Source organism: Micromesistius poutassou, assembly GCF_964030765.1.
Source record: "Micromesistius poutassou genome assembly, chromosome: 15".
Taxonomy (NCBI): Eukaryota; Metazoa; Chordata; class Actinopteri; order Gadiformes; family Gadidae; genus Micromesistius; species Micromesistius poutassou.
The window spans coordinates 18,420,020-18,563,430 of NC_140285.1; the positions used below are offsets into that span (position 1 = coordinate 18,420,020).

A 143,411-nucleotide genomic window follows, 5' to 3' on the forward strand; every position below is an offset into this window, starting at 1 on the left:
GCCTGGACCTGGGACAGGACTCCCCCCAGCCCCACCTCCGAGGCGTCGGTGTGCACTATGAGGGGAGAAGTAAAGTCTGGGGTTATGAGCACCGGTTCGGAGCACAAGGCTCCCCGGAACGACTCGAAGGCCTTCTCGGCCGCCTCCGTCCACCGGATCCGGTCTGGCAATGTCTTTCGGGTCAGGTCATTCATAGGACTGGCCAGGGTGGCGAAACCGGGTATAAACCGCTGATAGTACCCGACCAGCCCTAAGAACGACTTTACCTGTTTTTTGGAGGTCGGTCGGGGCCAGTCCCTGATGGCAGCCACCTTGCTCTCCTGGGGCCTGACGTTTCCCCGACCCACCTGATAGCCCAGGTAGGCCGTCTCCTCCAACCCGAGGCGGCATTTGGCCGGATTGGCGGTGAGACCCGCCTTCCGTAGCTCGCCCAGTACGGCCCTCAGCTGTCGGATGTGGACATCCCAGCTGTCGCTGTGGATGATGATGTCATCTATGTAGGTGGCGGCGTAGGCCCGGTGCGGCCGCAGGATCTGGTCCATCATGCGTTGAAAGGTTGCTGGGGCTCCATGGACTCCGAAGGGGAGAACGGTGTACTGGTACAGGCCCCCCGGGGTCGCGAACACCGTCTTCTCCCTGGCGGACTTGGTCAAGGGTACCTGCCAATATCCCTTGGTCAAGTCCAGGGTGGTGAGATACCGGGCCGGTCCCAGTCGCTCGATCAGCTCGTCCACCCTTGGCATGGGATAGGCGTCGAAGTCGGACACCTCGTTCAGCCGTCGGAAGTCATTACAGAACCTGTAACTCCCGTCAGGTTTGGGCACGAGGACGACTGGACTGGACCAGGCGCTGCGGGACTCCTCAATGACGTGCAGCTGCAGCATCCGGGCCACCTCCTCCTGGATCGCCGCCCGTCTGGCCTCCGGGACTCTGTAGGGCGGAACTCTCACCTTTATTCCAGGTGCCGTCCGGATGTCATGCTGGATCACCGAGGTCCGACCCGGGAGCTCGGAGAAGACGTCCTGGTGTTGCAGGACCAGGTCGGCGAGGTCTTGCTTCTGAGCCGGGCTGAGGTCCTCTCCTACCGGGACCACCGGAACTCCTCGTCGGTCCACCAACCCCAGGGGTGCCGGATCGGGCGGATCCCCTCCCCCCTTCCACTGCTTCAAAATGTTCACATGGTACAGTTGGGTAGGCTTACGCCTCCCTGGTTGACGCACTCGGTAATTTACCTCTCCAACTCTCTCGACCACCTCGTATGGCCCCTGCCATTTGGCCAAGAACTTGCACTCCGCCGTCGGGACCAGGACCAGCACCAGATCTCCAGGCCGGAAGACGCGCAGCTGGGCTCCCCGATTTTAGACCCTCGCCTGGGCCTGCTGGGCACGCCCGAGATGTTCCCGGACGATGGGCCAGACCTGGGCCATACGGTCCCTCACCTGTTCTACGTGTTCCACCGCGGTGCGGTGGGGTGACGGTTGACTCTCCCAGGTCTCCTTGGCGAGATCCAGGATTCCCCGAGGCCTCCTCCCGTACAGGAGCTCGAACGGAGAGAAACCCGTAGAAGCCTGGGGCACCTCCCGCACCGCGAACAGTACATGGGGCAACAGCTGGTCCCAGTTCTTCCCATCTGTGTCCATGGCCTTTTTCAGCATCTGTTTTAAGGTTTTGTTAAACCGTTCCACCAGGCCGTCCGTCTGGGGGTGGTACACCGACGTCCGGAGCTGTTTGACCTGGAGAAGTCTGAGCAGTTCTTTTAGGACACGAGACATAAAACACGACCCCTGGTCCGTCAGTACTTCCCGTGCTATCCCCACCCGGCTAAACAGAAGCATGAGCTCCCTCACTACCGCCTTAGCGGTGGGGCTTCAGGGTACCGGGTTGCATAGTCTACCAGCACCAGGATGTACCGGTGTCCCCTGCTGGTCTTGGGGAGGGGCCCCACAATGTCCAGAGCTATCCTGTCGAACGGAGTCTCTATGATGGGCATGGGAATAAGTGGGTTCCTAGCCGAGGAGCGAGGAGCTACCCGCTGACACTCCGGGCACGTTTGGCAGTAACGTTCTACGTCCCTTTTCACCCCCGGCCAGTAAAACCTCGCCAAGACCCGATCCCGGGTTTTGTCCATGCCCAGGTGTGCTCCCAGGAGGTGCGTGTGGGCCATATACAGCACCTTGCTGACATACGTCCGAGGGACCACTAATTGTTCGGTCACCGCCCCGTCCTTTTCCACCACCCGGTATAGCAGGGCCCCCCTGGTGCTAAAGTGTGGGTGTGTCAGGCAACTCACCGAGTCCCGGGTCTGTCCGTCGTGTGCGAGGACATGGCTCCAGGCGTGTTTGAGGGCGTCGTCCTGCAGCTGGGCGCTAGCGAACTGGCCCGGCCGAGTGGTTCCTTCCCCCCCCTCCGGTAGGAAGTCCGAAAACTCGGTGAGAGGGGAACTCCGACGAGGGTCCGTCCCCTTCTGGCCCGGGGTCCTCTGCCGATGACTCTTCCTGGGTCGCCAGTACCCGGATGGCCCCATACGCCGGTCGCACCTTCCTCCCCGCTCGGCGAGCAGGCTCTCTCCTTACCCGATTTTCCCGCTCCGGATCCCAGAGTCTGTGGAAAATTGGGCAATCCCTCCCGATAAGAAGGGGTACCGGCAGGTGGGGTACGATCCCCGCCCGGGCTGTGAACACCCCGTAGGGGGTCCGGATGACCACATGGCAAGAGCCATAGGTCCGGGTATCCCCGTGTACACAGGCCACCTCCACCACTACCCGTGTCCAGGAGGGCCTGTGTGTCCTGGGTCATAACCCGTGCTGGGATAGTCGGGGACCCAGCTACCCCCTGTGCGCAACAGGTGGCCAACATACAGGGCCGGTACGTACCCTCGTCCGCATAGGCCGAGGGCATCGACACGTCTTTGTCCCCGGGACAGTCTCGTGCTAAATGCCCCGGCTGACCGCAGGCGTAGCACCGTCTCCCTTCTCGACCCTCCCGGGACACGATCGGCGGCTCCGGTGGTGGTGTCCGTGACGCCGTCAGGGGCCCCCTCTGGTCTCGTCGGTTCTCGGTCGGCCGCAGGCTGGTCCGGGGACTGGCGCTGAGATGCTGGGCTACCTGCCAGTTCTCCAATTGCCGGATCAGGTCGTCTACCGTCTCGGGATGGTGGTGGGCCAGGATCCTCCGGGCGTCGGCCGGCAGCTGGCGAACGGTGTTATCAATGAGTACCCGATCCACCGGGCTGGGTCCCTCACCCGTGGTCAGCCACCTCCTTACTAGCCGACCATGCTGGGCGATCTGGGTCCGCACCGCACCGTGGATGTCGAACCGCCAGTCGTGAAACCGTTGGGCGCGGGCCGCGAGGTTGTGTCCGTAGTAGGCCAGTATGGCCTGCTTGAGCGCTGGATACTGGTCGGCGTCCTCGGGTGGTAGATCCTGGCTCGCCTGTTGCGCGGGACCGGTGAGGAGGGGCGAGATGATGTGGGCCCACTGTTCCGACGGCCAGTTCTCCCTCCGGGCGGTCCTCTCAAAGACCTCCAGGTACGCCTCGACATCGTCGTCCGGACCGAGCTTGGTGAGCCGGCTGGTCGGAGCGGCTGTCGGCGCGTCGCGGACGGCATGCTGCATGAGCCGGATCACCGCTTCGCGGAGCAGAGCGAGACTTTCCGCCGTCTCCCGCTGTAACGCGGCAGCCTGTGCCTGGAGCTGTTGTTGTCTCTGAACAACAGAGGGAGCGGCGGTGCCGTCGGGGTTCTGCATGGTGGATCGAGTGGGTACGTTACCGTGTGATGTAGTGGCGTCGGGGTGCCCGCATTCTCCACCATATGTGGCAGCCCGGTTCACGAATATTACTCACACACACGGAATGCACCACACTCAGATTCCAGGGTGAGCCGAAGTCGGCGTTTATTCGGCGATATGGGTACAAGGCAATGCAAATACTATCTACTGTGGCCTCCGTGAGACTCTCAGTGTTCAACTGACTCTTTGCTGGTCCTTCTTGTTCCCCCCGGTGTGCGTCCATGATCGTCTTTTATGCCGACTCTCCCCCCCTCCGGCCAGGTGCGTTGCATCCCGGTGATTGTGCCGGGTGCCGACGCACGCTCTGCTGCCGACTGGTGGGTGAAGGCGGTATACCCCGTCGACCACTACCCCCCGGTTCCCCCGGGTGGGGAGCGGGTTGTCACAGTTGATACAACAAATCAAAGCAAAATCAAATCCTGGCTCGGCTGGTCGGCTCCGGGCGTCTCTGCATCTGGCTCCCCCTCACGCTCTGGAACTCGTGTTTCTATTGTTGGAATATAAACTCATGTACAGTAGTTAGTGGACAAACATATTTTCTTAATCCTATTACTTATTGCTCTAATGGAGGTCCCGTATGGGGCCTTGAATAATAGGTGAAGGCATGGGTCGACCCGTAAGCATTTCATGCGGGGTTAGATGCATCATTCTAGTAGCATGCGTGTGATAACTCATTAGTGGTAGTGCATCTACACAAGTCAAAAGTCAAAAGTTTGATTACAGCATCCACACTTTGCTCTAATTTCTCACTACTTCCCTCCTTGCTTATTAAATGATAAGCAAACCCAAAAACGTCATTAGTGCAACCAACCTTGAAGCCCCTAACCTTAACAACCTTTAAATAAAACCAATCTGGTGGGAAGGGAAATCAAAGCCAGTATATCCAAAACCAAAGGCAGATATTGGTGGGTTTACCATCAGCCGCCGTAAAACCACACTGTTCCCGAAATTAACAAAGTCATGCACTAAACCGAAAACGTAACTTGAGTCATATACCATTTTATAAACGAAAACGTGACATGTCCACCACTTCCGCTGCCTGAGCCAACATATCTGACTTCTGTTCCTCCTCCACCTTTCACCCCACCCGGCTCTTCCTATGATGGTTGCAGCTCGTCACTTCACGACCAAGTGAGTCAATGCTCACAGTGACTCTGCCAAGTAATCGTGACTGTGCCTGCCTTAGGTTGTCCCGGGGTTTCAAGGTGGGATCTTACCCGTCGTTGGCTAACCAGCCTTCCATACTGGCTTACTGCAGGATGCCGTGCCTGGGATACAATCAATTTCCACCCATCAGGTGGAATAGATCGCAAAGTGGAGGGATGGAGACAGAGTCCTCAGCCCCAGCTACTCATGCAGCCAAGTGTGTGTATAATGGAGACACATCAGGGCGGTTACCCAGCGTGTGTAAGTGGGCGGATGATGGGGTCAATCAGAAAGTAACTTTCTGTTGGAGTGAGGAGGAAAATACTATCGAATGTTAACATGTTATGAAAGCGTAACCGCAGTAGTAGTGGCATCTGAAAGGTAAACCCATTATTTCCGAATGTAAAGTGAGAACCTAGCTTGTACATTAGATCCCTTCCCAGCAAATGTAGTATTAACCCATCCAATCCATAATCCATCTAATTGTCCTACTTGTACATTATTATTTTGTATGACTGATATGTATTCCCCTTTAGCCATAATGTGAATATCAGAACATCTTTTACAATTTAGTTGACACAAATGTAATTGTGATTAGTTATAGTAAAGACCATTACCTTATTAACTCTATTGTTTCATCTGAAATATGCTTTCAGAACCACCTTGTGTGTTCCAACACTCTGCGCAGGGGAGTAACCTCCCTTATCTCAGTGGCCCTGATGAGGCCTACTACCCGGCCTGTCTAGATTATATGATCAATTTTAATATAATGTCTATTATTACCGTAATCCCTCAGGAATTTAAAATTAAAAAAAAATATATATATATTAATAATAATTATTTGTGCTGTCTTTTTGGTACTTAAACCTTGTCAGGTCTGTTGAACTGTGCATTAACCCCGCAGTCCCCGAGTCCTTTTAGGGCGGGTCCTTCTGCTCAGATTGGTGAGAGAGGATTTTCCCTGAACTCTTAAAAAGAGTCCCCAGCTCTGGTTGACCCCTGGACTTCTGTGGACGAGCGGTGTGCATGCATACAATAATAACCTCTAAATCTCTCTGCCTGTCTCCCTGTGACTCCCTCACAGGCTGCATTCCCCTCTTATCTCTACTGTCCTCGCTACTGACTACAAATTTGTCAAATGGGAAAACTTCAAATATGGCGGACAGGGACTACAACTCTATGAAATGAGAGAACTACAAATATGGCGGGCGGGGACTACCTTTTTTAGGCATAGGGTCAGTTCCCACACACACTCTCTGTCTCTCTCCTCAACGAACACACACACTCATTGACGCACACACAGCCTCTTTTTCTCCTTCTCGAGCTGTCTTTTGCACAAACGCACACTCAAACACCCGTTAACGCCTACATGCTGACACACGCGTACGCACTGGCGTCCACATTCACCCAAATGCACACTGTCGTCCCCTGTCATGCACGTACACAGCAAAAAGGGATGTGTCAAAAAACAACACACATGGTTGTGTTGATATCATTTTGACACATGTTGTGTAGATTTTAGCACATAATGTGTTATTTTTTATTTTATTATTGACACGATACATGTGTCATCTGATTGGGGGAAAATAATTTGTTTAATTTTTTTTTAAAACATGTTCTTTTGTTTTTTTACAGTAGTACATGAAATAGCCTTAAAACGAATAAAAATAAATAAAAGTAAATATTTTTGCATGTGAATAATCTAGTTAAAAAATTTAACGGTCCGATCACGTCATGCTCCTTTTGAATTTCTGCATTTGACCCATGATTTGACCGCTGTCACCGCGCTTTTCACTCTTGTTCGAGGGAGGAGAGGAGGATGGAGTCGGAGTCGCAGCCACCTGTAAGTTAAGTTTTTCATTTGGTGTTCATATTTATTAGCAAGATAACATGCAGAAAATAACCTTTAAAATATGTTAAGGAGCTAAATAACGTTTGTAATGACTATAACCTGCTCCTGGTTAGAGTTAGCACAATAGCTATCTGTTAGCTTCAATAAACTTGGTGACCTCCCATGCAGTAACTTAATGATAATACAATATACGGTACATTAACGGTCAGGCTATGCCGACTTTTGACGGGGAAAGGTTTACAGCATAAAGTATATCGCCAGGTCAGATGGCTACACATTTCCCGTTGCTAACGTTTTTCTTTTTTTTTTGCTGTAAATTGATATTAGCAGGCCAGCCAGAGGTAAGCTAAATTAGCAAAATTAACGTTAACCTCTGAACATGATGGGAAATAAGCCCGAAAACTGCGCCATTGCCAGTGTGCAAGTTACTTTCAAAATGTATTGGACAATATCCCCGTCGGTGTAGAGTAACGCTTCACTTTTTACATTACTTTTGCGTTACTTTACTGTTAAATAACCACAGAAGTAACGTCATGAATGATTCGGCAGAATCAAAGCGGAAATAGCGGTGCTTTTATTTTGAAGAACCAGGACAACTGGTTATGTTAATGTACGTTAAGTTAACTGCTGTGAACTCGAAGCTACCGGTCAACAGAAGTCGTTAACGTTAGCAGTTGGCGGAAAGTACCTACACCGAGAACGAGACGGTAATGTTACGGAGGAGTGGCGGGAAGGGGACGGGGGAGGGGAGACGTGACGTGACGTTGCTAGCCGCGCGGTGGCTGACCGCGAAAGTCGCCATATTGTGAGGCCACTTGTCGCTTGTTGTCAGTGTAGGTAACGTTAGCATCCGTGACAGCTAGCGAGGCTAACGTTACTAGCCTCCCGACTCGGTCCTCGTAGCTTCATCTGCTCTCAAGGAGTGAGTGAGTGAGTGTGCGTGTGCGTGCGTGTGGTGTGGTAGGGGGGGGGGGGGGGGGGGCTATGTTTGTCTGATATGTATGTGTATTAATGTTCTGTAATTAATTTATTTTGTTGACGTAATTAAAAAGAAAAGTAGTGGCGGTGGGGGGCGTAGACGTTTCTGAGCGGAGTTTTGAGGGAGATGAGATGAAGCTAACGTTAAGTGCAGCAGAGTTGGGGGTTGCTCGCCCCACTAGAAATAGATGTGTGTCACGGTAACAGTGCTTTGAGCTCGAAAGTCCCCGACTGCTAAACACGGACTCTAACCTGCTTCCTTAAGTGCATGTGACTCTGTGTGTGTGTGTGTGTGTGTGTGTGTGTGTGTGTGTGTGTGTGCGTGCGTGCGTGTGTCAGAGCAAGGGGTTAAAGGCTGTGTGGATTTTGTGGAGCTGGTTGATAAGAATGACATGTGTGCGCATGTGTAAGAGTGATGATTCTTATTGCTTTGGATCCTGTAGCTCTTTTTTTTTAATGAAAACTTTAGCTGTGCTAGCAATTTTTGTAAAGTCAAGGAGGGCTGCACAGTCCAAGTTCATGTAGTCAGATTAGTTTTGGGTTGAGATTTATTTATAAACTCATCATACTATACAATGAGTGTAAATAGCATTTCCCCCTCTTTTCTTCTTCCCCAGGAGGACCCAGACCATGAGCCTGGATCAGTCAGAGTTCTTGCTACTGTCTTTAAAAATGCAAAAGAGTGTTCAAGGAAGATTTATACTGTTCACACTCTTGAACAGCTTATAACTCAAACCACATCAGAGCAACTAGGTTTTGCATTTGACAGAGTTCTGAAATATCACACTGATTTCCAAGAATTTGTTGATGTTGACAGAAACACAGCAATCAAGAACTTTGATAGATTTCAGGTCTTCATGTCAAGCACAGAAGCACTATCCCAAACAAATGCTGGCGAGGCCCATCAGATTCAGGTATTTGTGTTCATTGTTCATGTGAATATATTCCAGGTCTCTTTTTAGGGGTGGGCAATATAACCTGAAATCTGAAATTTGCAGTCACATGTACACATCACTAGTACTGGAGGAATGCATTTATCTAACATCAGTATGGCAAAATCTGGGATGGTAAGAGAATCATAATGTCGGCAACAGGCAATCCTGGGCGTATCACCCACCCCATGGCTCTATACTATACGTAATAGTATTTTAAAGGTTAAATTCACCTCCATCATGTCTCTCCATTATTGTAGCATGTTCCAGTGCCAAGTGAACAGCGAGGCCTGCAGTCTCTACTTCAAAGCAAAGCACCAGAGATACTTGAAGAACACAAGATAAGAGGAACACTGAAAATTGAGTCAAGGAGGCTCCTTGTCAAAATATGCATCAGTCACTTGGTGGAGAAGCATGGATAGTAAGTATATAAGCTCAAAAAATATTGAACGACTTTGAATTGTACTTAATAGTCATTGCCCTGACAGATGGCAGTTTTGGATTTTGCTCTTCTCTGTCCCCCCAGTTACCCACCAAATGATGAAAAGCTTGCTCTCGCAAAGAGTATCGTCAACACTTTCCCATCCTTGAAGGTTCAGATTGATGGAAAAGGAGATGGATTTGTAAGTAACATGATCTAATGATTTATATGGCCTAAATAACAGTCAAGTTGTTGTTTTTTTATCTCATTGTGTATTTTCAACACTTACTGTACACTATTCAGTATTCTAAAAAAAAAAAAAATTTTGTTGTCATTTCAGGAGCATTTTTATGATCCATCATCCCATTCTGGATTCTTGGAAATGAGACTGCGTAACATCCGCCGAAAGCTGGAAGATGGTCAGCGCCGCTACACAAAGCGTAAGATAACCTGCGACAACAGACCAGGGTCAGAACAGGAACAGGGTGACAGCAGTGTGACCAGTGAGTGGATCACACTCATGAAACGGCTAAGGCCCTCTTCAGAGAACATTCCTTCAATCAAATCAGCAATGGAGAAGACGTACACCAGGCGTAGGTCATGGATATCAAAGGAGACTCCCACAATGGCTGAAATCTTCAGCGAATACCCACGCTTCTTGGATATGCCGAGTCTGGTAGGTGTCATATTGCAGCTCAGTCATTATTCATAATTTAATTTATATTTTACATATTTTATGTTTTAAATATTTAAATGTTATATTGTTAATAACATGGTTGATTTAGAATATATTCTGAAAATGTCTCTTTATGTAAGTTGGATATCGAGTTCGGCAAAATGACGGACGGAAAGACTGACCTGTTCATCAGACGATGGGAAGCCAGCATCATTCCAAAGCTAAAAGCTGTGGCTGCCATGGAAAGAGGTGATGTTGCATCTCTTACGAAGGGGATGGAAGACCAAACAGATGGTATGTGTGTGTGTGTGTGTGCATGCATTTATTTTCTTTATTTACATGATCAATTATGATGATGATAATAATATGGCATGTATGTGAATAGAATGTAGGAACCCTCGTCCTGTTTCCTATTTAGCAGTGATGTTTTTGATCAGTGTAGTACTTTCTCAGTAGCCCAATCCATGCTGTTTTACATATGAAATATCCACAGCTGTAGTAAGTCCTGAAATCAGTGCCAGAAACTATTTTGGGAACACGAGGAGTAATTTTCAGCATTTATGTCAGGGCTTGTAGATACTGAAATGTGGTCCATTGACTTTGCATTAGTTTGTGGCTAGCTAGACAAAGCGGTAGGTATCTAGTTCTGTGGATATCTAATTTTCTGTTTTCATTTCATTTTCAGATGAGAAGTGCTACACGATGCTGGTTGTCCTCACACATCTTCTGCCACCAATACCTGGGAGTCGCTGCAGTGTGAAATCTGCAATATCATTCCTACTGGATTTTGTACCGGTATGTTTTGTAAGACTGAGCACCTTTTAGGTTTTTAAAGATGGTTTATGAATTTCACAATACAAAATTACAAATACAGTATATCAAGCAAATAAAGTGCAACCAGTGCCTAAGTGCAAAGGATTCATAAAGTGCTATCACTTCATAAGGCCAGTATGTGTCAGGGAACACTTTGAAATTTGTCCACACTTCTTCTCCAGAGGTCAGCAATTATCGGTTTGATTACTGTGTTGTTGTCAATTACAGTCTGCTGTTTTACCATAGTACATCTTGTTTTGCATAATTTTATATCACACCACACCTATAATTATTTGTATCTCTTCTGTATGTTTAGCAATTTATCTTCCCTCTGTTATTTATAATGTCTTACACTTTTTACTTAATGCAGTATAGCATGCCAATTTAGACTTAAATTTATTTCTGATGGTGCTTTTTGAAATCGTTAAATGTATCTATTTTTTCCTCATCTCTTAAGCTTGGAACCAGCATTGCATCCCTCTCCAGCGACCCCAAGACAGCATCAAGGACCCAACCACAGCTGATCTGCATCGGCAATTTGAGGAGCACAGCACACCAGTACGTCATCATCGCGAGGAATGATGGAGTGACCATTCCTGTAGATGAAGGCCTGACATGTGCCGTAGACAAGCTATTTAAGCTGTACTGGGTCTGCAACTTGTCCTATCCACCACAACTCAGCTCTGTGTTCACCTTCTTTGAATACATCTATGACGTGACCATCTCAACCAAGAGGAGATCCAAGGTACTAGAGCTTATCTCTAAGCTTCAGGCTGCTGAGTAGCTCACGAGAGAATGTACATATGTCCAAGGTGTAGTCAGTCAATATCTACAGAAGTAAAGACACTAATTTGGCATTTACGTGAAATACATGCCTTATCAGATGGACAGGACTTGACTATCATCTGCAGCCAAGATGGTTGCCCAAGGATGTACCACAACTTCAATTCATTTTCCAAACATCTTCATAGAGACCACCAGTCCACACCAACATTCTTGGATAATGTGTCTTTCCAAGCTAATGACCAAAGTCCAGCAGATACATCTGAGGCAGGGCCATCTAATATTGAGGACTCACCAGACTTTATTCCATGTAAAACTGCCATTCCTAGTGACTGTGTTGCTTCTTTTCTGGCAAAAATGTATTCTTCATCAAATACGACTTTAATGGATGTAACAAAAAGTGTTAGTTGTACACAAGAGATGCTAGAAAGGACTGTAGAAAGTTTGCAACATTCAACAACTACATTGTTGAATAATCTGCAAGTACCACTTGACAGTGAGTCTGTCCAGTCATTAATGAGCAAATTTGAAAATGCTAAAACTGTGTTTAAAGATGTAGACACACCTTTCAAAATGAACAAATACTTTTCAGAGAAATTTGGTCTTGTGAAGCCAAAAGAAATATTTCTTGGTCATAGGGCAGACACTGGAAGAAAATGTGGACAAGTAAAACAAGTGTTGGCAGCAGACACATGCCAGTATGTGTCAGTAATTGAAACAGTTAAATTTTTATTCAGTAATGACCAGATGCAAAAGGTTTACCTACAGGGTAAGAAAGATACTGTAGGCAAAATGCACAACTACTGTGATGGCTCTCAGTTTTTATCTCATCCGCTGTTTAAAACATTTCCTCAAGCCCTCCAAATACAGTTGTATTTTGACGACTTAGAAACAACAAACCCTTTAGGCTCTAAAACAAAAATTCACAAAATGGGGGCCGTGTATTTTGCTTTGAAGAATCTGCCACCGCAGTATAATTCATCACTTTCAAATATTCACTTGTGTCTTCTTTTCAATTCCATGGGCCGAGAGGTATATGGGTTTGGTAAAATTTTGGAACCACTGCTAGAGGACATCGGACTCCTTGAAAGTTCTGGTATACAGGTGGAGATGCAAGGACAAAACCATCAACTGTATGGAACAATCTGTGTCTTGACTGCAGATAACTTAGCTATCCATTCCCTATGTGGATATCTAGAGAGCTTTTCAGCAAACAAGTATTGTCACTTTTGCATGGTTGACAAAACAGTTGCTCAGTCTGTTTTCGATGAAGATGATGTTGAGAGGCGCACAAAAGAAAATTATCAGCAGCATGTCAGATGTAATGATCCAAGCTCAACTGGAGTTAAAGAGGACTCTTGTTTAAATAAACTGCAGTATTTTCATGTTACTGAGAACACATGTGTTGACATAATGCATGATATACTTGAGGGTGTAGCCCCTTTGGAAGTGAGACTAATGTTACAACACTTCATTTATGAAGAAAAGCTTTTCACCCTAGAACTGTTGAATCAAAGAATTTCCAGTTTTGACTATGGGTATGGAAATGAGAAAAATAAACCAAGTGTTATTCTCAATCTGAGAACCTCTGACAATGCAGTAAAACAGACTGCATCACAAATGTGGTGCCTTTTGCAGGTGTTACCTTTTTTAGTTGGTGATCTCATTGACACAAGAAGTAAACATTGGCATTCATTCATTTTGCTGAGAGAAATATGCAGCATTGTCTTTGCACCCATTGTGACACATGGGCTTGCTGTATTCCTGAAACAACTCATTATAGACCACCACTCATTATTCAAGAAGCTCTATCTTCGAAATTTGATTCCGAAACACCACTTTATGGTGCATTATCCCAGGATGATGGTAACGTTTGGACCTCTTTCTCAGCTGTGGTGTATGAGATTCGAGGCCAAGCATAATCCATTAAAAAGACATGCCCATGTGGTTGGAAACTTCAAAAATATTTCTAAAACACTCAGTTATAAACACCAAGTTCAGCACATGTATAGCTTCAAGTTTGGTGATGCTCTTTCTGAGAAAATGAGTGTTACAAATGCATACCCTGTGTCCATCAGCTCATTGAAAAAAGCAGATGTTGTGCTGGACAAACTGAAATCCACCTATGATGATGATGACTTGACTTTGAACAGCTCTGTCTATGTTGCCCACACTGTTAGTGTGCTTGGCCAAGCTTACAGAACCGGCTGTGTATTGCCACTTAAAGTTGACAACAATGGAGAGCCTTCGTTTGGTGAAATAATTCATATTATACCACAGGCTGACAATGTATCCATTCTGATGTTTGTAAGAATTCTTACAGTGAAGTTCTTTGATGAGCATTTGTATGCTTATGCGGTACAAAAAACTAAAGAATATGAAATGATCAACCTGACTGATGCCACAGATGTCAGGCCTTTGGACATAATGTCAGGTTTCTCCACAGATAAACTATACTTAAACCCAAGGTATAAGATTGTCTAGCTTCTCAAGAATGCAATGATGAGTAATAGGATCCTGTTATGTTAGGGCTGCAACTAATGATAATTCTAGCAGGTCTATTAAAACTGTATGGTTGTTGTAGTTATTGTTAATGTTTTCTATGTCATGCCTGTTGCTTTTTACAAATACTTTATTTAGGTTTTACATGCATACATATGATATAACATGATAGAAAAATAAATAAAAAAGGAGCAAGTTGATACAATACATGGTTAATCAAACAAAAGGTTAATAATATTTTAAAGTTGCAAAATGTCCCAAGGGAGAGTATGTCCAGTGTTTTTGCCTGCTGAGTTGATGTAGGGCTGCAACTACATGTAATGATAATTCTAGCAGGTCTATTACAACTGTGTATGATTGTTGTAGTTATTGTTAATGTTTTCTATGTCATGCCTGTTGCCACTGATGAGTTGATGTAGGATTCTGTCAACCTTTGATTGATTAAATGTCTAACATTTTTATATGGTCTGTCCCTTTAATATTTAGAATTACAAATGCCTCATAGTTAACACATTAAATTGCAATATTAACACATTATGTAGTAGTTTCTGGACATTTTAATTTACACATAATCAACATTTTATGTGTTCAAATGACACATTTTGTGTGTTAAATTACCTGACACAGTTTGTGTGTTAAAATGGCTTACACATTTATTGTGTAAAACGTGTGTTGAAATCACACATTTTGTGTGTTAAATTACCTGACACAATTTGTGTGTTAAAATGGCTCACACATTTATTGTGTTAATTTTGACACAACATGTGTTGTCCCTGAGCACACTCACGACATGTGTTAAAATTCTGCACAACATGTGTCATTTTTAACACATCTCTTCTTGCAGTGTACACTCAGACGTGCGCTTTCTTGACACACGCACACACACACACCCACACACGCACTCGCTCTCAGTCTCTCCTATACACGCTCACACATTCTCACGTCTCTCGGCCTCTGGAGTGAGAGAACTCAAAAAACGGCGGCTGGGGAACAATGAGCTCTTTTGGGCTTGTCTTAACATACGAGGGCGGAGGAGAGGTGTAAGAGTCGCTTTTTTTTCTTTTTTTTTTAAGTCACTCTTGGGAGAGGTGAAAAAAGGGGGGGTAAAAAGGAAACAACACATCCAAGAGATGTTATTCAATATAGTCAGATCTTATATTATAATATGCATGCAACACAATCAAGGGACGTCATTCAACTTTATCGATTAACTCATAATAGGCATACAACACGGCCAAGGGACGTGATTCAACATTATTGATTAACTCGTAATATGTATACAACACAGCCAAGGGACGTCATTCAACATTATTAATTAACTCATAATATGTATACAACACAGCCAAGGGACGTCATTCAACATTATTAATTAACTCATAATATGTATACAACACAGCCAAGGGACGTCATTCAACATTATTAATTATCGATTTGCCCATTCCGACAGAACCTGCCGTGGGTCCGAGCAACACAGCAAAGAGGTGTCATTTATTATTATCAATTCATTTATCTCAACGGAACAAGCCGTAAGTCAAAGCAGCACAGCAAAGAGGTAGCATTTATTAATATCAATTCATTTATTTATATCTTTCATCCGTTTACTGGGTGAAGATAGTGCGCACCACACACACGCACCATTCTCACACACCCGCTCGCTCTCAGTTTCTCCCATGCACACTCACACACCGCCTCTCAGACTCTCTCTCTCTCTCTCTCATGCTCACTGTCTCTCAGTCCCGATCGCACACACGCACGCCGTCTGAGAGGTCTCTGCTATCCCTAGTCTGTCCTTAATCTATGTCAATCCATGGGTTTGTCCGTCCGTCCCCGCATATGCAATGAATATATGGCCAAACTAAAGATTATTTATCGTGCCTTTCCGGGCACCTCAAATCCACTCATCAAGGTTCTCGAGGGTATCATTTCCACCATGCAGCGAGCCCTATTCAACTTGGCCGTCGGTGGCATCGTATCATCCGGATCCGACTAGTTACAGGCCGTGATTCCTCTGGGTCTCTCTCATAGCCCAGTTTATTCCATTTCTCTTCATTACCTTGGCCGTCGGTGGCTTCGTATCACCTGGATCCGACTAGTTACAGGCCCTAATGGTCTCACCGTGCAGCGAGCCGATATTCAATAGGCCACGCGTTTAGGGTCAATCGGGTTTTTACGGGTTAACACTACGTTACAGTGGGATTCGTCCCCGCGGGATACCCCGTAGCAGACCGTTCTTACAGCCTCATCTCCTAATGTGGTTCCTATATAACTATGCAGAGTTCGTGTTTTATCAACAGGTTCTGCCTACCTTTTGTTTGGGCGCCCGAGATGAGACTGCAGGAATCGGTCTGGCGCTCCGGGGTCCCGGGGCGTGCCCCTCTCCGTCCTCTGTGGCGCAGCGCCACACATTGGCCTATGTGTGGAAAACACTGGGAGTGTTGTTATTTTATAGTGTTGTTGTTGTGGAGTGTTTGTGCGGAGTTATTTAATAAATGCGTTGTTATTAATTTAATATTTTGTTAATGTTGTTAATATTTAATAAATATTCAATTCAAAGTGATTTAATTCCTTTATTTCATTCACTCACGGTGCTTACTAAGTTGGCTATGGACAAGGAGCTCATGTGTGCTGCTCATTTATCTACTCCCGCGGCGCATAAGATTTACCAATGTCATATATCCTGGCTGTCCGTTTCATGCTGCTATTGCGACATCCCGTTATTTCGACACTGAGGTTTAATTAAATTCATGAACGCTTGTCTTTGCAAGGGTTAATCGTGTGTTAAAAGTATTATTTGTTTAATTGTTCAAGTCGGCTTTCTGAGAAACTATTACGCGACCGAAGTGTCGGGAAACCGGCATGTCTAAATAGCGGACCCTTTTAGTCGGGCTCGGGTTCGGGCTCGGGCTCAGTAATTGCTTCATTTGTCGGGTAGGGTCGGGTAAGGGCCTGATTGCCAGGGGTCCGGGCCGGGCCGGGCCTGAAATTTTAGGCCCGTGCAGGCCTCTACCGGAGACCACCACTAGCGCTAATACAATCACTGGGAGCAGCAGCAACAGTGTGCGGGTATACTTTTTCTTATTATCTGACAGACTCTTTACCCAGCACCTGTACAGAGTTGGATGTGCTCTCTACTACTATCAGCGAGTTATAGCCATCAGGGATTTTCTGCCCATACACGGTATCTAAATTTGTATGTATGTGTATAATTTCTGCATAGTTTTCTTCATGTCAGCACAACCGTCTAGTAGTTATGGTTACCAAACTAATCTGGCAGCTATCAGGATAATTTGCCTGTAGATGAGGATAACTTGTAGGCTAGTCTATTACTCAGATAAGTGAGTTATTTTATTATAATAAAATAACTCACTTATCTGAGTAGGTAGTGATTAATGTAATTAGTTTAGCTGGTGAGGTCTACGGTCTACTTGAGTTGACTATTTTATGTTTCTGAGCATTTCAGATATTTTTTCCATGTATGAAATAGGGCAAAATCAGAAAAATGTTCAATATCCCATCACACTAGCACTATTATTAATTGTAAGCATAGCTATCATTTATCTAACCTTTTGCAATCAGTTGATGAGAAACCCAACGCTGAACAAGCAGTGTCTGTTCCTGCACTCCGGAGGCGTCGCCCCAGAGAGAAGTCTGAGGAAAACGGCTTGGACTTTTGTCTGTGTATTTTTTAAATGTGGCCTGCTAGAACCGTTTTTCCCAGGATTTCCAACCCTACCTTTAATCCTTTTTTGTTTCCACTTTCACAGTGAATGGTGATAAAAGTGTTCCAGTGACAGAGTGAATGTGGAAATGCAAGACCTGCCCTTCAGTTTTTCCAAGTAGGTCCCATATTCTGAAACACTATCGAGTCAGACATAGACATTATATTGGGAATAACAATCGTATTCCATGTGTGCATGCAAGTTGCCCATGCACTTTTAGAACATGGAATGCACTGTTAATTCATTTGAATAGATGTCATGTTATTAAAACTAGTTGTCATCAGTCAGAGAAATGTACATTTAGTTGCCATTTGTGTCCTTGTAAGGATCTTGTGTCTGAGAGGGATTACTGGACTCACGTTAATGCACATTTGAAGAAAAATGAGGTTGTAACGTGTATGTTCTTGGATTGCAAATTTCAAACAAACATCTTAGGATCTTTTAAATCCCACAAGAGCAGAAGACACAGGTCTTTTTCACCAAAAGATTTTAAACCAGGAATTGTAGTATCAGCCACCCCTGCTTCCCCAGAATCTGCTTCAGATACGCCTGATGATGACATTAGTGAGGATGCTCAACCTGGTAGTAGTACTGGTGCTCTAAATGACCTCCCAGATGTAATCGAGCACAGTTTGGCAGCAGCTTTGTTAAAATTAGAGCATTTTTCCCATGTACCAAGCAGAGCAATCAATGACTTTTTGGTAGAACTTCACCACTTAACCGGCTGTCTCTCAAAATCTCATGCTGAAGGTGTTATAGTGGACATTTTTCAGAAGCACAAGCTTCAAGTTGACAGAGCTGTCATCGATGAGATAATCTCCTCTCTGTGCTCAGCAAATCCTCTAAATAAGGCCATAAAGAAGGATGGACCTTTGAGTTCCACATATAAACGTAAGCAATACTATAAGTCAAAATTTAATGTTGTTGAGCCGGTAGAATATATTTTGGATGCAAAAGAGAAAAAAACATTCCAGTACGTCCCCATCCTAGAATCCCTGCAAGTGCTGCTGAATAGGAAGGATGTTGTGGACAAGATAGTTAGCAATCACGAAACACAAAGGGAGACAGAGATTGGGAAAAAAATTGTGTACAGGTCTTATAAGGATGGTCTGCATTTTAAGGAAAATAGTTTGTTGTCAGGGGAAGACCTAAGTTTATCCATAACTTTGTATGCCGATGACTTTGAGGTCTGTAACCCTTTGGGCACCTCCCGCAAAACCCACAAACTTTGTGCTGTGTATTGGGTGCTGAGTAACCTTCCCCCAGGGTCTCATTCTAGTTTGTCCTCAATTTTCCTCGCCATTTTGTGTAAAACGGACAATGTAAAGTCATTTGGTTATGACAAGGTTTTAGAGCCCCTCATACGCGACCTGAGGTCTTTGGAAGTTGATGGTATTTTTGTCCCACAACTGAACAAATCACTGAGGGGTACAGTGCAGACTGTTGCTGCTGACAATTTAGGCGCACATGGAATAGCAGGTTTTGTGGAGAGTTTTTCAGGCACCTATTTTTGTCGTTTTTGTACAGCATCAGCTTCAGATGTTCAGTTGCATGAGGAAAGGTCAGGAACTTTCAGCCTCAGAACAAAGGAAACACATGAAACCCATGTCAGAGCAGCGCTAGATAGTGGCAGTAGCTTTTTTGGAGTTAAAAGAGCCTGTCCTTTTACTGGAGCACTGTCTCATTTTCATGTTGTCAGTGGCTACCCCCCTGACCTTGCTCATGATCTTCTTGAAGGCATTGTGCCTGTTGAAATAGCACATTGCCTCACATTACTGATATCAAAGAAGTATATCACCTTGGATGATATAAACATTTCCATTGTGCATTTCCCATACCAGTGGACAGACAAAACCAATAAGCCTCATACTTTGCCACAAAGTCTTTCAAGCAGGAAAACCATAGGGGGCAATGCCCATGAGAATTGGAGCTTGTTAAGATTGCTCCCATTTCTAATTGGCCCAAAGATTCCTGAACATGAGCCAGTATGGCAGGTCTTGTTGGATCTAAAACAGATTGTTGAGCTTGTGGTCGCCCCAGTTCACAGTGACGAGTCTATTGCTTACCTTGAGAGCAAAATCTCAGATCATCGACAAAGGTTTCAAGAGTGGTTTCCTAACAAAAAATTGCTGCCAAAACACCACTATTTAGAACATTATCCCCAGCTGATTCAGCTTTTGGGGCCTCTCGTGGGACTTTGGACCATCAGGTTTGAAGCAAAGCATAGCTTCTTCAAAAAAGTTATCAAACACACCAGTTGCTTTAAAAATGTGCCTCTGTCTCTGGCTGTGAAACATCAGATTATGATTGGTTATCACTTGTCATCTCCAAATATTGATAAACCAGAGCTGGATGTATCAGATGTATAGCCTGATGCATCAGCCGCTTACTTCATTACATTTCATATAGCGTCTGAACACGAGCCGTAGAGATTCGTTTGCTTCCGGGAGGCGGTTGCTTCCGTTTGCTTCGACTAATCGCTGCTGCTTGGCGGTGACGTATGCTATGCGTTTATTTCCGTTTATTATGTCCTGGTCATCACTAACGCCAAGCTGGCCTGCTGTTACACCCAGTATCCCTGCCTCCTTAATCTGGTCTTCTATCAGGGCAAGCAGGGGGGACACAACGATGACAATAGGGTTAGCATTAGCGTTTGGCTTGCATAATGTCTTCGCCACTAACGGGGCCAGCTGGTAAATTAAACTTTTCCCAAACCCGGTAGGAAGAAGTCCAAAAACGTCTTTGCCCTCCAAAAAATTCGTCAAACATGCTTCTTGTTCTGGCTTTAAGTCTTCAATATCCGGAATAGTTTCAAGCACAGAGCGTATAGCTTCGCCGACATCCATCTCGTCAACTGTTTACCGCAGCTTGGGAACTACACCGGTATTTCAGTTTGGGCGCTTCAGTTCGACGTCATCGCCCGTCATCGCCACATCTGCTCGCTGATTGGTCCGTCCGCTCTGGCGGACGGAGCAAACCGAAACGCATTGCTAGTTCCCTGACTATATGGTTGAGGCAAATTAAATTTGCCGGAACCAGTAGGCGGCGCTAGCCTGGCTATCAGATGTATCCACTGTCCCATTAGATGTTTTGAAGGAAGAGCTAGCTCACGCTTTTAAACAGAGATCCTGATGTATCTGAAATAAACCTGGCAAAAAATGTTTGGAGCAAGGGAATAAACTACAGACCAGGTATGATAGTGGCATATGGTTCTGAGGGTGGCTTGCCTGAATTTGGGGAAATTCATCAAGTGTGTATTTTGCAGCAGAGGCTATTTTTTGTGTTGAAACTATTGTGTGGATGGTATTGTGAGCATTATGGAGCCTTCCAGCTGACTCCATCTCCAGCACGAGAACTTGCTCTTGTGGAAATCTCTGAACTGGTTGATGAGTATCCTCTGGCTGCCTATGTTGTTGGGGGTGTGCGGATGGTGACCTTGAAGAGATCAATCTGTGTGTTCTGGTAAGATAATGTAAAATTATTGTGCCTACAGTCTTTAAAAGGAGGCCCAGGGTTCTCATGGACACACAATTCCAGCAAAAACTATTAATTAATTATAATTAATATATACATAAATAAATACACACATAAAGATTTCTAGATTTTGATTTGATTTGGAATTATTATTTTATATTTTAATATGCATGGGTGTGGGCTCTTTGTCCCCTCCTTTTGACACCTCTCTTTCAAAATCAATAAAGATTTCTTGAACTTGAAATCTTTCTCTCCTCCTGTTCTGCTCCTTCCTTCTCATCTCTTTCTTGTTATCTTTTCCCCCTTTCTTTCTCCTCATCCTATTTCTCCTTCCTCCATCTCTCTCCTCCTCAGCTTCCTGTTGTCTTATCTGTCTCAATTCCTTCAGCGTTTCTTTTTCCCTCCTCATTTCTTTAGACCTCATCCTTCTTTTATCTTCTCTCCTCTCATCTCTTTCCTCCTCTTCTCCTACTACTAAGAACCTCAGCTTTGTTCCCTATGATCACTAAAAAGATCTCTCCTTTTTTGTTTGATTTATTTCATTTTATTTGATCATATTTTTTTCCAATCAAAGTAAATCAAGGAAATTGAATAAATATTATGGGAATGTTATGGAAAATTTTGAAAAAATTAATGTATGGAAACCCTGGAGAGCACTCCTTTTCAATTCTGTTTTGAGCATGTTGCACACTTCATCACTCCTCTGGTGGTCCTGTGCTCTCCTCAGCTTCTCAATGTTATGTGTCACAGTAGGTGCGTTTCCATCAGCTGTTTAGATGCGCATCTAGATGTATCGCATCGGAAAATGATGATGGAAACGCCGTGATTCGCATTAAAATCCCCTGATTCGCACAAACTGAAATACGCTCGCTATGGCCGGGTTTTGGTTGATTCGAATGGGATGGAAACAGCTGTATACGAATCAAGTGTGACGTAGCGCACTTTCACCCCGACTGCTTCCGGTGTTTGCGGGTCACTCAGAAGACAACAACATGGCGGATAGCTCAAGATTTCTGTGGACGGAGGATGAGGTTATAAGTTTGTTAAGACTGGTAAAAGAAAAAAACATCATAGCGATCCTGGACAGCAAACACCAAAGAAACGCCACCATATATCAGGAACTGTGTGGGGAAATGCTTCAATTGGGGTTCGATAAACCATGGACGGCCTGCAGAAACAAGTGGAAAAGCCTCAAACAAAAGTACATGACTGAAAAACGGATGCTGAGCCGAAGTGGCTCGGGGTCGAAAACAAAATTTAAATATTTCAAAGAGATGGACGACATCCTTGGGCAGCCCCTCTAATGGCCAGGACCAACTGCGCCGTAAGATCGAGCACCACTTGAGCGAGTGTAATTAATGACTGAAGTCCTCTCTCCATTGTAAAACATCAAAACACCACATCAAAACACCGGCAGGAAGACGACGGAATGTTTACAGGCTGGTTGCCATGCCATGCATGAAAACTCGCGCGAATTTGTAGTTTTCACCAAAGTCCGTTCTTTTGATGGAAACACACATGATTCAAATTTCTTTTAATGCGCATTGCCCAGTAATGCGAATCACTTTGGATGGAAACATGGCTAGTGATATGTTTGTTGTACTCTGTGTTTTAACTTTGATGGTGGTGGGATTGGCAACATCATGCACTCATGGCTGTGATGAAAGGAATGGTAGGACTGTGTTGGGTAACACTAGAAGACAGTGTAACAAAAAAAATACTTTCTTCTCTGCTGTCATGTACTAATATGCATGGGGAATCTTGGACACACTAACTGGTGTTTTTTGTTGTTATTAACTCATTTTCTTGTATACTTTTGACAAGTTGATGTTGGCATGTCTGTTTTTTTGTTTTTTTTTCTTTCAAAGTTAAGTTGTCAGATTCTTAAAATTATTAGTGTTTTAAGAGTAAAAGATGAGATTTGGTGATTAACAATACTTCTTGTTATAAAACAGATTCTAATTACATTTTCTTATTCTTTCCTAACAGAAAGTGATGTGAGACCATGACAACTCAAGCTATTCTCAGAGTTATCCTTGGACCAGACAGCAGTCAGAGAGTCATGTTTTCTGCTGGTCTGCCTTCAACTGTGGCTGAACTAGAGAATAACATAAAGACTCAGTGTAAAATAATAGAACCCTTCCGACTGCAGTTCATGGACACGCGCTCTCACAGCTCCGCTTCACTTTCGAAGTGATTCAAAAGGTGATAATGGAGTTGAATGCGACTCAGCTTTCGAGGAAAGCCCAAAACTTAAAGACAAAACTGCTCCAGTAAGGAGAGCCCACTGTTGTTGTGCACGTGAGGCGGTTAGCTCCAGTTAGGAGGACATCAAAAGCTCACACTTGCTCTCCTGCATTTTGGAGGTTTTCCAGGTGAACTATCAGCAGCCCAAAACAAATCATGGCATCCATTGTTAAGTCCACCAACAAAAAAAAAAGTGTCAGTCAGTTGATACTGCTCCTTCACCAAGTGTTTATTCCTTAACTGCCACATGGATGGGGCCTGTTTTTCCCCTCTTCATCTCCTCAATAAGCTAATAATAATAATAATATAATAATAACTCTGGCAGCATTCTTCAGTTATGTTTGTATTTTTCTATACAGGTGAAGAGATCAGCGACATGTTTCATTTTCAATTCAGTTGGAAATTTTTTTTTTTTTTCTTTTTTCTTCGTGTACAGGCCCTACCTGTGAAACCAAAGATGTGTTTAGGTTAGATGGTTTTAGGCTAGTGTGTAATTTATGGAACTTTAACCTTGTGTAGATTATTTCAAGTTCAACTGCTGTTCTAATTCCTACAACAGTATTGCATTAGATATTGACACAGTTCCATAATCTTATGTGCAGGGTGAATTCATGGCCTGACTGAAGGCAGTGTAACAGTTTTGAAATATTTACCTTTTGCTTGTATAAGTGACACTTAAACTTAAACCTTGAATCTTAGTTGATGACCAGATTCTGTTTTTTTCCACATGGCATCTTTCAGATTATTGGAGACAAAACACGGGTATTTATGTTATTGCACTTTTTGTATTTGGAGGTCAGTGTTGGAATTTTTTTATACTCGCTGTATTGCTGTTTAGCTCTTGAATAAAGGTTTTGACAGGCAACTGTTCATTTTTATTTTCAATTGCGGTAAAAATTGGTAATGTTAATTTTTAGGAAAGTTAATAGAAAGGTATTAATTAGACATTAAAATAATTTATTGCTGGAATGGCAATGGTACACAGCAAATTCAAAAGTGTTAAATTTCCAGTGTTGGTGTTAAATGTTAAAAATACAGTGTTAATTCAACACTTGCTTAGTTGATTCAACTATGTGAGAGTTAATTCCTCAAAAGAGTTGGTGTTAATCCAGGGAGTTAAATCCAAACAACACTGTTAAGTGTTCATTTTAAAATCAACACTTAAACAGTGTTACTCCCAGAATTCCAACGGACCTGTGACGTGTTTGTCTAAAGAGCGGGACGACTCGGAGTCAGACTCGAGGCTCGAGCGGGGTCGGCAGAGGACGACTTTCTTTTCACCTCCAGACTCCACGGAGTATCTTTCTGTAAGTAAATGAAAGGCGTCATGCCCATTTAATAATACTTTTTTAAGCAGTAGTATTTTAATGTTATATGTGTCGAACGTCCTGTCTAACGTTATAGCTCTAACAAGGTAGGCTAAGTCCCATGTTAAGGTTAGCATGGCAGCTGTTTTATATTTTTTCAAAGGTGCATTAATGTTCCTTTTGCACATCAGTGTTGATGAATGTACACAATTTGCTTAGCGTAAGTATAGGCTACACGTTCGGATAACACGGTATATAACTACACATTTCTTGTGAGAGGAAAAAGCTAAGTTAGCTAAAATGACGTAGCATTAGCACGCGCACGAGGCTAACTGATTTCTGTCGGGAAAAATCTGTCGTTCCGTGCGCGTACGGTAATTAATTAGCTATGGTCTCGTCTCGATGAAAATGCCAGGCGATAGAGTAACTTAGAGAGCCGGGGCTGGGCCTGGGGGTTGAGCTCCTGCCTGCCCAAAGACTGCTGCTAATGCTAAAAGTCAGACTAGCTTTGTGAGTCGGGCAAGTTAAGTTCATCACAGCAGGCAGGCTGAGCTGCCCCTGTTGTCCAGGTGGAGACTAGTGGCATAACTCGTGAGTAATGCTTAAAAAAATCAAAACAGATACTCGGTCGAATTCAAGGCAAGGTAAAATCTTCATGTCTCTCCACATCCATGGTGAACATACTGAAAATGATGACGTAGTGCGTGTGTCTTTTCTTCTTTTTTCTGTAGTACATCATGTTGGTGAAGGTGAGATTTGGAGAAACGCAGAAGTATGTCAAAGTGGCTGAGACTGAAGATGGCCATGATGACTTCAACACATTTCTTCAGAAAGGTTGGCATCATTTTTAATAGAGCAGAGAAATTGACTAATTGTTATAATATCTACTGAAATGATGTGATGTGTAAATGTCTCATATTATGGAGTTGTGTTTATGATAGCTAATGGTAATGCCCTGTGTGCCCTTGACCTAAAATGTTAGGAAAAACAAGTATAGCAAATTTCTGTTTATTATAATTTTTCCTATCAGTCATTCAAAAGCTAGATCTTCCACTTGAGAGTGAGCTGCACTTGACAGATGAAACAGGGACAGAAATCGATGCAGATGTGTTTGAGGAGCTTTTGCAAGCAGGGAACCTTACTGTTAGGGTGGCAACTGACAAGTCAACAGGTGAGACTCAGACTTGTGAGGCCAGGAGTGGATCGTCAATATTAAAGAGTTTTGTGGAGAACTAATTATTTTTTCCTTTTGTGTTTACATTTTTAAAACTGTTTACAGTTGTGCTTCATGATGATCTTTCATACACTTCGTTGGAGTCACCGATATCAGACAACTCCTCTCTGTCAGTGTCAGAAGTCTTCCTGGCAGTATCCTCTGATTCATCAGATGCAACAGTGATTGTTCAGACAAATGGAGGGAAGAGAACCCATGCTGAACGGGAATCGGCAAAAGAGGTTTTAGTTATCAAATATCACACACAAATATATTGTGCAGTTGAACTGTGTTAAACTGTTTTGTTGTTGGATGTAATGATTATTAGAGCTGCAACTAACGATTATTTTCATCTTCGATTAATCTGTCCATATTTAAACAATTCATAGATTAGTGACATTTTTTTTCTTAAAACACTACTCAAACTGATTATTCGATTATCAAAATAGTTGATGATTAATTTAATAATTGATAATTGTTAGATTAATTGTTGCAGCTCTAATGATGGTGATTGCTAATTTGCTTTATCTTTTAGATGGTGAGAGATGCTCTAAAGGCTAAACCGGGTGGACAGATTATTTTGGATGAATATGATAAAATGAAGACATTGATGGATAGCACAAGGAGACAGTTGGTGAACCTTCTTGTGGCTGACATGGTTGAAATTCATGGGTAAGACTTCACTGTTCATTTTTATACTTCACTCAATGCAATTTTTTTTTAACAGAACACTTATTTTAGGACATTGCGTAATGCATATTAGTAAAGCAACTTATTATTTATTTTCTCCTATGAAAGAGATAAATACTAAATGGCTAAAACATGATACAAAAACTAAGTGTTTGAGAGAGACTAAAACTCAGTGAAGCTACAACAGTAAAACTTGTAAGCACTGAAGGAATTGTAGTAATGTCATGTTGATCTTTCAGGAGGAGCCCGCCTGTGTCTGTGCGAAGTAAATATGCTTTGGGCATCATCTCTCTATTTCCCAGCCTCAGAGATCCATACTCAGACAATGGATATGTAAGTTTATAAATTAATAGCTTGTATAGCAATTTATGGAGTAGTAATATGGTCTGAACTTACTCTACAATTTAATCTTTTTAATATTACAGGAACACTTCTATGACCCACAGAGTGGATCCGGGAACACTGCAGCTCAGTCCCGGAGATCTTCCACCTGCACACCCTACCAGGATAGTCCAAAGAGAAAGAGGGAGGTTCTCAGCACAGATAAGCAGCTGCTTGGTGAGCAGTGTCATGAAGCAATATCCTTTTTGAAACATTCAACTGATGAATCGGCAATCAAAGAGAAGATGAGGGCTACTTTTCAGTACCGCCAAACACTGGTTCAAGATCAGCAGTCTCTCTCTTCGACAGTTTTGGATGTCTTCCCACGATTCCTCGACATCACTGGCTTGGTAAGAAAGACAACTTCTTTATATTTAGTGAATTGTCACTCAATGTATAAACTTTTAAGTTGCATAAGTATAAAAATGTGTGTTCTTTTGTAGATTGACCAAGATTTCACCATGATGTTTGGAGAGGAAGTGTCGGGCAGATTTTTGGCAAAATGGCCTACTTTTTTCAAACCTAGGATCCTGACAGACTGCAAAAAACTGACTTCTAATGAACACATTGAAGACCTCTTGTCTGCGCAGCACGACTCAGGTGGGTCTGGTTAGTTTCTTCTCTTTAAAATTATATGATGTGAATGTGTCAGACATTTTCTCCTGTTTTTCCCCTAGGCTGGGACAGTGACTTATCAAGCATTCTACTGTTGGTTCACTTGCTGCCGCCCACGTCCAAAGGCCACAAAAAGAGTCCAAAAATCAGCGCATGTCAAGCTGAAGACCATGTTGTTCGATATTTGCAGGTATGCAAATAGTAATGTACTTATGTAGGGCTGTTCGACTAATCTTGTGATTGTTTTTAGGTTAACAATTATTAATTTACAAAAACACTGTGGTACGCCATCTCCATTTTGGAAAGGCTGCAGATAACACGATTAACGAATCAACCTTTCCTTTAACAGATAACAATAACTTTGACCAATTAATTAATAAAAAATAAAAAAACTCCTATTGTCATCAACTCGTGGAGACATGTGGACATAATTATGCAAACTTTCACTTGTGCCTTCAGTCATATTTCAGTTTATTTCATGATTTTCTCATAATTCTTGTTTACATTTTGTTAAAGAATGGAGCCAGTGTCCAAACCTTCCTTTCTGGTGTGGCCCCGGGTCAGCCCTTCCTCCTGTGTGTGGGTCAAAAGAAGAACAGCATCCAAAGATACTACATCATCATTGACCACAAGGCCATCCCTTGCAAGGCACAGACATCCTTGGCAGCTTTCGACAAGCTCTTCAAAGCACACTTCATCTTCAGTGTCAACTACCACGAATCCCTCTTCAACTTCTATACATTCATCCAAACCACAGTTTTTAACATTGATGTGGGAAGTGCCAAGGAAAGTCCCAGAGTCAAGAACTCAGAGCGAGATTTTTGCACAACGCTTGAGGTGATACATATCCCTGGATGCAAATATGTTTCTTTGTTATGTCTGTAAGGCACACCACAAAAGTTCTGCATTGCTTTGTCAGCATTTAAGACTCAAGCACGGTCTATATCCTGGAAAGACATTACGTTTAAAATGTGGACAGCCGGGATGTTGTTTATCGTTTTGCACCTATTCAGGTTTCAAGAAGCATCTTGTTCATTTACATAGAGATGTTGCTTTGACTAATACTGATGACAATGTTTTAAGTTCTGTATTTAATGTAAATGCATACTGTGAAGTGTCAACCACTAATTGGGTGAAGAACTATGGAACAGAATATCAGATTGGTATGTTTGTTTGCACTGGAACAAATATGGAAGATCCTGTTTTCAGAAAGATCACAAACATTCTTGTACATAATGAGCAAGCATTTATTTTGACATGCAGAGTGGACACTCTTTATTTTGATGATCATTTCAATGCATACTGTATCAGTGAGAGCGCAGATTCATTTTCTGTTTTTCCAGTTAAGGAGTTGATTTATTACAGACCCTATGACAAACAGTTTTCTAATGAGATGTGTGAAAAATATTATATTGTGCCACATTGTCATATCGTGTGACCTGTGTTGGTCATTGTTGGTTATTGCAAAGCCAGTGCTGTTTTTTTTGTGGTGAGCTTGTTTGAAATAAATACAGATTCAAACTGCAACTTGTGTGGTTTTCTTTGTAAATTATATTATTATTATGAGTAGTAGTAGTAGATGTAGATTTAACACTATCCATAGTGTTAATATAGATTTAACACTATCAATAGTGTTAATATAGATTTAACACTATCAATAGTGTTAATATAATCTGAATCTTATTCAGTGTTAAAACAACACAATGATAGTGTTAATTTTTGACACTACACACTAGTGTTAGGAAAATTCAACACTGGTGAGTGTTACATTTCAACTACTGAGAGTGTTGTTTCAACTCTGTCATGTTTAACACATCAAAAAGTGTTATTTTAACTCGATCTAGTGTGGACCAATATAGACACTTTTAAAGTGTTGAATTTAACTCCCTAGGAGTTGAATTAACACTTCTGAATTTGCTGTGTAACTAAAGATTTGCATTTCAAATCAGTTCTATAGTTACATCAAATAGTTTATAGTTAGAATTGTTATTTGAATTAATTTTGACAATAGAGACCTTGAACATAATGTTTGTATTTTCTTTGAAGATGGTTGCCTGTAAACTTTTTCAAAAGAAAAGGTCTAATTTTAATTCTAAGTCGATAAAAACACTGAAAAACTGACATTACTTGTTCACTGTTTTGTATTACTGTAGAACAGTAATGTCAGCTCAATTCTTTACCTACTGTCACTGCAGTTAAATTAGACATTTTATTTTGAAAGGTTACCAGTGGTTACAGGCAACCATCTTCAGAGAACAATACAAAAATGTGTAATAATATAATACTAACATGTAATATGAAAATAACGTGTAGTATTTAAGTGACCAAATAGTATTGGACTAAAAGTTATTGAATAGTGTTGAAATAAAATGCTAAAATTGCAAAGAATTAAAATGTTCAAATTACTTTACTATAACACATTTCAATCACATTGTATCAACACAAAATACACAGGTTTATTGAACATGAATAACTTGTGTTAATTGAACTCAATTGTTTAAATTGCTGCCAAAGTAAAACATCTGTGTGCAACCAATGTCCACTATTGAATTAAGTTAATCCAACATGTTCCTTTTTTCAGTGTACAGTGTAAGTTAACATCTACACAGTAAATTCCCTAGTGTTAAAAAGGCATTGTCAAAATATATGAACTCTTCCAGAGTTATTACAACAACATTGAGAGTAACGTCAACACACCTAGAGTAAGATATCACCCAGTGTTAGTGAAAAATGTCAGAGTTAAAATGTACAGTGTTACGGCACATGGACTCTTTCAGAGTTATTTCAACAACAGCAAGAGTAGTGACAGATAACTGGTTGAAGTCAGGTGTTCCTGACAATTAACTATGCAGCCTCCTCTGGAAAGCTCTGCCCCCATTGCGTTTTAACTCAGGAGAGGACCAGTTGCTCACATCTGCATTTTCCAATGGTCATCATCAATGATAAGTCTAGGTAAGTTACTCTTACTTTGTTATTCAACCAGTCGAAGCATAGGAACATTTTACAATAATGTGTTTATAGCTGTTTAACATAGACTTGAGCTGTTTGTATGTTCTTAAATTCTGAATTACAAAGGGGAAAGGCCAACGCCAGCTTGCCTCGTGGGGCTAATTGTCGTAAGGAGGCAGGCACGTTTAGTATTCAAAGATGATACTGTAGTATGAATGTTTTATATATAACATTTATCATATAATATCGCAACCAAAAGCTGTGTGCGCCTCCGGATGATACTATGAATCTTAAAGACTGCGTCGATTGAACTGCGACACGGAGTCCGGGAGCTCCGACGCAGGATCTCCCTCGGCGGCGGAGCAGGGGGCAGCTCCGAGTCCGCATACGGCAACAATAGGGTGACCAGACGTCCCCGGTTTCCGGGGACAGTCCCCGTTTTCAGTGACCTGTCCCCGGCTACTGCTGTCCCCGGAAATGTCCCCGGTTTTCACTGTGACTGAAAGATCCGAATTTGAATAAAGGAAAAAATGAAAAAACGAAAATGTTGACCAAAAGACATATAGTTGCGCACCGTAGCCTACTGCTCGCACAGCCACAGGCTAAAGCCAGCCAGAACAAGCCCCGATCAGAGTAGAATGCCCCTCTAGAATGCACATAGCTGCACGGTAGAACTATCATCTTCCCTTTGTGAGAGGCTACAGCCTACCTACGCGGTACTTGCATGGCATTCGTGCATCTATTCAGCCAGCTATGGTGTAAACACAGCAGGAATATCATATGTAGGCCTATGTTATGTTATTTAACGTTGAATTTATATGTGTATTATCTACGATGTGTGTGTATGATCACAGATATGTTTGTCTGACAGACACAGCTGTTTGATTCACTTGCATGTTGTGTCCCAACTGTAGCAACACACACACACACACACACACACACACACACACACACACACACACACACACACACAGAAGTGTGTGTGTGTGTGTGTGTGTGATTAAGTTGACCATTGTATTAAAACTTTGTTTCTGAATTGAGTGCAACCATTTGTTTTTCACTAAAAACTCTTTGCTGGGTCACTCCCACTTTTACATGGAATTAGTCTAAATATAAATCAGGCATGACACATGTCCCAACCTCATAACTGTGCTGCCCATGTATAATACATTGGGTTAGGTAAATAAGGTGTAAGGTATGTTGGCCTTCATTTGTAATGTATATATATTTTTAATAATTCACATATTTCAAGTTAGGGACCATTCACAATAACTAATATTAATATTGTACAACAATATATGGCAGGTTAGCTGCTTGCTACTTCCCACCCACATTTAGGGAAAACTGATTCAACCCCCTTAAAACCATATATTTTCTAAAACCATATAACCTGAAGTTGTCATTCAACTTGAAGTGTGGCATTTTCCATTTTAAAGTCTTCCCCAAATCTTATGAAAATCATATGGTGTAAGGAGGAGGCCTTAGTTTGGGTGAAGTGTTTTTTTACAGCTGATTTTAAGGATGTTCTTGATCTCAGAATTTACTACTTTAAAAAAACATAATTATTAATCAATTCCTTTGCCATTTTGGATAAATAGAGTGAGAGAAACTGCTTTGTGAATGGTAAGGCCAGTGTCCCCGTTTTAGTTTTTCTATGACAAAAACACTACATGTTGGAGGTTTTTACACCGCTGCACCCAAAATGTCCCCGGATTGTGTCTCAGAAATCTGGTCACCTTAGGCAACAAGCCCTTTCTCCTCTATGTCGCGGTCCATGTTCTTTAGGGAGTAAAACCCAAAGTTCCTTTCCCACAATTCCTTCTCACCCATGGGCGAGATAACCCAAACTACAAGTCTTGACTTGTTGTGGAAGTACCAGAGACGTCGGAGAACCCGACGCAGTCTTTAAGATTCATAATATCATCCGGTGGCGCACACAGCTTTTGGTCGCAATATTATATAGATATCTCCATATATATTATATTATTTAGATATAGAGCTCCGGGAGTCCGAAGACAACAATCGCTTTCTCCTCCATGCTGCAATTTACTCTTGACTGCAGGGAGTTGGTTAGTACAGCTGATTGGCTGTTCAAGTAAAACGAGAGCGTGTCATGTAGATGATTTCTTTCACGCATACGCTAGTCTACATACAGTCATTGTTTTAAATTAAAGATGATTGTTTATGGTTTCAGTAGAATTAAATATATGAAAATCACATTAACACAATTAAAAGTGTGCAGGGATATTTGTCCGGGGGAAAAAAGTATTTATATTTATATTTTTTAAGGGCTTTCAGCCGTTTCTGCTAATCTCAAATTGCATCCAGATATTTTTTCACCTCCATGGATGTTCCACAACGGTGTGCACATGTTAGAATCCATTTGATAAGTTTAAATGAATTTCTGTGCATTTATTGGGAGGAATATATCTGCTTGGTTGGAAGGGGCAACTTAAAAGTTGATCAATAACATATCCCCATCTTCTATATAGTACTTTCAAATTTCTGTTCTACTGCTGTAGATTAAATTGTTTCATCTTTTTTTACAGGTGCAATCATGTTGATAAAAACTAAAATAAATACAGAACAAAAATATGTCCGGATCACAGAGCCAAACTTCGCAGAATTCTTGAATGCTGGTAAGTATTACTCATACTAAATGGTAAAAACAAAAGGAAAGTGGACATTGTCGTTTCATGCTATCAATATTCTTATGGTTGAAAGTATTGGTATTGCTCTCTGGCAAGCTAGCTCTTGTGCATTTTCTAGGGTCACAGCAACCAAGGGTCAGCCCAGTTGAGTTTGTATTGAGTTTAAAATTGTATGTAAATAATGACATTAGGTGTCCTACACCGTGACCACTGAGGGGTTTTAGGGTTTAAAGCCTTTGTTTGTGTATTTTTCCCCAAGCTTTCATGAAATTCTCGATCCCACCACCCACTGAAGGCGTCAAAGTGTACGATGAGACGGGAACAGAGGTGGACGCAGATGTCTTTCAAGATGTTGCATAGCAGCCAAACACTGGTGTATTCACAATCAGATTTGGAAACGTTAAGTTTCTATCATAACTGTTTTCTTTCTGACTTCTTTGAGCTAGACTCGGTTAAAAATTGTAGGTTGTGGAAAACTGAGAAATGGGAGGTGTTTGTTTCTCTCTCACACCCTCTCCTATATGTGTAGCCTTCGAGGAAGCAACAGGAATTTCACTGCCTGATGCAGCACTGGAACTTTCCCACTACAACGCTGAAGATTCAGTCATCCTCGAACTTGTGTCTTGCAACTCTGATGACACAATCATCCTTGAGGAGGATTCAAGTCCATCTGCAAAACGGCAGAAACAAGACAGAGATGCCGAACGCGTATGTAGATGTGTAGAACGTTTGATGTGGCAGCTTCCTTTTTGGATTGCTCACTTTTCATTGTATTTCCTGTGTTGTTTCAGTTAGTTGAATCAGTCCTGGCTAAGAAACCAGGTGGAGACCGCATTGTGAAGGAATATAACCGGACAAAAGGTCTAACTGACTCATCAAGGCGACAGATGGTGAACATTCTTGCTGCTGACATGACTGAAACCCATGGGTAAGAAAAACTTTACTGGACTCTTGTCAGTAAAATCAGATTTTGCTGTTCAATCAAACTCTGCTTTCATCAGTTAGATTTACCTTTATTTAGAGACTTGGTTTGTTAACTTTACACCTTTGATGTTAGTAGACTAGTTTATTATTGTTATTGTACCCATGGCAGGATGGCACCGCCACGGCATGTCAGGGAGATGTATGCCAAAGGCATAGTTTCCATTTTCCCATACCTGAGGCATCCACATTCCAAGAATGGATATGTACGTTTTTTATGCATTCAAACAAATATACAGAAACTACCATACAATAGGTTATTCGATATTGTCTGTGGTGGGTGTACAAAAGTACAGTTTTCTACTTAGTAATTATTGTTTGTTTTAATTTTAAAGGAACATTTCTATGATGGTGAAAGTGGCACTGGTTACTTAGCATGGAGGCTCAAAACCATCCAGAGGAGCAACGCCACAGCAGGGACCAGTGCTTCTCCTCGTCCGACTGGTGGAGATAAGAGATACACCAATACACCACCAAAGTCCTGAGGTGACCATAACCGAAGAGCAATGCAAGGAGGCCATCTCATTCATGAAGTATTCGTCTGATGAGGCCACTATCAAACAGAAGATGAAGACCACATTTCATTATCGTCGTCGGATCCTCCTCGATGAAGAGAAATCATCAGACATCTTCACTGAATTTCCACGCTTCCGTGATGTCAAAGGCCTGGTAATTGAGTGTTTAAGCATACAACACTACACATAATCTACAAATCACTATGTTTCTTTAATCTTGCTATGTCATTTATCTATTGCAGGTTGAGCAAGACTTCATCTTGCAGTTTGGGGAAGATGTTTCTGCCAAGTTTTTGGAAAGGTTGGTTCGAACTCTATAGTATTATTATTATAAATAGATCATTATAGATCATTATATAGATGAAAGAAATCCAGTTTGTGGAATTTAACATTGGTTTAAATAAGTATTTGTCCATATAGGTGGCCTACTACTTTCAAACAAAAGATAATCCAGCAGAGCAAGGCTCTCCCTACAACGGGTGACCTTGAGGAACTTATTTATTGTGCAGAAGCTACAGCCAATGAAAGAGAAGTGGATGAGGCCTCTCTTGGCTCTGGTAGGTTGTTGTACTTCATCTAATGCTAGGACTTTTTCCTGTGGACTGTATGATTCCCCGGCTTATTCTTTGTTCAGCTGTAGCTTTAAAATGTTTTCTTTCTTTTGTATCTGTGTATAGGATGGGACAGTGATCTTTCCTCAATCATCCTCCTCCACCTGATTCCTCCTTCAGCCCAAGGCCGAAAAAGACCTGGCAAGGTGTCAGCAACCCAGGCTGAAAAGAATCTGGTTGTGTTCATGAAGGTTTGTGTTGTTGGTTAGAGGAATGTCAAGAGTTGTTTTTTATTCTTTTTTTTTAATTGTCATTTTTTAAGTAATGACAATTAATGACGATTTCAAGGCTTGGGAAAAGAGAAATATTGCACATCTGGTATAATTATACTTAAAATGTCTAATTTAAGAGCTTCTGTCGACTAGTCATCAGAGCTGTTCAGCACTTGTGTTTTTCCAACATCTGTTATGTTAAATTGATGGATTGATACACAACCTAGAAATCATCTCTTATGCCACTTTAACTTTCAAAATATGAGATATATTTAAATCTTATTTTTGTACCTGTATTAATAATTACCGTCTTGAACCAGATTAAAGCATTTTAATCTGTGATCTTCTATGTATCTTTTATCAGAGTGGAACGAGCGTCCAGGAACATGTTGATGCCATCACCAGCGCCACCCAGCCCTATCTCCTTGCCATCGGGATGAACAGGGCCACCATCCATGAGTTCTTCATCGTTATCGACAAGCAGGCCATACCATGCAGGTCAACCAGTTCTCTTGGCGCTTTCGACGAACTCTTTAAGGCACACTTTGTGTTTGGTATCATGTACAATAACATGCTTCAAAACATGTACACCTTTGTACAGACCACTGTGTACAACATAGACATTGGCAAAGTCCGGGAGAGCCCACGTGTTGCAGAGATTCGCGTGTGACTGCTACAGTAGAGAGAAGAAGAGAAAAATAATTAGAATGGGGATAATTAATAATTAATTAATAATTTGTTTTGTTTGCCGGACCCATTTTGTTAGTATCATCATGCTTATCAGGCATTTAAGATTGAGTCACGGTTTGTGTTCTGGAAAGTCACTTAGATTAAAATGTGCTCAAGTAAGCTGTTGTCATGTTTTTGGCACCTTTTCTGGTTTCAGAAAACACTTAACATCAAAACATGCAAAGGATATTGAGCATGAAGTTGAACCGGGTGTTATTGTTGAAAGTGATGTTGCAATTAATGCGTCGTCACAACATTTTGAAGTGGCAGCTAGTAGCTCTCAAGTTGTGGCAGCTAGTAGCTCTCAAGTTGTGCCAGTATCGAACGCCAGTATTCAGGATATGTGTGCATCTGCTATTGCACATCTTCAGGTTTGTGGTGTAGGCCAGTCTACGTTAAATACTTCAGTGTCGAATATGGAAGAGGTAGTACTCGAAGTGCAGCGTCAAGCCAAAGATGCAGCTTTGAAATGCTTAGCGTCTCAGGATGCTGCTTCTAAAGATAAAGTAGGAACTGTTTGAAAAACTTGAAAATCCTTTACCTCGCTGAATACAGAATCAAAACTAAACGTATTCTTTGAGAAGAAATGGAAAACTGTTCAACCTGTTGAAAAAGTACTTGGTGTCAGATTTGAAAATAGAAGAAACTCTACTGGATCTACTGGAACATATGATCAAGTCGTTGTAACAGACAAATTTGCCTATGTTCCAATTCTGCAAACATTACAGTCTATTCTGGAAAATCCAAACCTCAGGGATATGTTGACATCTAGCCCTACTCCCAAGGACAATGTATATTTTGATTTGAAAGATGGGTTGTATATGAAGAGACATCCTCTTTTTTCTACTGACAGTTGTGCATTGCAAATTCAATTATTTTATGATGACTTTGAGACCTCTAACCCATTGGGATCTAAAAAAGGTATACATAAATTGGGGGGTATATATTTTACACTGAGAAATTTTCCACCAAAGGTAAATTCAACTTTGGTAAATATACATTTGTGTGCAGTGTTTCATGCCCAGGACATTAAAACATATGGGTTTGACACCATACTTCAACCCATCGTCAGTGACCTAAAAATGCTTGAAACTGATGGGATCAAGGTTCCCGCATTAAAAAGTCCTGTACATGGCAGTATTGTGCAAGTCACCGGGGATAATCTTGGCATTCATAGCTTGTTTGGGTTAGTGGAATCATTCAGTGCAAGGAATTGCTGTCACTTTTGTCTGTTAGAAAAAAGTCATTTTCAAACTGTTTTTTGTGAGGAAAGTGTGATATTCCGAACAAAAGCAATGCATGAAGAACATTGCCATACTGCACAAACAAATCCACAGCTAACTCATGTTTATGGTGTCAAGCATTCATGTTTATTGAACTCTCTGCAATATTTCCACACAGTTGAAAATTATTCTGTCGATATCATGCATGACGTTTTAGAAGGAGACACACCTTCCACGCATGGCCCTGTCCGACTGGAGTCATAACGGAGGACATGGAGCCACGCGTGGCCCTGTCCGACTGTCATAACGGAGGACGTGGAGTCCGACTGTCATAACGGAGGACGTGGAGCCACGCCGTTCCCAAGCTGTGCCTTAAGTGATTCAGTGTACAGAGACCCCCCTTTGGCACTAGCACGGTCCACTGTGTGGATGCTACCGTATGCCACTGTGACCCCCCACCCCACGGTCCGGCACGGGCTACGGTGGGTTCCATTCAAATCAAACGAGGGGGAAAACAGATATTTGTACTTTGTCATTTAAAGATTTTATTGTGACGAAATTTAAACTTTATGGTAGTGATGTATTAATATAACATTTCTTAGAAAGAGAATAAAATGTAGAGCAAGGCGCACTACGTGAAATCACAATCCCAGTTCACCTGTAATCACCCGGCCGGCGTAGACAACTTCTACCTAAGCTGTTTTGTAATACTGGTTTGTTTCCGTCTTTCAGAGACGTTCAATCCCAGTCGACTGTTGGACCATTATTGTGTTTACGGTACCTTGTTTCATGCCTCACTGTCACGCCAATGGAAACTATGGATTATCTCAATCGATTAAAAGACAGAATTGTAATTGAATAAACATTGGCTTTCTTGAATGCATGTCATCTTGGCAATTTCCTCTTTCTCAAAGCGTTTTTTTTAAATGAAATCTCTCCTCTTCACTGGCTACAATTAACAACGTTGCACAACCGTTAGTCCAGCGTTCATTAGTTCGCCGTGCTTCTTGTTGCTGGCTCCGGTAGTTTCAATAGTAGTTCATTCACATTATCACCTACAACATTAAAGAAGGTTATTATTTGCAATTCTCAGGTTGTAATTAAAGTATTTTAGTTTTTTAGTTTTTGCTCTTTTAAGAGGCACAGCAGGATCTACACTTTAATAACAAAACAGCAAGCTGGACTGTAGTCCACGTTAGGGTGGAACCACGGCTCCACGGGGCGTACTCACGCTCTGCACAAGGGGAGGAGTAGTCTGTCACCGCCTCGTCACCTTGGAGACAAGTAGAAACAATCAAATGAAGACCAGCGCTCACACGAGTCCTAAGGACGGGGTCTGCGGGGGGTCGTACTTGTCTGGTAGTAGTCGTACACCTTGACGGCGGCCGGCCTCCGGTTCCTGACGGCCTCCTCCTCCTCCAGGGTCACGCTGTAGCTCCTCAACGCCGCCTTCTGCAGCTGCACACGGGAGGACAGAGTGAGGAGAGGAGCTCAGGGGTTCAGACACCAGCAGGACGGGAGCAGGTCTCCTCTGGTACGTACTCCGTCCAGGTAGATGTTGATGTAGCCCTGGTCCAGGTCCACACGCTTCACACCGCTCTCGCGCTTCAGCTGGAGGACGAGAACACGGAGCACTTGTTACTAACCACAGACAGAATGGAATCGCTGTGAACTAATAACCGTCTTCATGCTGAAAAAGGAATATGGTTACACACAGACCAGTGTATCTAAACTCACTTAAAGGGCTACACACAGACCAGTGCATCTAAACTCACTTAAAGGGCTACACACAGACCAGTGCATCTAAACTCACTTAAAGGGCTACACAGACCGGTGCATCTAAACTCACTTAAAGGGCTACACACAGACCAGTGCATCTAAACTCACTTAAAGGGCTACACACAGACCAGTGCATCTAAACTCACTTAAAGGGCTACACACAGACCAGTGCATCTAAACTCACTTAAAGGGCTACACAGACCAGTGCATCTAAACTCACTTAAAGGGCTACACACAGACCAGTGCATCTAAACTCACTTAAAGGGCTACACACAGACCAGTGCATCTAAACTCACTTAAAGGGCTACACACAGACCAGTGTATCTAAACTCACTTAAAGGGCTACACACAGACCAGTGCATCTAAACTCACTTAAAGGGCTACACAGACCGGTGCATCTAAACTCACTTAAAGGGCTACACACAGACCAGTGTATCTAAACTCACTTAAAGGGCTACACACAGACCAGTGCATCTAAACTCACTTAAAGGGCTACACACAGACCAGTGCATCTAAACTCACTTAAAGGGCTACACAGACCGGTGCATCTAAACTCACTTAAAGGGCTACACACAGACCAGTGCATCTAAACTCACTTAAAGGGCTACACACAGACCAGTGCATCTAAACTCACTTAAAGGGCTACACACAGACCAGTGCATCTAAACTCACTTAAAGGGCTACACAGACCAGTGCATCTAAACTCACTTAAAGGGCTACACACAGACCAGTGCATCTAAACTCACTTAAAGGGCTACACACAGACCAGTGCATCTAAACTCACTTAAAGGGCTACACACAGACCAGTGCATCTAAACTCACTTAAAGGGCTACACACAGACCAGTGTATCTAAACTCACCGCGTGCAGAGAGCTCTGCTGGAGGCCGTAGCCTGACAGGAGCTTGAGGTTGATGATCACCATGTTGGTCTCCTCTCTTCTGCCCTGGTACCTGAGCAACACAAAACCTTCTCAGACTGCCCTTCAGTCAAAAGGTTCACCTTCCAGTCTTAAAGGAAACCCCAACACATCGTTTGAGCTTGTCTGAGCCCACGAGCGACATCTTAAAGGAGACCTATTATACCTCCAGGTGTGAGAGTGATCAGCCGTTACAAACCATTTTGAAAATCAGCTTCTTCTGACATCACAAGTGGGCGTGTCCATCTAGACGTATGCACATAAATATATGTGTGGTATAATATGTCACCTTTAAAAAGGTCTTCTCAGTGACTTCTGGTGGACTCTTTGATTCAGAACATCGTGACGTTACCCAGAGACACAGAATGGCCGGTAACAGTAGCTCAAGCAATAACAAGATCCCTTTTTATCTAAGCTGAGTTGTTGTAGGGTTTGGTTTCCTTGCCATCATATATATATATATATATATATATATATATACATACAGGGGTATGGATCCTTTAGGACTGGGGGGCCAGTTGGCAGATGTGTTACAAAACATAAAAATCGGTGTGTCTCGTTAAAAATGTACTGGTTAAGTGCACAGTGTACCATTTAGTCTAGCATTCATTAGTTTGATGTGCTTGTTGTTGGTGGATCCAATAGCTGTAGGTCTACATCCACTACTCCAGTGACCCCATAGCCTCCTCACCCTCTCTCAACAGTCTCAGGGTATCTGCAGGTTTCAGCAAGTCAAATTTAAGACTTTTTAAGACCTTTTTAATACCACCTTGAATGAAATTTAAGACCTTAAGCACGCGATGGTGGGGGGGATCCCGCTGTATTACAACCCAAGCATAGCATGTGTGTCACTCAATGAGACTCATTCAAGTTGACTTTTTGTCTGTTTATTGAGCATAAAGTGATACTCAGTGCTCTCTGGTTCAAAAGCTCTAAGTACAAGTGCAGTTTAACGGCATGTTTCCAACCAAGTATTTAGAAAGAAAGAAGCCTCTCTACGTGTCCTTCCCGAAAAGTTCTGCAAGAAAAATAAATAAATAAATAGTCCTGCCCCGACAAATTTAAGACCTTGAGTTACAGTATTTAAGACCAGAATATGACATTTTTAACGAATTGAAGACTTTTTAAGGCCTTAAATTTAGAAACATGAATTTAAGACTTTTTAAGGATGCGCGGACACCCTGAGTCTGGCCTTCAGCCGTGACCTTACCTGAGGTCCACTCTGACGGTCAGGGTGGGCCTGGTGCCGTTGCACACAGCGGTCGTTGCTGCGAGGATGTGGAAGGAGCTGAAGTCACCAGGAGGGGGTATGTTGTAACGCACGGCGATCTGGTTAGACACAACAGTGAACCGACGTTGGGGTTGAATGGTAGACCCACAGGGCATGCAATGAGGGTTGAGGTATGAGGTTGAGATATTACTGGTGGACTGAGATTTGAAGCGCCCGCCCCCCCTCCAGGAATATTGGATCTGGTGCAGACCCGCCTACAAAGTCCAATAATCTCTCCATATGCCAATATATATATAATATATATATTTCAAAGGATTTGGGTTCCAGTGGTCGCCCATGGGAAAAAGACTGAAACTGAAATAGTTCATCATTAGTCTTCCATGGAACCGATTCCATGCGTGTGTAGGAACTAGTGATCGACGATACATCGGCCGGCTGATATTATCGACTGATATTTGCATTTTTTTTTACGTGTATCGTAACGGTTTTTTTATATTATTTTTTCCCAATATTTTTTCCCGGCATGATTTACAGATAGTTCAATAAATGTTTCTTTTTAAAATTGTAACATTTGTTATCATTGTTGTCTCACTTTTATGACGCAAATTGAGGGAATCGGCTCCAAATATCGGCTCAACCCACGAGGTGGAAACCCCTTCTGGCTTCTTGGAAAGCTCTTCTGTTTCTAACACTGGGGGGGCACCGCTGGGGACACAGCCCTGTCCCCGGGGGGCCCACCTGTCCCCGGGGGTCCCACCTGTCCCCGGGGGTCCCACCTGTCCCCGGGGGTCCCACCTGTCCCTGGGGGTCCCCGGGGGGCCCACCTGTCCCCGGGGGTCCCACCTGTCCCCGGGGGTCCCCGGGGGTCCCACCTGTCCCTGGGGGTCCCTGGGGGTCCCACCTGTCCCTGGGGGTCCCCGGGGTCCCACCTGTCCCCTGGGGGCCCACCTGTCCCCTGGGGTCCCACCTGTCCCCGGGGGCCCACCTGTCCCCGGGGGTCCCACCTGTCCCTGGGGGTCCCCGGGGGTCCCACCTGTCCCTGGGGGTCCCCGGGGGCCCACCTGTCCCCGGGGGTCCCACCTGTCCCTGGGGGTCCCCGGGGGTCCCACCTGTCCCTGGGGGTCCCCGGGGGTCCCACCTGTCCCTGGGGGTCCCCGGGGGCCCACCTGTCCCCGGGGGTCCCACCTGTCCCCGGGGTCCCACCTGTCCCCGGGGGTCCCCAGGGGTCCCACCTGTCCCCGGGGGTCCCACCTGTCCCCGGGGGTCCCCAGGGGTCCCACCTGTCCCCGGGGGTCCCACCTGTCCCCGGGGGTCCCCAGGGGTCCCACCTGTCCCCGGGGGTCCCACCTGTCCCCGGGGTCCCACCTGTCCCCGGGGTCCCACCTGTCCCCGGGGGTCCCACCTGTGCCTGGACGCAGCCCTGGCCCTGGGCCGTGATGCGGTAGTCCCCGGGCAGCCGGTCCAGGGCCTGCTCCTGGTACAGCAGCCGGGTGCTCTGGTCCACGGTGAAGCGCCAGTGGGCCCCGCCCAGCGAGCTCAGCCCCACCGCGCAGGATCCCTCCGAGCTGTAGGTGGCCGCGCCGTAGCGGGCCAGCGCCTGGAGGGCCACCACCGTGTCCTGTTGGGGCCACCGGCCGTTACAACCGCACTCCTCCTCAGTTCATTCAAACCAAACTGGACGGACAGACGGAGCGAGGGGGACGGGCGCGGGCGCGGAGCGGGGAACCGATGGCACCAGTGGAGTTCATGGGTTGAGTCCCATAATACTTTGGAGAATGTATTAGTTTGTATGGGTGGTCGTTAACGCCGTTTAGTAACACAGTGTGTACGTTGGTGTGTGTTCTCCGACCTGCGTGGAGGCGTAGCCGCCGTAGGGGTTCTGCTGCTGGACCAGCCAGCGCGTGATGCTGGAGGCGTAGTCCAGGTCGAAGCCCGGGACCGGGGGTCCGGAGAGCACAGCCAGCAGCACGTAGGCCGTCGTCTCCACCTCCAGGGAGTCCAGAGCCTTCTCAGAGGCCTCCGCCCGCTTCCAGTGGCGCGTGGCCCCTAGCAGAGCAGAGGCAGTGAGGGGCCCCTGGCAGAGCAGAGGCAGTGAGGGGCCCCTGGCAGAGCAGAGGCAGTGAGGGGCCCCTGGCAGAGCAGAGGCAGTGAGGGGCCCCTGGCAGAGCAGAGGCAGTGAGGGGCCCCTCACACACTGAATCACATTGAGAGCTGGACCTCTTTTGTGACAACTACTCTTTTGTAATTGCGGACTCTAAATGTGTCAATCAATGCAGTAGTTCAGGGTTTATCTTTATTACTGGAATATAAAGACACATGTAATATAAAGACACATGTAATATAAAGACATGTAATATAAAGACATGTAATATAAAGACATGTAATATAAAGACATGTAATATAAAGACATGTAATATAAAGACACATGTAATATAAAGACATGTAATATAAAGACATGTAATATAAAGACACATGTAATATAAAGACATGTAATATAAAGACATGTAATATAAAGACACATGTAATATAAAGACATGTAATATAAAGACACATGTAATATAAAGACACATGTAATATAAAGACATGTAATATAAAGACATGTAATATAAAGACACATGTAATATAAAGACATGTATTGAAAGCAGCCTGGCTTAAATACAGTCTTTAACACATGAACAGGGTACATCTGATCCCCAGTACTTCTTTAAATATTGAAAAGTAGAGTGCGTATGGATGATCTCGTCTGGTCTAGAACCTGATTTTATCGATGTTCCCGTCATGATGTCTGCGGTGTACCGGGTCTGGCTACGAGCAGAGCGCTACCGTCTGTGATGGAGTCGTGGTGGAGGGCGGTGAGCAGCGCGGCCCTGGTCCGCTGGTCCCCCGCCAGGGAGAAGGTGTAGGAGAGGAGGGCCGTGGTGTACGTGTTCTCCAGCCGTCCCGCTACCGCCACCCTCAGGCAGCGCAGGCACCCGGACACCATGGGGTCCGCCTGCAACGCGCACACCAGGGAACCAGGGAGTCAGCTATACATCTATATGTATACGCACAGGTAGTACACACAGACATACGTATGTATGTATCTGGTGTGGTCTCTACATGGGGGGGGGGGGCACTCACTGCATCCAGCTCCAGCAGTGCAGCGGTGACGTAGGCGGTCAGGGACACGTCGTCACTCACCCCGCCCTGAGGAAGGGCAGAAGGAGCTCAGGACCAACACAGAAAGCACAAGAACCACGCCTGCCTGCCTGACTGGGAAGTCGCTGGTACTGGTGATGGAAGGGAACCAGAGTCCTGTGGTGGGAAACTGGGATCTGTGGTCACCTGACGCTGAACCACTGAGTCCAGAGCGGCTGAGTACAGGGGCTGGGGTACAGGGGGGTACAGGGGGGTACAGGGGGTACAGGGTCTGGGGTACAGGGTCTGGGGTACAGGGGGGTACAGGGGGCTGGGGTACAGGGGGGTACAGGGTCTGGGGTACAGGGGCTGGGGTACAGGGGGGTACAGGGTCTGGGGTACAGGGGTTGGGGTACAGGGGGGTACAGGGTCTGGGGTACAGGGGCTGGGGTACAGGGGGGTACAGGGTCTGGGGTACAGGGGCTGGGGTACAGGGGGGTACAGGGGGTACAGGATCCGGGGTACAGGGGGCTGGGGTACAGGGGGGTACAGGGGCTGGGGTACAGGGGGGTACAGGGGGCTGGGGTACAGGGGGCTGGGGTACAGGGGGGTACAGGGGGCTGGGGTACAGGGTCTGGGGTACAGGGGGGTACAGGGGGCTGGGGTACAGGGGGGTACAGGGTCTGGGGTACAGGGGGTACAGGGGGGTACAGGGGGGTACAGGGGGCTGGGGTACAGGGGGGTACAGGGGGCTGGGGTACAGGGGGGTACAGGGGGCTGGGGTACAGGGGGCTGGGGTACAGGGGGGTACAGGGTCTGGGGTACAGGGGGTACAGGGGGGTACAGGGGCTGGGGTACAGGGGGGTACAGGGTCGGGGGTACAGGGGGCTGGGGTACAGGGGGGTACAGGGGGGTACAGGGGCTGGGGTACAGGGGGGTACAGGGGCTGGGGTACAGGGGCTGGGGTACAGGGGGGTACAGGGGCTGGGGTACAGGGGGGTACAGGGGCTGGGGTACAGGGGGGTACAGGGGCTGGGGTACAGGGGGGTACAGGGGCTGGGGTACAGGGGGTGGGGTACAGGGGGGTACAGGGGCTGGGGTACAGGGGGGTACAGGGTCTGGGGTACAGGTATGAAGATGGGCATGCTGGGATTCAGACGGACACAAACACACGTCCCCTTGGAGACTTGGAAAGGGACAAATCTTCACGTCCTTCAGGCAGTAGATGCCTTCAAATCCTCCCCAATTCACTCGGGCAATTTACGGATCATGCAAATCTGTTAATTACAGATATGCATGATTCACAAGGGTGACATTGTTTAGGTCAGAAATCTGGAATTCTGGATTTGATCTGGAAAAATCACATCCCTTTTGACACATCCCTTTGAAATTACAAATGATTATTTTCCGAGCACAGATATATTTTTTTACTGATCCACAAATATCTAAACTGAAATAGACACGGTTCTCTACAAAGCAATGTGATATCAGACATCTGGCACAGATGTCATTATGTCTGAGTTCCACCTTGTTAGCACTAGACAGAACGGCCATCTGGTTGGCTGTACCTCGTAACAGAACGGGGCCTGAGGATACAAGTGGCCCATTCTTCAGGCTGTCAGGTATTTACATCTTCTTTGGACGAGATCAAAAGCACGTCTTCATGATTTATTGTGTGTGTCGGGAGTGACGATAAATCCACAAACCAGGTTTGTGGATCAGGTTTGCACTGGTCCCAGTTACCTTCATGCCGTTGTGGATCAGGTTTGCACTGGTCCCAGTTACCTTCATGCCGTCGTGGATCAGGTTTGGACTGGTCCCAGTTACCTTCATGCCGTCGTGGATCAGGTTTGCACTGGTCCCAGTTACCTTCATGCCGTTGTGGATCAGGTTTGGACTGGTCCCAGTTACCTTCATGCCGTCGTGGATCAGGTTTGGACTGGTCCCAGTTACCTTCATGCCGTTGTGGATCAGGTTTGCACTGGTCCCAGTTACCTTCATGCCGTCGTGGATGAGTCTTCCAACAGATCTGATGCACCCGTCTGGCCGGCGGTGGCGGAGCAGCCAGGCTCTGGACTCCACCGTCTGCTTGGGGTCGATGAAGACGTAAGGCTTGGCTCCACCGAACGACTTCATCACAAAGGCAGTCAGCCTGGGACACAGAACGACACACCACAAAGGACACGTTGAGAACGGAGCGGTGAGGAAACGAGGAGCTTCAAGGCCCTCTTTTGTTTCAGGAGGATCATGAAGAGACGCCTGACTACAGCTCCTCTACAACAACTTCCTTTTCTATTTTCTAACAATTTCATTTGAATCAAACTCATCTCTTGCTTTGCGCCCCGTTGTACCGGACCAGTACAGCCATGCGCTCCCTCCCTCTTTCTGCGTTCCCTCCCGAGGATTCTTCTCATGCTGCCTTCACATGCTTTGGGAAAGATCCTCCTTTCCATTTGTGAACTGGAAATGACGAGTGCGTTGTGTTCAAGTGCTTTTGTTGTCGTTGTCGTGAAATGAAACATGGCGGACCCTGACCGGTTACTGTTGAAAAGGTCAAAGGTTGTCTCATCTCCGCAGCTCGTGTATCAAAATATTCTACGAGCTCTCCGGTGGAAATGACGACGTGAGTGAGGGGGGCGTTCATGTGCAATTTTCACGTCGGCTTTTAGTATTTACCATAACTTCCATAGCACGTGAAGGCACCAATATCACCGGGCCCCTGCTGTACACACAGCTGCCCGGGTGGCACAATGGGGGGACTTTAAAGGGACTTTATCCTTGCTCTCTGGGGGGGAGACCCAAACCTGGGAGACCCACCTGGTTACCATGCCAACCACGAAGAGCGGCCCCAGCTGACGTACTCACCAGGTGTTTCCAGACTCGTCGCTCTTGCCAAAAGCACTGTAGGAGCCGTCGTTGTGGCGGTAGGTGAGCTCCCTCTGGTAGCCTAGAGTCATGGAGCAGGTGAGTAGAACAGTATTACTATAGGACAGTCAAGCACTAATTCATCAATATATCAATACCCAATACATCCACAAAATACCAAATGCACACGACGCCACTGCAAACATCACAGATTGGATGTGTTCATTTGATGTAAAAACATATCTAAACTATCATTTAATTAGTGATTCCTATGGCTGCTCTGAACTGTTGTCTAAACTAGGTGGTTCTTTCTGAACCTCGTCATCTATAGGTCTCTTTCTCAGGGTTTGGCCCAAAAGGACAAACCCAAAGCAGTAGCAAGCGGTGACGATGTCAAGGTGATGTACGCTGGGGCCGGCCCCCCGGGCCCCCATGTGTGACCTAGCTCAGCCACTAGGGGGCTGAGCTAGGTCACACATGGGGCCGGCCCCCCGGGCCCCATGTGTGACCTAGCTCAGCCACTAGGGGGCTGTGTCACCTGACCTCAGAGCTCACACACTCAGAGTGAGGCAGCGTGGACATGGAGCGCACGGTGAGCTGAACACTGGCCACGCCGCCAGCGTCAGAGCCCTGAGCCCAGCAGCCCCGCTGCAGTCCGTGAGAAAAGCTAACGGCCACGTTTGGCATATCGTGGCTCACTGCTGAAAACCAAACATGTGTACCAGCACTTTGTGCTTACTTTGGAAACATGAAACAGAGAGGAGACCAACACTCGCTTCCTAATTGAATTGGGAAAATAGCTGTTGAACTTTACATATTGCTGTAATCCCAGCGAAATATAAACAATACAAACACATATTGCGTACATACAAATCAAATGATGTTTGTAAAATAAATCAACAAACATTTTTATTATAATGCATTACAATTAACGATGAAGGCTGCTATTTTTGACGTTATTACTGACGCCGAAAATGAAAAATATGAGGTCTGAAATTATTGCCACAATTCTAACCTGCATTTCAAATTTGGACAACCGTTTTATCCATGCTGTGAGTGGTCTTGAATAGAGATAGAGCCTGCATTGGCCTTTGACTGTACCTCAATGTCGCATAGAGTCCCATATGATATACAGTTTGTGTAGATAACATGACGTGAAAAAAAGATCACTATCTCATCACAATCTGTGACCACGTTCAAAAGTAATCTAAAGACATAACTATTTCGCTCAGCATTCTCTTGAATCCATTTCTATTAAGTTTTTATTTATTTCTATTTTTAATATTCACTATTGTTTTACTTATTTTATCATTGATTTTCAATATACTATTATATAAAAATTGTGCTGCTGTATTATTGCAACTTTGCATGGAAGGCGCTACATAAAGTTTGTGTTGTATATTTGCATTGGGGGCGATGGGGCGTGGAGGTTAGCGAGGTGGTGCAGCACTAAGGCCTTTGTGGGACTGTGTAGCGTGCTGGTGGTGAAGTGGTGTCTGCGTGTCTCTCTGCAGGTCTCACCGCTCTGCAGGAAGCCCGTGGCGCGCTCCCTGATGGCGGCCGTCAGCTGCGTGGTGCTGTTCAGGTAGTTGAGGATGTAGACGTTTGGGGCGAACAGGATCATGTTCTGCTCCCCGCAGCCGTACGGCATGGCCAGCAGCTGGTCCACGTTCTTCATGGCTCGGCCCATCAGGTCCCCTGGCCGGCACAACCCGCACGCACGCACGCACGCACGCACGCACGCACGCACGCACGCACGCACGCACGCACGCACGCACACACGCACACACACAGGCACACACACGCACAGGCACGCACACACACAGGCACGCACGCACACACGCACGCGCACAGGCACGCACGCGCACAGGCACGCACGCACGCACGCAGGCACACACACACGCACACACACACACTTGACCTCAGATGTACTTCATATGGGAGATGAAAAACAAATATACCCTCTTCAAATAGTGTTTGTTTTAATTGCTTTATTAACAATATTCCATCATTCTATACAGTCATAGTATAGAATTATGGAATATTGTTAATAATGATTAAAGCTTGTTGAATACGGGGTACTAACCCAGCACGGAGAAAGAGGCCCTGGCAGAACCAGCCACCAACAGGTCTGGCAGCAGCACAGAGACGTTCTTCTCTGCTGGCTTCTCAGCTGGGGAATAAAAAAACAAACTAATGATGAAAATAGACTGAAAATGTTACAAGGTACAATTGAATTCCACCAATCCATCGTCTACATCGTTTAAAATAAATTAGCAGGGAACATGGTAAATGATCTAAAGAAATAATGATTTACTATTGTAAAAATGATTAATTATTGTTATAATGATGCAAGATATGGTAGACGTTGTGTGTCTGCGTACGGTCTTCTTCCAGTCGTTTGTCTTTGTGGGGCATGTCGTTAAATGTACAAAATCATACATTTTAAATGAACAGTTATCTGTAATCTGACTAATTCAAATCCATGTCATGAAGAATATTTATGGGCATATATAAGCATTTAATCGATCAATGTTGGTTAAATGTAAAGGAAAACATATTGGTAGCCTTGCACATTTAGAACATATTCTTAGACCTGAAGGTCTGGTGTTGGTTCTGTCTATATTATAATAATATATTAATATCTCAAGGCAAAACTGGAGATGAGCTAGCGATAGATGGGCTTGCTTGGCGGGTCAGTCTGACTCTGTATTTATGTGATTTAGTTTTCCTTCTCCACCAGATGTCCCTCACCTGAGCTTCCCTGTCCTATCTTCCCCTCTGCGTCTCATTCCCCGATCAGTCTCCCCGCATATAAACAAGTTCACTTCCTTCCTTCCCTTGTCAGTTTGTTGTATTTCTCATGTCCCTTTGTCATTGTGGTCTCTCTAGTTACTATTTCTCATGCATTTGGACCGTATCCCTTTTGGTTCTCATGTGTTGCAGAAGGCCTTAACACAGAGTTGTTGACCCCTTTTTCAGTGAGGAAACTCAAAGTAGGTTGAGTACACAAATGGGAACCAACGGAGCAGATCAGCGGGCTGGTCTGACTGACCTCCAGGACAGAGGAGTGCATTGTGGGTAACCGCCACTGGGGTGCCTTCTGCCTGGTAGAGAGAAGAACGGTTCACTATGGAGCTTAACATCTGCTTTACTCCTAGAATGCAACAAAACCACCAACACAATTCTGGTAGCTCTAGTGTACAAGCAGGCGAGCAACGTGTGTGTGTGTGTGTGTGTGTACCTCCACCAGCAGCGCGTGTGTGTGTGTGTGTGTGTACCTCCACCAGCAGCGTGTGTGTGTGTGTGTGTGTGTGTGTACCTCCACCAGCAGCGTGTGTGTGTGTGTGTGTGTGTGTGTGTGTACCTCCACCAGCAGCGTGTGTGTGTGTGTGTGTGTACCTCCACCAGCAGTGTGTGTGTGTGTGTGTGTGTGTGTGTGTACCTCCACCAGCAGCGTGTGTGTGTGTGTGTGTGTGTGTGTGTGTGTGTACCTCCACCAGCAGTGTGTGTGTGTGTGTGTGTGTGTGTACCTCCACCAGCAGTGTGTGTGTGTGTGTGTGTGTGTGTGTACCTCCACCAGCAGTGTGTGTGTGTGTGTGTGTGTGTGTGTACCTCCACCAGCAGTGTGTGTGTGTGTGTGTGTGTGTGTGTACCTCCACCAGCAGTGTGTGTGTGTGTGTGTGTGTGTGTGTACCTCCACCAGCAGTGTGTGTGTGTGTGTGTGTGTGTGTACCTCCACCAGCAGTGTGTGTGTGTGTGTGTGTGTGTGTGTGTGTGTGTGTGTGTGTGTACCTCCACCAGCAGTGTGTGTGTGTGTGTGTGTGTGTGTGTGTGTGTGTGTACCTCCACCAGCAGTGTGTGTGTGTGTGTGTACCTCCACCAGCAGTGTGTGTGTGTGTGTGTGTACCTCCACCAGCAGTGTGTGTGTGTGTGTGTGTGTGTGTGTGTGTGTACCTCCACCAGCAGTGTGTGTGTGTGTGTGTGTGTGTGTACCTCCACCAGCAGTGTGTGTGTGTGTGTGTGTGTGTGTGTGTGTGTGTGTGTGTGTGTGTGTGTGTACCTCCACCAGCAGTGTGTGTGTGTGTGTGTGTGTGTGTGTGTGTGTGTGTGTGTGTGTACCTCCACCAGCAGTGTGTGTGTGTGTGTGTGTGTGTGTGTGTGTGTGTGTGTGTGTGTGTGTGTGTGTGTGTGTGTGTGTGTGTGTGTGTGTACCTCCACCAGCAGTGTGTGTGTGTGTGTGTGTGTGTGTGTGTGTGTGTGTGTACCTCCACCAGCAGTGTGCGCACCACCGTGTCCACGCGGCCCACCGCGGGGGGGGGGGCCACCTCGTTACCACACAGCTGCTCCGTGTGCAGAGCCTCTGCCCGGACCCGTAGGGTCACCTCCCCTACACACACACACACACACACGCACAAATACAAACACACACACACACACACACACGCACAAATACAAACACACACACACACACACACACGCACAAATACAAACACACACACACACACACACACGCACAAATACAAACACACACACACACACACACGCACAAATACAAACACACACACACACACGCACAAATACAAACACACACACACGCACAAATACAAACACACACACACGCACAAATACAAACACACACACACGCACAAATACAAACACACGCACACACACACACGCACAAATACAAACACACGCCCACACACACACACACATAAATACAAACACACACACACACGAACGCACACAAACAGAAACAGAAATACACACACACACACACACTAAATACAAACACACACGAGTGCGCGGTCGTTGCTAATCGATTGACCTCTTTTTCTTGCGCCCTTGTCACTTGATTTGCGTTCCCAAGGCTTTCTCCGTCCGTGTACGGCCTGACCCCCCCCCCACATCCACCTCATTAACATGACTAACATCTCTCCTCCTCAACATTACCAAAGCCCTCAAAACAAAGAGGTGTCTCTCACACCCGCCCTCAGGGAGAGGTTTCTGGATGTTTTTCGTCAGAGGGACTACCTGACTTGTTAGCGACGGTTAGCATTCTTCAAAGGACTGGGGAGTGTGTGTGTGTGTGTGTGTGTGTGTGTGTGTGTGTGTGTGTGACATCACTGCTGATGTGGGATGGCAGGCCATCGCTGGTTCACTGGCAGGAGAGGAGTTGGGCCGTCTCTGGCAGCAGCACTGCCTCCACTTTTAGATTAGCCTCCTCACTACAGTGGAGTTAGATTAGCCTCCTCACTACAGTGGAGTTAGATTAGCCTCCTCACTGTAGTGGAGTTAGATTAGCCTCCTCACTGTAGTGGAGTTAGATTAGCCTCCTCACTGTAGCGGAGTTAGATTAGCCTCCTCACTACAGTGGAGTTAGATTAGCCTCCTCACTGTAGTGGAGTTAGATTAGCCTCCTCACTACAGTGGAGTTAGATTAGCCTCCTCACTACAGTGGAGTTAGATTAGCCTCCTCACTGTAGTGGAGTTAGATTAGCCTCCTCACTGTAGTGGAGTTAGATTAGCCTCCTCACTATAGTGGAGTTAGATTAGCCTCCTCACTGTAGCGGAGTTAGATTAGCCTCCTCACTACAGTGGAGTTAGATTAGCCTCCTCACTACAGTGGAGTTAGATTAGCCTCCTCACTACAGTGGAGTTAGATTAGCCTCCTCACTACAGTGGAGTTAGATTAGCCTCCTCACTGTAGTGGAGTTAGATTAGCCTCCTCACTGTAGTGGAGTTAGATTAGCCTCCTCACTACAGTGGAGTTAGATTAGCCTCCTCACTACAGTGGAGTTAGATTAGCCTCCTCACTACAGTGGAGTTAGATTAGCCTCCTCACTACAGTGGAGTTAGATTAGCCTCCTCACTACAGTGGAGTTAGATTAGCCTCCTCACTACAGTGGAGTTAGATTAGCCTCCTCACTGTAGTGGAGTTAGATTAGCCTCCTCACTACAGTGGAGTTAGATTAGCCTCCTCACTACAGTAGACATGCTGCAGCAGATTGACTCAGTGGAGTCACAAAATGACTTGAGGCGTGAGGATTATCTCCATTGCCAACTGTTCTTCCTATTGAATCAGGCTCCAGTGTCGCACTAATGCCGTCCTCCACAATATTCACATCCAAAGCACTTTGTTCATCAGCTGCACATCCTCTGATCAGGCTCATTGTAAAGCAGCGGTCGTTAGCGTCTCTCCTCGCTGCCCCATAACAACCATTACCAACAACAACAACAATCAAACAATGAAGCATGTTGGTCTGTTGGGATCAATGTACCGTTGTGCACCGCAGTGAGAACTGCTATGTGAGAGTCCTCTCATCACAAAGACCAAAGTACTATACTGCTGTCGTCTCTATGCCCTTTGGTAGAATTAGTACACAGTGGTGATTTTAACAAATGTTATTGGTGACGGATGTTTAGTGAAGCCACGCGGGACGCTTGTGATGCTTTGATCACCCAGACTGGTGATTTATCTTCAATATGCGCCTGTGACGTTACAGTGAAGAAGACATTTACAGCGAGGAACGCAGCGCACTCTGAACTGAAATGGAGAGAAAATAAAAAGAGATTCATTTTAAGAGCTGCTGCCGCTCCTCTTCTTGACTGGGATCAATGAACGGTGTTATACTGGAGGATCAGGAGGTCCTACCCAGGGAGGAGGGGCTGACCACCCACTGGAAGACCCCGCTCTCCTCTGCACACACACACATGGTGTACTGGCAGCCCACGCACTCCCTCAGGGAGAAGAGGGGCGAGTCGCTCAGCTGAGCCCTGACCTGCAGAGAGGAAGCCCAGAGTCAACATGCAGACATACATAATGCTATACTACTATACTACATACTATACTACATAATGCTATACTACTATACTACATACTATACTACATAATGCTATACTACTATACTACATACTATACTACATAATGCTATACTACATACTATACTACATACTACTATACTACATAATGCTATACTACTATACTACATACTATACTACTATACTACATACTATACTACATAATGCTATACTACATACTACTATACTACATACTATACTACATAATGCTATACTACATACTACTATACTACATACTACTATACTACATAATGCTATACTACATACTACTATACTACATACTATACTACATAATGCTATACTACATACTACTATACTACATACTATACTACATAATGCTATACTACTATACTACATACTATACTACATAATGCTATACTTCATACTACTATACTACATACTATACTACATAATGCTATACTACATACTACTATACTACATACTATACTACATAATGCTATACTACTATACTACATACTATACTACATAATGCTATACTACATACTACATAATGCTATACTTCATACTACTATACTACATACTATACTACATAATGCTATACTTCATACTACTATACTACATAATGCTATACTACATACTACTATACTACATACTATACTACATAATGCTATACTACATACTATACTACATAATGCTATACTACATACTACTATACTACATACTATACTACATAATGCTATACTACTATACTACATACTATACTACATAATGCTATACTACATACTACATACTATACTACATAATGCTATACTTCATACTACTATACTACATACTATACTACATACTACTATACTACATACTATACTACATAATGCTATACTACTATACTACATACTATACTACATAATGCTATACTACATACTACTATACTACATACTATACTACATAATGCTATACTACATACTACTATACTACATACTATACTACATAATGCTATACTACATACTACTATACTACATAATGCTATACTACATACTACTATACTACATACTATACTACATAATGCTATACTACATACTACTATACTACATACTACTATACTACATAATGCTATACTACATACTACTATACTACATACTATACTACATAATACTATACTACATACTATACTACATAATACTATACTACATACTATACTACATACTATACTACATAATGCTATACTACATAATGCTATACTACATAATGCTATACTACATACTACTATACTACATACTATACTACATAATGCTATACTACATACTACTATACTACATACTATACTACATAATGCTATACTACATACTACTATACTACATACTACTATACTACATACTATACTACATAATGCTATACTACATACTACTATACTACATACTATACTACATAATGCTATACTACATACTACTATACTACATACTACATAATGCTATACTACATACTACTATACTACATACTATACTACATAATGCTATACTACATACTACTATACTACATACTATACTACATAATGCTATACTACATACTACTATACTACATACTATACTACATAATGCTATACTACATACTACTATACTACATACTATACTACATAATGCTATACTACATACTACTATACTACATACTATACTACATAATGCTATACTACATACTACTATACTACATACTATACTACATAATGCTATACTACTATACTACATACTATACTACATAATGCTATACTACATACTATACTACATAATGCTATACTACATACTACTATACTACATAATGCTATACTACATAATGCTATACTACATAATGCTATACTACATACTACTATACTACATACTATACTACATAATGCTATACTACATACTACTATACTACATACTATACTACATAATGCTATACTACATACTACTATACTACATACTATACTACATACTACTATACTACATACTATACTACATACTACTATACTACATACTATACTACATCCTATACTACATACTATACTACATACTATACTACATAATACTATACTACATCCTATACTACATACTATACTACATAATGCTATACTACATACTACTATACTACATACTATACTACATAATGCTATACTACATACTACTATACTACATACTACTATACTACATAATGCTATACTACATACTACTATACTACATCCTATACTACATAATACTATACTACATACTACTATACTACATACTATACTACATCCTATACTACATACTATACTACATACTATACTACATAATACTATACTACATCCTATACTACATACTATACTACATACTACTATACTACATACTATACTACATAATGCTATACTTCATACTACTATACTACATACTATACTACATAATGCTATACTACATACTACTATACTACATAATGCTATACTACATACTATACTACATACTATACTACATAATGCTATACTACATACTACTATACTACATACTATACTACATAATGCTATACTACATACTACTATACTACATACTATACTACATAATGCTATACTACTATACTACATACTATACTACATAATGCTATACTACATACTACATACTATACTACATAATGCTATACTTCATACTACTATACTACATACTATACTACATAATGCTATACTACATACTACTATACTACATACTACTATACTACATAATGCTATACTACATACTACTATACTACATACTATACTACATAATACTATACTACATACTATACTACATAATACTATACTACATACTATACTACATACTATACTACATAATGCTATACTACATAATGCTATACTACATAATGCTATACTACATACTACTATACTACATACTATACTACATAATGCTATACTACATACTACTATACTACATACTATACTACATAATGCTATACTACATACTACTATACTACATACTATACTACATAATGCTATACTACATACTACTATACTACATACTACTATACTACATACTATACTACATAATGCTATACTACATACTACTATACTACATACTATACTACATAATGCTATACTACATACTACTATACTACATACTACATAATGCTATACTACATACTACTATACTACATACTATACTACATAATGCTATACTACATACTACTATACTACATACTATACTACATACTACTATACTACATACTATACTACATAATGCTATACTACATACTACTATACTACATACTATACTACATAATGCTATACTACATACTACTATACTACATACTATACTACATAATGCTATACTACATACTACTATACTACATACTATACTACATAATGCTATACTACATACTATACTACATACTATACTACATAATGCTATACTACTATACTACATACTATACTACATAATGCTATACTACACACTACTATACTACATACTATACTACATAATGCTATACTACATACTATACTACATACTACTATACTACATACTACTATACTACATAATGCTATACTACATAATTCTATACTACATACTACTATACTACATACTATACTACATAATGCTATACTACATACTACTATACTACATACTATACTACATAATGCTATACTACATACTACTATACTACATACTATACTACATAATGCTATACTACATACTACTATACTACATACTATACTACATACTACTATACTACATCCTATACTACATACTATACTACATACTATACTACATAATACTATACTACATCCTATACTACATACTATACTACATAATGCTATACTACATACTACTATACTACATACTATACTACATAATGCTATACTACATACTACTATACTACATACTACTATACTACATAATGCTATACTACATACTACTATACTACATCCTATACTACATAATACTATACTACATACTACTATACTACATACTATACTACATCCTATACTACATACTATACTACATACTATACTACATAATACTATACTACATCCTATACTACATACTATACTACATACTACTATACTACATACTATACTACATAATGCTATACTACATCCTATACTACATACTATACTACATAATGCTATACTACATAGTACTATACTACATCCTATACTACATACTATACTACATCCTATACTACATACTATACTACATAATGCTATACTACATCCTATACTACATACTATACTACATACTATACTACATAATACTATACTACATCCTATACTACATACTATACTACATAATGCTATACTACATCCTATACTACATACTATACTACATAATACTATACTACATCCTATACTACATCCTATACTACATCCTACTACATACTATTCACAATGCATTGACATTCTTAGTTTGATGTGGTGTAAATCTCATCATTTCTGATTGGTTGTGATGAAGGGAGGGTGTCCTGGTCTCCCCCCGGCCCTCGGTGGGGGCCACAGCGTGGAGGGGCCCACCATGATGCAGCTGGGGAGGTAGTTGAAGACGGTGGCTCTGAGCGTGAACTCCTCCCCTCGGACCACCGAGTAGGGCAGCGTCAGGCTGACGAAGAACGGCTGGAAGGCCACCAGCGCCGCGTCCGGAGACAGGCCAAAGCCCAGGGAGGAGGTGCAGAAGGCCTGCGCCCGCCAGCTGGTGATGGTGTCCGGGAGCGTCTTCACCACCCTCGCCGAGCCGCTGTCTCTGGAGACGGAGAGGGTCAGCGCGTCAGGTAATGACCTCCAATGTGTTAAGATTGAACCGCTGTCATTTATCAGAAATGGCACAGCCATCCGAGATTCAATTCAATTGTATTTGTATAGCCCTTAATCACCATTACAGTCTCAAAGGGCTTAACAGGCCAAGTATTTGTGACCCCCCCCCTGACACAAGCCCCCACACGGCAAGAAAAAACTCCCTTAAGCAAGGAAGAAATCTAGAGAAGAAACACGAGTGGGGATCCCTCCTTCCAATGAGATGAGATGAGAATACACTGAGGATATCCTTTCAAGATGCCTAGTCCGGCCTTGCCAATAGTGTCCATTTAAGCTCATAGATGACCAATCAGGACATCTCTACTCTGATTGGTTGGGGGATCCCAGGTCGTGGATGAAGCTCTTCTGAGGGGCGGGAGATGTTTACTGAAATGGTTTCAGTTCCCTTTTAAATGAGATTCTTGTAACTCTTGCCAATAATTCATACTTCTGCAGACATCCTGCCCATTTTTTCAATTTAGCAACATACTTCTCTCGTAGCTTTAACCTGAAGAGTAGAGCACTAACCCAACAAGGTTCAGATCCCAACACTAACCCAACAGGGATCAGATCCCAACACTGACCCAACAAGGTTCAGATCCCAACACTGACCCAGCAGGGATCAGATCCCAACACTGACCCAACAGGGATCAGATCCCAACACTGACCCAGCAGGGATCAGATCCCAACACTGACCCAACAAGGTTCAGATCCCAACACTGACCCAACAAGGTTCAGATCCCAACACTGACCCAGCAGGGATCAGATCCCAACACTGACCCAGCAGGGATCAGATCCCAACACTGACCCAGCAGGGATCAGATCCCAACACTGACCCAACAGGGATCAGATCCCAACACTGACCCAGCAGATCCAGGTTTTCAGGAGTAGAGCACTAACCCGACAGGGATCAGATCCCAGATCCAGGTTTCAGGGAAGTAGCTTCTCACAGTTTTAGTTATTTTCTTGGGCTGCCAGTCTGGCTCTATTTCCCCGGGCCAGTTCACTGCCCGTCCCGCTGTCACAAACAGAATCAAATAAAACACTACATTGAACAATATCCTTGAATGGAGGTGATTTCAGTGTCTCATGTAAATTAGACATTGCTTCAAAGATCCCCTGATACCAAGGAACCTACCATCATACATCACCAGAGAGATACCAAGGAACCTACCATCATACATCATCACCAGAGAGATACCAAGGAACCTACCATCATACATCATCAGAGAGATACCAAGGAACCTACCATCATACATCATCAGAGAGATACCAAGGAACCTACCATCATACATCATCAGAGAGAGATACCAAGGAACCTACCATCATACATCATCACCAGAGAGATACCAAGGAACCTACCATCATACATCAGAGAGAGATACCAAGGAACCTACCATCATACATCATCACCAGAGAGATACCAAGGAACCTACCATCATACATCATCAGAGAGATACCAAGGAACCTACCATCATACATCACCAGAGAGATACCAAGGAACCTACCATCATACATCATCACCAGAGAGATACCAAGGAACCTACCATCATACATCATCAGAGAGATACCAAGGAACCTACCATCATACATCATCAGAGAGAGATACCAAGGAACCTACCATCATACATCATCACCAGAGAGATACCAAGGAACCTACCATCATACATCATCAGAGAGATACCAAGGAACCTACCATCATACATCATCACCAGAGAGATACCAAGGAACCTACCATCATACATCATCAGAGAGATACCAAGGAACCTACCATCATACATCATCAGAGAGATACCAAGGAACCTACCATCATACATCATCACCAGAGAGATACCAAGGAACCTACCATCATACATCAGAGAGAGATACCAAGGAACCTACCATCATACATCATCACCAGAGAGATACCAAGGAACCTACCATCATACATCATCAGAGAGATACCAAGGAACCTACCATCATACATCAGAGAGATACCAAGGAACCTACCATCATACATCATCAGAGAGATACCAAGGAACCTACCATCATACATCAGAGAGAGATACCAAGGAACCTACCATCATACATCACCAGAGAGATACCAAGGAACCTACCATCATACATCATCAGAGAGATACCAAGGAACCTACCATCATACATCACCAGAGAGATACCAAGGAACCTACCATCATACATCATCAGAGAGATACCAAGGAACCTACCATCATACATCATCAGAGAGATACCAAGAAACCTACCATCATACATCATCACCAGAGAGATACCAAGGAACCTACCATCATACATCATCACCAGAGAGATACCAAGGAACCTACCATCATACATCATCAGAGAGATACCAAGGAACCTACCATCATACATCATCAGAGAGATACCAAGGAACCTACCATCATACATCATCACCAGAGAGATACCAAGGAACCTACCATCATACATCATCAGAGAGATACCAAGGAACCTACCATCATACATCATCAGAGAGATACCAAGGAACCTACCATCATACATCAGAGAGATACCAAGGAACCTACCATCATACATCATCAGAGAGATACCAAGGAACCTACCATCATACATCATCAGAGAGATACCAAGGAACCTACCATCATACATCATCACCAGAGAGATACCAAGGAACCTACCATCATACATCATCAGAGAGATACCAAGGAACCTACCATCATACATCATCATCAGAGAGATACCAAGGAACCTACCATCATACATCATCACCAGAGAGATACCAAGGAACCTACCATCATACATCATCAGAGAGATACCAAGGAACCTACCATCATACATCATCACCAGAGAGATACCAAGGAACCTACCATCATACATCATCAGAGAGATACCAAGGAACCTACCATCATTCATCATCAGAGAGATACCAAGGAACCTACCATCATACATCAGAGAGAGATACCAAGGAACCTACCATCATACATCATCATCAGAGAGATACCAAGGAACCTACCATCATACATCATCACCAGAGAGATACCAAGGAACCTACCATCATACATCATCAGAGAGATACCAAGGAACCTACCATCATACATCATCATCAGAGAGATACCAAGGAACCTACCATCATACATCATCACCAGAGAGATACCAAGGAACCTACCATCATACATCATCAGAGAGATACCAAGGAACCTACCATCATACATCATCACCAGAGAGATACCAAGGAACCTACCATCATACATCATCAGAGAGATACCAAGGAACCTACCATCATTCATCATCAGAGAGATACCAAGGAACCTACCATCATACATCAGAGAGAGATACCAAGGAACCTACCATCATACATCATCACCAGAGAGATACCAAGGAACCTACCATCATACATCATCAGAGAGATACCAAGGAACCTACCATCATACATCATCAGAGAGATACCAAGGAACCTACCATCATACATCAGAGAGATACCAAGGAACCTACCATCATACATCATCAGAGAGATACCAAGGAACCTACCATCATACATCAGAGAGAGATACCAAGGAACCTACCATCATACATCATCAGAGAGATACCAAGGAACCTACCATCATACATCATCACCAGAGAGATACCAAGGAACCTACCATCATACATCATCACCAGAGAGATACCAAGGAACCTACCATCATACATCACCAGAGAGAGAGATACCAAGGAACCTACCATCATACATCATCAGAGAGAGATACCAAGGAACCTACCATCATACATCATCACCAGAGAGATACCAAGGAACCTACCATCATACATCACCAGAGAGATACCAAGGAACCTACCATCATACATCATCACCAGAGAGATACCAAGGAACCTACCATCATACATCATCAGAGAGATACCAAGGAACCTACCATCATTCATCATCAGAGAGATACCAAGGAACCTACCATCATACATCAGAGAGAGATACCAAGGAACCTACCATCATACATCATCACCAGAGAGATACCAAGGAACCTACCATCATACATCATCAGAGAGATACCAAGGAACCTACCATCATACATCATCAGAGAGATACCAAGGAACCTACCATCATACATCATCACCAGAGAGATACCAAGGAACCTACCATCATACATCATCACCAGAGAGATACCAAGGAACCTACCATCATACATCATCAGAGAGATACCAAGAAACCTACCATCATACATCATCACCAGAGAGATACCAAGGAACCTACCATCATACATCATCACCAGAGAGATACCAAGGAACCTACCATCATACATCATCAGAGAGATACCAAGGAACCTACCATCATACATCATCAGAGAGATACCAAGGAACCTACCATCATACATCATCACCAGAGAGATACCAAGGAACCTACCATCATACATCATCACCAGAGAGATACCAAGGAACCTACCATCATACATCATCAGAGAGATACCAAGGAACCTACCATCATACATCACCAGAGAGATACCAAGGAACCTACCATCATACATCAGAGAGATACCAAGGAACCTACCATCATACATCACCAGAGAGATACCAAGGAACCTACCATCATACATCATCAGAGAGATACCAAGGAACCTACCATCATACATCATCAGAGAGAGATACCAAGGAACCTACCATCATACATCATCACCAGAGAGATACCAAGGAACCTACCATCATACATCATCAGAGAGATACCAAGGAACCTACCATCATACATCAGAGAGAGATACCAAGGAACCTACCATCATACATCATCAGAGAGATACCAAGGAACCTACCATCATACATCATCACCAGAGAGATACCAAGGAACCTACCATCATACATCATCACCAGAGAGATACCAAGGAACCTACCATCATACATCATCAGAGAGATACCAAGGAACCTACCATCATACATCATCAGAGAGATACCAAGGAACCTACCATCATACATCATCAGAGAGATACCAAGGAACCTACCATCATACATCATCAGAGAGATACCAAGGAACCTACCATCATACATCAGAGAGATACCAAGGAACCTACCATCATACATCATCAGAGAGATACCAAGGAACCTACCATCATACATCATCAGAGAGAGATACCAAGGAACCTACCATCATACATCACCAGAGAGATACCAAGGAACCTACCATCATACATCATCAGAGAGATACCAAGGAACCTACCATCATACATCATCACCAGAGAGATACCAAGGAACCTACCATCATACATCATCACCAGAGAGATACCAAGGAACCTACCATCATACATCAGAGAGAGATACCAAGGAACCTACCATCAAACACCAATTCATAACCATAATCATCATAATAGGTGGCGCAGCGGACAGGTTTCTTCACCTCAGATTTGGTCACAAGTTTGATTCCAATTTCCTAAAAGTGTGAGAAAGGGATCGCCAGTTAGGAATTTAGAAAGATACATAAATAAATACATTGCATTGCAAAAAGGGCAATATACATGTAAATAAGCCTCATGGTCCAAATGTTATGTTTGACATAATTATTGCTATAATTGCTCATGCCATCACTCATATCTTACTTTAAATACACTGTAGACGTCGTTCTTTGCGGTGGATTCAGGCTCTTCAGGGATGCAGGGAAAGGACTTCTGGTCGTCCACTTGGCCGCTGTAGCCACTCAGCTTCTGCACAGGCAGCTGGTTGAACACCTTCCAACACCACGGACCAAGAGAGATGAGCGTGGCGACTGAACCGGAGCAGCGGTGTGACGTGTGTCTGAGGTGAGCCGTGGTCAGCGGGCTCTCCAATGGAGGCCATGATCTCAACATGTATAAGCATATAATACTGGACTTTAATGTAGTCATGCCATAGCCCTTTGAGATTGTTTCTTTGTTATAACCAATTTTTTTTTTTTAACAAAATAATTATACAGTTTGAATTGATTTTCTATTGTTTTCTATTTTTTAAAGTCATGAATCTGTATTTTTTTGTTATGTGGGCCTTAGCTAGAATCCTGCACGGTTCAGGTTTCAAGGCCCTCCCCTGCTGTGTGCAGAGGAGACCTCTCTCAGTGATCACATCACCGTGAACACATCACAGTGATCACATCACCGTGAACTCATCACAGTGAACTCATCACAGTGAACACATCACAGTGATCACATCACCGTGAACTCATCACAGTGAACTCATCACAGTGAACTCATCACAGTGAACTCATCACAGTGAACACATCACACTGAACTCATCACCGTGAACACATCACAGTGAACACATCACAGTGAACTCATCACAGTGAACTCATCACAGTGAACTCATCACAGTGAACACATCACAGTGAACTCATCACAGTGAACACATCACAGTGAACTCATCACAGTGAACACATCACAGTGAACTCATCACAGTGAACTCATCACAGTGAACTCATCACAGTGAACCCATCACAGTGAACTCATCACAGTGTGGACGATGGCTGGTTGAAGCAGCCTCAGAGCCCGGTCTGATTGGACACACCCAGGTCCTCCCAGCCTCACCACACCCACTCCTACATGGCAGCATGTCACAGCCCTGCTCTGTAGCATTGTACTCCGCCGCCATCTCCACCCTGCGTCCTGAAGCCACCTGGGTGGCGTGCAGCATGGACCCTGTCTACAGCCTTATGTTCATCTCCTGAAATTTAAGTATGGAGTATAAACGTTCATAAATGAGAAATGTTTGATGAAAGAAGCTTGATGGTGATGATGGCTATGATCAGAACTATAGCGGTCTCTGTGAAACGCTTAATGGACATATACCGAGCCATGGTTCTTAAATAGTCTTACTACGAACCCAAAGTATACCATGAATACACATTCAATTCACTTCAATTCATATGTAGACCGGGAGTGTGGTGGTCTCCAAAAAGTGACCACAGGTGGTCAAACCTTAACGGTGCGCCCCCACCCCATTAAATGTGGTTAGTTTCAGTGGCGATTTCTCTAAGACTGCAAGGGAAGCTCAGCTTCCCCTAAAATTTCAAAAATGAAATGGTTGCCTGTTGAAGCTCAGCGTCCATCCACATCAATGGGGCTGCATAGAACAGCTTTTTTTAGTGTGTCGAAAGTCATCGACGGACATAATGCAGCGATTATGTCCCCCCACGGACGCTCAGCGTCTCTGGGGGTGAATGGAGGAGTGGGCTGGCCTGGACGTTGGGCAAGTGTCACAGCGTCAATTTCAACTTTCCACTTTTTATGGAATTCAATGGGGAATGAACTGTGACTTCAACCATTCCAAAGGTGAACAAGTCAGAGATGCAAAAGTTGGTACATAGTTGGTATAGAAACCGTGTGTGAGCAGGCCTCCAAATAGTAAAGTACAGCTAGGGGGCGCCATAACTCGCAATCAAACAAAAACAATCCGCACAATTATTAAATCAATCAAAAGTCGGGATCAAAGCGGCCCAGGACCCTCTGCATGCTCGCTCATTAGCCATGCTAGCATCAGCATGTCGCCATGCTCGTAGAAGTTTGTGCACACGACAAGTTGGCTCACGCAACCACACCCATCTTCTTGCGGACACATGTCTAGTTACAATTGTATTTGTCATAGTTAGTTAGTTAGTTGTCACGTCACCGTATCCTAAAGAAAATCTTCAGTACATTTCGCTCAAACATTAAGTGTTTTATAACAATATCATGTTAGCCTTAAGCTAACAGTAGCCAACTGTCAGCTTCTTGTTCTGCTTAGTTCATAAAAGTCAACAGTCGACTGCTGTTCACTTTTGGCTGCAAACCCCATGGTTTACGAAATGGGATTGCCTTAAAAGTCCTTTCGCATAGTACCTATAGTAACATCATAGTAACAGCATAGTAACATCTAGCCCTTATTTATCCTTCCATCAACCTGTGAGCTGGGTCATCACTGGTTGTCCTGGGATGGAGTCTACGTCTTTGGTAAGAGTGTGAGAACTTACATAAGAAGCGCTGAGCTCCTGATCCGGCTGCAGCAGTAGGATGCTGTGGTCCACAGCCCTGACGGAGCACAAGGATCCTGGCTGGCTCTCCAGGCGAAAGGAGGCCTCTCCTCCAGGCAGCTCTCGATCGGCTGAGAACTCCAGCTTCACCTGGAGTTAGCAACACAGAGGGTTTCAGTTGCCATACCTACTATTAATGGAAATTGCCATTCTGATCAGTTACTATTGCTGTCTTTTTGTATGCTCATTTAGAAACCACACCTTGCATAATCGTGTTAAATGCTTTCCATGGGGTTTGGTGTTAGCATAACGTTACACTTTAAAGCGCACTGTAAAATGTACTATTTTTTTCAACCATGTCAATCAAACTCCATGGAACACATCACTGCTATGTTTTGTTATCATGAAAGTAAGGTGTGCTTTGTCAGCCATTTCAGATTGATGTTTAGCCTGTCACACCCTATTCTTGAAGCATTGGTCCAGTGGGAAGTCCTTGCTATCCGCCAACACCTCCCCACTTGGCATCAAAGTGTACACCACCACTTGGGCATATGGGCTCAGGGCAGCTTTCCCAAGCAGGGGGATGGATAGCACTCCTTTGTTGACTAGATGGGAGGGAAGGGGAAGAAGAAGGCATGGAGAGGCTAGGAGCAGCAATATACAAGGGTCAACGAAAATAAAGTCTGAAAGCTTTGCAGTAATAATTGGTATGGCACATTCTTGATACATTCTCCTAAAATAATTTTGAAATATTTGAAAGGCCAAAGTCGGTTTTAGAAACGTGTTTCATATGAAGAGCAGCGGTGGTGTCAAACGTTTCCAAGCGCTGTCACGCTATCAAGCTAGGGAGTGGAGCCAATAGGAAAGGACCTCTCTGGAACAGTAGCTTCATGTTTATTTACCCTTGAATTTTGATTTTTCTATAGAAGGATATTTTACCGATTCCTTCTTTTACAGCCACTGGAAGACGCCCATGCCTCATTATTGCACCCTTGGACATCACCTAATGGAAAGAGGGAGGGAGAGAGCACTGAAGGCACAGATGTATCTCCAAATGACACGTTTCTTTATAAATAAAGCAAAGCGCTGAAGTGTTTTAAAGGCTGACTCACGGTGTAGTAGAAGTGCAGTTCCTCCTGCCCCGGCCTCAGCGTCGTGCCCTGGATGATGTACTCGGCTCGCACCCGGGACTCCGTCTCACAGAGCCTCTGGTGGCCGCTGGCTGAGAGCTTCACGAAGCTCTTGCTCTTAGAGTAGAAGGGCCCCACGGTCAGGTGGGCCGAGGGGTATGCAGGCAGGCGTCCCCCACTCGCAAATGACTGCTGTTCTTCCTTGGGTCTAGAGCTTGCCTATAGGAGGAGATATAACAACACATGTCAACTATAAAATTCACAAAAAGGTATTTAAATATAAAAACATTGTGGGTCCCCCTGGAATGTCCTCATTGACAGCTTCAACAGCTTCTCTAGGAGGTCTACTGCCAGGGCCTTGACCTCACGGAGGTGTTGGTGTTTGAGGTTACTGGCTCGGCCTGGGGAAACCCATGGGAACACGAACATACAAAGCCAGGACCAGGATGGTTTTGCACCCAGGACCTTCTAGCTGCAAGTCAACGGTACAACATACAGACACGAGGACAAACCACAAGAGCCACGCTGTCCTCCCACAGGGAGGTGTCCAGGGAGAACGAAGCCATGCCGTTGTCTTGAGTAAGCAGCGTGAGGTTGTACGACGCTGCGTTGACTTTCACGTCCAGATACACCGCCTCGCCCCCCAACGCCTTCCTGTCTGTTCCACTCAGCTTGACCTGGAACCCAAAGAAGGAAACGTACACACGCAAGTTTTAAAGATTTATAAAGAAATAAAAAAAATACTTATACATAGATTGGATGTGATGGCTCATATACAGTGGTAGGCATAAGTTTAGGCACCCATGCTAAAGTTGACTAAAAAGAGGAATAAAAAATCATCTTTTGGAAATTGATCTTAATGCCTTAATTAAACAAATTAGGAAAAATCCAACATTTAAGGACACCAAATAAATGTTCTCCATTAAAATACAGGGTGCATAAGTATAGACACCCCTATGTTAAATTCCAATAGAGGCAGGCAGATTTTTATTTTTAAAAGCCAGTTATTTCATGGATGTGGGGCTATTTTAATTCCAAGGCCTAGGTGACTTCATCAGGATGCATAGTATCCTGTATCCATGAAATAACTGGCTTTTAAAAATAAAAATCTGCCTGCCTCTATGGGAATTTAACATAGGGGTATCTATACTTATGCACCCAGTATTTTAATGGGGAACATTTATTTATTTACGATACATTATTCATTCACAAAATGTTGGACTTTTCCTCATTTGTTTAATTAAGGCATTAAGATCAATTTCTAAAAGATGATTTTTTATTCCTCTTTTTAGTCAACTTTAGCATGGGTGCCTAAAGGTATGCCTACCACTGTATGGCCCAATATCCATTACCTTGCCCTCAAATGGGATCCCTGGCATATAGACATTATCAGCAACATCCTCAAATGTGAGTTCTCTGACATTAACAGAGAAGGGCGTTTGGCCACTGGCTTGAATGACCACCCCTACAAAATACAGGCAACGGTCATTATTTGACACCAACACTGACAATGTCTTGCTTTGTCTGCAAAACAACTAATTCATTCATTCATAAACCTACCAGTGCCATGCTCTTCCATTTCAGCCTCCACCGCAAACATATCGTCTTCTCTTGGGTCAAATGCTGATACCATAATGATGTGCGTGGCACAGCCCGTTTTGTCTGTCTGGGAGATACAACGAAACAGTGGTGTGAAGGTTAGCCAACCCCTTCTGAAACTCAAATCTAGATCACATATAAGCAGCATTGATATAAAGGAGGCAAAGGACAAAATAAAATGAGTAATATTCCTATTTGAGTGATCATTGCTGTAAATGTTTGTTTTATCTAGCCCAAAATAACCCCAACACTACCCAATGCATCAGATGATATTTACAAATGTTGGAGTATTTACGAGTCAAATAATGGCCTGCCAACCACCACAACAAGGTCTAGTTGCCACTTGCCTGCAGTTGTGATGTCATACAGCTACCACTACTGCGGGACCTACTGCAAACTACCGCCTTGATGGACCCAAGGACAGGCTTTCCATAGGTGTATCTGTCAGAAGGAGCGCCTCGCAGGGCATTGGTGGATTGAACAGTGGGAGGGAGCAGTGATGACCACAGGCATGATGCTCACTCAAAGGCTTTCTCCATGAATCCAGCATTGTGGACACTCACCTTCCACAGATTTGTACGGGTACTTCTTGGTGTAAAATATTAATGACATCGGGTAGTCTAATGTTGACGGAGTATTTGGGCAAAACTGAAAAGACAAGACTAAGTATCAATTTCTAAGCATGAAAAATCGTCTAATAAAATCTGATTACAAATGTTTCAAAATCAACACTTAGTGTGTAGTGTGTGGGTGTATTTGTTGGGTCGGGGGCACACCGTATTCCTTGATGTCAAAGGAGCGGGAGACACTGTGTCCTCTGGCCGTCCAGGCCGTGACGGTGTAGCGGCCCTGGGCGGCCTCGGGGCTCATGGGGTGAGAGAGGTCCAGGACGCCGCTGACCGCCGCCCTCTGCAGCCACTGCGCGATGCGGTTTCTGTTGGGGTCCTTGGAGAGACATGTTCCAATTCACTGCTTTGCTGTACATTTCTTACTGATTCAACTGATTGTTGAAACACCCCAAAGATGACTCCATTTCCCCCCTATCCAAGTCCATGTGCTTTGCAGCAATGGATTATGTAGTACATTTGAAGAGTTCTTACCTGAAGCTCCACTGTTTTATACTGCAAATAAATGGGAAGGGAAATGTGGGAAGGTTCAATTATGTGAAAAATGAAAGATGAAATACTATCAATATAACATGTAACAGTAATTTGTGCTCCTTCCCCCAAATCAATGCATATCAAGACATATTGTTCAGATGATTTTAGACATGTTATTTTACTTTCATAAAAAACATTTCTACATTTGTATGGCCTTATCCTACTATTTGTATTTTCTATTTTTTCTCACAAAAGTATTTTCCTTCATATTATCTTGAGCTGAGTAATTATAACGTCAACAATTACCCCTGCGATCAATAAAGACATTTTTATATGACATATCAATGAGAAATTCTTACATAATGATACCAAAAAAATAGTAGTATGGAAGGTAATGGAGAGCGCACCAGCAGCCCCAGAGTTCAGAGAGCAGCGCTCGGCCTCCACTGCCCATCTGGAGGGGAGAGGAGGCCGAGCGGTGCTCTCTGACCCACCAGCAGCCCCAGAGTTCAGAGAGCACCGCTCGGCCTCCACTGCCCATCTGGAGGACTGCTGGGTTCAGTGTGAGTGATAGGAACAATTCATGGCTCTGCAGTTTGATGAAGTTTGTACATAAGAGGACATCACGTACCAGCTCATTGAAAGGGATGAAGCCAGTGTCCATGGAGACGATCCGGAACATGACTACCAATCAAAAGGACAGCCTTATTTTCAAATAAAACAATAATCAAAACTAGAACAATTTGTTTTAAAGGTAACCAAACCCTTAAAGTTTTTTTCAGATGAAACATGATGTCAACCTTAAAGCCTATCAATAACACCATCAGGATGGGTCTGCTTAATGTTAGGTCTCTTAATAACAAATATTTTTTAGTTAATGATTTTATTACCACTTCTCAACTGGATTTTATGTTTTTAACTGAAACATGGCTAGAACAAAATAACAGTGCAACCGTGCTGATAGAGACAGCTCCTCCCAACTATAACTTTTTTGATGTATGTAGATCTGGAAAAAGAGGTGGAGGGGTTGCTGCTATATTTAAAAAATGTATTTCAGGGGGAAACATGTTTTTGATTTTCCATCATTCGAATACCTTTGTGCTGTATTGAAATGTTCCCCCAGAGTTCTCCTATTAATTATTTACAGGCCACCCACATACTCTGCAAATTTCTTCAATGACTTTACAGAATTATTGTCTAGCATCTCCACAGACTTTGACTGTCTAGTTATAACTGGTGACTTCAATTTTCATACTGATGATTTTAATGATAACTGTGCAAAAAAACTTTTACCATTCTGGACACATTTGAAATGTCTGAACATGTGAAAGAGGCTACTCATTGTAAGGGGCACACTCTAGACCTGGGGCCTCATGTACAAAGACTTGCGTGGATTTCTGACTAAAACTTTGCGGACGCCAAAATCTGGAAAGCTGCTGCGCACAGATAAATCCGGATGTATCAATCCTTGCGTAAGCACGATTTCACACAGATTCTCTTTGTACATCCCAATTAACGTGAAATTGAGCGCACATGCACGAGCCCGTCTCTCCACCCAGTCTCCTCCCTCATTTAATATGCTAATTCGTATAAATAGGCCTGCAGTAGTGCACTCGTTAGGAGAAAGGAGAACATGGAGAAAGGAAGAAAAAATAACTTGAGTGAATGAGAGGTGGAGGTGCTGATTTCGGAGGTAGAGGCCAGAAATACGATCTTGTTTGGCTCTCTTTCCTCCGGAATCAGCACCAAAAGCAAAAAACTGGCGTGGGAAAATGTTGCCAAGTCGGTCAATGAGGTTGGGGCGGAAAGCCGAACTGTGGCTGACATAAAAAAAAAGTGGTCGGACATCAAGGTGGACGTAAAAAGAAAGGTCTCTGCCCACCGGAGAAGTGTGGGTCAGAGCGCAGCGGGGCGGAGTCTGGGAGCTCGCCCTATTTGAGCAAAGGGTGGCAGCTGTGATTTGGGATCGGCTCACTTTTGACCAAAAAATCATAATAGTCGCGGAACACCCGTTAATTTTGAATGCAAGCATCTTCTAACAAGGCCAACACTGCCATTGTCAACCTATCGATTATTGCCACATTTTGCGCATGCTTTTATATTCTCATTTATTTGGATGCATGCTGACGATAGGTTGTATCCATACACCCAATGTGTCAATAATATGTACATAATTCGAAATTGGCCGACTGGTTCATTGATGGATTGATTTTAAGTAACAATGGCTTGTGCTTACTCCATTCAACATCACATAATAATATTGCAGTCAAGAATTTCACAACACATGTGTGAAGAGAGATCATATGTCATGCGTGGTCCGGAAAATGTTTAATAAACAAGCCATCACTGAAAATAATATTGCTGGGGCTTCCTTTTAATTCCAATATTGACAATTTAGTTTTATGGGTCTGTTTAAGTTTAGCCTAACAACAGTGTCACATTATGCGTCTCGACAACAATAACGCATGATTGAAGCGCATTTAAGATCACGCATTCCGACGTTCAAATCCACTTTGAACTCGCCTCATATTTATTACTTCATGACTCATGATCGCGTAGGCTTAATGTTGTTGCGCTGCATTGCCTCTATGTGCCGCCAACTGACAAAATGCAGCAGAAATGTGCGTAAGCCAGGCATTTAGTTTGCGTGGAGAACCACACTTTCTCACGTCAAGTCAGTCTTTGTACATCCGAACGTTTGCGTGAGAAGTTGCTTACGCAGCTTTTTTGTGCGTAAGCAAGCTTTGTACATGAGGCCCCTGGTTATCACAAAGGGTCTCAATGTTTCAGATCTCTCTGTGACTGATCCTTCACTGTCGGACCATTTATGTGTTTTCTTTAGTATATCTTTTATTCCCGACATACAGACAAAATCAAATACTGTCAAAAAACGATCAATGAACATTCTAATGTACTTTTTAAAAAGGCCATCTCCTTGCTACCACCTCAACCCATGTTCTGCATTCTGAATTTTCGCAGACCACCTTATAATACACATAATAAAATATGTCTACACAGTCCTACCTGAATTACCCGCACCTCTTAATAGGCATATATTATATATTATTTTCACCCTCCTTTTCTTTGTTTCCTTGTGAGGAATCTGGCTTGTAGACGCCTCCGACTCACTGTCAATCTCTTCAATGTTGGTAACCTCTGCCTCTTTTCTCTTCAGAGAACCTGTAGCCATCCACCGTGGTTCTGAGCACTGAATTTCAAAGTTCCCTCCTAGCCACTAGACCAAATATTCTTTCTAATCTTTGCACTAGCCTATTTTAGTCACACAATACCTTCAATTTAATTGAAATTGTATATCATACATACATATTTAAATTTTTTTATGAAAAACATTATTTTATATTTTAGTTTGCTTTTCCATGGACCACCTGCAGTACCGGACCACAGTTTGAAAATCACTGTCATAGACTCTAAAACTCTTGTGGAAACTGTGACACAACTGAAGCCATCCACCTGTTGCCTTGATACTTTACCTACCAACCTCTTTAAGAATGTTTTTGACTGCCTAGCAATAGACATATTGCAAATAGTTAACAACGCTCTCCAATCAGGCAATTTCCCAAAAGCCTTAAAAACTGCAGTTATTAAACCCCTTTTAAAAAAGCGGATGCCTCTATTATTAACAACTACAGACCAATATCAAATCGACCCTTCATAAGTAAAATCATTGAGAAAGTTGTCCTCCAGAAACTTAGTGACTTCCTGGCATCAACTGGTTGCTATGACACCTTCCAATCCAGATTTCAACCCCATCACAGCACCGAGACCGCCCTTATTAAAGCTGTAAACGACATCCGTCTTAACACAGACTCTGGCAAAATCTCAATACTAATGCTACTAGACCTCAGTGCTGCATTCGACACTGTAGACCATACAATACTTTTGGACAGATTAGAAAACTGGGTTGGGCTTTCAGGTCTTAAATTGGTTTAGGTCCTACCTACAAAATAGGAACTACTTTGTTTCCATTGGCAACTTTGTTTCAGAATCAACAAACGTGACATGTGGAGTCCCACAAGGTTCGATCTTAGGACCCTCTCTATTCAACATCTACGCTCCCACTAGGGAAAATCATGCAAAATAACAATATTGACCATCACTGCTATGCTGATGACACGCAAATCTATGTATTGCTATCACCAAATGACTATCAGCCCATAGATCTGTTGTGCCAGTGCATTGAGCAAGTCAAAGACTGGATGTGCTGAAATTTCCTTCAACTAAATGAGGACAAAACCAAGATAATTGTATTTGGTGCTAAAACCGAAAAGGCTTAAAGTAACCCAACACCTTCACTCTCTGTCCCTGAAAACCTCAATCAAAGCCAGAAATCTAGGGGTTATCATGGATTCAGATTTACATTTCGACAGTCACATCAAATCAATTACAAAATCTGCATATTATCACCTTAAAAACGTAGCAAGACTTAGAGGGCTCATGTCTACCGAAGACTTACAAAATCTTGTACATGCCTTTATCACTAGCAAGCTTGATTACTACAATGGTTTACCTCTTACAGGTCTCCCAAAAAAAACTCCAAGGCAACTACAGCTTCAGAATGCTGCTGCTAGAGTTCTAACAAAGACCAAAATATTTAACTGATATGCTTCCACTACATAAGCCTTGTAGGCCACTAAGATCCTCTGAGACAAATCTGTTAATTATCCCAGAGTCAACACGAAACATGGGGAAGCAGGATTTAGTTACTATGCAACAAATAGCTGGAATAAACTCCCTGAGGATTTAAGACTTGCCCCAACTCTGACAGCTTTTAAAACAAGACTGAAGACTTTTATGTTTGCTTTAGCTTTCTGCTAAATCTTAAATCTACAATGCTTATATCTATTTTTTATTTCATTACTAACTTTGCCTTTATTTTCTCACTTTCTAAAATGCATTTTTTTAAACTTTGCCTTTCTAAAATGTTTCTAAAATGTTAGTTTTTTTAACTTTGCCTTTATTTTCTATCTATTTAACTTTTTACTTATCTATTATTTTCTTTTATTGTGTGACAATGTTTACGTGTGAAGCACTTTGAGTCTGCCTTGTGTATGAACAGTGCTATATAAATAGGGTTAGGGTTAGGGTTAGGGTTAAGTTGCTTTGCCTTTGCCTTGCCTAGTTGGTTACTAAGCGATATGGATTAATACTGGTCCAAAGTTCTCCTTACACAACAGTTGTTATCATGCCCCCCCCCTCTGGCTGTTGTGGGCGGAGACGGTGAAAGGCTGAACAGCAACCACAGACCATATGAAAGAATAAGAGTCTGCCAGAAGGGGTGAGAAGGCATTGTTGTTGTGTTGATGGTAGACGGGGACTAGCTCAAACGGTTTGGTTTTCCTTTCACGTGAGAACACAAAGATAATGTCCAGGTCCAGGGACGCCCAGACGCCTACGCTTTGCTCAACCTTTTTATTGCAGTAAACAAAAATTGCAGGGCAAAATTTGTGACTACTGCACTGGAGGCTGGTGACGGGATGAGCACATGTGTACCGGTCTGTCCAGGCTTGTAGAGAGGCTTGTCCGTCTGGATGAGATGAAGGAAGGCTGGGGGGGCGATGAGGACCTTGGTCTTCTTGCTCAAGACGTCCCTCTCCCCTTGGATGTTCACATTGACCGTGGCCACCGTGCTGCCGGTCACCATGGGAACCTGCAACACCAGCCGCCCCATCATCAAGGTCTCAGCGGAGCTTTGAGGTACAACAATGCACTGCGATACATTCTGATGCCCACACCAGTACACCAGTACACCAGTACCCGGATGCTGCCCATACTGGGCTCATGTACTCTTACAGCTTCTCCTATACAACCACCCCACACCACGTTACGCAACGTGACGTAACGTTGAAGGGAACCCACAACGTTGTAGTTACTGTTTTAATCGTGGTCATTTGTGTGGTTAGTGGGGGGGGGGTCTAGACTACTAATGCTACATGGGACTTTGGATAAGCCCCACTCAGTTGACATTAGTTTAAAGGTGCCATGACATGCCAATCACACTCCCACCTGGTGGCGCGTCACGGCACCTTTAAACAACGAGGTCACGTGTCCACGAGGAGCGGACCTGGAAGGAGGCGCAGCGGTAGAACTCCGTGGCCACCGCCTCCTCCAGGACGACGCTGCTGCCCGACTCCGCCTCCAGCGTCACCCTGAGGGCCAGCGGCTCCGCGGGGGGGAGGACGGAGGGAAGGACGTGGGCGCACAGCGTCTCAGATGCCCCCGCCGCCAGCCTGGAACTCACCACCACAGCGTAGACGCTGGAGAGAGGAGGAGGAGGAGGAGAAGGGGGAGGAGGAGGGGGAGGAGGAGAGGGAGAGGTGGAGGAGGAGGAGGAGGAGAGGTGGAGGGGGAGAGGAGGAGGAGGAGGAGAGGTGGAGGAGGAGGAGGAGGGGGAGAGGTGGAGGAGGAGGAGGAGGAGAGGTGGAGGGGGAGAGGAGGAGGAGGAGGAGAGGTGGAGGAGGAGGAGGAGGGGGAGAGGAGGAGGAGGGGGAGAGGTGGAGGAGGAGGAGGAGGAGGAGGAGGGGGAGAGGAGGAGGAGGAGGGGGAGAGGGGGGAGGAGGAGGAGGAGGAGAGGTGGAGGAGGAGGAGGAGGAGGAGGGGGAGAGGTGGAGGAGGAGGAGAGGTGGAGGGGGAGAGGAGGAGGAGGAGGAGAGGTGGAGGAGGAGGAGGAGGGGGAGAGGTGGAGGGGGAGAGGAGGAGGAGGAGGAGAGGTGGAGGAGGAGGAGGAGGGGGAGAGGAGGAGGAGGAGGTGGAGGAGGAGGGGGAGAGGTGGAGGAGGAGGAGGAGGAGAGGTGGAGGGGGAGAGGAGGAGGAGGAGGAGAGGTGGAGGAGGAGGAGGAGGGGGAGAGGTGGAGGAGGAGGAGGAGGAGGGGGAGAGGAGGAGGAGGAGGGGGAGAGGGGGGAGGAGGAGGAGAGGTGGAGGAGGAGGAGGAGGAGGAGGGGGAGAGGTGGAGGAGGAGGAGGAGGAGAGGTGGAGGGGGAGAGGAGGAGGAGGAGGAGAGGTGGAGGAGGAGGAGGAGGGGGAGAGGTGGAGGGGGAGAGGAGGAGGAGGAGGAGAGGTGGAGGAGGAGGAGGAGGGGGAGAGGGGGGAGGAGGGGGAGAGGTGGAGGAGGAGGAGGAGGAGGGGGAGAGGAGGAGGAGGAGGGGGAGAGGGGGGAGGAGGAGGAGGAGGAGAGGTGGAGGAGGAGGAGGAGGAGGAGGGGGAGAGGTGGAGGAGGAGGAGGAGGAGAGGGAGAGGGGGAGGAGGAGGAGGAGGAGTGGGGCTCATGATGTCTGTGGTCGATATTAACGGGATTTCTCTTCATTCATTCACCCGTCTGATTAATATCACTGATTGTTGAGGTGTTATTAAACATAACTATTATTTTAAACGTTTGTCGTTTTGACTTTTTGGTCTTTGTATCAATTGTACTACTTTGTTTCTTTGATATTTTTCATATTGTTTTCAAGTCTGCACAACCTTTTACACCCTGGTACAACCAAAAGCATATCCCGTGTGTGTGTGTGTGTGTGTGTGTGGGTTTTCTCTACAGGGAGGTAAGGGGGGGCCCCACTTTCGAGCCTCGTCCCCCCAGCTACCCCCCTAACTTTTGTGTCCCTGAAACTGTACTTGTAAAAAATGAACCGCCACTATGTCCGCAAGCCTCTCAAAGCATCGACACAAACTAGAAATGAACCAAAGGAATATAATTGGAAATGTAATGGTAGGCCCCTCGCACTAAGAGAGCCAGTGTATTCACAACAGGAAACGGGAAGAAGACAGTGGCTTCAGCGTACACGCCAAATCAGACACACGTGTGAATGCCATGATTGGATGGAGCGAGTAGGCCTACAACATAATGGCCAGGAAAATAGTACATTACCAGTAAGTACATTAAACTCTGTCACTTGAAAAAGATGGCTGATGTCATTTGTATGTACTTCTATTGCACTTAAAAATAAATATAAGGTAGCCTGCTTTTACTTTAGTATTGTTTGGCGTTTTTAACATCTACTCCACTACATCTTGGAGACACTTACGTTTTATTTCATATTTAAATTTTGCTATTAATAGGCTAATTCTACTTTTAAGAAATGCAGTTTTGTTCTGTTTGTATTTGTGTTATGGTATGATGATATACTGTAACAATACAGAGTTTACCCCATGTCAAATGTTACACATCCGCCGCTGTTGCCCCGTAATTGATGTTGAAACCAAATATCTTCTATCGCTACGTGTGTTCCCAACGTTGCTGAATGAACCCAGATCCCGGGACCTGCTGCTTGAAGTGTGTGTAGGCCTACTTACGTGTCGTTGAGGTGGGCGCTGGTTGGAGACCAGACCAACACTGACCAAACGAGCACGCACAGCAGGACAGACGCCATGATGCTGCTGTCTGCGGAACACACCAACCAGTCTGCCCACAGGAGGTCCGGCTGCTCCGAGTATGACGCAAACCACTTTAATCCCACCGTTTATACCCCAACTATCACTCTGTCACTCCCACCGAGACCTGACGGGCCGCTGCCTCCCCCCTGTGTTTGGTTACGGGAAGTCCAAAAACAACCCGCCCCCTGGGGAGGGGGTCAAGGCCAGTCAAGGCTTGCTTTGAGTAAATGTTTTTTAAATGAGCAGGATTTCACAGGGATGAAGATGTACAGATTATCTTAGTACATTAGACAAAGCGTTTGCGATGTGAATGAGTTGTGCGTAATGCGTGGGCTAGCAGCGGGCAACGTGCCAGCGTGACCCTGGGCAACGGCCGCCTTCTGCTGGCAGCCGCGGACTGCAGTTCCACTTGTGGTCAGTAGAGGGCAGCACCGCTATCGGCCTGCCGGGATAGTTATTCATGTCTCTTATTTTTCTTTCTTCTATCTAGGGAGGAGCTCATTAAAATCTGCCTTCCCAATTTGGGGTGATGAAATCTGTATTAAATCAATATTAACCCCCTCCTCCTCCTCCTCCTTCTCCTCCTCATTTTTTCATTGCCCCAGCAGAATTCATATTAAACATGTATGGAGCGCATTTCTAATCTACCATCTGTTGATTCCCCCCCCCCCCCCACCACCATCCCAAGAACCCACACCCATGCAGTATCACACCACACACACACACACACACACACACACATGGTTAAGCCCTCTGCTGTGGATGGAGGGCGGGTTGTGGGCAGAGGAGCCGGTGAGGAACGGGAGGAGGAACCACCAGCGAGTAACAGGAGGACGTGGAGGCTGTGTGGGGATTAGAGGTTCAAGAGCCTTACGCCCCGGGCCCCCGCCGCCCTCTGGAGTCTGAGGAGGAATTGTGTTGTTTAACAAGTTTATTGGAATCCACACTCCCACCACAACGTGGAGATAAAGGGACAAACAGCAGAGAACCGCTCCTCCCCGAGAGACACCAGAGCCATCGCACAACCTCTGAGAGTCAACACAGAGCCTCAGCATGGCCCCCGTCCAGGGAAGACGTGCACAAGTGTGTGAGTGTGTGTGAGTGTGAGTGTGAGTGTGTGTGTGTGTGTGTGTGTGTGTGTGTGTGTGTAGAGGGCTACAGGATGGATCCAGAGAGCATGTTGAGTTTCTGCGGGGGGGGATCAGGGGTTTGAGTGCCTGCAGGGCAGTGGACCGTTGGTCTGGGGGGGTAGGCCTTCAGTCCTGGGGGGTAGACTGGGGTCAGGCTGGGGGGGTAGACTGGGGGGCAGGCCTTCAGTCCTGGGGCCATGAGACCACGATCATGACCAGTCGACCTCACTGGTTCTTTGGCCAGGGTCATTTTTGTCATTAAAAAGGTCAATGTTTATCCGTCTGTTTCAGCAGGCAGGTCAGTGGGGAGGGGGGCGACCCCCACCCAAATGGGCGACTTGGTTCTGCTCCGTTTGGAAGGCGTGGAGCTGAACCACGTCCGCTCCATCTTGGTTCTGCTCCGTTTGGAAGGCGTGGAGCTGAACCACGTCCGCTCCATCTTGGTTCTGCTCCGTTTGGAAGGCGTGGAGCTGAACCACGTCCGCTCCATCTGGGTGAAGATTAGTTTGTTGTTGTGCTGTGTAGGATAGCCATCTTTGCTCGTAATTGTTTAGTTTGTATTGGTATAATAATAATAGTTATTAATAATAGTAATAATAATAATCATAATGTAAATAATACTATTACTAATAATAATAACATAAGTAATAATAATAATATTAGTAGTAATAATATTATTAGTATCAATAAAAATGTATGTTGGGTGTGTGTGTGTGTGTGTTTTGAGTGTGTATGCCTGTGTGTTGGGTGTGTATGTAAGTGTGTGTGTGTGTGTGTTGGGTGCGTGTGTGTGTTTGTTTATGTGTTTGTGTTTGTGTTGGGAGTGTATGTTTATGTGTGTGTGTGTGTGTTTGTTTGTGTATGTGTTGGGTGTGTCAGGGGAGACAGTTTGAGCTTAAACTTGTATTGGAGTATGTTCAGGTGAACTTCATAACTGCAAGAGAGATGGCACGTAGAATAGAGTCATTTAACTATGGCTACTCTGAAAGGAGAAATCGCCCCCCTGCAGGCAAGTTATTTGATGGAAGCAACGATTTGGGCCTTAATGCCATACAGTCCTGGTGTTTGTTGCGTAACATGCTATTGATATTTGGCAATATAGTGCAGAGAGATGATGAGTGCTGGCATCTTTTAACGTTGCTTCTGCAGATTATGGATATTGCATTTTCTCCTATTGTAACATATGGTATGACCATCTTCCTGAAACACATTATTGTTGAGCATCATCAGCTTTTTAAGCATGTATTTCCTACTAAAAACCTCCTACCTAAGCATCATTTCATGACGCACTATCCTCGTTGTATAAGGGAAATTGGACCAATTTTGCACACTTGGTCTATGCGTTACGAGGCAAAACATAACTTTTTTAAGACCCAGCTTAAGAGTTTCAAAAATATCACTAAGACGTTGGCCAAAAAACATCAAAGATACATGGCCTTTTATTTGGAATCAGTCAACCAGTGTAGATTGACTATTGGTCCAGGAAAAATGTTGCAGCTAAGCAAATTGAAGGAAGGCCCTGAAATTGCTGCCAAACTAAACACTGAACTATCTACTAATGTTCTGTCAGTAAAATGGGTAAACAATGGCACTGAATATCGGCCCGGTTTATTGGTGTGCGTTGAGGTAGCTGCTGAGATGCCAGTATTTTGTCAAATCCAGACTGTTATTGTGAAAGATGAGCAAGTTACACTTACTGGCTCAGGTGTAGAAACAGTTTGTTTTGATGAACATTACCATGCATTTAAAATAGTTTTAAAGCCATTCCAGGCAGTTAAGGTGGTTCATGTTCAGGAGTTGGTCTACTTTAAACCAGTGGATGTTCAAATGGGGTATGGATCAACAGATTCCTCCCTTTATGTAGTTCCATATTGCCATCTAATGCAGCCTTGACTAGTTTTTAGTGTTGAAGGTAGAATCAGTAACCAGAATGCTCTACACATTCATATTTAACATTGCAGTGTTTAAAAACAGTTTATCTAATTCTACCTTTTTAAAATAGATTTTATCTTTTATCTTAATCCTATTTGTACGATTTTCTGTCAAACCGTTCATATTTGACTAGCTTTGGGTACTCTGGAGTGTTTTAACTGGAGCTGCTGTTTATCATTGACTTGCCCTAGCTTTAAATTGCATTATTTGTTAAGCCAAAACATGGTAATGCGTGCAGTATGAAGGGGGAAAGAATGCACCAGTAGGCATAGGACTGGGTGTTGAAAATGAGGTCAAATTGGTACTATCCCTTTAACAATGTTTGTTCATATAGATTGCTGCAGTTTGTAGGATCATTTGCAATGAAGACAAGTGCAGATTGTATGTCTCTTAAAAACAATGCTTTTTCATCTGCAAGTAAAGTCTCTGTAGAATCAAGGGTTAAGGATTTTAATAAATTTGTTTTAAGACATGGATATTTTGTGTTTTGCTTTTCTCCTGCAGACATTCACATTTTTACTTATTTCAGTGTTAGCTGGACATGTTAAGGTATAAGTGTTGCATAAGAATAACACTAGCAGGGAGTAAATACACAAGTTTATGTTTTAACACTGGAAGGTTAAAAAATCAACACTAGGGAGTAGTCTCAGTGTTGAGTCTAGCACCCATTAGGAGTTAATTCTGATGAACACAAATGTTAAATGTCAAATGTTACTAACACTTATCAGTGTTATTTTCATCATAGTGTAAAACTTCAGTAACACTTTTCAGTGTTATATAGTCACAGATATTAACTCTTACCGGAGTTGAATTAACTCTCAGAATTAAATAACCCTCTATGACAAGTGTTACTTTAACACTTTGTAGATAGGGAACGTATGTTATCTGGAATAGTGTTAAAATTTACTCTTTAAGTGTTGGATTTACACTGCCAATTTTGCTGTGTGTAAAAAATTCCAGGACAATATTCATTTGGCTTCAGGACATGATTTAGCTTCATGTATTACTTGGTGTCTAATTGTCTCTTGTGTGTATTATGTCATTTAGAGCAGGGGTTCTCAACTGGTTTCACTCTGGGACCCATTAAGTCGCAACCCACTTTTATAGTCCTTCAAACCAAGCAAATGTATTTTTTTAAAGGCTTTGAAAACTCAACTCTTTAACATAAATATACTCTACTTTTTTTGAGCAAAGTGCATTTCAGAGCACCAGAGAACCATGACAACTGCGTACAGAAGTGAATGAAATAAGTATCAAACATGAAGTAACAAAATGGAGACCAACAAAATTAGATATTTGACTTCTATCTCTGCATTCAAAGCACATTCAGAAGAACCTGAGGAGGACCATGCAACAGCATGCAGACAAAAGTGAATACCAAATTGCACAAAATAAAGACCCACAAAACAAACAAGGTCTTTTCACTGCATTCAGGACACATTAATAAGAAAGTGAGGAGTACCATGACAAGTGAATAAACTAATCAAAAGTGCACAAAGTAATTATGGCCACAAAATTATATATTTCACTTCTATGTAGGCCTATTCAGAAATAATAAGGAACTTAGGAGGACCATTACAACTGCATGGACAAAAAGTATAATAAAATAAATATCAAAAATAATTCAAGATCTACAAAACAAGATCTGTTCAACTAACCTGTCATTTGGGGAAGTCAGTGAGACAGCTGGGCATGTGGTTTTCTTTCAACATTCGCTCGGTATCTCACTATGGGACACGCCCCTCGCGCTGTCCCCCAGAAGCAATTTTACACTACGCCAGTCGTGACTGGCCAACAGACGTGACGTCTGCTTGCAGAGGAGGGACTCCCTCCTACTACATAAGTCCCGTCGTCACGTCATCTCTTCAGTCTTTAACCTCTTCTCGCTCCTTGAAGCACCTCTTGGATATAAGTTGTAGACGGCTTAGCAGACTGTTCCTAGAGCGAGCTAACCCCTCGGTCGCCGAACGCTAGCCTACATCGCTACATCTGACCTCTGAGAGGCTAAAAGCTAGACTGTCACCAAACAGTAGCCACTAGTACCCATACTAGCTGCAATCCACGTGTTTAAGCTGGCCTGTCACCAAACAGGGGCTGCGCATAAGCGGAGAGCGGAGAACATGCAGTCAGAGTCCGAACCTACCCTAACCGAGGGCTCGGGGAAGCCTCCGACAAAGTCCTGCGTGTGCGGGAACAAGATGTCGGGTGCGGATAGCCACTCCGTTTGCATTCGCTGCCTTGGGCTGGAACACGCCAGGGCTGCCCTTGCATTCCCGGCTACCTGCGAGCATTGCGTGCGTTTTTCGCATAAAACCCGCAAACGCCGATTGAATAAAGAGGCGAAGCTCTTTGCAGAAGATCCCGTAATGGGGGTAACCGACCCACCACTACCGGAGCTAGCGGGAGGTTCCCGGGGGCTCGCCAGCCCACCGGGCACCAGCTGGGGATCGGAGGTGGACCTCACCGAAGCTTCCCAGCCGCTGGAGTTGACTCAACCCGACGCTACCGAGGCTAGCCTGCTGGCAGGGCCTGACGAAGCCGAGGGCGGTTATCCCGAGTCGGGGGAGGACTCTATTAGCCTCGGCTCTGATGAGGACGAGGACGATGATCCCTTTTCCCCCCGCACCGCGTCGCCTATGGTGGTAGGCGGCGCGTGCACCAGCTCCCCGAACCCGGCCGTCAGCGTGGACCTCCACGAGGCCTGCAAAAGGGCAGCTGCGAGGCTGAACATCGAGTGGCCTGAGCCCCCAGTGGAGGCCGCCACATCTCGCTACGAAGGCAAGCGATTCCCAAAGGCGAAAGCCTCGATCAGCCTGCTGCTCCCGGCCTTTCCCGAGTGCCTGGATGAAGCGACCCGGTCTTGGAACAAGCCTCTCTCAGCTAAGACCCCTGTCCAGGGTGGCTCGGGGTTGGATTGGGCCGGTATGGAGGAAAGGGGATTCTCCTACCTGCCTCCGGTTGAACCACTGCTGGCGTCGCACCTCCACCCCACGCAGAAGTCCGCCATGACTTCGGCGGGTCCTACACTGCCGTCCAGAGCCGACTCCTTCCAGTCATCGATGACCGGGAAGGGCTACAAGGCGATGGCCACGACGGTGAGGGCGCTCAACGCATCGTCGCTGCTGCTGGCCTACCAGGCAGAGCTGGAGGTCGACATGTCAACGTCACCCACCCCAGCCCTGTGGGACGAGCTGTGCGTTGTGACGGACCTGTGCCTGCGCCTTCACAGGAGCGCTGTCCAAGCGTCCGGAAGGGCCATGGCTCTGATGGTCACGCAAGAGAGAGCGAAGTGGCTGAACCTGTCCAGTCTCTCTCTGAGGGAAAAAACCCAACTCCTCGACGTGCCTGTGGACCCGAAGGGCCTGTTTGGCCCAGCGTACGGCGTCATGCTTAAACGCTGGGAGGAGAAAAAGAGGGAGGGTGAAGCGCTGCAACTGTGTCTCCCCAGAAGAGCGCCTTTCCCCACCAACGCACCTGGCCAGGTGTTCACCCAGCCCCGCGCTCCTCCGCCGACTTACCGCATCCCGACACGTCAGCCCCGGCCGGGGCCGGAGCAAGCCGCCGGAGCACAGTGGCGCGTGGGCGAGGAAACCACCCGCGCCCGGGACGGCGCCAGGTGGCCGTGCGGTCCCTCCGGCTACTCAGGGGGCCATGAAGAAACGGCGCGCTACCTAGGGCGCTGCCAGGGGGGCACGGCAGGCCCGGCCAGACGCCATCCCCGTCCCCCCTAGATGTTCTGTTCCAAACCCGGTTCCAAAACGGGTTACGGAGGGCGTGTTCCAAGCCCTGCAAAAGGCGTGCAGAAGACCGTTCGGACTTCACGGTTCACGACCAGGCGAAGGGAAGAAGGATCGGACCTGCAGAGAGCTCGGTGGAGCCGCAGCTGTGTCCCACGAACACATGCGAGTGTCTAAGCACACACCAGTGCGCAAAATCACACATGTGTCCCCCTTCCCCGATGACATGTTTATTAAAAATGTTTGCCAGCGCGCATCCAGGCTCCGAGCCGAGGGCGCAGCTTCACGTAAAAACAGAAAAAATGATAAACATAAAAAAGGAACAGAATCTAATAAAACGGTGCCTGGTGGGCTTGGGCGCTGGTGCGCAGCCCACCATGCCCGTTCGGCCCGGCACGACGGCGGAACCGGCGAGGCTGGGGCCTCTGTCTGGCCGGGCTCAACAGTGGCGTGCATGTGGTGCATCGGATTGGGTTATAAAAACTGTAACCACCGGCTACAGGCTCCAATTTGCGTCCACTCCTCCCCGTTTCAACGGGATACTGCAGTCGCAGGCCCGTGGAGAGAAAGCTTGTGTTTTACAGGAGGAAATCACCTCTTTAAAAGACAAGATGGCAATTCGGATAGTGCCACCGGAGAAAAACCAAAGCGGTTTTTACTCGAGGTACTTTCTGGTCCCAAAGAAGGGAGGGAGCCTGCGGCCGATACTGGATTTACGCGCTCTGAACAGATACATGAGACAGTTTCAGGATGCTGACGCACGCCGCTCTTGTACGCTTCGTGCGCCCGGGGGACTGGTTCACAAGCGTAGATCTGACAAACGCTTATTTCCATATCCCCATTTATCCCCCTCACAGAAAATATCTCAGGGCGTAACGTACGAGTATTTGGTTCTCCCGTTCGGCCTTTCGTTGAGCCCACGGGTGTTTGTGAAATGCACGGAGGCTGCTATCGCGCCCCTCAGGTTGAAGGGAATGCGTATGGCTACGTACATAGACGACTGGCTTCTGGCCACACAGTCGCCCCAGGAGGCTCAGGCGCGAACCAGTTTGCTCATATCGCACCTGATGTCCCTGGGTTTCACGATAAACGTGAAAAAGAGTGTTTTGATTCCTACTCAAAACATAACGTTCATAGGCTTGTGCCTCGATTCAGTGGCGCTCAAAGCACGTTTATCCGCGGAGAGGGTGGAGGCCTTTCAGGCTTGTCTGGCACTTTTCCGCAGGGGGACGATGTTGACGTTCAGGACGTGCCTCAGACTGTTGGGTCTGATGGTGTCGGCGCTGGTAGTAGTCCCACTTGGCCGCCTACATATGAGGCCGGTTCAGCGGTGGGTTGCATCACTCAAACTGAACCCAATGCGCCATGGCCATCGCCGAGTGTTGATCTCCATGTCGTGCGTCTTGGCGACGCGTGTCCTTTTTGACTGCGGGCGTTACCATGGGAACTATCCTGGCGAGGAAGGTCCTTTCGACGGATGCCTCTCGGGCGGGCTGGGGAGCCGTATACGAGGGCAGAACAATAAATGGCACGTGGAGTTCGCATATGCAGTTTGTTCACATAAACTGTCTGGAACTTCAGGCGGTGTCACTGGCACTGAAACATTTTCTTCCCTTTCTGAGAAAGCAACATGTTCTAGTCAGGACGGACAATACCACGGTGGTGGCGTATATAAACCGTCAGGGGGGGCTACGCTCCCCTCAAATGCACACGTTGGCACACAGACTGACCATGTGGGGCAACGCTCACCTGTTGTCTCTGAGGGCAACGCACGTGCCGGGCGCACGGAACTGGGGAGCAGATTTGATGTCCAGGGGCGACCCTCGCTACAAAGACTGGAAACTCCACAGCGTGGTCGTGAACCAGATATGGGAGAGATACGGTCGAGCGGAGGTCGATCTCTTTGCGTCAGAGGAGAACACTCAGTGCCCTCTGTTCTATTCCCTAACCGGTCGGAGCGCCCCGATGGGGCTGGATGCTTTGGCACACGAGTGGCCGCGCGTCCTCCTGTATGCTTTCCCCCCATTAGAACTGATCATTCCTACTCTCGCCAGAGTGAGAGAGAGGGGACATGCGCTGATCCTTATAGCCCCCCGTTGGCCGGGGAAATATTGGTTGGCAGAAATAGTCCAGTTGCTGTGCAGCCAGCCTTGGCCTCTGCCTTTACGCAGGGATCTCCTGACGCAGGCGCACGGGGAAATCTTCCATCCTCATCCGGAGCGCATGGCTCTGTGGGCCTGGCCCGTGAAAGGATGAACCTAACAACTGCTGGACTCCCATGGAATGTCATTACGACTATCCAGGGCGCCAGGGCCTCCTCTACTCGTTACGCATATGACGGGAAATGGCGTGCGTTCGAAGAATGGCGCGTGAAAGCTGGGGAAATAGCTTTCCAGAGTCCCGTGCCTGTTATTCTGACGTTTCTACAGGACCTGCTGGATAAAGGCAAGGCCTTCTCCACTGTCAAAGTGTACTTGGCCGCTATATCGGCTTGTCACATAGGTTTTGGGGACAAAACGGCAGGCCAGCATCCTATAGTTTGCCGGTTTATGAAGGGTGCACGCCGTCTTCGGCCAGTGTCGCGGAACTTGACTGCTCCGTGGGATTTATCTACGGTGCTTGATGCGCTGTCACGCCCACCGTTTGAGCCCTTACAACAGGTAGAGCTTAAGACGCTTTCGTTTAAAATGGCTTTGTTGCTCGCGTTGGCCTCGGCTAAACGCGTAAGTGACATCCATGCGCTGTCGGTGAGCCCGGCGTGTATGCAGTTTTTGCGGGGGAACTCAAAGGTTTTATTGAAGCCGAATCCTGCGTTTGTTCCCAAGGTATTTGACTCTGCGTCGTCATACCGCCCTATTGAGCTGTCGGCTTTCCATTCTCCTCCTTTCTCCTCCCAGGAGCAGGAGCGGCTGAATGCGCTCGTCTATGTTGATAGGACAGCTGGATTCAGGAAATCGGAGCAGCTGTTTGTATCGTGTGCTACGTCACACTTGGGGAAGCCTCTCTCGAAGCAGCGTTTGTCACACTGGATCGTGGAGGCTATAGCCATGGCCTATGATAGCTTGGGTTTGGAACCCCCGATTGGCCTGCGCGCACATTCGACTCGCGGCATGGCCGCATCCTGGGCATTGTTTCAGGGGGTCTCAGTGGAAGAGATATGTGCGGCTGCCAGCTGGGCGACGCCTCACACTTTCACTAGATTCTACAAGTTGGATGTTACTGCGCCTAATCTGTCTCACACAGTCTTGAGCGTTGGATCAGTGAACATGCCTGTTTGATGGGTTTTGCACTGGTACTTCTTTGGCAATATGGGAGTTACTACATCCCATAGTGAGATACCGAGCGAATGTTGAAAGAAAACTTAAGGTTAAGAAATTAACCAAGGTTTTCTGATACATGAGTGAGGTATCTCACCAGACCACCCTCCTTGCCCGGAGCGAGGAAGAGGTGTTTGCCTATAGACTGAGGAGATGACGTGACGACGGGACTTATGTAGTAGGAGGGAGTCCCTCCTCTGCAAGCAGACGTCACGTCTGTTGGCCAGTCACGACTGGCGTAGTGTAAAATTGCTTCTGGGGGACAGTGCGAGGGGCGTGTCCAATAGTGAGATACCTCACTCATGTATCAGAAAACCTTGGTTAATTTCTTAACCTTAAGTTTATTCTTAATGAGAGTTTCAAAGTCTGGGAGGACAGTAGACAGAGCTACCCTCAGATCATGCTCAGTGTCCAGTCTGTTTCTCTGCTTTGACTTGAGCTGCAACAAGGTGGAAAAGCCACTTTCACACAGATAGGTTGTGCTGAATGGTAGGAGCGTTTTGACTGCAAGAGTCGCGAGGGATGGATACTCACTCATCACATCGCTGCACCAGAAGTGGGAAAGGGTTACCTCGCCAAATCTTTTTCATCGTCTGGTCACATGACAGCTCCACCAGCTGATGCTCTTCGTTGCTCGGCAACGTGATGCTTTCCATGACGATGTGGAAGGGGTCGCGTATCCAAGCATCATTATCCATGTGTTTCTCAGGGAAGTAGTGGTCAAACCGAGCTTGAAGTTTAGTAAGATGCGCACTGAGGGTTTTTTTCAAGTCACTTTTGGCCGCGGTGTCCAGCTGCTGTACTTCATGGCAAGCATTGGGAAACATGTCCGGTCTGTCTTTGGATAAATGATTTACCCACAGCCCAAATCTTTACACAGCTTTGAGAAGCAGCGGCTGTTTTTTGCACTCCGTTTTATGTGGTTCACCACTTTGATTACATCTTTCATGGCCTCGTCGAGCACCGGCACCATATCCTTGGCCGCCAGCGCTTCGCGGTGCACAAAGCAGTGGTTCCATGTCGCCTTAGGTGCTCTCTCCAGAATTTGCTTCACCACACCGGAATGTTTCCCGGTCATGGCAGAAGCGCCATCAGTTGTGATTCCCACGCAGTATTCCCAGCTCAGGCCCACTGAGCTCAAATACAAGTCCACAGTGTTGAAAATGTCCTCTGCCTTTGTAGTGGTAGGGAGATCTCTGCTGCAGAGAAACTGTTCCTGCACATCACTGTCCCATACGTGTCTCACATAAACCAACAAAATAGCATGGTTAGCTATATCAGTGGATTTGTCCATCTGCAGGGCATAGTAGGGGCTTGCTTGGACGCGGGCTGTGGTCTGTTCTTTAATATTACCAGACATGTCCTGAATACGTTGCGGTACAGTATCATTGGACAGCGGTATGGTTTTCAGCCTGTCTGCCGCTGATTGACCCAGCACCTCTCTCACCATATCCATGGCTGCAGGTAAAATAAGCTCTTCGGCTATTGCTCTTCGGCTAAATATTTTTTCAAAAATAAAAGACATGTCAAACATCAGATGCGCATTAAATATTATTTACTTTTTTTGACCAGCTGTCCGCGACCCATCCAGAACGGGCCTGCGACCCACTTTTGGGTCGGGACCCACCAGTTGAGAACCACGGATTTATAGCATCAAATAAAAAGCTTTTTATTTCCTCCCAAAAAAAATTATGAAAATTGGATGTCAAACCGTCTTGACCTGGTGCCTTTCCTACTGCTATTCTCTTGACTGCTTCATCTAATTCTGACATTCTGATCTCGGACTCACAAATTTCTTTAAAAGCTAAATCTATCTGGGGGATATGTGACTTTATACTTTCTAGAATAATATCTGAGTCATGGGTAGAATATTCTGAGGAATAAAGTTTGGAGTAGAATTTATAAATTTCTTCAGATATCTTTCTTTGATCTGTACATTCAATATCATTGACCATTAATGTGTTTATTATCTTTCTCTCCTGTCTCCTTTTCTCTAATCCACAGAAATAAGAAGTATTTTTCTCCCCTTCCGCTACTCATTTAGCCTGAGATCTAACATAAGCACCTTGGGCTTTTTTGATATATAGATTATCTAACTTGTTCTGTAGGCTTATGAAGTTACTTTTATCAGCATCGGATATAACAGTCTTGTTACAACAATCACTTATGTCCTGCACCTGCATAATTTCTGTCACTTCTGATAACAACAATTTGTTTTGATTACTGTTATTAAAACCATAAATATTTATCATAATAACAAAAGTCCCTTCAACATTTAACACAACAGCAAGCCAATGACCGAACTCATCAGCTTTAAAGGTGATTAGGATTAGGAATAGGATTTTTTTCACCCCATTGGTTTGACCAGAAGGTGGCACCATCGTTGCAGGCATGAGTCTCTTGTAAAAAAGTGCAGTGGGCTTTTTGTCCCTTACAAAATAAAAATACTGCTTTCCTCTTCACATTGTCCCTTAGACCCCTTGTGTTCAAAGAAATAAAAGATAAACTTGTCTTTACCATAAATAAAATAAAATACTGCTGTAAAATAAAATAAAAATAATAATTCAGCAGTAATAACCAGAATTAAAACTGCGCGCAGTGATGAACGGGACCTCGTAACATGTGCGCTTTTTTAAAACTGCGTGCAGTGATGAACGGGACCTCGTAACATGTGCGCTTTTTTAAAACTGCGCGCAGTGATGAACGGGACCTCGTAACATGTGCGCTTTTTTAAAACTGCGCGCAGTGATGAACGGGACCTCGTAACATGTGCGCTTTTTTAAAACTGCGCGCAGTTTTTTTTCCTATTATTTACTCTTTAGCATAGATGCGGCGACCATTTCTGAAACCAAATGGGCCGCAGAAATATGCTTTCTCACCAGCCTTTCTTGCTTGCAAAATCTGCGGCCAAAGTTTTTCCCTTTCCAGCTTGTCTTCTCTGGTCAGATTCTCGGTGAACCAGATTTTTGCAGCCTCGCAGACCTGCGACTTCTTAGTCATTCTCCCAATGCCGTCTCTGTGCTGGCGCTTGGTAAACTGTACAATCACCTGGTGCATCCTGTTCTCCTCCATCCTCCCCAGGCGATATACAGTGTCAACGTAGTCGTCCATATTCCGGGACCATTCTGGAGCGATGTCCCCGAGCAGACGTATCACATCTTGCCTGATGTTTTCCTCCATCTTCTCTCATCCCCTTTATTCTCATGTTCCATCGTTGTTTGTATCGGTCTTGTTCTCTGGACCTTTCTGTGAGCTCGTCAACTTCTTTCCATAGGACGGATACCTCGGTTTCCAAAACAGCAACCTTTTCCTTACACTCCTTTACCTCTTCAGCATTGAACTCGATTGACTTTGTTATGTTAGCAATCATCACTGCATTTTGGGTCATCTTGGTATCAATCTCCACCATTTTTTGTTCTTGGGTGTCGAATCTAGAATGAAGTGCTAGAATTGCCTCCATCACATCAGCAGCTGATGGACTTTGTTTAGTGATTTTTCTGGCGTGAGCTCCTTTGGATGGAGTCAGTGGCGGGGAGTCACTTCTCTCATCGAGGCTTTGTTTTTCACCGCAAGAAGCTAGCTCCACATTCATGGCATAGTCGTGTTCCCTCTGAGAAGATGTAGCTTCTGGACTATTTGCATCGTCTTCATGTGATTTTCGGTCTATTTCTAGCTTCTTCTGTTGTTTTGACATGGTCAGACGGTCAATTTAAACTTTCTAGCAGGGGTATATGATCAAAAAACTCCCCACACATGCTCTAAATAGTCACAACCGCTCAGTCCACCATCTTCCAACATCCCGGAACATGGAAGATGGCAACGGCAGCTGCAGCGAGTGCAACGGCTCCGCCTCGACTCGTCGATAAAAAGAATAACAAGAGTCGTGTCTGGAAGTACTTTGCGTTTGGAACGCTGCGCCGCGCGACTGTTTCAGACGGGACTCGTTTCAATGTTGCGCTTCGAAACACGCATGGTACGACTGCGTTTGGCATCACTTACTTGATGTTGTTTTGATGAAAGATCGGCAGGTTGTAGTGGGTGCGGCGGTGAATGTGTGCGTGCGCGTGCGTGTGCGTGTGTTGCAAGCGTATGCAATTTCAAAGTAACAAACCAACTCAAAGCCGATGCATGCATCCAAAACTATTCGTTCAAAACCAAATAAACAAATCAAAAACAGCGTTGCTTATTCGCTTCGAATACTTTTTTCGTTTCAAAACTTGGTAATTAATACAGCGCGTTACCGAGCGGTTGAAAACAATGTTGGCGTCTCCTGTGGCTGCCTTGCGCACCTGCATTATATTACTTAATATTAGGTTGGAAGTTATGTTTTAAACCCCGCCATGCACGCAAGTGTAAACGCGAGCCGCATAGCTGCATGACTGCCTGCTTTCAGTGCGTATTTTTATTTATTTTTTCATTACTTGAAGGCTACATGCCAGTGCCACTGTTTTTTGTAATGTTTAAATGTTTTTAATAAATGAGTGTATTGTATGTTGAAGTACATGGGATTCATTGTTTTGTTTTTGACCGTGGTATCGAATTGGGTATTGAGAATCGTGGAATTTCACTGGTATTGGTATCGACTACTAAATTTCTGGTATCGTGACATCGTTCACACCGTGCTGTCAATTCGCCAGTCCAAAATGGCTTCTTCTTCTTCATCGTAAATCTTGGGAAGGTCGAAGATCGAAGATTCTAATCCTTCAACGCTGCTTGTTGAGTTGTTGACATTAATTGTCGCCCCCTGTTGGTAGTCCTCCATTAAGCAGGCTAACAGGTGTGCTCTTCAAGCTGAGGCTTCTTCTACAAGACGTCATCCCTGCTCTCAGATATACGTGTTTCTAATGAGATGATATCATGAAAAGTTCATAAAGTAACGGTTTAATAACACAACAGCAGAAAGCATGTGAGCTGCTAGTTTAACGATAGCAGCGTCCCTAGCAACCTGACGTCGTTGAAACATGCTTAGCAAGATAAATAAATTATCAAACTAAAGATCAGACACATTCACTGACTGAAGATTATGCAAGTTAAAAGTATATTTTTCGCTAGAAATGTTATTAGAAACACGTTTAATGGTGAATCTGCCCTAAAATATTGCATTTCCCCGTCAGATAATAAAGACTACGTAAACATTTCACCAAATGCTGGGAGAACATCTCGCCCCCTGTTGGTGCTATTCCTCCATTCATTTAGATGGGCGGAAAATGTGTGTACTCTTCACGCTTTGATCAGGCAAAGCGTGACAATGTACACACTTTGCGAGGTGGACCAACGTATCTATTTCACGCTTTGGCATGATACCGGGTTGCAGTTTGTCACAAAAGCAACTAGGCGACAAAAAAGTCTCAACCAGTTATAGTCCATTTTTCAAATGTATTTCTTTGATCTTGATACCAGCTACTACCCTACTGCTATTCCATTTCTCAAATATTCCTCGGCCTATTTTCTTTTCAATGTAGCCTACCTTATTTAATCCTTCTTAATTGTAATGGATTTGGTCCCATTAGTTCATAACCTTTACCTCCTTCATCTTTGTACATCATTCATCAGTTCAAGTGTAGTTATTGTAGGCATTGGCTACAGCAGAGTTAAATAAAGCATACCTGGCAACACCTCTCTATTTGGCACATGAAGATGATGGCGGGACGACTTGTCTATAGACTATAGACTATAGAGGGCTTATGTTTCCAACTCTAATTACCTTGTATATGCAAACACAGTCGGATAGTGCTTATTTTATGATGTAGAATTATTCATTCTATTCCAAGGAATATTTATTTCATGCCAATCTAATCCTTGGTTGCTTAGATAAATAATTGCTTTAGCAGCGAATGATTCATAATTATTCTCTAGAATATTATTGTGTGTGTGTGTGTGTGTGTGTGTGTGTGTGTGTGTGTGTGTGTGCAATGGCGGTTTTAGGCACGGGCGAAGCGAAAATCATCCATGCCGCAAAGCGGTTTTCTAGTATCTATCACTGTGTGGGGAATTGGCATATTGGCGCCCCCTCCGGCTGCAGGCGCCCTGCTTGCTGAGAAGGTGCCGCCACAGTAGCTGTGTGAGAAGGGGAAAGGGGAGGGGGGGACAGTTCACCTCTGCGTCTCCCAAATGGAACGGACAAGGGGGGGAACGGGGGATCCACTGTTAGCGCGGATTGAAATCCTTATTGAAGCCTGCAGGCAGAGGCCCAGCTTGCCAACAGGCAAGGCAGGCAAATGCTTGGAGCCCCGAGCTGCTAGTAGGGGGGCCCCGCGACCCCCCCCCCCCCCCCCCCCCCGTCAACAAATCGGCAACTGTCCCTCAAAACTCCTGTGACACGTCCCCCACGTCCCTGCTGCCCCACAGACTCTAGAATCGCCTCTGCCTGCGTGTGATAAACATACGGAGGAACGCGGACGCTGAGCTGCCCTGCCCCGACATTGCATGAGACGTTAAACTCAGCTAGAATCGCGTGTGTGTGTGTGTGTGTGTGTGATGTGATATGATATGATATGATATGAGGAAGTGAGCAGAAGAAAGAAAACAATGTTCATTTGCATCAGTGGCACTTCAACACACTGCAAAATTCTATATGCTTTTCTTTCACCCAGAAATAAGGAGGGACATGTTATTTTTTCATTTCCTTCTCTCTATTCTCACCAGAGATATAAACCTGCCTTTGTGCACACTCCCCATAATCTATCCTTCGCAGTCAAGGTAAAGTATAGGTGCTTGATGGGATAACTGGGCTGTTGGTGGAATTTAATTTTATTAAAAGTGATGATGATAATACATTTTTCATTTTAAAGTGAGATGCAATAACCTTTATAGAGGTTCAGAATATAATGCACTGAGCTGACATTCTATATTAGTTGTGATTTGCTTGTGGTAATTAATTAATCCATTGCTAATAATTTGGTATTGAAATCACATTACAACAAATATACAATTTTCTACCTTTATTTATGTACTTGATATATATATATATATATATATATATTTATTTATTTGTAGGTAGGTCTGTGGTAGGCCTTTTTATCTTTTAATATTTATCATCTTGTATTTTTATCTGTTTAATAATCATCATACAGATTTATGTATATATTTTATTTATATTTGTGTTAAACATATTTCTGAATTTTCTGCTTCCTAACCTATATGTTCTTTCTGTAGATGTTCTACATGATTGTATTGTTGTGTGCATTTATTTTTCTATTCCTCTTCTAGCAGAAGCCATGAGGTCTCTCGTGCTGTATGCGGGTGTTGCGGCACTGTTGGCAGGTAGGCCTATGAAACCGTCCATGATTGTGGTGAATGGCTCCAAGATGATAGACCATTTCAAATATGCTGCACAGTAGTCCAGTTCCTAGTTCAGAACTGAGGGAGAGGAAAACTTGTAATCTAAATTTAAACTTAATCTTAATAAATGTGTGGCTGTTGAGTATGTTAATATTTGAAACTTTGACGCAACACTTTACGATAAGGGTACATATATCATTATCGGTTACCATTACTGGTAGTAAATGCGTTATTAAGCATTAACAAACAGCTAATTAATATACAAAAACCTATCCATAACACTAAGCCCTACGCTATATAGGCTAATGCTTATTATTGCTGCTGCATAATAAGCATTAAAGAAAAATAACGTTAATTAACGGTAAATGAATGTGCCCTTATTGTAAAGTTGACCACATATGGTAGATATGTGTTATTGTGTTGCATTAGGACTGTAGTTGGCTAATTTTGATAAGTATGTAGGGGATCATGTACAGCGAGTCATTATCGCGAAATCAAAATAAACGCAGTTCCAACCGTGTAACGGACTATTCTTTAGCGTCAAATCCAATGAAATCAATTTTTAATTAATAAAATATTTTTTGTTGACGTTATCAGGGCTGCCAACTTTTGGGTTTTCGCTGGCGTGAGATTCTGTAGAATCTTGTAATGCATACCTTATAGCAGGGTCCGTGGGTGTAAATGTTGACTGTGGGGGTGTGTGAGCGTGTGTAAGCAGGCAAAAACGTGTGTCACACGGTGAAACTGTGAGAGTTAGCAGCTCTGTGTTATGTTTTGAGTCAATTATTGAAATGTATATAAAAGCATACGCATTTCTCAATCCTCACCTCTAGTGTGCCACGGTTGTTCAACGGGACGAGACTTCATTGCAACATTTCTTACAAACATCCAAACGAAGAACCAAAGCCTCCAATTAGTTGTTACGGCCAGAGAATCAAAAGCCAAGGTCCTCATTGAGGTGTGTGCATGGTTTGCTCCTCATCAAGGATGCTTGATTAAGAATTGTTCGTTCATTGCTTCGTATGTCATACCAGAGAGAGAAAATAGGGTGAACATTTATTAGCTATTGAAGACAACATGAAACAGCATTCATTTAAGCAATAGATCACGACAGGCTGTGGTATACACTCATATGCGCAGCGGAGGGACGGCGACCCCCTTAACTGTGGTATAATGACCGTATATCACTGACTGAAGTGATCTATTGCTTTTATAAAACGGTTACGTAAGTATGGCGAAATGAAAGTCATAGACACCCTCAATAGTGAAAAATGCAACACACTGTAGCGTCCTTCAGAGAGAAGGCTATAGGCTAGACGGTAGCTTGGTTCGCCGGCAATGTTACATTGTTACGGCTTTACAACATTTCCACCCTCTCCAGCAATCAACATATTTTTAGGCTTCAGTGAACTATGCTATTGCTTTTATATATAAATAAACAACTATTTTAGAGCAGGTCAAACTGCAGGACACGTTTGTTTAGGTTTGTTTTTCAAGATTTGATTGCATTGTGTAAAGGTGAGAAAAAACATGCTGTCAGTGTTATTATAAGTGTTAAACAAATAAACCTTGTAAATTAAGTTGTTTACAATTGGATATAAAATAACTAACACAGAAAACTATGATGTAATCCATTTGTAATTTCATGTTTCTTACATTCACATTCGTTCACATTTGTATCTTGTTTAATGTATAATGTAATTTATATTGTAAAGTGTATATTATGGACCAAAGTAGTGGTCAAAGGTCACAGTTGTAGGCTTACAATAATTCTTAGTTTTGGTATACATTGTTTATAGTTGTTGAAATCTGCAAGATCAACTTCCTTTAACTTCCTTTACCAACATGTAGATATGTCAACACAAATAAAGTGTCTGCTTTACACACTGAACACTAAAGAATACGCAGAAGACAATACAGGCCGAAGAATAATAGCACGTATAACTTCCACCTGCAGGTTGGTAGCCTGAAGTTCTCCCGTCAGCTGACTGTGTCTCCAGGGCAGACCCACTGGGTGTCTGTCCCAGCAGGAGCAGAGCTCCAGCAGGTCCACAACCCTCCACACTCAGCGGTTCACATCTCCTCCACCGCCGATATCTCTGTGGTCGCCTTCAACTACCAAGCCTTCACCGGCGACGGCCCGGTGATCACCCCTACAGACCAGCTGGGTGTGGAATACATGGTGTTCACCCCAGCTGAAGGCTTCATCAAGCAAGTGGCTGTCGTCAATGGCAACAGTCGCAACAAGGTCACTTTCCAGCACACACATAAAGAGCAGCTCAAAGGGTTGGGTTCATGGAAAGGCGGGAGCGAAACTACTATTGCCTTGGAACCCTATGAAACCTTCCTGTTAGAGTCCCCAAAAAAGAATCCCACTCTGACAGGCATGCAGATTAAATCACAGAAGCCTGTGGCGGTATTTGTTGGGGACCGTTGTCATGGTTTACCTTGTGACCATGTCTACAAACAACTTCCACCAGTGAGCCAGCTGGGTAGAGAATACATGGTGCCCCCTGGCATGAATAGTCCGGCCAAATCCTGGGTTACAGTCGTCGCTACTGAGGACAACACAGAGGTGACTGTGCACAGAGGGAAAGGCACAGACAAAAGGTTAAGATGATGATTATAGGCATTATTATTTTGTAAACCATTAGAATGCATTTCATGTATTACTTTTCTTAATCCTGCTTCATTCATACATTTCTACTCCCTATTAAAAAAAAATCAGCAAACTGAAGAAAGCCGGGCAGTTCAAGGAATGGAGCGTCACGCCCAAACAGCCATTGATGGTGACGGGCAACAAGAAGCTGCTGGTGGTGTTCATGAGCACCTATAGAAATGCCATGATGCTGATTCTGCGTTCGTCAGACAGGCTGGCTAGTGCCTGGTCGCTGGAGACCGTGGATAAGATGAGCGGCACCACTGTCATCTTCTCAGAGCGGGAGGATTACAACAGTGTCAAGGTGTGCATGGAGTCCAGCTGTAAGTCCCCCATGTGGAGTCACCACCACTTAGGAGCCAAGTGGGTCTGGGCCAACGTGGACCTGGGGACCGGGCAGAAGCACTGGAGAGTGGACGGGGATTCTGGCATGGTGGTGTACGTCTACGGAGGGGCACGTGACGAAGGATATGCAACCGCTGGAGTCTGTTCTGACGGTAAGTGCACACGTAACTGACGTGATCTGTAACCGTGCATTCAGACAGCTAAGGGCGATGAACACCCACTGGAAGGCACGACTGAAGGAAAACCCATCACGTTGGATGCATTCCCTCATTATCACTTCCATCATTCATGTGTCTACGTAGGTAGCTACTTGTAGGTCTTCTATTGCTTTGTATATCCCCTTTCGAACTGCCAGGCTCCAGAGATTATGCAGGCCATGGTTGAGAGGTGTGTGAGTTTGCTGGTTTAAGTTTGTCCAGCTTACAGAACATATGAAACTGTGTTGATAAAACCCATTTGACATGCTCCGGTGTTTTCTCCTGCAGACCTCCCCGTCGCACCCCCCCTAGATCCTTGTGAGGGGGTCTCATGCCGAGAGAAGGAAGTTTGTGCAAAGGGTTCATGTGTCCATGTCTCCACGGCAACATGCCAGGCATTTGGTGACCCCCACTACAAGACTTTTGATTGCCGTCGTTTTGACTTCCAGGTATGAGGCGACTTACAGTAAGCAGTATGTGTCCATGAAAATATCATAAATTCATTATTGTCGGGCGGCAAGTCACTCAGGAGGTGGAGCAGGGCATCTGACAACCGGAAGGTTGCTGGTTCACTCCTCCTCTCTTCCCCAAAGCCGAGTGTCGAAGTGTCCCTGAGCAAGACACCCAACCTAACCATGCTCCTGACGATGGGTGTGAGGCACTAGTTGTAAAGAGCTATGAGTGGCCACAGGTTACAAAAGCGCTCTATGAATGCAGTCTATTTACCATGTATGTTGTTGCTAAAATAGTTAAAGGCCAATGTGCAGGTTTTTTTTTTTTTCTTTTCTGGCAGTTTTCTAGTTGGTAATAAACATTTAAACAATTATCCATTGTATTTGATGTTGTAGGGTATCACAAAAAAGAAATATAATAAGGAAAAGTAGGTGATATGTTAGCGGTTTGCTAACAGGTTAGCGATGATTCTTATTTCTCCCACAATGCATTGCATGACGTCACATGAGGTACTCCGCTTTGGGACGACAGCCGAAAACCCGCCTTGATATCTTTGAGAGAGACGAGTAGCAGCTAGTGAGAGAGTGACAGTGTCAGATTATATAAGTAAATATATAGATAGAGATAGCCTAGATAGATATAGATATAGATATATATATATATATATATATAGAGAGAGAGATAGATAGATAGATAGATAGAATAACAACATAACATGACACACGTGTGGTTTGAGAACGTTTTAGACTCAATCAATATGAAGTCGAGGGGAGATGAAGCTCTGTTCGTTTGTATCTTTTATTTACGTGACCATATTTTTATTTTATGTAAAAAAAAAAAAAGGAATCAGTTCTCTTCTTTTTGGGAATCAGTTCTCGTCGTTCACCTTCGGGATTCTTTCGTTCTGACCGAATCGTTCGCGAATCGCCCATGCCTAATGAACATATTCGTGCCTGCTGGCTTGAAGGGGACCATGATCCTGCCTGAAATATAAGTATGCTACTGTGTTTCCCACAGACCAGGTAGCAATGCAAGCAGTTGCGACGCAACTGCTTGCAACTCGCAACTCCTTGCGACGAGACGGGCTGAGACGTTCTAAAAACGGGGCAGTTCACACTGCTGCACCGGGCGGCGATTAGTTTTATTTTGGTTGAGAGTAGGCTAGAGTTGCTGTGTTTCGCCATTCTCCACTACTTCTGCATTGTAGTAATTCACTGGAGCTTAGTTTGTTTAGATCCCGCTAGTTGGATACATTGCATTCTTTCGTAGTGGCGACTTCTCGACTGCAAGGGAAGCTCGGCTTCACCTAAAATTTCAAAAATTAAATGGTCAGATATATACTGTTGTGTTAACATTTCATTGATTAAAAATGCGTTAGAACACGTCCATCTCGAAGACGAGTCCGTTCAGAATCAGCTGCTTATCGCAGGTCGACTGACTCGATTTCCTTCTCATACACTTATGTGTTTAATTTGCGTGTGTTTAGACAGATGGGCGCGCACCAAGCATCACCCGCATTCATTCTATTAAATACTCACTCGCGGTAAAACAGTTTTCTCACGATCAAATACTCTTCAATCCTAAGTAATGGGCTTGTACACGATGTCTGGGTCAAGAACATATGTTCGCTGTATGGTGTTTGCAGATGCATTGATTTAAAAGTACAACTTACCGTTGTATCAGCTGTTCTTTCCCAAATAATTTAACCAATCATTTACTCTAAAACTAGATTTTGTTTTGGAAGCCTGGAATATACTTTGCTCGAATGTATTATTATTATTTTAACGCATGGCATAGCCTACTATACTTCATTCATGTTCATTCATGCAGCCCTATGGAAAAAAAATGTTTCCACAATCCACACGCTATTTCTATGCAGTTTCACACGTATGAATAATCTTTGACATCATAATATTTAACATGCAAGTGTAGTGGTGCCTGGTTGCTGCGGGGGAAGATCAGCTTTGCGCCGGGTGCAAACTAGCAACGACACATGCGTCGGTGTAGAAAGTCGATTGCGCCGGGCGCAAGATAGGGCCCTTCTTCTGTTTGGCGCACATGGCTAATTTGCATATGCGCACAGGGCTGTCGGAATGGGAACTTGTCGTACTGGCAGCATTTCGGGGGCGCGATTACGGGCTGGCGGAGTTACATTTAAAAATCGCGTTCAAGTAAAAATAATAAGAAAAGCGTATTCAATTAGTGGCGCTCGTTGTTCAATCTGTGGCGCAGCGCCACACATTGGCCTATGTGTGGGAAACACTGATGCTATCTTTAGCACAAACGGATTCAGGCAGCATGCCTCAAATCCAGGATGCTCAGTTAGGCACGTTACATCTGCATCTTACATCGGGGTAAGCTCCTCGACCAGTGACCAAAACGCGCTCACCTCCCTACAACACAAGCTCTCCACCACTGTTTCCATGGGACGACACCGCCCACACAGACACCTGCCAAACACAGCGACAAAGACACGCTTACTACTCTCTCCCTGTCCCGGTAAGCGGTACCCTGACGGTGTCAATGACAATCAATCACGAGGAAAACTAGTTAGCACTATCAAAAATAATCACACTGAAGACATGACCAGCCTACTTGGCTTCGGTTACGTTTGCAAACAACATTTTCACCGGAGAAAGAGGTAAAAGCTTAGAAATAAAGCCAACGACATAATCACTGTCACTAGATATAAAGAAAACGTTGACTTTCACTCGATGCTATTCACTGACAGTAAAAAATTTTTTTGTTATTGTATGCACTGCTGTTCATAGACTACTAGCTCCAGCGCTCCTAGCTGCGTTTCTAAATAGCTCACCAGGACACTTCACCAACTCTCCAGTCATTCTCCTCTGACCATGCATTTATTTGTCTTTGACGGCCATCGGCTCTCGGTATTTCCTCATTGGCCCTCTCACGTCTAACCGGTTCGAAATATCATAAATGTTAACTGTGGGTCTTGCCACCTCTTCCCATTGAGCCTCTTCCTCATCCCAGTTAGACGGCATAGTGCTCTAGTAGCAGCTACAAGGCTGAGGCTACCTTCCACCACGACTACCTCATGTGACGTCATCGCCGAGCGCGTAAAAAAATAACCGTTACTAACCAAAAACTACAAAAACTGGACTTTAACACCATTTTGGAGACATTTCTAACTTTATATACATATCTTGAGTGCTTTATGTACCCATTAATCGAAACTTCCGGTTAACCTGCAACATGGGCTTTAATTCCTAGCTTAAATAAAATAATAGAATTGCTATCATTATATCAATTTCAATATATCTCTAAATATTTGCCTGTATATAATGTTTGTGGGTTCCATGTCAGTCATATACAGGCTTTACCTCATGCTTATGGTCTATACTGTAATCTTTGTCCTCCACCCAGGGTACCTGCACCTACATTATGACAACTGTCGCTAAAGCAGACAAAGACCTAACGCCCTTCACTGTTACAACCAAGAACAATCACCGCGGTAACCTTATGGTGTCCTATGTGAGGACTGTGGGCGTCAACGTTTACAACCTGAATGTAATCATAAGCAGACACAGGGGACGAGTCCAGGTAATTGATATTGTCCAAATCTTCTTCGATAAACAAACCTACCTTTTTGGTATGATTGTACAAGGTTCACTGTTCAAATTGTGCTGAATCAAAAGTAAAACAAAACAAAAAAACTTATGATGATTGATGATTATTGTGTTGATGATTAAACTTGTTTTCTGATGCGTGACTGAGACTGATGCTGAGCATGCAATGTAACCGGCCAATCATGTGTCACTGAGAACAAGCATCTATTCCTATTGTTTTTCATGTAACCTCCAGGTGAACGGAGAGTTAGTTTACCTACCAGTGAGTCTGTCTGACGGTCGAGTCTCAGTGAAAGAGAGTGGATGGTATGCCGTGCTCACCACGGACTTCGGCCTGACTGTCAGATACGACTGGAACACGAGGCTGTACATCTCCGTGCCCTCGTCCTACTACAAGCACCTGGGGGGCCTTTGTGGGAACTACAATGGGGACAGAAGAGACGACCTGCCAACACCAGTGGGTAAGGAAACAAGGGAAAAAATACTTTTTAATTAAGTCAATAACTAAGTTAATTAAAACACATGAAAAATAGAAAATTATGATATGATTAAATAAGTGTTATGTTGAAAAGGGCCACAACAGGTTGCAAGAAGCAATATTAAGCCTAGGTGTGGTCGGTGCAATTGTATTTTCTCTATGATCTCTTAAAACAATGTTTACCCTTCAAGGTGCTAGTAAATCCAATGTTCTCAAGATGATCAGCTCCTGGAAGGAGAAAGACCTGGACCCCTTCTGCCGCGATAACTGTAGCGGAAAATGTCCCTATTGTTCTGAGAAGCGTAAACTTCACTACCTAGGACCAAAACTCTGTGGACTCCTAAACAAACCAGACGGGCCATTTGCAATCTGTCACAAAACTATAAACCCTGAAATGTACAGTACCAACTGTGTGTACGATGTGTGCACCAATCAAGGTAAGAGAAATGTAATCGGATGGTAGCTACAGAATGGTTACTGTAGATGATGATATTTTGCTAATAACGTTATTGCGCACAATAGTTTTGTTAGAATGAACCAAATGCAAAGGATCATTCATAACAGCATTACGGATGTATTAATCCGCCAGATTAGATTAGATCCATAGCAAACCAATCAATACATAGACGAAGTATACAAGGAGACAACAGCAGGATAATGCTACGCTGAAAAGTATAATCCAGGGCTGTTTAAATAAGTGAGGGATTAAGAACAACGCATACACAGTTTACTACAATGTGAATAAAAGCTCAGTGAGCAGACATAAGAAACTGTGTGGCACAGAGGCTCAATACAATCACATTAAAGGGTGTGGTCCTGTGGCTGTGTCCCCCATTGGTTAGTATACTGGTTAGCTTTTTGGTGTTATTATATTTTGAAAGTTAGATTCATTTTACAAGTAAGTAACAGAGTAGAGTGTAAATAATATTTTAACAGAGGGGATCAGAGAAAAACCGATGTAAATAAAGGCACCAGTTGATTGAAAAATATTATTTAACCAAAAAGATTGTATACTAATAACATAATATCTGTGTCCACCAAAATCTTTTCTGTGTTGGACGTTATTTCACTAAAATGCTAAAAGTCATGTTGTAATTATTATTAATTGTATTTCTTTTGAGGAGGTCCTTTTTGCGTGTTTGGTGTCAGGTCTCTGCTTTGGAGCAATGATCTGGATTAGTAATAGTGTTGTATGTGGTGTCTGCCTGGTTCCCAAGGTGCTAAACAGATCCTGTGTGACAATCTGGAGAGTTACAGCGAAGACTGCATGTCTGAGGGAGTAAAAATAAATCCACAGTGGAGGGAGATTGCCAACTGTCGTAAGTCGTGTGTGCGCTATACTTTAAAACAATGTTTATTCTGTATAATAATGTAAATGATGTTCCTGGCAATCCAGGTTTCATAAGTAAAATTCACGATGTGATCATTGTCGAGTGATGATCACTGATCAATCATTGACTCATCAGCGATACAGACCAAAGCAATCAAGTAATAAGAGAAGCCAATTGCATACCTGGTTACAATATTCAGTTTTCCTTTATAGTCTGACGATAAAAAATAGGCCTCACAAAAAAATGTGGCCTGACGTTAACAGTTGTGTTATGTCAACACCCCCCCTCCCGCCAGCCCTCTCGTGCCCAGCAGGGAGTCACTACGAGTCCTGTGGCTCGGCCTGTCCGTCATCCTGCACAGCCCGGGACACTGAGCAAGCATGCAAATCCCCCTGTGTGGAGGGATGCTTCTGTGATAAAGGCCTGGTGCTCAGCGGAGACAAGTAGGGCTACAATATTTCACCTCTAGTACGACTACAACGACACTATTAATCAACGCCATCATAACCACGAGCAGAATGATATCAATGCGTGTCATAATGTCGTTAAGCCCTCATCCTCATCGTCGTCCGCTTATCCGGGGTCGGGTCGCGGGGGCAGCAGCTCAAGCAGGGGGCCCCAGACTTCCCTTTCCCGGGCCACATTGACCAGCTCTGACGGGGGGATCCCGAGGCGTTCCCAGGCCAGTGTTGAGATATAATCTCTCCACCTAGTCCTGGGTCTTCCCCGGGGTCTCCTCCCCACTGGTCGTGCCTGGAACACCTCCCAAGGGAGGCGTCCAGTGGGCATCCTTATCAGATGCCCGAACCACCTCAACTGACTCCTTTCTAAGCAAAGGAGCAGCGGCTCTAATCCGAGTTCCTCCCGGATGACTGAACTTCTCACCCTATCCCTAAGGGAGAAGCCAGCCACCCTCCTGAGAAAACTCATCTCGGCCGCTTGTATCCGCGATCTCGTCCTTTCGGTCATCACCCACCCCTCATGACCATAGGTGAGGGTAGGAACGAAGATCGACCGGTAGATCGAGAGCTTTGCCTTGCGGCTCAGCTCTCTTTTCGTCACAACAGTGCGGTAAAGCGAACGCAATACCGCCCCCGCTGCTCCGATTCTCCGGCCAATCTCACGCTCCATCGTACCCTCACTCGCGAACAAGACCCCGAGGTACTTAAACTCCTTCACTTGGGCTAAGGACTCATTTCCTACCCGGAGAGGGCAATCCACCGGTTTCCTGCTAAGAGTCATGGCCTCAGATTTAGTGGTGCTGATCCTCATCCCAGCCGCTTCACACTCGGCCGCCAGCCGATCCAGTGAGTGCTGAAGGTCACAGGCCGATGATGCCATCAGGACCACATCATCTGCAAAGAGCAGTGATGCGATCCTCAGATCACCGAACTGCAACCCCTCCCCACCACGACTACGCCTCGATATCCTGTCCATGAAAATCACAAACAGGATTGGTGACAAGGCGCAGCCCTGGCGGAGGCCAACACCCACCGGGAACGGAACTGACTGGCTGCCGAGAACGCGGACACAGCTCTCGCTTTGGGAGTACAGAGATTGGATGGCCCTGAGGAGTGAACCCCTTACCCCGTACTCCCGCAGCACCTCCCACAGTTTCTCCCGGGGGACCCGGTCATATGCCTTCTCCAAATCCACAAAACACATGTAGACCGGATGGGCATACTCCCAGGCCCCCTCCAGGATCCTTGCGAGAGTGAAGAGCTGATCCGTAGTTCCACGTCCAGGGCGGAAACCGCATTGTTCCTCTTCAATCTGAGGTTCGACAATCGGCCGAACCCTCCTTTCCAGCACCTTAGAGTAGACTTTCCCAGGGAGGCTGAGAAGTGTGATACCCCGGTAATTGGCACACACTCTCCGGTCCCCCTTTTTGAACAGGGGAACCACCACCCCGGTTTGCCACTCCTTTGGCACTGTACCAGACTCCCATGCAATGTTGAATAGGCGTGTCAGCCAAGACAGCCCCTCAACACCCAGAGCTTTTAGCATTTCTGGCTGGATCTCATCAATCCCTGGGGCTTTGCCACTGCGGAGATGTTTAACTACCTCAGTGACTTCCACCAGGGAAATTGACGATGAACCACCATCAACCTCGAGCTCTGCCTCCATCATAGAGGACGTGTTAGTCGGATTCAGGAGTTCCTCAAAGTGTTCCTTCCAACGTTCGACTACCTCCTCAGTCGAGGTCAACAGAGTCCCACCCTTACTGTACACAGCTTGGATGTTTCCCCGTTTCCCCCTTCTGAGGTGTCGAATGGTCTTCCAGAAACACTTTGGTGCCGACCGAAAGTCCTTCTCCATGTCCTCTCCGAACTTCTCCCACACCCGCTGCTTAGCCTCCGACACGGCAGCGGCTGCAGCCCTTCGAGCCCGCCGGTACCCTGCAACTGCGTCAGGAGTCCTCCGGGATAACATACCCCGGAAGGCCTCCTTCTTCAGTCGGACGGCTTCCCTGACCACCGGTGTCCACCACGGTGTCCGAGGGTTACCGCCCCTTGAGGAACCTAAGACCCTGAGGCCACAGCTCACCACCGCAGCTTCAGCAATGGAGGCTTTGAACACCGCCCACTCTGGCTCAATGCCCCCAACCTCCACAGGGATGCTAGAAAAGCTCCGCCGGAGGTGTGAGTTGAAGATCTCTAGGACGGGGGCCTCCTCCAGACGTTCCCAATTCACCCGCACTACCCGTTTGGGCTTACCAGGTCTGTCCAGCCTGTTCCCCCATTCCCTGATCCAACTCACCACCAGATGGTGGTCGGTTGACAGTTCCGCCCCTCTCTTCACCCGAGTGTCCAAAACATAAGGCCTCAGATCAGCTGACACGATCACGAAATCGATCATCGATCTTCGGCCTAGGGTACTCTGGTACCAGGTACACTTATGAGCACCCTTATGTTCAAACATGGTGTTCATTATGGACAATCCATGACTAGCACAGAAGTCCAGTAACAAACGACCACTCGGGTTTAGATCAGGGAGGCCGTTCCTCCCCACCACGCCTCTCCAGGGGCCTCATGTACAAAGACTTGCGTGGATTTCTGACTAAAACTTTGCGGACGCCAAAATCTGGAAAGCTGCTGCGCACAAATAAATCCGGATGTATCAATCCTTGCGTAAGCACGATTTCACACAGATTCTCTTTGTACATCCCAATTAACGTGAAATTGAGCACACATGCACGAGCCCGTCTCTCCACCCAGTCTCCTCCCTCATTTAATATGCTAATTCGTATAAATAGGCCTGCAGTAGTGCGCTCGTTAGGAGAAAGGAGAACATGGAGAAAGGAAGAAAAAAGAACTTTAGTGAATGCGAGGTGGAGGTGCTGATTTCGGAGGTAGAGGCCAGAAATAAGATCTTGTTTGGCTCTCTTTCCTCCGGAATCAGCACCAAAAGCAAAAAACTGGCGTGGGAAAACGTTGCCAAGTGAGGTTGGCAACGTGGCAATGAGGTTGGGGCGGAAAGCCGAACTGTGGCTGACATTAAAAAAAGTGGTCGGACATCAAGGTGGACGTAAAAAGAAAGGTCTCTGCCCACCGGAGAAGCGTGGGTCAGAGCGCAGCGGGGCGGAGTCTGGGAGCTCGCCCTATTTGATTAAAGGGTGGCAGCTGTGATTTGGGATCGGCTCTTTTTTGACCAAAAAAATCATAATAGTCGCGGAACACCCGTTAATTTTGAATGCGACCATCTTCTAACAAGGCCAACACTGCCATTGTCAACCTGTAAAGAAAAAGAAAAAGCATGCGCAAAATGTACCGATATATCGGTACATTTTGCGCATGCTTTTATATTCTCATTTATTTGGATGCATGCTGACGAAGGTTGTATCCATACACCCAATGTGTAAATAATATGTACATAATTCGAAATTGGCCGACTGGTTCATTGATGGATTGATTTTAACTAACAATGGCTTGTGCTTACTCCACTCAACATCACATAATAATATTGCAGTCAAGAATTTCACAACAAATGTGTGAAGAGAGATCATATGTCATGCGTGGTCCGGAAAATATGTAACGTTTAATAAACAAGCCATCACTGAAAATAATATTGCTGGGGCTTCCTTTTAATTCCAATATTGACAATTTAGTTTTATGGGTCTGATTAAGTTTAGCCTAACAACAGTGTCACATTATGCGTCTCGACAACAATAACGCATGATTGAACCACATTTAAGATCACGCATTCCGACGTTCAAATCCACTTTGAACTCGCCTCATATTGCAATATTACTTCATGACTCGTGATCGCGTAGGCTTAATGTCGTTGCGCTGCATTGCCTCTATGTGCCGCCAACTGACAAATGCAGCAGAAATGTGCGTAAGCCAGGCATTTAGTTTGCGTGGAGAACCGCACTTTCTCACGTCAAGTCAGTCTTTGTACATCCGAACGTTTGCGTGAGAAGTTGCTTACGCAGCTTTTTTGTGCGTAAGCAAGCTTTGTACATGAGGCCCCAGGTGTCTCCATCGTTGCCCACGTGGGCGTTGAAGTCTCACAGCAGAACTACGGAGTCCCCTACCGGAGCCCCATACAGGACTCCATTCAGGGTCTCCAAGAAGGCCGAGTACTCTGAACTGCTGTTCGGTGCATACGCACAAACAACAGTCCCCCCCACCACCCTTAGGCGTAGGGAGGTGACCCTCTCGTCCACCGGGGTAAACTCCAACACCGCGGCGCTCAGCCGGGGATTTATGAGTATCCCCACACCCGCCCGGCGCCTCACGCCCTGGGCAACTCCAGAGAAGAATAGAGTCCAACCCCTATCCAGGAGTACGGTACCAGAGCTGAGACTGTGCGTAGAGGTAAGCCCCACCAGATCTAACTGGTAGCGCTCCACCTCCCTCACAAGCTCCGGTTCCTTTCCCCACAACGTTCGACGTTCCACGTCCCCAGAGCCAGCTTCTGCCGCTCGGGTCTGGTCCGTCGGGACCCCCAACTTTCACTGCCACCCATGTGGCAGCGCACCCGACCCCAGCAGGTCTCCCTGCAGGTGGTGGGCCCACAGGACGAAGAGGGGGGGGGTGCCACGTAGCTTTTTCGGGCTGTGCCCGGCCGGGCTCCGTGGCAAACCCGGCCACCAGGCGCTCGCCGGCGAGCCCTCCGTCTGGGCCTGGCTCCAGACGGGGGCCCCGGGCTTCTTCCGGGCAGGGTCTCTCTTCCTCTTTCTTGCATGTTCATTGGGGTCTTGGTGAACCATTCTTAGTCTGGCCCCTCACCTGAGACCACTCTGCCATGGGAGACCCTACCAGGAGCACATGGCTCCAGACAACACAGCCCTCAGGTTCACAGGGACACGCAAACCTCTCCACCACGATAAGGTGACGGTTCCAGGAGAGGTTCATTTTAATCAAATAATTGTTATTTGTCATTGCAGAGGATCCAATCTGAGGATCAGCTCTTCAGCCCCTCAAAAAGGTGTGTGGTTCGGCATCAGGTTTGTAGTATATGTAACATTAATTCTTAACATATGTATATTGATTGTATATCTATGCACATTGATTTACTCAATAGCAACTGTGACTAATATTCTGTTTCTATGTTTATTTCACAGGTGGATGGATATCCCATCGTGCTGAAGGATTGTTTCATCCCACTCAATCCTGTCCACTTCAGCACCGCCATGTTGGCTGCGATGGACGCCGTGGTTCCAGCTCATCTTTTGAGCCCTGACTGCCCAGCCGTTCCACAACACACAATGGTAAGCTGAAAATGTGACGTGTTGATTGAGGTCTTTTAAAACTCTATTCTCTCCCTTAAAACACTCCTATATATGTTCTAAGTGTGTTTGATTTTCTTTAATCAGACACGGTGTGTGGAGCAACGACCGAAACGTGTTGCCTGCAAGAGGAGACTTGCAATGTGCCAGGTTTGTCTTTATTTCATTAATGTAATCACTGAATTGCACAGTATAAATGGTAGGCACCAATAATGCAATAGTTTCTTTGCTTTACTTGTTTAGTACTTTGGCAATTATTGAAAACAATTAAGAAAATACATGGTTTTGTTTTGTGTAAACAGGTCAAGGCGGCACCCAGCGTTGGGGTGTCTCCCAGGCTGACACGTGGCATTGTTGTGGAAGTGGTTGCGGAGGAGGAGGTTAGTACACTTTATTCTTAATCTGTTTAATTCTATGTGCCTTTGGCCAAAACTAATTGTTTAATACACATACAAAATTATTGCTATGACTAGCAAGTACTCTCAAATGCAGTAATGACACTTTTGTTCATGTATTTTCTTAATTTCTTTAGGGGGATGGGACTCCTAGTGCTGTGGCCGTGTCGGAGGAGCCATCGCCTACCACTGCTGTGGAGGAGGTTGGTACACTTTATTCTAAATCAGTTTAATTTTGTGTGCATTGGCCAAAACAAATTGTTCAAAATTATTGTATATGATTAGCAAGTTCTCTGAAATGCAATAATGACACTTTTGTTAATGTACTTTCTTAATTTTTTTAGGGGGATGCGACTCCAAGTGCTGTGTCCTCGGAGGAGGAGGAGGTCAGCAGTTCAGCAAGATTCATCCAAAGTAAGGTTGACGCTAACCCTCACTCTTGCAGGTGTGCCGAGAAAAAGCCACAGGCTGTTTCTGGTACTGTTGTCAGAGGTGTGCCGTCACCTGCTGATGTTTCTGGCGTTAATGGCAAAGTTGCGGTGACAACGACTGTCTATTGCGTGCAGTGTTGTCGCTGTGCTTAAACATGTTATAGAGATTGCCAAGACACGTGACCAACTGGGCGGCAACGTCATCAGAAACGCAAAGGATTGTGGGTATCTTTGGCCAATTTCCCCCGATCTACAGCGCGCTAGACATGGACAATGTAAATAATAACAAAAGTACAATGAAAAACAGAATTAACTGGCACAATGCAGCGGGCAAAGGAAAACAACAAAGAACCATACCGCCTAAAACTAAATCCAGCCGCAAAGAAACGATACGAGGACAAAATAAAGACAATCAAAGGGCTGGATCCCTATGAACATAAGGTGTGGTCCGCTGACATTAACCTGCTTCCCAACTTCCAGCACCCATATATATATAATTATATGGTACTAAATGTAAGTGCATACACTCACGAAGTGTACAGTAACTTCAAGTCTGTGCAGCAGGGCCAGGTCTTTTTTACCGATGGATGGGTCCAGGATCTGGAGATAGTGAAAGTTGGCCAGAAAACGGTCATCAGCTCAAAGGTATGCTAATGTTTTTAGCACCATACTCTTTCTTATTTATCTGGTTACAGTATGAAAACAACAAAACAACGTAATTTAGCAAGACAAACACATCATGCCTAAGATAGATTGTAAATTCAGGAAATTGCGACTTGTTTACTGCTCTTACTAAATGCTAGTAAAACACTGTTGTTGGAGCTACTGCTGCACAAGCCTTTTGGCAGTCAGACTGTATGGAATTGAAAGGATGGGTGGGCTAAGGGCTGCATTAGGGGAGGGGGGAGGAGGTGGCAGCATTAAGGGGTGGGGGTGATGTAAAGACGTGGAGTGGGGGTGGTTGAGGGCTGCATTAAAATGGGGGGGGGGGGGGGGTAATGTAAAGGATGTGGAATGGGGATGGCAAAAGGGGGGGGGCATGACGGGTCAGGTGGCTTAGGGCTGTCTTAGGGGGGGGGTGGGGGGGTGTGATGTAAAGGTGAGGAATGGAGGTACAGTAAGCCCACCCATCCCCCGCCCACTTCCAACCACACTGTACCCTGGATCGGCTACATACATCAAATAGCTCAATGTGTCCTGCTTGTACTGTTTTGTATGTCTCTGCAAGCTATTAATAATGTTTTTATTGTCTTAGGTGAATCACTCCATGCGACTCAGCCAGAAGCCCCTACAGCCATGGGTCATACTCTCAGCATGTGGCGAAGTGGAGAGCGCGCATTGCACTTGCATGGCTGGCGTGGCAGAGAAGTGCTCTCATGTGGCGGCCCTCTTGTACAAGATAGATACAGCTGTGCGTCTGCGGGGACATGTGACTCCAACTGATGTTGAGGCATACTGGGTGATGCCCTCTAATATAACTAAAGTGCAGGGTGTGCCTGGCCATGCTATTGACTTCACAACAAGTTCAGCCCGAAAAAAGGCACTTGAACGATCAATTTGTGGAGACACCAGCACAGCACCCAAGATCAGGATCCGCTTAGGTGGCACATGTTTACCACAGAAGACACTAGAGGATTTAAAACCCCTCACAGACCTCATGCATGCACACAGGTCCGGACTGTGTTCTGTAATGGAGGAATTCTGCCACCACTATGCTGACCCCATTCAGCCGTCTGTCACACCTAAGTCTCTGCTGCGGCTTCGCAACCCTGAAATGGATGGCTGTGACTTGATGGCCTTGCTTAAATACTGTGAGGGCCTGAAACACCTGGTGGCAGTGACAGGCACAGAAGCAGCTGCACTGGAAAAAAACACAAAACAGCAGCACAAGTCTGACCTATGGCACAGCACACGAGCAGGAAGGATAACCGCCTCCATCATACACGCTGTTGTCTCCACTTCCATAACTACACCAGCTAAGTCAACTGTGGAGAAGGTGTGTTATCCACAAAAACCCTCACTGAGACAGACTGACAGTGGCCCAGAGGCCATTCAATGGGGGAGAGAAAAAGAGGATACGGCAAGGGTCTCCTATATCACAGAGACAGAGCTGCGGCATAGGGACATGAAAGTGGAACAATGTGGATTCATAGTCAACCCTTCGTTCCCAGAAATAGGCGCGACTCCTGATGCACTTGTGTACTGTGCATGTTGCGGGAAAGGATGTTTGGAGATTAAATGCCCTTTTAAGCACCGGGACCATAACATTCTGCAAGCATGTACTGACAAGGACTTTTGTGTGCAGTTCACAGAAGGCAGGATGCTGTTGAAGAAGACCCACAAGTACTACAAACAGGTACAAACTCAGATATTTGTCACCGAGTCACAGTTCTGTGACTTTGTTGTTTGGACGACCAAAAGCCTTACAACTGTGCGTGTCATGCCTGATGTAGGACTTTGGGAGACACTTTTGCCAGCTGCACAGGATTTTTTTTACAAGGTTGTCCTACCTGAACTTGTAGCCCATCACTACACTAATCCCCCACTACCTGTGTCTTCAGCTGAGTTACCTGTTCCATCACATGATCCCCATCCCACAGACAAACCAAAAAAGCGAGCACAGAAGAGCACCATCAGAAAAACACCCAAGCACAAGGTTATCCCACCAGCCTCTACCAGCACCCCACCTTCAGATGACCTACCTGTGCCTCCAGCTGACCTACCTGTGCCATTAGTGGACTCACAGGCCAGAGACAAAAACAAAAAAAGAGCACGAAAAAGCACAATCAAAACACCATTGGCCACAGTACAGCCAGGTAACACCGCCCATCCCAAAAGAAGGGCACCTGAAAAGGCTGTGTTGTGGTGCTTTTGCAGACAGCCTGAAGAGCTTGATGACATGGTCGCTTGCGATAACCAGAACTGTCCTATTGAGTGGTTCCATTTAGGTTGCGTGGGACTCAGCAGCGCACCGGCCAGAGAAGAGACATGGCAATGTGATGCTTGCTTGTCGGTGACTTATCAAATCCAGCCTACCTCATACACTTCCAGTGATCTTTTATGTTGATTCCTTATAAAGTGTGAATGTGTTCATCTAAATGTATTTACATGTTAAACATGTAAAGAAACGGAAATTACGTTGGCTGTTATTAGTATGTACTACAAAGTTATGTTATTCTGTTAGCAACCAAAGAAATCTGATTTTGCACTATTTAGGTTGCATGGGACACAGCAGCACACCGGCCAGAGAACGAAGTGTATTGGCAATGTGATGCTTGCTTGTCGGTGACTTATCAACTCCAGCCTACCTCATACACTTCCTGTGATCTTTTATGTTGATTCTTTATAAAGCACTTTTTATAATGTAAATGCATTCATCCAAAGTTATTTACATGTTAAATATGTAAGGAAATTAAGTTGGCTGTTAGTTCTGCTGACTAAGTTATGTACTAGTGACTTATGTAATTGTGTTTGCAACAAAAAAAATGATTTTGCACAATCATTCCTTAATACAGATAAAGGATGCAGAATTTCTTTCAGTCTGTGTGTATTTCATTTACAGGGATGGCAAAAAATCATTACAGGTGATATGTGACATTGCATTTGAAAACTATTACCACATTTACAATATTTACAACATTTACATATTTGCTTCTAACACGAGGGCTTCACAACTATACTTGGACACATATTGGTCAACGCACAGCACACAACAACAATTTTGTCCAGCAGAGTCTTTTCCTCTCCCTCACAAGGCACCACAAATCCCAGGCGTATGGTGTCATTTAAGATGTTGAACTTTGACCGCATACACCCTATCACTCGCTCCACGTGGATCCTGACATGTGCCAACTTCCTAGTTTCCTCCACATCTTGTGCATTCAGTTGGCTGTGACCTCTGGTGAAGGCAGGTGTTTTCAGGGTAGCACCCACAAGAGCTACACTTTCTTTGATGTCGAAGCCACGGTCTGCCAACACTACGTCTCCAGGGGACAGCATCTGAATAAAGCCACTGTTCTCAGTGACTTGCTTGTCACTGGCACGTCCCCCCCAACCTTTGGAAATGAAAGATAGTACCTTGAGGTGTTATGCCTATGAGATATTTCATTGTGTACCTGCTTTTGTAGTTAGAATATGTCTGTGCCTTTGCACGTAGATTTTGTGCCCTTTCAATGAAAAGCTCAAAACAGTCAATAATAACAGTAACACGATTCCCAAACATCTCTACATACTGATGTGGCATGCTTGCCTGTATACAAAGTCGCTTTGGCCAGTACACCAAAGGGCTGAGGTGTGCATGCAGTACATTGATAGTCTCAATGAAGACATTGGATGCTGTTTGTCGGCTAATGTCAAAGAGGTGTGCAACATGCTCAACAGGAAGATCAAGTCTTAAACGCATGAGGGTCAGGAGGAGCATTTGAAAATGGGAGAGTTTTCTTTCTTTAGATGTTGGTAGACTGGGAATGATTTGCATCAAAACTCCCATCAATAGACTGAAAGATGGGAGGCCAGTGTAGTACTTCACTTTTGAGTCATTGTCTTTGAGAGAATTCTCATCCAAGGCCCTTTTGGAGAGCTCTTCCTTCAGTTTTTGATTCTCCTCCTGCAAACGCATTATTTCTTGGAGTCTGAGGCCACACATGGTGCACTGTTCATCTGCATTCCCCATTACAGCACCCTCCCCTGATGTTTCACTTTCCATATATTCCTCTGTCCCAGGATTGTCTGGAGCTGGTGGTAGGGGATGAGTCGCTTGTCTTTCCTTCTCAGCCATAGGTGCAGAGTAATCTGAAAGTATTAACAAGAAGACGCATAAACTGTTAATCTTTGTACTTGCCTGATGTTCAGGACACACTTTTTTCTAAATGAGATTTATCAATCTGAATTACTTTGATCGCAATGACACTTTTCAGGAACTGGTCCCAGGGATGAGACTTTCACACCGTTCTTTTGTTACTGATAGCTGCTCCAAGTATTTCAAGACGGTTACATCTGCATTCCAAATGCCTAATGACCTCTATTCCTACGGAATACAGACTAAGTATACACAGGGGGCAACATATATTATATTATTTTACTAAGATATATAGGTAAATATACTTAATTAATCCTAAAGGAAATGAAGGTGTCCAGTAGCACACATCACGGTGCAAACAAGTGACATCTATACAAATAAGCATAGGCTACACATACTACCCTAAAATACCTTATGACATTCATACAACATACATACATACTACCCTAAAGCAAAGGAAAATTTAGATAATAGATTATGTATCATTGTGATATGTTACATGACGAGTAGTGTGGACATTAAGCAGCCAGGTGGAAGGGAATCATAGTGGAATGGTGTACTGAAAAAAACATAGCCAGTGCAAACTTACCCGGGAATAAGGGGGCTGCATTATCCAGCTCAGCCTCAGGACTAGTGTGGTCCGGTTCTGGTGCTTGTTGTGGTTGTGGTTGTTGTTGTTGTTGTTGTTGTTGTTGTTGTCGTCTTCTCCTAAGCCGCTTGAAACGGTCTGTCGTGGTAGCTTTCACCTCAGTATGGCCGAGGTGGAGAGAAGGGGCCCAGTCAGGATCACACTGCAGCATTTCATAGGCAGGTTTGCCTGCAAACATAGTCACCAAATAAATTGCTATGTAGCCTAGATGTACAACATTTAAAACTGATTAATGTACCCTTCGTACATTGGTAACACTCATGTTAACAGTTAACATTGGCATAACGCCGCCAAATCTAAGTCTGGTTAAGTCCAACAAAATAGGCGGGTTATTAGCAAAGTACATAACATTTACAGAGTTACTTACCTTTGTGAAAGTGCTTCGAACACACCATCATGTGTGGTGGAGTGTAATCAAAGGTGAGCTTTGACCTCCTCACTGCCGCTATCCATGCCATTCTTCTTCTTTTCGTAACCTCAGAGACATGGCTACAACTATTTTTTTTCCATGCTGGTAAACAAAAAAACGAAAGTCCATTGCGGATCTTTTTGCCCTGTCTATCGTGCGAACGACTATTGCAATTCACAACACAGCAGGTTGACGGCATCTTCAAAGTCTGGCGCGTTTGTTTGTGCCATAGATTCCCACAATGCTTTGCGTTCCCCGCCGGGAATACGTCATGATGACGACACGCTGGCAATCTCTATTGCCCATGTGTGTACATGGGGTGTGCGAGATGTTGATAGCATTTGTGCAGAAGGCGAGAAGTTGGCTTGTTCTGTAGGTACATCAACTAGGGATAGTGGCTTTGATAGTGATCTGTGTGAGTTCATTAAACAGCACAGTGTTTTTGGCAGAAAGTGGAATGTAGCTATTGGTCCATCAGTCTACAGAGGTTTTGGCTCGACTCTTGTGTTCTACGAAAAGCTACAGGAACCTTTGTTGACGGAATTGATGGAATGTGTCTCTTGAACCTTCACGGTGCCGTGAGTTTTGTCATTGAGCACAATGGTTACTTTGTTGTAGTTGATTGTAGTACTTGTGATGTATCTGGTTTTCCATCTAATATTGGCAGGTCTGTAGCTGTTTTTAACATGTGCCTGGCCGACCTGATGTTGCATATTCAAACTCTTAAGAAGTCTTTGGGTGCAGAGTGGTATGCCATTAGTAGCCTGTCTGTGGGGGCAGATTCAGACATTGACAGTGTGACATTGCTGGTAGATGTTGATGTCAGTTGCAACTGTAGTTGAGGGTGGCAGTTCACAGAGTAATGCAAGTTCTGTCAGGGACCGTCTTCTGGATCACAAACCTTGGTGACCTTTCTTGAAGGATACTTAATGCTGACCTGAAATATATGTTTCAACATTAGTTTCAGCATTTGATTTTTAAGTGGGATACACTAGGTTTATGACTATATTGACATTGTGTAAGGTAGTACACAAACTAAAGGCTAAATCAGACTTGTATGACTACTTGCAGGGCATGACCAACTTCATTCATAGATCTAAAGTCAGAGGGGACTACACGACATACAACTTGCATAACATAATGCATGAGACAACAATCCGTAAGCCACGGGAATATCCTGAGATGTTAATAGGCTGTTTTGACATTTCATTAGAATCCATGTAGGCCTATGTAGCAAGAAGTTTGAGTAGATCAAAATAGACTTACCTCCTTAATGCTCTTCCTTGCAGTAGTGGCTCCGGCAGGACTCAAAGGGCTAGGGCACATTTATTTTACATCCCTCTGAGTTTTAGAGGGAGTCAGCTCCCATTGTCTTTTCTCGGTCGATGAAGATGCTGCTCCCCCGAACTCTTCTATCCATCGCCCATACGTGGTCAGACTGTTTTCAACTTGTGAGAGAAGAGTAGTACAGCGATTGCAAATCCGATCAGATTTGCCCGTCTCTTGCATGACCGTCAACCCTATGCCTAAAAACCTCTCACAAATGCTCATAGGATTCTTTAATCTGGCAAATATATCGATTGAGTGTTTGTAAATGCCCTTGATTTTCATATCAATCTTGCACAACCTGCAAATATTGTTCGCATCCATTGCAACTTCTGAAAACCGCTGTGCTAAAAAACAATCACGTTTGTTGACAACTGAGTGGAGTTTTTCCGTCGCTCTGCACAGTAAGTCATCCGGATCGTTGGTCTGATTGGTTGAAGGACTGTCCAATTGCTTGCAGCCATTTGAACTACGCCCACCTCTTGTGCAGGAGAAAATGACGGCACCCTTACCAGACCAACGTGCAATCTACAATTGGACTTGGTCTGGCAATAGCCAGGCTAGGTCTGAGCAGCGCAGAAGAGCGTCCTCGTTAAGCATCAAGCAGCTCGGGCTGACAGACAGAGCGGTCAACTCGCCGGCCCGCTTGGCAGAAACCAAGGCCAATAACAGCGCCATCTTAAAGGACAGGGCGTCCAAAGGGGCCTGAGACTGAGGTTCAAAAGGTTCCATGGATAACCCGCACAACACGGTGGGAAGATCCCAGCGTGGCGTAAGCACGCGTGCAACAGGTCTAACACGTCTAGCCCCACGCAAGAACCTCTTGACCAGTGGATGGCTGAAGACCAGCATACCATCAAAGCCTGCATGGCCAGCCAAAACGGCTGCTGCATAAACCTTGATAGTGGAAAAGGCCAAACCTTTTTCCAATAAGTTCTGCAAAAAAGCAAGCACGCTTCCAACCTTGCATAGAGATGCAACAGTGTGGTTCCTGTCACACCACTTAGAGAAAGCGCACCACTTCGCCGCATAGAGGGAAGAAGTCGAGGGTGCACGAGCGCTCTGGATAGTGTTGATAACTGCCTCAGGCAAACCCTTACCCTGCAGGATCAACCTCTCAGGAGCCAAACCAACAACCGTCCTGATACATCGGGCGGGTGGTGCACTGTCCCGTGGGCCTGTGAGAGCGCATCCAATCTGAACGGCACCTGCCACGGCGCAGTCCATGAGAGCGCCGCCAGTTCTGGAAACCACAGAGCTGAGCGGTTCTCCGGAGCAACTAGAATGAGAGACAGTCCTTCCTGTCTGACCCATTCCAGAAGAGGAAGGATCAGCTGGAGCGGGGAAACGCATACAAGAGAACCCGCCACCAAGGTGTGTGTGCCAACGCATCCACCCCTAGTGGGGGAAGATCCCGAGGATTGAGAGAGAACCACCACCTGCAGTGTGTGTTCTCTCTGGACGCCAACGGTCCACCTGAGCCGTCCCCAACCTCCGCCAGATCAGTCTGACAATTTCGCCTTGTGTCGCCTGGGGTCCAACTGTTGGCGAGCAAACCACCGCTGTAGTCTGCACATAAAGAGCAGACCCAGGGGAACCACCGGGTGGGCAGCTGCCATCAGCCCCAACAGGTGCATGGCAGACAACGCGGTCACATTTCTGCGAACACGAAAGCGGGAGAGCGCCAGCCGGACTGCGTCTCGTCAAGGATTAGATTAGAAAAACTTTATTTATCCCAAAATGGGCAATTCAATTCGCAGTTACCAGTCTCACATAATAAATACTATAAATAGCATAAGAGGTAGACAAACAAAAACATATATCAACAGCAGTCCCAACACACACATTCAACTCACAATTCATTTCAGTCTGTCAGTAAACAACCACCCTGCACTTGAAAACACTGGTGTGCTCTCCACCTACTCCCAACCTTTATCACTTAGCAACCTGATGGTTGCAGGGATAAAAGAGTGGGAGTACCTCATTGTTCTTGGTCTGATTGAAGCGCCTCCCTGAGGGCATTAGTGTGAACTCCTCACTGAGGACATGGTCAGGCTGACCGATAATACATTTAGCTTTCTGGCCTGCATGTTTGTCCCACAATGAGCTTATACTCTTGAGCTGGATTCCAGTGATCTTAGAACAGATCTTTACAATACTATTTAAACTATTTCTGTCCTTCACTGACATGCTGTTAAACCAGCATATAAATGAAAAAGTTAAAAGACTCAATAAAAGATTGGTAAAAAATTCTCAGAATAACTTTAGAGACACTAAAAGAGTTCAGCATTCTCAGCAGTGTCATGGGTAGATGTGTAGGAGCGTCTTGAGCTAGGTGTGAATCACTCAGGAGCAGACGAGAAGGATAGGAAATTATGGGATATTTTTATTTTTCCTAATTTAAGGCCCATAAGGCAATAAAAATAAAACAAAAAAAACCACTGTTGACTAAACAAAATAAATGGACTTGAGTCACAAAAATAATAAGTCAAAACTTCAGCATACCGGACCTTTAAACAAGTCACTTTTTGAGAGCAGTAAACAGACATACGTCCTTCCACCATCAGCTCCCCAGAACAACTGACGAGCGTCAGCTTAAATAGGCCTAAACCCCCTACTAATTGGCGCATACCAATATACACGTGAGACAGGGGTGTTACAAGTTAAATTACACAACAGCTTTAAACAGCTACCATTCTTCCCTCTATAAGCTAGAAACATTTAAGCACATTAAACCGTGTACTATTGCTCTATTTTGGCGTAGCCAAAATGTATAAAAACAGCAAAAAATAATTACAATAACTCGGGGTCACTTCCGGTTTACCCGGAAGTTATGACGTCGATTTAAACCCCGTTGCCGCGGCACACAATCCCTAACACAAACACTAGACGAGACGCTGGTAAGACGAACATTTATGCTGTGTTAACATGTAACATTTAAACAAAATAAACGGACCTGGAATTTGACAACGACATACTTGTTTGAGTGGTTATTGCAACAGAACAGGTGACATTAATGGTAAATGGTATTAAACAGAAAGTAGTAATGATGATCTTAACAATAGCTCCTTTACTCTGCACCCAATGCAATTCGGCTTCAGAGCTAACTATTCAACTGAAACTGCCAACTATTTTTTAATAGAAAAAATCAAATCTCTGTTGGATAAAGGTGGTGTAGTTGGAGCTGTGTTCCTTGACTTCAAAAAGGCATTTGATACTGTTAATCATAGAATTCTCATGTCAAAATTAGCCAGTTTTAATTTCTGTTCAGATACACACAATCATAAATCAGCTGCCCTTCGTCTGTCCACAGGAGTCCCACAAGGATCCATATTGGGCCCTTTGTTATTTACATTATATATCAATGACTTACCATATGTATGTCCTGACACCAACATCCAAATGTATGCCGATGACACGGTAATTTATGTACATGGTAGCAGCATGACACAGGTTGCTGATAAACTCACAAACTCCATGACTCATGTAACAGCATGGTTAAAGCAATGCTGTTTGCAGCTGAATGTGTCTAAAACAGTATGTATGTTTTTTACCAAGAAGAACAGTCCTAGTGTCGAGCCGGATATCTTTGTTTCAGGGGAGAGGTTACAGGTCGTATCTGAATACAAGTATCTTGGTGTTTTGGTTGACTCTAAACTTTCTTTCAAGGCTCAGGTGAAAAAGGTCTGTAACCGGGTCAAATTCAATCTCTCAAACTTTAGGTTCAGTCGAGATTATATGTCAACAGAGGCGGCTAAAATGTATATGCATTCCATGGTTTTTTCCCATATCATCTACTGTTTAACTACCTGGTCACAGGCTAGTAACACTTCTCTAAAACCAATAGAATCCTTGTATAAACGAACAGTTAAAATCCTTGACAAGAAACCGGTACATTCTCATCATTGTCCAATATTAAGAACATATAATCTGTTGAGTTGGGACAATTTGATTAAATATGTAAATGCCTGTCTTATGCACAAGATTATATATGGTTCCACCACGCCTCCGCTGAGACAGTTTGTCAACATAAGAACAACTGCATATGGGTTCACAAGAGGTGCAGCAAGAGGAGACTGTATTATTCCTTTTAGGAAAAGTTCGTTTAGTCAGTCTGCTTTCTCTGCTAGAGCTGCACTAGAGTGGAATTCCATCCCAGCTACTATTAGAGACCTGAATACCTACAGTTTATTCAGAGCTCATTTGAAGAGATGGTTGATTGGTGCTCAGATCTGTCAGCACTAGTTCTTTTACACCTTTCTTCCTCTCTCCGGTCCGTCTGTGCTGAACCTGTAGCCATCTTGTTGTTGTCTGTCTGCCTTCATGTGTCGGCATGCATGTCTTTTTGTGGTGTCATATGTTATATTGTGTATGCATGCAGTTTGTGTCTGTGCTTCTGCTTTGCATGCTGTGGTGTGATGTGTATTGCGTCATGTGTCTTTGCTGCATGGGGATGTATTGGTTATGTTTTCTGATTGATGTTATATATGTTCTTTTGTCATGTCATGTTGTATGTTCTTTTGTCAAATTGTTAATTGCTGTGCATGTTTGTAGATTGCCTTGGCTAATAACTTTGTAATTTTAATCATATTCATATTCTGTTCATATTCTGTTTTTAGGGTGACTTTTTAACATCCGTCTGGGGACTACAGATGAAAAATAGCCTCTTGGCTAATTCTGGCGCATTTACAGTAATGTTATTAATGTGCACTGTCCCTGTTTTCAAATAAACTTAAAAAAAAAAAAAAAAAAAAAAAATGGTACACAGGCAACATTTGCACTCTCTTGTCGTCGGTAGCTATGCGCCCCGTCACAAGCAGATGGACTCTTTGCTGTCCCTTTTTAACAATTACCTCTGTATTAGTTTGTGCCTAAGTATTTGTAGGTGTCTACGAGTTGGACTTCCTCCCCATGGATAACACTCGGTTTGGGCTCTCCCTTTACTTTCCTAAAATCTATGACTAGCTCCTTTGTTTTTTCTACATTTAGATCTAAGAAGTTGATATCACACCATTTAACAAATGATGTCAGAGCACGGCCATGGCTGCAATGTGAACCTTGAAAGAGGGACAGCAACGCAGTGTCGTCTGAAGATGTGGCTAGATAACTTCCCTGTTGAGAGGACCTACAGCTATCTGTGTACATAATGAACAACAGGGTGAGAGTACACAACCCTGGGGTGAACCAGTACTGGAAGTAATGGCATGGGATAAGTGTCCATTTACAGAGACCCTCTGAGTTATGTCTGTTAAGAAATTTAAAAGCAACAGTATCTGATGAGGTAACTGAAACTCAGCAGCTAGTCTCTCAATTAAAATATGTGGCTGCATCTTATTGAAAGCAGAAGAAAAGTCTGCAAATAATAGTCTAACATGTGAAGGCTTTTCTAAATGTTTATACATTGTATTTAGAATGTTTATACATTGTATTTAGAATGAAGAGTTTTCCATCATCTACACTTTTCCCTGTTTGATAGGCAAACTCTGATAGGCAAAAAAATGGATGAAGTTTACCACTGACCAGAGACATGATTTCATCCTTAATCATTTTCTCAACATTTTTCATTACCAATGATGTAAGTGCTACTGGTCTGAAGTCTTTAAGCTCTTTGGGATGATTTGATTTCGCTACTGGTATAATAGTGGACCTCTTCCATATCTGAGGTATCTGGCCTTTCTTAGCACACATATTAAAGAGTGGAGTGAACACCACACTAAGCTGGTCAGCACAGTAACGCAGCGTGTGTCCGCAAACAGCATCAGGGCCAGCAGCTTTCCTAATATTTATTCTTTTAAACAGGGTTGTTACTTGTTCCTGGGTTATCTGTCATAACAATGTCATTGTCAGGGACAAGAGAGTCCCTCCACATATGAATGTTCTCAGAGAAATCAGATGATTCAAACCGTGAGTAAAACATATTAAAAGCATTTGAGGGGGGAACTCTCCGGCACCTCCGGGGGGTCGTGTTGTTCAGACGTTGTTCGACAGATGTTCCTAAGGGGTGGCTCTCTCCGGCCCCGGGATTCTCGCGCCGGGTCCCACAGCCGGTAGAATATCGGACAATCCCCGCCCGAGTCGTGAACACCCCGTGCGGTGTCCGGACGACCACGTGGCAGGTTTTGTAGGTTTGGGTATCTCCGTGTACGCATGCCTTCCCCCGGCCAAGTCAGGGCGGAGGAGGGTGACCACACTACCGGTGTCCAGCAGGGCCTGGGTGTCCTTGTTCATGACTCTTGCTGGAAGGGTCGGGCTCCCGGACGTCCTCTGGGCCCAACAGGTTGCCAGCATGCAAGGCCGGCTCAACCCGTGGTCCGCGTAGGCCGACGGCATGGACACGTCCCGGTCTCCAGGGCAGTAGCGGGCTATGTGGCTGGGCTGGCCACACTCGTAACACCGCCTCCCCTCCCGACTCTCCGTGGTCACGGTGGGTGGGACAGGTGACGGCGCAGAGGCCCCTGTTGTGGGTCCCCGTGGGTCTTGGCGGGACTCGGCTGTTCTGGGGTAGATGACTCCGGTACTGGCGCTCAGTTGCTGGGCCACCTGCCAGTTCTCCAGCTGCTTGATGGACGGTCATCCAACCGTGACCGTCATCAGGATGACCGTGTCATCCTGACACGGCCGTCCACCGTGTCAGGATGGTGGTGGGCTAGTACCCGTCGGGCGCCCGGCGGGAGCTGTCGGATGGTATTGTCTATTATCACCCGGGCGATAGGGCTGGGTCCTTCTCCGGTCGCTAGCCACCTCCTCACTAACCGACCATGCTGTGCGATCTGGGTCCGTACCGCGCCCCGGACGTCAAAACGCCAATCATGGAAGCGTTGAGCTCGGGCCGCGAGGTTGTGTCCATAGTAGGCCAGGATCGCCTGTTTGAGAGCGGGGTACTGTCGGGCGGTCTCTACGGGTAGGTCTTGGCTCGCCTGCTGTGCGGGTCCGGTGAGAAGCGGTGCCACGATGTGGGCCCACTGTTCTTCGGGCTAGTTCTCTCTCCGGGCGGTTCACTCGAAGACCTCCAGGTACGCCTCCACGTCGTCCTCGGGCCCCAGTTTGGTGAGCCGGCTGGTCGGGGCTGCGGTCGAGGTGTCGCGGACGACGTGCCGTTTTACGGCTTCGCGGAGCAGAGCAAGGCTCTCCGTGGTCTCCTGCTGCAGGCTTGCGGCTTGTACCTGCTGCTGACACTGGGCGGCGCCTTTTAAGATGGCTCCCAGGTCTCTGTCTCTCCCTCGCCAGGTGTTCCCAATCGCGCTGATTGGAGAGAGAGAAGCTCTGCTCTCTGCTGCCGGCAAGTGGGTGGCGGCGGTATACGCCGTCCACCACTACACCTTGGACCCGCCTGGGCTGAGGTGTAAGGGGCGGGATGCCACAGGGTATGGAACGTAAGCTCCACCTATTGACCCATAGCAGAGGTCAATAGTGGTATTTTTCTGTGTGGTGCTGCAAGTTACATATTGTTCATATGTTCTCAAAGTTCTACCCAAGCCACATTTATTAAAATCCCCAAGGATGAATTTGGGTGCGTCGGGGCAAATTTCATCCAGTTTGTGTGTTGTGTCGGTACCTCTCGTTGATGTATAAACACACTCCTCCTCCACGCCAGTTATCTCCGGTGACCTGTCTAGACGAATTGGGCTCCAAACCCAGTTAGTGTCAAGTCCTCGTCCCGGTCTGAGTCGTTGAGCCATGTTTCCGTGAAAGCGAGTAGACACGTTTCTCCAATTTCTCGTTCGAACTTGGCCCATGATTCCAGTTCGTTTATCTTGTTACGGATAGATTGTGCGTTTCAGAGCAGTATGGGAGGGAGCGGGTGTAACTAGCTGCGATTATCCAGGCTTTTTGATTCTCCGTCGTAGGCCACCTCTCCTTCCCCTTTTCCGATGCTGTTGGGCCGGCTGCACAGCTCTCTCGGGATGTCGTCTGGAATCGCGCCGGCTGTTGATGTCCGTAGTGAGAGGAGAAACTCTGCTGAGAGCTCTTCCCGGAGCTCCGCGTCCACTCGACTCACAACAGGTGGATCAAAGTAAGAGCAAAGATAAAAAATTACTACGAGACTGGTAGACTGCTGGGTCGCACGCTGAGGAGCGCCCCGGAAAGGAGGAGGCGAGAGCATCGCTGTCATGGTGGCTGAGTCTAGGCAAAGCCCCAACTAGACTGTCTGCCCGCTGGGGAGCGGGAAGCTCTTTTCCCAGTTGATGGCAAAACCCAGGAAAGAGAGATGGTTTATCACCGTCATGGTGTCTCCTCTCGCAGCTTCCTCAGAGCTGCTCAGAATAAGTAGGTCGTCGAGGTAGAAGAGAACCCTCTTTCCCTGACGCCTGAGCGGTCCCAATGCCGTGAGAATCGCCCCGAACCGGGAACGATTCTCACGGACAGACTGTCGGTGCGCGAGCGCCTCAGAGAACCGGGGCCCATACAGTCCGTCTGGAGCTAATGGGCCCTGGACCAGGCCGGCCCGCTCTCGCTCCGGCCCCGCGGTGTGAGAGAGCCATATCGCCATATGCAGGCCGGCTGGCCGGCATATGGCTTGGACAGAGAAGCGCTGCCAGGGGGGCCTCCAGGCGAGGGACCCCCCTCCCCTGAGTGTCAGCCCCCCCCTCCACGTTGGTGAAGTCGCTGAAGGCCTTCACCGGAGCCTTCAGCGTCGAGGGGTCCCCTCCTGCAGCGGTGAAGCAGTGCTGAACAGGCGGGACCAGCGGACGCTGGGTAGCCCGCCTTGAGGAGGCGGACGCACTCGCCCTGCATGTCATCCCACATGCAGGCAGGAGGCGGGGCTGGCATGCCGATGGCCGCCGCTTTACCCATCATTTCTCTGAAGAGATCGGCCATCCGGCGCGGCTTCTCCTTAGGGACGACCGTGGAGGTGGAGGTCCTGGAGCGGGAAAACCCCGACGCTGAACCGGAGAAGATGTCATCTCAGGCGTCGACTTCGATGTCTTCATCCTCCTCATCCTCGATATCGGGGACTCCGGCCTTGAAGAGGTCAATGGCCTCAGAGAGCTCCACCGACGGTGAGAAGAAGAGGTGCCTGGGGAGGAGCCCCTCATCAGGCAACGCGTGGAAAGCAGCGCAGGAGGCGGGGTCGGCCATAGCAGCCGCGGCGTGTTCCGCGCCGAGGCAGCGGAGGCACGCCAGGTGTTGGTCACCCGGCGCACCGGCAGGATGACCCTGAAGGGGGCCTAGCTCCGGAAACGGCGCCCTGGACTGGCCCTGAAAAGGGCAGTTTTTGTGGCGGCTGGCCTACGCCGCTTCCACCGGTTGTTGGTCCGAGTTCTTCATGGCGGTCTCTTGCTGATCGATCAGTAGCTGAAAGAAAAGGGAGGACGAGCGAGCGTTATATACACGCTGCCGTGGGGAATGTGGGCGGGGCCCACGTTGATTGATGCATAGTTAAAATTTTCAGTGAGCGCTCACACACACGGGACAAGCCCATAAGGCGAAGCCTAGACGGCTACGCCTACATGAAATAGAACCCATGTACACACTTACCCAATTGCTCTCTCTCTCTCTCTCTCTCTCTCTCTCTCTCTCTCTCTCTCTCTCTCTCTCTCTCTCTCTCTCTCTCTCTCTCTCTCTCTCTCTCTCTCTCTTGGGGACCAGTTGAGGCTCCTCGTATGGTCGCGTGTGTGTGTTTGTCTGTGTGTGTGTGGTAAAGGGGAGGTATCCTGCTCACCATAATCGTATTAGGTAGCACTTCACTAAATAAAGTAAAAGCACTGCAACATCAAATCCACACCGCCACTTAGTGAGCCGCCTACACACATCACATCACCGTGTGTGTGTGTGTGTGTGTCTGGTTGTCTATGTGTGTGTGTGTGTGTGTGGTTGTCTATGTGTGTGTGTCTGTTGTCAGTGTGTGTGTCTGTTGTCTATGTGTGTGTCCGTGTGTGTGTTAGCAGTATTGAGTAGGGGCGGACTGAGATCTCACTGCTACACAAGCACATTTTTTACTGATGCAGAGCAGTTTACTAGAACTAGCAAAATGTCATTTATTATTTCCTGTAATCATAACTTCACCAAACATCTTCAAATATTCAAGAATTGTGAGCAAATTAAGTACATGCACACAATATAGCGCACGCATAGACAACCTCACCATCTATTGACAAATGCTTCATCCAATTCTGAGTGGGGTGCCCTTGCGAACTGATGAGGTTTGCTGTCTAAAGCTATTTTCACTACAGCCAGTTAGAGGGACACACAAACAAAGAGAGAGAGAGAGAGAGAGAGAGGGGGGGGGGGGGAGAGAGAGAGAGAGAGAGAGAGAGATGGGGGATGAAGGGGTAGAGAGGTAGAGAGTGTTAGTGAGTCAAACAGACAGAGAGAGACTGAGAAATGTTGAAATATGACAACAGTGAATACATGGGTTTAGAACCAAGGCCTTATGAGCCTCATCAGAGTTAAGAGAAAGGATATCTGAGCGCACTCCTGCAGTGTGTGTGTGTGTGTGTGTGTGTGTGTGTGTGTGTGTGTGTGTGTGTGTGTGTGTGCGTGCGTGTTTGTGTGGCTGGCGTAAATGAAACTATTAATTGAACGGACAAAGAGCGTTGTCTTGATCTCTATCTCAGTGGCCCGTGAAATTAGCTGCTTTGTGCGTGATTGTATCTGTTTGAGTGTGTGTCATTTTGTGCATTTGTGTGTATGTGTGTGTGTTGGGTTGAAAGGCTCCATGGTTTTGCATTCATGTCATTGTGCAAATGTTGAAATGTGTGTGCAATGCATATATACAGTATATACAACTATATATCTATCTGTGTGTGTGTGTGTGTGTGTGTGTGTGACACCGTGTGTGTGACACCGTGTGTGTGTGTGTGTGTGTGTGTGTGTGTGTGTGACACCGTGTGTGTGTGTGTGTGTGAGTCAGTGAGTGCTGTGGTGTGAGTGTGTGTGTGCGTGTGTCAGTGAGTGCTGTGGTGTGTGTGTGTGAGTCAGAGTGCTGTGGTGTGTGTGAGTCAGTGAGTGCTGTGTGTGTGTGTGTGTGTGTGTGTGTGTGTGTGTCAGTGTGTGTGTGTGTGTGAGTCAGAGTGCTGTGGTGTGTGTGAGTCAGTGAGTGCTGTGTGTGTGTGTCAGTGAGTGTTGTGGTGCGTGCGTGCGTGCGTGCGTGCGTGCGCGCGTGTGTGTGTGTGTGTGTGTGTGTGTGTGTGTGTGTGTGTGTGTGTGTGTGTGTGTGTGTGCGTGCTCAGCAGTGTGTGCCGTCAGAGTGACAGCGAGCTCCGTAAGCACATTTCCAGCGGGCTAATTAAAGCTCCTCTGGACGGCCGGCTTATTAACATCTCAGCCCCGCTGAAGCTCCTCAGACCCCCGGATCAATGCTCTTTATTAGGCCTGTACTGCCACCTCCTCCTCTCCTCCCCTCCTCTCCTCCCCACCTCCTCACCCAACCTCCTCCTCCTCCTCCCCCAACCTCCTCCTCCCCAACCTCCTCCTCCTCCTCCCCCAACCTCCTCCCCTTCCTCCTCCTCCTCCTCCCCCAACCTCCTCCTTCTCCCCCAACCTCCTCCTCCTCCTCCTTCTCCCCCAACCTCCTCCTCCTCCTCCCCAACCTCCTCCTCCCCCTCCTCCTCCTCTTCCCTCTCCTCCTCCTCCTCCCCCCCCAACCTCCTCCTCCTCTCCTCCCCCAACCTCCCCCAACCTCCTCCTCCTTCTCCCCCAACCTCCTCCTCCTCCTTCTCTCCCAACCTCCTCCTCCTCCTCCTCCCCCCACAACCTCCTCCTCCTCCTCCTCCTCCCCCAACCTCCCCCAACTTCCTCCTCCTCCTCCCCCAACCTCCTCCTCCTCTCCTCCCTGTAATGGAACCGAGCGGGGTCGCGTACACAAAACTGTGGGCTTGGCCAAGGAAGCAGAAGCAGTAGTGGCTTAGGACAATGTTTTAATGAAATAGGGCTTGAACAAAATGATCAAGCAGTGGAAGGTCCAAAAGCATGAAAATGCAAAAATGAGGAAAATGAAATTAAGCAAAGAAAATACAAACAAAAGTAATAAACTATAAAACGTCAACAGTTCACTACTTCTGCATTAAGTTCTGTTGTAGTCTCTTACCGCAGAGAACTACAACTCTCAGAGTAGGTGTACACACTGCCAGACCCTAACCACATGCAACAAAACCAGGGGAGACATATACAAGGCGGCCAGCACCATTAACAATAGACAGGGGAACATTCAACAATCAATTGTGACACCAACAACAAAACAAACTCTGAGACAAAACACATAGATTGCACCTGCCCTTACAAACATTACGATATTATTTCACATTCAGCTAATTAAACATACGAACGAAATTCACCACAGAAGGCTTGATCAAGGCCGATTCCACGGGGAACTCCCCCATAGCAGAGTCACTGTTGGTCCGGACTTAGTTCTGCCCGGAACCAATATCTGCGACCCTGTCCCTCATCGGCATCCTTTGCCCGTCGACGCAGGAGCCGCACAAGAAACCACAGGTGTTAATCTCCCATCTATTTCGCTACGTAAGCGTGGCGCCCTACTTACAATCACGACAATAAATATGTGCAACATGCATTGAAGTAACTTAATTGTTTTGTCATTCTTATAACAGGTTAAAATGTCCATTGGCGTTGTGCAAAACTCGCAAAGTAAAGTGCAGGATGTTTGTGGCGTTAGCCGCTTAGCTATGGCCAGTAGCTGGTGCCTCTTTCCGTTTGGCGCAAGTCCACTCTTTGTGTGTTATCAGTAAGTGTATTGATCTTCTTAATCTTCTGGATTTCACACGGTATCAGTATACATGTCAGACCATCAATGTAGTGCGTGTGTGCATGTGGGTGTAACCAGCTGACCGGGAGGCCAGAACGAGTGCCGAGCCGGCACTTCTCTGTGCGGTCCTCTGGACCGTCACACTCCCAACCTCCTCCTCCTCCTCCTCCTCCTCCTCCTCTCCCTCCCAACCTCCTCCTCCTCCTCCTCCAACCTCCTCCTCCTCCTCTCCTCCCAACCTCCTCCTCCTCCTCCTCCTCCCCCCCACAACCTCCACATCCACCTCCTCCTCCCCCCCCCAACCACCTCCTCCTCCACTCCCACCCAACCTCCTCCTCCTCCTCTCCCTCCCAACCTCCTCCTCCTCCTCTCCCAACCTCCTCCTCTCCCTCCCAACCACCTCCTCCTCCTCCCAACCTCCCCTCCTCCTCCTCCTCCTCCTCCTCCCTCCCAACCTCCTCCTCCTCCTCCAACCTCCTCCTCCTCTCCTCCCAACCTCCTCCTCCTCCTCCTCCCCCCCCAACCTCCACATCCACCTCCTCCTCTCCTCCCAACCTCCTCCTCCTCTCCTCCCAACCTCCTCCTCCTCCTCTCCCTCCCAACCTCCTCCTCCTCCTCTCCCAACCTCCTCCTCTCCCTCCCAACCTCCTCCTCCTCCTCCCAACCTCCTCCTCCTCCCCCTCCTCCTCCTCTCCCTCCCAACCTCCTCCTCCTCCTCCTCCTCCTCCAACCTCCTCCTCCTCCTCTCCTCCCAACCTCCTCTCCCCCCCCAACCTCCACATCCACCTCCTCCTCTCCCTCCCCAACCTCCTCCTCCTCCTCTCCCTCCCAACCTCCTCCTCCTCCTCCCAACCTCCTCCTCCTCCTCCTCCTCTCCTCCCAACCTCCTCTCCCTCCCAACCTCCTCCTCCCCCCCAACCTCCACATCCACCTCCTCCTCTCCCTCCCCAACCTCCTCCTCCTCCTCCTTCTCCACCTCCTCCTCCTCCTCCACCTCCTCCTCTCCCTCCCCAACCTCCACATCCACCTCCTCCTCTCCCTCCCCAACCTCCTCCTCCTCCTCCTCTCTCTCCCAACCTCCACATCCACCTCCTCCTCTCCCTCCCAACCTCCTCCTCCTCCCCCCAACCTCCTCCTCCCAACCTCCTCCTCCTCCCCCAACCTCCTCCTCCTCCACCTCCTCCTCTCCCTCCCCAACCTCCTCCTCCTCCACCTCCTCCTCCTCCTCTCCCTCCTCCTCTCCCTCCTCCACCTCCTCCTCTCTCTCCCAACCTCCACATCCACCTCCTCCTCTCCCTCCAAACCTCCTCCTCCCCCCCCAATCTCCTCCTCCTCCACCTCCCCAACCTCCTCCTCCTCCTCCTCCACCTCCTCTCCCTCCTCCACCTCCACCTCCTCCTCCTCCTCTCTCTCCCAACCTCCACATCCACCTCCTCCTCTCCCTCCCAACCTCCTCCTCCCCCCCCAATCTCCTCCTCCTCCTCCTCCTCCTCCTCTCCCTCCCAACCTCCTCCTCTCCCTCCCCAACCTCCTCCTCCTCCTCCACCTCCTCCTCCTCCTCTCTCTCCCAACCTCCACATCCACCCCCAATCATGCTTGCAATGTTAGTCGGTACATTTCCGTGTGTGTGTGTGTGTGTGTGTGTGTGTGTGTGTGTTCCCAGTGTCCCAAAGTGTACAGTGAGTACACATAAATGTTTATCATGTAAATGCATAAATACAAGTATAGATTTGAGTTGATCATGTTTCGTCTGATTGGTTTCTGCTCAATCATTCAGTGGCTTTCAAATCTTTAACCTTCATGGTACAAGACTGGAATTATATATATTATGGGCAACCAAATGCATTTATTGATATATATATATAAGTGGCGGCTGGTGGTTTTTAAAGTGAGGGAGGAAGGACTGCGCGCTTGGTTGCCATTGGCCTGCTTGCACTGTTAGAGGCGTATGGTGGCATAAGTATGTGAGAATCAAGTTGTTTCAGGGTGTTTTGGTGAACTCCAAAATAGCAGGGAGGGATATGTGAATAAAATGTATACAAATCCACCAGTGGCAGCGTTGTACTTTGAAAGCTGGTGGGCAGCATGTCTTGGACTACAAGGGCAGAAGGAAAGGATGCAAAGCCAATTAGTCAAATCAGGCCTACTCTTGATTTGTAAAACTAAATAAAAAAATCTGGGCCTCATTGGGCCTATTTTTGCCCTCAATGACTGAAGCTATTGGTTGTAATTTGTTTGTTTTGTTTATTTTCAGCTACAAGTGTTTTAAGAAAAGTGGGGTAATTAAGGCGTTGACGTGCCCAGCCCTATGTATTTCTCTATAGAGGGAGTGACTATATGGAGTGGGGTAAATCGGAGATGCCTCTTGCTCAGGAGGAGGCTCCATGATCCAGAGCCTCCTCCTGAGCCCTACATGCACCTGGCCAGGGTAGAGGAGTCCATCATGTTATTGACTCATCACTGCTGTGGACCTTCTGTCCTCCACTGGCAGAGCTACTGAAGGACATGTTGAGCAGTGTACTACAATACAGTACAGTGTACTACAGTACAGTGTACTACAATACAGTACAGTGTACTACAGTACAGTGTAGTACAGTACAGTGTAGTACAGTACAGTACAGTGTACTACAGTACAGTGTACTACAATACAGTACAGTGTACTACAGTACAGTGTAGTACAGTACAGTACAGTGTACTACAGTACAGTGTAGTACAGTACAGTGTACTACAATACAGTACAGTGTAGTACAGTACAGTGTAGTACAGTACAGTGTACTACAGTACAGTGTAGTACAGTACAGTACAGTGTACTACAGTACAGTGTAGTACAGTGTACTACAGTACAGTGTACTACAGTACAGTGTAGTACAGTGTACTACAGTACAGTACAGTGTAGTACAGTAGTGTAGTACAGTACAGTACAGTGTACTACAGTACAGTGTAGTACAGTACAGTACAGTGTAGTACAGTACAGTGTACTACAGTACAGTACAGTGTAGTACAGTACAGTACAGTGTAGTACAGTACAGTGTAGTACAGTACAGTACAGTGTAGTACAGTACAGTGTAGTACAGTACAGTACAGTGTACTACAGTACAGTGTAGTACAGTACAGTACAGTGTAGTACAGTGTACTACAGTACAGTGCAGTACAGTACAGTACAGTGTAGTACAGTAGTGTAGTACAGTACAGTGTACTACAGTACAGTGTACTACAGTACAGTACAGTGTAGTACAGTACAGTACAGTGTACTACAGTACAGTGTAGTACAGTACAGTGTAGTACAGTACAGTACAGTGTAGTACAGTACAGTGTAGTACAGTACAGTGTACTACAGTACAGTGTAGTACAGTACAGTACAGTGTAGTACAGTGTACTACAGTACAGTGCAGTACAGTACAGTACAGTGTACTCCATATGTCATTGTTTCTTTCTCCTCACTTGCTCTCACACTGTTTTAATGGAAAAAGTCGATGTAAGATCAAATGTATTCAGATAAGATAAGATAATCCTTTACTAGTCCCACAGTGGGGAGATGTGCAGGTTAACAGCCGCAAAGAGGATCGTGCAAAGAACGGACAAAAGTAGTGCAAAATCCAAATACAAATAATGGACTATGTACAACATGGTGCATATGTATTGGCAGACAGTGAGTGAGTGTGAGTGTGTCAGTGAGAGCAGTGCTGATTGTGGAGTCTGACTGCAGGAAGGAGCGTCCTGCGGTCTCCGTCACACCCCGCGGCGTCTCATCACTGAAGCTGCTGCTCACTGATGGAAGGGGGGGGCGTGTTCTCCTGTCTCCAACCACCTCCACTGGGTGGAGCGCCCAGGACAGAGCTGCCTCTCAATGAGTTCAGTCTCTTCCTGTCAGCAGCCGTGATGCTGCTGCTCCACCACAGCAGACGGCTGATGCCCCCACAGAGTCAGAAGGTCCTCAGGAGGTCCTCTGGTGTGGACAGACAGTGTGGACAGACAGAGTGGACAGACAGAGTGGACAGTGGACAGACAGTGTGGACAGACAGTGTGGACAGACAGAGTGGACAGACAGGGTGGACAGACAGGGTGGACAGACAGTGTGGACAGTGACAGTGTGGACAGACAGTGTGGACAGACAGAGTGGACAGTGACAGTGTGGACAGACAGGGTGGACAGACAGAGTGGACAGTGACAGTGTGGACAGACAGGGTGGACAGACAGTGTGGACAGACAGTGTGGACAGACAGGGTGGACAGTGACAGTGTGGACAGACAGGGTGGACAGTGACAGTGTGGACAGTGACAGTGTGGACAGACAGAGTGGACAGACAGGGTGGACAGACAGAGTGGACAGACAGAGTGGACAGACAGGGTGGACAGTGACAGTGTGGACAGTGACAGTGTGGACAGACAGGGTGGACAGACAGAGTGGACAGACAGAGTGGACAGACAGAGTGGACAGTGACAGTGTGGACAGTGACAGGGTGGACAGTGGGGGACACCAATGCATCAAGGTAGTCTAAAAGAACTTTAGAGAGAAATAAACGTTTCTATTCTGCCCCTTTGCTGATAACATTACTATGCTTGCCATCTGGTTGATTCAGTAGCACATAACAACAACGTAACAAATATATCTTATTTAAATTCAACTTTCCCGTATGCATAGACTGGGAAGCCTCCTTTTGAGCAACACGTCTTTTGTGAGTTTCGCGTTGTCTGTGTCGTTTCACGACGTAGTCACCTCCGTGTGAAACGGAAAAATGACTCACGCAAACTCACACCAAACTTTACCAGATTTGCACTGGTTTCAGGGATAGATTGTTTCTTTATTGGAGCTGCATTTCCTCTTCTCAGCCGTACGGGTGGTGCTTTCGTTCTGACCTGATTTGTCTCTTGTTGGTGGGCGTGTCCTTAACCTCCGTCCGCGTCCCAGTTTGATTGACATGATCACACACATGCACACACACACACACACACTCATGCACACACAAACACGCACGCATGCACGCTCACACACACACCCATGCACACACACACACGCACGCATGCACACACACACACACACACAAAACCACATAAACAGAAAATAGAAAATAACTAGAATGCGTTTCATCCTAACGAACTGCGAGTGTGCTTGCTAAAATGCAAACGTCAGGGCTAACGTCACAGCTAACGTCAGCGCTGACGTCAATGCTAACGTCACAGCTAACGTCGTCACTGCTAACATCAATGCTAACATCAGTGCTAACATAACTGCTAATGTCAGCACTAACCTCAACGCTAGCATCACCTCTGCCTGAACGTCGTAAAAAGTAGTCCAATTCAGCAGGAAAACCGCCCAATCTGGCAACACTGCTGCAGGTCCCCGCACTCTAACCTCTGAATCACTGAGACCAACTGAAAGCCAAGCCCATATGGCACTGCAACTGGCATTCTGAAAAAAGTATAAAGTATATATTTCTTACATTGTAAAAAAAAAGCTGAAAAAGCGTAATGGTTTAAAAAGAGTTGAAAAACGGCGAGAGATAGCCATCATGTGGTTAAAGAGCTGGACGTGTTGTAGCTGGACGTGTGCAGCAGCAGTTAACGGCACAAAGGAATAAAGAACTGTGATGAAGAGCAGGAGGACCACACTAATACATCCTGTCCACGCCGTCAATTAATAACACATCCCATCAGAGTTATAGCTTGTGTGCATAAGCAGTTTATGCCTACACACACCCACACAACAAACACACACACACACACACACACACACACGCACACACACAGTGCCCTCAGGTAATTGGTTGTATGGAGCCGGACTAACGGGGCTCAGGAACACGCCCGGTCCCCGGGGCCGTTGCTGCTGACTCGTGTCATATTTACAGTGGAATTGATTTTTAAACACACTGGTCGCTCTCTATTCTGTCTCCACAACCGTTTGTGCTCTCTCTCTTTTCTCCCCACACCTGTCTTGCCCTTTGTCGGTCTCCCTCCCACTCTCTCTCTCGCTCTTCCCTCATTGGTCAGAATGATGAAGCCTTCTTCTGTATGTAATATTGCTCTCTACTTACCTTTCATTATATGATGAGTATAATCATTGAGGATTTTTTCTCCCTCTCTGTTTCTCCACCTCTCTCTCTCTCTCTCTCTCTCTCTCTCTCTCTCTCTCTCTCTCAACAAGAAGAATCTATGGAATATCGGGGGGGAGGGGGTGTGACACTGCAAAAGAGGGCTATAGAGACAGTGTGTGTGTGTGTGTGTGTGTGTGTGTGTGTGAGAAAGGTAGCTAGAAGGCAGAACATGAAGTCAGACTGGGTTTAAAGTCATTGAGCGGTGAGGAGCCGAGGGAAGGAGGAGTGAGGAAGAAGGACGAGAGGGAAGGAGCTGAGAGAGCAGCTAATAAACAGAAGTGAATCAAAGAAGAGAGATAATATACAGGAGATAAATCAAGGTTATTAAAAAACAACACACTGAATGAAAGAGGAAAGAAAATATAAGAAGAGAAACGAAACCAAAGGAATGGAAATACACCGAAAGACAAGGAAACAAAAGAATAGAAATGAAAAGGAAAGGAAGAGTGGACAGGAAGTGAAGCCAGGGCTGGACCGCGGCCAGCGGAGCAGGAAGGAGAAGGAAGCAGGGAAGGAGACGGCTCCTTCCTTTGGGCGCTGCCTCAGCTCCTAATCAATCTATGGACGCGTTGTAAAAATCAATGCTGTGTATAATCAGGGCGATCCAAGGGGAGAAAAGCCCCTGCTCTGCACTTTGCCTTCATCTGCACCGCGGGCGTTCTCCTAGCAGCAGCTTACGGCGCCTCGGGCTCCACTGCCCAGTGAGGAGGCAATCATACACGTTCATAAGCTGCTTGGCAAAGTCACTATAGTGTGTTGTAGCGTATCCTCTGGGATCACATGGATCTTCTTTCTTTTTTTAAATCTGTTTATTAGGTTTTGCAATTTTTCTCACAAAAAAACAAACAGTCATACATATGCATCCCCCCCTCCCTCCCTCCCGTCCCCTTAGCAGAGATAAACAGGAATTAGGAGATCTTCAAATACAAAATAGGTAATTGGCAGAGTGCAAAAACAAAGAAGACATGAAACAAAACAAAAATACAATAAAAATACAATAACAAAGTATGTATGCAGAGCATTCTGTTTAACATTGTATGGCTTTAGTTATCCCCATCCTCTGACGCAACTGTTAAGGTCTTTGCATAGCCTAGAAAGGGTGTCCATGTTTTCTCAAAGTTTCTCAGTGAACCTTTCAGGGAGAATCTAATCTTCTCTAGCTTGATGAAATGTAATATATCCTTGATCCATCTAGAATGGGTAGGTGGAAATACGTGTTTCCATTTAAGAAGTATGAGGTCTAGCTAAGAGAGAGGTAAAATACATAATCCCAGTAAGATGCAAGGGAGCATTGGTCCCAGGGGGAGCACCAAACCGGGCTGTAAGAGGATCAGGTGGAACGTCCACACCAGAAATATCCCCAAAGGTTTTAAAAATGTCTGTCCAGAAATCAGATAGGCGGGGACAAGTCCAAAACATGTGAATCAGGTCAGCAGGTGATTGTCCACAACGGTTACATGCATCACTTGTGCCAGGGAATATCCTTGCTAGTCTAGCATTAGTATAATGAATGCGATGTACAATCTTGCATTGTATAAGACCATGTCTGGCACATATTGAGGAGGTGTGAACCAGCCCCAACACAGTCTCCCACGTCCCATCCGTCAGCTCCACCCCCAAATCCCGCTCCCAAGCGACCCTAAGACCATTAAGAGTTTCGGGCCTAATGGAATCTATTTCAGTGTGTATAATTGAAATTAGGCTCTTTACATTGGGGTTCAAAGAGAGAATGGAATCAATTTCTGACAGAATATGGTGATTTGGAAATTCTGGATATCGCTTTTGTAAAAAATGTCTAATCTGGAAATAGCGAAATAGATGAGATCCAGGTAAATCAAATCTTTCAGATAAGTCTGAAAATGACGAGAAAGTCCCTTTGCTGTACAGATCCTCAACAGTTTTGATTCCCTTGTCAGACCAGGTTTGGAAGGTGAGATCAGTACATGATGGTTTAAACAACTGATTACGACATATTGGGGAGTGAGAGGATGGTCTGTTAAGACCAAAGTGCCTCCTGAATTGCGTCCAAATCTTTAAAGTGTGTGTAACAGTGGGCATCGAGCTGATGACTGAGACAAGCGGTAAGCTTGAACACACTAAGGAATAAAGAGACTGCTGGGAAGAGGACATCTCCATTTGTGCCCAAAGAGGAGGGTTCTCCAAATTAGACCAATAGAGAAGCTTCTGAATATTGCATGCCCAATAGTAATTAAGAAAATTTCCCACCCATCGACCTGGGCCATTGGAGATACACTTTCTTAATGCGCCGTGGTTTGTTTCCCCATAGAAAGGAGGATATAGTCTGGTCAAATTTTGTGAAGAAGCTTTTCCTAATAAATACAGGGATATGTTGGAAGAGATATAAAAATTTGGGAAGGACAGTCATTTTGATAAGGTTAATACGGCCAGCCAGTGAAAGGGGCAGAGTGGACCAACGTTTAAAATTGTCTTTACATCGTTCTAGTAATGGGAGAAAATCTTCCTTGAAAATATGAGAGAATGATTTAGTAATGACGATGCCCAGGTATTTAAACCCAGTGTCCATCCGTTTAAAAGGAAAGAGTGAATGAGGCATTCTAGTGGCCATTGGGTTTATAGGGAAAAGTTCACTTTTCTGAAAGTTCAGCTTGTACCCTGAAAATCTAACAAACTGCTCCAGTATAGACATAATAATAGGAATGGAAGAGGTTGGATCAGATATATACAAAAGTAAGTCATCTGCATACAAGGACACTTTGTGGGTGACCCCACCTCGCAATACCTTCAAACCCTGCCTCACTGCGAAGCCAGATAGCTAAAGGTTCAATAGCAATCGCGAACAGCAACGGGGACAAAGGACAACCTTGTTTTGTGCCACGTTTGAGAGGAAAGAAAGGTGAATGTAGGTCATTAGTGATAACCGAAGCTACAGGGGCCGAATATAAAAGTTGAATCCATGAAATAAAGTCTTTACTAAACCCCATCTTTCCCAGGACAAAAAAAAGGTATGTCCATTCTACCCTATCGAAGGCCTTTTCTGCATCCAACGAAAGGACAAATTCAGGGGATTCAGAGCTTGGTGCATGGATTATGTCAAGCAATCGCCTTGTGTTAAAGAACGAATGTCTCCCTTGAATAAAGCCTGTTTGATCAGTCGATATCAGGTCTGGGACCACTTGTCGGAGACGGTTATAAAGGACTTTGGCAAAAATTTTCTGGTCAACGTTTAGAAGTGAGATTGGTCTCCTACTGCTACAAAGAAGCGGGTCCTTATCTTTCTTAAGCAACAGGGTTATAGAGGCTTGAGATAGTGTTCCTGGCAGCCGACCATTCAGAAATGATTCATTATACATGCTTTGTAATTCGGGGGATATAAGGTGAGAAAATGTTTTATAAAATTCCACAGTGTATCCATCAGGCCCTGGGGACTTGCCATTTTGCATGACTTTTATGGCTTCTTGGATCGCAAGAAGTGAAATCGGTCCACCAAGGTTGCCGGAAAGCGTTTCATCAAGAGCTGGGTAGCAAATATTTTCAAGAGGGTTGTCATGGTCCCAAATATCTGGAGGGCATTCGGAGGAGTAAAGATCAGAATAGAAGTTTAAAAAGGTTTTGTTTATATCTCTTGTATCTGTGAGAACATCATCCACAAGTATGTTGTCTAGATTTAAGCAGAAGTAATTCAGCCTTACTTGTTGATAACACATCAAACTCGGCCTGGAGGTGAAGGCGTCTATTATACAGAGCCGGGGTTGGAGCTACTGCATATTGGTTGTCTAACTGTAAAACTCTAACTGGAAAAACTTCTAACTTTTTGGTGTGTGAGACATAAGAGATTGTTTGACTTCGTAAGTAAGCTTTGAATGCTTCCCATACAGTGGACTGGGAGACGTCAGGGGTTTTATTAATTTCAAAGAAAAATCCAATTTGAGAGGTAAGGAACTCCTTAAAATTATCATCGGACAGCATTTGGGAGTTAAAGCGCCACTGCCTTGAAGGAGCATAGCTTCTAGGTAGGTTGACCTCCATGGAGGTGGGGGCATGGTCCGATATAACAATGCTGTGGTACTTGCAAGAATCAACCTTTGATAAAAGTCTATCATCCACAAGAAAGAAATCTATCCGAGAATATGTACGGTGTATGTGGGAAAAGAATGAATATGCCTTGGTTGATGGGAAGTTGAACCTCCAGGGGTCAGACAAGCCCAGCTGCTCAGCATAGGAAGCCATAACCCTAGCAGAGCCAGAAAGGACAGCGTCTCTGGTAGATGACCTATCAAGAGTGGTGTCTTGGACCATATTAAAATCCCCCCTATGATTAAGAAACTGTTGTCGAGACCTGGTAATGTAGAAAACAATTTGGTGATAAATTGACTGTCATCCAAATTAGGTGCGTATACGCAGGCAAGGACTACAGGAGTGTTTTGGACCTGACACAATAACATAGCGCCCGTTGGAGTCGGGAATAGAGCTGAGTAGTTCAAAAGCAATGTTTTTATGAATTAAAATGGTGGCACCCCTTGCTTTGACATTAAACTTTGAGTGGAATAAGTGCCCAACCCATCCCTTTTTGAGTCTCTGAACATCAGAGGCACACAAGTGCGTCTCCTGGAGAAAAGCTATGTCGGCCTTAAGATGTTGTAAATGGGTCATTATTTTGTTTAATTTAGTAACCTTGTTTGAACCCTTGACATTCCAAGACACAAAGCGGATACCCTGGGTAATGCTTAAATCAGCCATTTGGGATGTAGGAGAAGTAATGTTCAGCATATTGCCATTGCAAACAAAGCCATGTAGTCGTTACACACACAAGTGAAGAAAAAACAAAGGAAAATAAAAAAGATAAATTCTCTGCCCCCAGTCCCGCCCCCTCCCGCCCTTCCCTAATGCCTTCCCAAACAAGGCACCTTGAACTCCAAACCCTGTCACAACAAACGACCGTGTAGGTGACACAATCGTTCTCTGTCATTAAACTAACAGATTAACTCCACTGAACTACTGACGAAAGTAGCTTAATTAAACTTAAACCCTGGTAGCCACAATCAGTCCTGTTCTCAGGAGAGAAAATTAGTCAAAGGCTACCACTGACAGTCTGAATAAAATAAAACATGTGGGGCATACGAACATCAGAAGCGCCACAAAGTATGCTCTGCTATATAATACAATTACGTAAACATTGGCTATACTTGGGACAAAAGCAGTGGGTCGGCTTACCGCGCACTGTCAGACTGGGTTAACATCTGCGTATTTCAACGTTCCGTTTAAAAAAAAACGAACGATACATTGCCCAGGATTTCCTTCAGGAAGGGTCCCATGAAGGCAGTTGGATTAGCGCCCTCTTCGCCCTCAGGCAATCCAATCACACGTATATTCTGTCGGCGGGAGCGGTTTTCTTGGTC

General features: G+C 45.2%; 6 protein-coding genes across 6 annotated transcripts in view; 5 read left to right on the forward strand and 1 right to left on the reverse strand.

Annotated features, from left to right (window-relative positions):
* Positions 1-9,500: 9,500 nt before the first annotated feature.
* Positions 9,501-11,391, forward strand: LOC311360184 (uncharacterized protein; the record flags this gene model as incomplete). Its single annotated transcript, XM_084480273.1, has 4 exons — positions 9,501-9,794; positions 9,935-10,088; positions 10,480-10,589; positions 11,065-11,391. 4 exons carry the CDS (start codon positions 9,501-9,503, stop codon positions 11,389-11,391), a joined length of 885 nt encoding a protein of 294 aa, XP_084336399.1.
* Positions 11,392-27,168: 15,777 nt separating this feature from the next.
* LOC311360185 (uncharacterized protein) lies at positions 27,169-36,127 on the forward strand (the record flags this gene model as incomplete). Its single annotated transcript, XM_084480274.1, is given in 13 exon segments — positions 27,169-27,273; positions 27,367-27,523; positions 27,601-27,728; positions 28,055-28,328; positions 33,668-33,846; positions 33,930-34,066; positions 34,232-34,325; positions 34,455-34,594; positions 34,596-34,788; positions 34,877-34,935; positions 35,055-35,191; positions 35,312-35,436; positions 35,822-36,127. Coding segments are annotated over 13 exon segments (2,034 nt in total).
* Positions 36,128-37,523: 1,396 nt separating this feature from the next.
* Positions 37,524-79,124, reverse strand: LOC311360186 (alpha-2-macroglobulin-like protein 1). The gene is made up of 39 exons (XM_084480275.1): positions 78,964-79,124; positions 76,741-76,933; positions 76,170-76,326; positions 71,290-71,342; positions 70,659-70,679; positions 70,335-70,503; positions 70,122-70,206; positions 69,906-69,999; positions 69,520-69,625; positions 69,312-69,424; positions 68,472-68,636; positions 67,942-68,178; positions 67,769-67,832; positions 67,289-67,434; positions 66,830-66,979; positions 64,452-64,580; positions 64,185-64,285; positions 62,896-63,120; positions 62,636-62,710; positions 62,449-62,518; positions 59,818-59,984; positions 58,642-58,867; positions 53,974-54,100; positions 51,587-51,708; positions 50,374-50,425; positions 49,405-49,491; positions 48,840-49,016; positions 47,319-47,400; positions 46,449-46,605; positions 44,457-44,522; positions 44,160-44,328; positions 43,186-43,382; positions 42,739-42,954; positions 41,316-41,434; positions 40,049-40,139; positions 38,952-39,020; positions 38,762-38,867; positions 38,641-38,682; positions 37,524-38,464 (listed from the first exon to the last, which is right to left on the reverse strand). The coding sequence occupies exons 1-39, from the start codon at positions 79,038-79,040 to the stop codon at positions 38,400-38,402; spliced, it is 4,767 nt and encodes a 1,588-aa protein (XP_084336401.1). The 5' UTR covers positions 79,041-79,124; the 3' UTR covers positions 37,524-38,399.
* An 8,450-nt stretch (positions 79,125-87,574) lies between these two features.
* On the forward strand, positions 87,575-89,121 carry LOC311360187 (uncharacterized protein; the record flags this gene model as incomplete). Its single annotated transcript, XM_084480276.1, is given in 2 exon segments — positions 87,575-88,025; positions 88,028-89,121. Coding segments are annotated over 2 exon segments (1,545 nt in total).
* A 7,256-nt stretch (positions 89,122-96,377) lies between these two features.
* On the forward strand, positions 96,378-105,941 carry LOC311360189 (IgGFc-binding protein-like; the record flags this gene model as incomplete). Its single annotated transcript, XM_084480277.1, has 10 exons — positions 96,378-96,423; positions 97,275-97,399; positions 98,399-99,060; positions 99,170-99,597; positions 99,931-100,091; positions 103,483-103,659; positions 103,921-104,146; positions 104,355-104,611; positions 105,392-105,482; positions 105,790-105,941. The coding sequence occupies 10 exons, from the start codon at positions 96,378-96,380 to the stop codon at positions 105,939-105,941; spliced, it is 2,325 nt and encodes a 774-aa protein (XP_084336403.1).
* A 29,772-nt stretch (positions 105,942-135,713) lies between these two features.
* Positions 135,714-143,411, forward strand: part of LOC311360190 (receptor-type tyrosine-protein phosphatase mu-like) — a gene marked incomplete at both ends in the record, with an annotated part of 28,340 nt that continues 20,642 nt past the window's right edge. The window contains one exon of the mRNA XM_084480278.1: positions 135,714-135,891. Within this exon, the coding sequence (XP_084336404.1) occupies positions 135,714-135,891 (178 nt within the window). The remainder of the gene's footprint in view (positions 135,892-143,411) is intronic.

Bases quoted from the DNA above. Each gene is read 5' to 3' on its own strand.
- LOC311360186 (XM_084480275.1), bottom strand. From the start codon at position 79,040: ATGGCGTCTGTCCTGCTGTGCGTGCTCGTTTGGTCAGTGTTGGTCTGG. The intron at 62,519-62,635 runs GTTCCTTGGTAT...GTATGATGGTAG, and splicing joins GTGATGATGTATGATGGTAG to GTTCCTTGGTATCTCTCTGG. The intron at 44,329-44,456 runs GTGAGTGCCCCC...TGCGCGTTGCAG, and splicing joins CACTGCTGGAGCTGGATGCA to GCGGACCCCATGGTGTCCGG.